Source organism: Macaca thibetana, chromosome 19 (assembly GCF_024542745.1).
Source record: "Macaca thibetana thibetana isolate TM-01 chromosome 19, ASM2454274v1, whole genome shotgun sequence".
NCBI classification, from domain to species: domain Eukaryota; kingdom Metazoa; phylum Chordata; class Mammalia; order Primates; family Cercopithecidae; genus Macaca; species Macaca thibetana.
This window is the reverse complement of record NC_065596.1, coordinates 44,961,939-45,083,830: the sequence shown is the minus strand read 5'-3', so window position 1 is coordinate 45,083,830 and position 121,892 is coordinate 44,961,939. Positions and strand designations below refer to the sequence as shown.

The 121,892-nt window shown below is 51.5% G+C and overlaps 7 protein-coding genes and 2 long non-coding RNA genes across 23 annotated transcripts; 3 read left to right on the top strand and 6 right to left on the bottom strand.

The window, feature by feature from the left end:
- Positions 1–16,860: 16,860 nt before the first annotated feature.
- On the bottom strand, positions 16,861–18,307 carry LOC126942160 (uncharacterized). The gene is made up of 2 exons (XR_007721513.1): positions 18,105–18,307; positions 16,861–17,614 (listed from the first exon to the last, which is right to left on the bottom strand). It is a non-coding gene; the product is annotated as an uncharacterized LOC126942160 (long non-coding RNA).
- LOC126942068 (cytochrome P450 2F5-like) lies at positions 17,495–41,680 on the top strand. 3 transcript variants are annotated; one of them, XR_007721488.1, is made up of 8 exons: positions 17,495–17,567; positions 17,917–18,093; positions 18,695–18,830; positions 26,644–26,834; positions 27,406–27,546; positions 39,624–39,782; positions 40,216–41,183; positions 41,485–41,680. XR_007721488.1 is itself a non-coding variant. In XM_050769262.1 (7 exons), exons 1-7 carry the CDS (start codon positions 17,547–17,549, stop codon positions 40,297–40,299), a joined length of 909 nt encoding a protein of 302 aa, XP_050625219.1. In that variant the 5' UTR covers positions 17,495–17,546; the 3' UTR covers positions 40,300–41,680. The 3 variants fall into 3 exon arrangements, 1 of the variants encoding a protein (XP_050625219.1); XR_007721489.1 differs by having other exon boundaries at positions 41,347–41,680; XM_050769262.1 differs by having other exon boundaries at positions 40,216–41,680.
- On the bottom strand, positions 38,019–39,692 carry LOC126942158 (uncharacterized). The gene is made up of 2 exons (XR_007721510.1): positions 39,618–39,692; positions 38,019–39,060 (listed from the first exon to the last, which is right to left on the bottom strand). It is a non-coding gene; the product is annotated as an uncharacterized LOC126942158 (long non-coding RNA).
- Positions 40,351–41,680, top strand: LOC126942125 (cytochrome P450 2A12-like). The gene has a single exon (XM_050769362.1). It carries the CDS (start codon positions 40,351–40,353, stop codon positions 40,672–40,674), a length of 324 nt encoding a protein of 107 aa, XP_050625319.1. The 3' UTR covers positions 40,675–41,680.
- A 16-nt stretch (positions 41,681–41,696) lies between these two features.
- Positions 41,697–51,200, bottom strand: EGLN2 (egl-9 family hypoxia inducible factor 2). 5 transcript variants are annotated; one of them, XM_050769230.1, is made up of 6 exons: positions 51,068–51,200; positions 48,755–49,822; positions 43,508–43,627; positions 42,864–43,000; positions 42,586–42,653; positions 41,697–42,321 (listed from the first exon to the last, which is right to left on the bottom strand). In XM_050769230.1, exons 2-6 carry the CDS (start codon positions 49,589–49,591, stop codon positions 42,266–42,268), a joined length of 1,218 nt encoding a protein of 405 aa, XP_050625187.1. In that variant the 5' UTR covers positions 49,592–49,822; positions 51,068–51,200; the 3' UTR covers positions 41,697–42,265. The 5 variants fall into 5 exon arrangements, with proteins under 5 accessions (XP_050625187.1, XP_050625184.1, XP_050625185.1 ...); XM_050769227.1 differs by lacking the exon at positions 51,068–51,200 and adding an exon at positions 50,910–50,998; XM_050769228.1 differs by lacking the exon at positions 51,068–51,200 and adding an exon at positions 50,795–50,899.
- Positions 51,201–53,203: 2,003 nt separating this feature from the next.
- On the bottom strand, positions 53,204–71,931 carry RAB4B (RAB4B, member RAS oncogene family). The gene is made up of 8 exons (XM_050769316.1): positions 71,802–71,931; positions 70,118–70,198; positions 69,719–69,833; positions 66,782–66,844; positions 66,544–66,698; positions 63,587–63,682; positions 63,368–63,498; positions 53,204–53,587 (listed from the first exon to the last, which is right to left on the bottom strand). The coding sequence occupies exons 1-7, from the start codon at positions 71,815–71,817 to the stop codon at positions 63,383–63,385; spliced, it is 642 nt and encodes a 213-aa protein (XP_050625273.1). The 5' UTR covers positions 71,818–71,931; the 3' UTR covers positions 53,204–53,587; positions 63,368–63,382.
- A 770-nt stretch (positions 71,932–72,701) lies between these two features.
- MIA (MIA SH3 domain containing) lies at positions 72,702–76,299 on the bottom strand. Its single transcript, XM_050769356.1, has 5 exons — positions 75,583–76,299; positions 75,125–75,257; positions 74,909–75,042; positions 73,105–73,215; positions 72,702–72,795 (listed from the first exon to the last, which is right to left on the bottom strand). Exons 2-5 carry the CDS (start codon positions 75,249–75,251, stop codon positions 72,772–72,774), a joined length of 396 nt encoding a protein of 131 aa, XP_050625313.1. The 5' UTR covers positions 75,252–75,257; positions 75,583–76,299; the 3' UTR covers positions 72,702–72,771.
- An 8,600-nt stretch (positions 76,300–84,899) lies between these two features.
- SNRPA (small nuclear ribonucleoprotein polypeptide A) lies at positions 84,900–99,717 on the bottom strand. Of its 4 annotated transcripts, none has more exons than XM_050769279.1 (7): positions 99,587–99,717; positions 99,082–99,176; positions 93,698–93,870; positions 91,323–91,502; positions 87,191–87,364; positions 86,597–86,685; positions 84,900–85,281 (listed from the first exon to the last, which is right to left on the bottom strand). In XM_050769279.1, exons 2-7 carry the CDS (start codon positions 99,152–99,154, stop codon positions 85,122–85,124), a joined length of 849 nt encoding a protein of 282 aa, XP_050625236.1. In that variant the 5' UTR covers positions 99,155–99,176; positions 99,587–99,717; the 3' UTR covers positions 84,900–85,121. The 4 variants fall into 4 exon arrangements, with proteins under 4 accessions (XP_050625236.1, XP_050625234.1, XP_050625237.1 ...); XM_050769277.1 differs by having other exon boundaries at positions 99,627–99,717; XM_050769280.1 differs by lacking the exon at positions 99,082–99,176 and having other exon boundaries at positions 99,627–99,717.
- ACTMAP (actin maturation protease) lies at positions 99,717–110,766 on the top strand. 6 transcript variants are annotated; one of them, XM_050769248.1, is made up of 7 exons: positions 99,717–100,286; positions 100,884–101,088; positions 106,382–106,450; positions 106,883–107,007; positions 107,370–107,499; positions 107,591–107,661; positions 108,798–110,766. In XM_050769248.1, the coding sequence occupies exons 4-7, from the start codon at positions 106,905–106,907 to the stop codon at positions 109,133–109,135; spliced, it is 642 nt and encodes a 213-aa protein (XP_050625205.1). In that variant the 5' UTR covers positions 99,717–100,286; positions 100,884–101,088; positions 106,382–106,450; positions 106,883–106,904; the 3' UTR covers positions 109,136–110,766. The 6 variants fall into 6 exon arrangements, with proteins under 6 accessions (XP_050625205.1, XP_050625204.1, XP_050625203.1 ...); XM_050769247.1 differs by having other exon boundaries at positions 100,867–101,088; XM_050769246.1 differs by having other exon boundaries at positions 99,717–101,088; positions 108,798–109,053; positions 109,431–110,766.
- Positions 110,767–121,892: the final 11,126 nt, after the last annotated feature.

The following is a 121,892-nucleotide window of genomic DNA, read 5'->3' as shown; positions in this document are numbered from 1 at the left end:
CTTTATTTAGATATTAATTTCTCTTGTCAATGATTTGTAGTTATGCTATTGCATAACTTTTGTTAATTTTACCTTTAAGTATTTTATGTTTTCAATGGTATTATAATAAAAGGCTTTCAATATCTCTTAAAATCTTAAATCTTGGCCGTGCACAATGACTCACACCTGTAATCCCAACACTTTGAGAGGCTAAGATGGGTAGATCGCTTGAGCTCAGAAGTTTGAGCCTAACCTGGGCAACTTGGCCATGTTATAATAAATATAAAAAATACAAAAATACGAAAAATTAGCCGGGCATGGTAGTACATGCCTGTGGTCCCAGCTACTCAGGAGGATGAGGTGGGAGGATCAGTTGAGCCTGGGAGGTGGAGGCTGCAGTGAGCCAAGATCATGCCACTGCACTCCAGCCTGAGTGACAGAGAGACCTTGTCTAAAAAAAATAAATAAAAAATAACAAAATCTTAAATCCAGAGTCATATAGAATTTTGTAATAAGAGATTCTTCTGTATTCTCTTTTTAAGAACTACGTTCCCCAGTGGCTGCAAATTTCTATTCTAAGAAGCTATCATTTCCTTTGATACCTATTGATCATGACAGGGAATGAAAATGGGTCCAGTGTGGTCTTGTCAATCCAGGAATTTTTCAGAGGAAGGATTTAATATTGGTTGAATGCCCAAAAATCCAGCTTACATGAGAGGAACAAAGGGAGTGTGGGTTAATCATCATAATCCCAAAACTAGCACAGAAAGCGGGTATGGCCTCAGACATCACCCAAGGTGCTGAAAGGAATTGCCTCCCAGCCACAACACACCTGCTCTTTCCTCTCCAAACCACTAATGCCCATCCCAACTCCAGATTTTTGAAAGGGTCAACTCCCACTTTCCAAAATCCTGTTTAAAGGATACTTCTGGCTGGGTGTGGTGGCTCATGCCTGTAATCGTAGCACTTTGGGAAGCCGAAGAGGGTGGATCACTTGACGTCAGGAGTTCAAAACCAGCATGGCCAACATGGCGAAACTCCATCTCTACTAAAAATACAAAAAATTAGCCGGGCATGGTGGTGCACATCTGTAATCCCAGCTACTTGGGAGGCTGAGGCAAGAGAATCGCTTGAATCCAGGAGGCAGAGGTTGCAGTGAACTGAGATGGTGACACTGCACTCCAGCCTGGGCAACACAGCAAGACTCTGTCTCAAAATAAAATAAAATATACTTCTGAGTGTGTTGCTTGTATCTGTGTGTATGGGGAGGTGTGTATGCATGTGTATGTCTGTTTCTGGGATCCTTCTAATCTCAGTAGTAGTAGCTTTTGTCTCCTTGGGATTTTATATATATGATAATATCAGCTATGAATAAAAGTTTTATTTCCTCCTTTTCAATTTGTACTGATTTCTCTTTTGTACTTTACAGCAATGGCTATATTGTTTCATATAAATGGTGAGAGCTAATATCACTGTGTTTGTTGTGTATGCAGAACCAGTCAGCCAAGAAAGTACCTGTTAAGTACGATACTTTAGACAGTTAAGAATACAAAGTATTTTTTTCATTCATTTAGCATCCTTTTGGTATGTTTGTCTTTGAAGGAGTGGTAAGTGGGTATGGGAGCTAGTATAGAGGATTAAATGTGTAGGAAGTTATGACTTTTTATCCACTCATATATATATGGGAGAGAAAAGGCTATATTCTATTATAGAGTAATGCAATTCTTATTTTCAATTGTTTGTTTTGCATAGAAAATTTCTAAAAATTAAAATAATACTCTCCATAAACTAACATTCTTCTGCAATTTTTTTTTTTTTTTTTGAGACAGAGTTTGCTCTGTTGCCCAGGCTGGAGTGCAGTGGTATGATCATGGCTCCCTGCATCCTTGAACTCCTAGGCTCAAGTGATCCTCCCACCTCAGCCTTCTGAGTGGCTGACTGTAGGCATGTGCCACCACATCCAGCTAATTTTTTTTTTTTTTTTTTTTGAGATGGAATTTCACTCTTGTCACCCAGGCTGGAGTGCAATGGCCTGATTTCAGCTCACTGCAACCTCCACCTCCCGGGTTCAAGTGATTCTCCTGCCTCAGCCTCCCAAGTAGCTGGGATTACAGGTGCCCCACCACCACACCCAGCTAAATTTTTGTATTTTTAGTAGAGACGAGGTTTCACTATGTTGCCCAGGCCGGTCTCAAACTCCTAACCTCAGGCAATCCACTGCCCACCTTAGCCCCCCAAAGTACTGGGATTACAGGTGTGAGCCGCCACGCCAGGCCTAATGTTGCTGATTGTTTCATTTTGATTTGTTTCATTTTGTTTTGTTTTGTTTTGGTAGAGACAAGGTCTCACCATTTGCCCATGCTAGTCTCAAACTCCTGGCCTCAAGCCTTAAGCAGTCCTCCCACCTCAGCCTCCCAAAGTGCTGGGACTACAGGTGCGAGCCACCGTGCCCAGCCTGCACTCTTAATTTATGGAAAGAAATAAGATAAATGAACATGTATTAGAGAATCATTCAGAAATATGTATTTCTATGCCATATGGGTCAAACCAATATATTAAACATCTTCTATTTGCATTATAAAATTACTAAATGTAACTATTCAAGGTGGTTATGAAAATATGATTATTCTAAAAGGCTACACATTTTTCTTAAATATTTATAGATAAAATTATTGTAACACTAGAACTGGGGAGGAATTTCTGTTGTTGTTTTTGTGTGTATGGGTTTTGTTTTGTTTTTGTTTTTGTTTTGCTATATCTGTAATGTTTTTAAAAGGTGATTTCTCCCCTAATTTTGAGCTGTGCAATTAATGTTTTGTTTGTTTGTTTGAGATGGAGTCTTGCTCTCTCACCCAGGCTGGAGTGCAGTGGCGTGATCTCAGTTCACTGCCTCCACCTCCTGGGTTCAAGCGACTCTCCTGCCTCAGCCTCCTGAACAGCTGGGGTTACAGGCATGTGCTAACAAGCCTAGCTAGTTTTTTGTGTGTGTATTTTTAGTAGAGATGGGGTTTCACTATGTTGGCCAGGATGGTCTCGAACCCCTGATCTCTGGTGATCTGCCCCCCTCGGCCTCCCAAAGTGCTGGGATTACAGGCGTGAGCCACCACGCCTGGCCTAAAATCTTAAAAATAATAAAAGAAATGTTTAAATGCTATTTGTGACATTAATTGAAATCCGATCAGAGCCTGCGATGTAAGATACAAATACAACCTGCTCCACTCCTAAAAATAACAAGAAAGTAATAACACTAATAACTAGCAACCCTCGTGAGTGCTTATATAGCAGGATTTGGAGTTCTGGCCTAGTTTTGCCGAAACTCCTTATTTAATCCTAGGCCTGTCTGTGAACAACAGTTTCCTGTTTTGTGATCTGGGGGGTGGTGACAATTACTGCCCTCTCCATCAAAAATGAGATCAGATCACACAGGGTGTGAAGAACTATCAGTGGCCACAGGGAAACCAACAGTTAACATGAGCTGAATGCCTACTATGTGTCACACACTGTTTTAAGCAATTTATACTTTTCTTTTCTTTATTTTTGAGATGGAGTCTCGCTCTGTCACCTAGGCTGGAGTGTAGTGGCACAATCTCGGCTCACTGCAACCTCTGCCTCCTGGGTTCAAGCAGTTGTCCCTGCCTCAGCCTCCCAAGTAGCTGGGATTACAGGCACCTGCCACCACGCCCAGCTAATTCTTGTATTTTTTAGTAGAGACGAGGTTTTGTCATGCTGGCCAGGCTGGTCTTGAACTCCTGACCTCAGGTGATCCGCCCACCTCAGCCCCTCAAAGTGCTGGGATTACAGGCGTGAACCACCACACCCAGCTTCAATTTATACTTTTCATTTAGGATTTTTTTACTTAATCCTGACAAAAATACCAAGTGGCTGGTGGTCTTCTCACCTTCACTTTAAAAATGGCAGTCTGGCTCCAAGACACTTCCTCTCAGCCATGTGAGGCTGGAAGGCTGACATAGGCTATTTGTTGAATCACATGTCTCATCCACCGAGGTCCCTCCCAGCAGAGTCTGTGACATAAGAGAAATACTACATGCTCCAGCTCTAAAAATAACCCATTAATAGGGCCTAATAACAAACAATTTTGTTGAGTGCGTATTTTGTGCCCAATCTGAATAAGAAAGACAATAATTAACTTTTTTTTTTTTTTTGAGATGGAGTCTCACTCTGTCACCCCAGGCTGGAGTGCAATGGCACGATCTCAGCTCACTGTAACCTCCACCTCCTTGGTTCAAGCAATTCTCCTGTCTCAGCCTCCCGAGTAGCTGAGACTACAGGTGTACAACACCACAGTTGGCTAATTTTTGTATTTTTTAGTAGAGACAGGGTATCACCATATTGGTCTGGCTGGTCTTGAACTCCTGATCTTAGGTGATCCACCCGCCTCGGCCTCCCAAAGTGCTGGGATTACAGGCGTGAGCCACCACGCCCAGCCCAACTTTTTTTTTTTTTTTTTTTTTTGAGACAAGGTCTTGCTTTGTCACCCAGGCTGGAAGGCAGTGGCATGATCATAGCTCACCATAGCCAGGACATCTTGGGCTCAAGCAATCCTTCCACCTCAGCCTCCCAAGTAGCTGAGACCACAGGCTAATTTTTTTAATCTTTTATAGAGACAGGGTCTCACTACGTTGCCCAGATTGGTCTGACTCCTGGGCTCAAGCAATTCTCCTGCCTTTGCAGCGGGATAATTTAGGAATCAGAGAGACCGAAGGGTTGAGGAAGATTTATTATTATTATTTAGGTGCACCGGCCCAGTCAGATTAATATTCAAAAAGACTGAGCCCCGAACAAAGAGTCCAGCTGCCTTTTAAGCATTTCATGGGGTGGGGGGAGATCTGTGCAGGGGAAAGCATATCACAGAAGTGAGAAACAAAGACAGTTATTCAATTGAGACATGCATTATATCATTTCTTACTTTTCAAGGAACAACATGTTTTATGACTTGAGATTATCTGTCTAGTGACCTTGTAGCTGCACAGCTAGAGAAGGAGTCTTCACAATGCCTGAGAAAGGTAGAGATAAGGCTCACTAGCCACAGAAAAACAGGCAGTTAATTTTAAATGACTCCAGCTCTTCCTCTTCCTCAGGGGGAATCGGGTTTTCTTACATACAACTGAGTTTTTGCTTACACATTCTTTAATTTGTTTTAATTCCTGTTCCACCTTGGCCTCCCAAAATGCTGGGGTTACAGGCATGAGCAACCATACCTGGCAATAGTTAACTTTTTTAAAAGTAAAAATTTTTTTTCTTAAAGTTCAAACTATCTTTAATTTTGACGTATTTATTTTGGAAAAATAAATTCTGACATTAAAACATTGTAAATGTTTCATGAATAACTTGTACAGTATATTTTTTAAATGCTTATCTGAAACTAGAGCTGCTTGCCCTTCCTCTAGTCTCTTATTTATCATGATCACTCAAAAAATAAAATAAATAATTGAGAATTGACGTGTTGGTTTTTTGGTATCAGTTACTGTGAAAGTTACTCTTGGGGGTAATATTTCATCTTTGAATCAAGCCATATCACAGATAAGACAAATGGAAACTGTCTTTATCTTGAACTGGAAAGTGGAAAATCGGCCCTGCCACTCATCAGCATGAGTGAACAGTTACAGGTGGATCCAGATGTAAAGTCAACAGGAAGCAACATTTCTCCCAAAAACATGCTGCAGCTGTAAACTGTCACAATCTTCTTTGTTGTATGACTCTTATTTTATTACTCACTGAGAAATTTTGGTCTCTAAAATCATAGACTATCAGAAACTTGGATGTTTGAAATTATAAAGATCAGAATGAAATATCCCACTCTTGATCAAGATCCTGAAGCAGTTCTTCAAAGAATTGTAAAAGGTGGCCAGGTGTGGTGGCTCATGCCTGTAATCCCAGCACCTTGGGAGTCAGGAGTGGGTGGATCACCTGAGGCCAGGAGTTTGAGATCACCCTGGCCAACACGGTAAAACCCCATCTCTACTAAAAATACAAAAATTAGTCAGGCATGGTGGCAGGCACCTGTAATCTCAGCTACTCAGGAGGCTGAGGCAGGAAAATCACTTGAACCCAGGAGGCAGAGGTTGCTGTGAGCCGAGATGGTGACACTGCACTCCAGCCTGGGTGACAGAGTGAGACTTCGTCTCAAAAAAAAAAAAAAAAAAAAGGAAGAAGAAGAAGAAGAATTAATTACAAAAGGAGATGAAACATGGCTTTACCAGTACAATCCTAAAGATAAAGCACAATCAAAGCAATGACTACCAAGAGGGAGAAGTGGACCAGTCAAAGCAAAAGTGGACCAGTTAAGGGCAAAGGTTAACAGCAACTGTTTTGGGGGATGCTCAAAGCATTTTGCTTATTGACTTTATGGAGAGCCAAAGAGCAGTAACATCTGCTTATTATGAGAATGTTTTGAGAAAGTTAGCCAAAGCTTTAACAGGAAAGTGCCCAAGAAAGCTTTACCATCAAGTCCTTCTCCACCATAACAATGGTCCTGCTCATTCCTCTCATCAAATGAGGGCAATTTTACAAGAGTTTCCATGGGAAATCGTGAGGCATCCACCTTACAGTCCTAATTTGACTCCTTATGACTTCTGTTTCCCAATCTAAAAAAAAAAAAAAAACTATAAAGGCATTCATTTGTCTTCAGTTAATAATGTAAAAAAGACTGCATTGATACGGTTAAATTCAAAGGACTGTCAGCTCTTTATTTTCTCAGTTTTGCTCTTTATTTTCTCAGTTTTGCACTTGCTGCCTCACCTCTCATGATTGCCTCACCAGCCACCTGCTGTCAGTTGACCAACTCCTCTTCCTTATCCCTCCCTAATTCATGTTTTCCCACACGTAATTACTTTTGTTCTCTGCTGTTTAAGCCGGGAATTTGGGAGAGATATTTCTTCCCTAATTTTAATTGATTGGAGAGATGTATATGAGACTGATCTCCTGTTCTCCTTGGCTGTAGTACCTGAATAAGGCCTTCTACCCTGGCAATAGTTTTTTTTTTTTTTTTTAAGTAAACAAGAAATTGACCATCCCAGTTTTAAAACTTGAGAAACTTAGATTCGTCTTATCTGAGTTCCTTTCTCAGGAAACCAATCATCAGGCCTCCCAGGTAATATCAAGGAACTGAAACTGACCAGATCACCGCTTCTGGACAAGGAGATGCCAGACAGCTCTCATGTGAACTAATAGAGCAAGAACTCACTCATTGTACCATGGGGATGACACCAAGCCGTTCATGAGGCATCTGTCCCCATGACCTGAACACGTCCCACACTAGGACTCACCTCCAACATTCGGGATCAAATTTCAACATGGAGACTTGGAGGGGACAAACACCCAAACAATATCACTATCAACACAGCCTTTCCAACCCAAAATACCTGCTGGCTCAGAAAACACCACCTAGTTTGGTATAATTCCACCCCACTCCCATATATACTGTGGCACCATCCTTACCCACCCATTGGAACATTGCCCTTGTCACATCCTTTCAACCCTTGCATGGGCTCTTTCTCCTCCCAATCTGACTGAATGGTTCTTCCATTATTCATTCAATAAGTATTTAACATGCTGTGTGTACTGCCAACTTTAATACTTGCAACAAATTTGTGAGGCAAGGATTGTTTACCCTATTTCAGAGAAAAAGAAGGCTGTCAGAGGAGGACATGAGAAGAATGTATTCAACTAGTCAGCCAGTCCACAAACACAAACGCATGCCTCGCTCGTGTCTGTGGAAGACTGGGCAATGCTGGTCACATATCACTGACCAAGATAGGACTAGACTCTCCATCTGAGTTTATTTAACCAGAGAGTGACAGCAGGCTAGGGTGGAGGAAGAACAGGGGGGCCAGAGTAAGCCCTTAACCAAACCTGCCAGATCATTAGCTTTCTGTAATGGATAACTTCTTTTTTTAGTTTAATTTTACTTTTTTATTTTATTTTATTTTATTTTATTGAGATGGGGCTGGCTCTGTCACCCAGGCTGGGGTGTAGTGGCATGATCTCAGCTCACTGCAACCTCTGTCTCCTGGGCTCAAGCTGTCCTTCCACTTCAGCCTCCCAAGTAGCTGAGACTACAGGCATGTGCCACCATGTCCAGCTAGTTTTTGTATTTTTAGTAGAGACAGAGTTCCGCCATGTTGCCCAGGCTAGTCTCAAACTCCTGGGCTCAGAGCCTCCCTGGGATTATAGGCGTGAGCCACTATGCCCGGCCCCTTCCTCCATCTGCAAAACCAAAAAATGCAAATTGGCCGGGCATGGTGGCTCACGCCTGTAAACCCAGCACTTTGGGAGGCTGAAGTGGGCAGGTCACAAGGTCAGGAGATGGAGACCATCCTGGCCAACACGGTGAAACCCCGTCTCTACTAAAACTGCAAAAATTAGCTGAGCTTGGTGGCGTGTGCCTGTGGTTTCAGCTACTCGGGAGTCTGAGGAAGGAGAATCGCTTAAACCCGGGAGGTAGAGGTTGCAGTGAGCCGAGATTGTGCCACTGCACTCCAGCCTGGCAACAGAATGAGACTCTGTCTCAGAAAAAAAGAAAAAAGAAAGAAAAAGGAAAAGAAAAGAAAACACAAATCTTTTTTCTGAACCTTTTCCATCATTACATTATTCTTTTCATTTTTCTCTCTCTCTCTCTGTCTCTCTGTCTCTCTCTCTCTGTCTCTGTCTCTCTGTCTCTGTCTCTGTCTCTCTCTCTCTCTGTCTCTCTCTCTGTCTCTGTCTCTCTCTGTCTCTCTCTCTGTCTCTCTCTCTGTCTCTGTCTCTCTCTCTCTGTCTCTCTCTCTGTCTCTGTCTCTGTCTCTCTCTCTCTCTCTGTCTCTCTCTCTGTCTCTGTCTCTCTCTCTCTCTGTCTCTCTCTCTGTCTCTGTCTCTCTCTGTCTCTGTCTCTCTTCCTTCTCTCTCTTTCCATGGCTTGAGAAAGGTTCTGCACTTCTTAGGAATTATGATTGACTTCCTGGATGAACTGGAATAATCTTCTCATCTCAAGATTCATACCTTAGTAACATCTCCTAAGGACCTTTGCCATACAAGGTAAGCCATTCCCAAGATTGGGGTGTGTACATCTTTAAGGGTGGGGCATTATTCTCCCTACCACATCATACAACCAAGAAATACCATTATTGGTCCCATTTGTTTCTATTTCTTCAAGATTCATTCTTAGTAAATTGCATGTTTCTAAGAATGTACCCATTTCTTCTAGGTTATTCAATCTGCTGGTATGTAACTGTAGACATTTTAAGTAAAGTATGCTTATTAATGTGAAACATAATTTTCAGAAATTCTACTTGATATTGTTTGGATCTGGGCCCCTGCCCCAATCTCATGTTGAATTGTAATCTCTAATGTTGGAAGAGCGGCCTGATGGGAGGTGATTGGCTCAGGGGGGCGGATATCCCCCTTGCCGTTCTTATGACAGTGAGTCCTCATGAGATCTGGTTGTTTAAAAGTGTGTAGCAACTCCCCCTTCGCTCTCCTTCCTCCTTCTCTAGCCATATAAGATGTGCCTGCTTCCCCTTCACCTTCCACCATGATTGTAAGTTTCCTGAGGCCTCCTCAGCCATGCTTCCTGTACAGCCTGCAGAACTGTGAATCAACTAAACCTCTTTTCTTATAAATCACCCAGTCTCAGGTAGTTCTTTACAGCAATGTGAGAACAGATTAATACACTACTCCTAGGCTGGGGGCAATGGCTCACGCCTGTAATCCCAACACTTTGGGAGGCAAAGGGGGGTGGATCGCCTGAGGTCAGGAGTTCAAGACCAGCCTAGGAAACATGGTGAAACCCTGTCTCTACTAAAAATACAAAAATAAGCCAGGTGTGGTGGCGTGCACCTGTAATCTCAGCAACTTGGGAGGCTGAGACAGGAGAATTGCTTGAACTCAGCAGAGGTGGAGGTTGCAGTGAGCAGAGACCATGCCACTGTACTCCAGCCTGGGCAACAGAGTGAGACTCCATCTCAAAAAAAAAAAAGTCATGTCTGTTGGACAGAAATACGAACATCCACAATAGAAAGTTACTGTCTCTCCCTCAGTTTCCAGGCCTGTAACAGTTCACAGTTTGGGAGTCTCTTGACTGAAGTAGAGGTTGGGTCCCCTTGTTTTTGCTTCAGACACCAAAGACTATCAAAGCCCTCAGAATCCAGCTGCCGTAGAAGTTTGACTGTTAGTGTGCCCTCAAAATTTGTACGTTGAAGTCCTAATCCATAATGTGATGGTATTTGGAGCTGGAGCATTTGAGTAGTAATTTGGTCATGACGGTGGTGACTTCATGAATAGAATTAGTGCCCTTGTAAGAAGAGATGGGAGCCTGGCACGGTGGCTCATGCCTTTAATCCCAACACTTTGGGAGGCTGAGGCAGGAGAATCACTTGAGCCCAGGAGTTTGAGACCAACCTGAACAATTCCAATGGTGAGACTCCGTGTCTACAAAAATTTAAAAATTAGCCAGATGTGGTGGGATGTGCCTATAGTTCCAGGTACTCAGAAGGCTGAAACAAGAGGATTGCTTGAGCCTAGGAATTCGGGTTGGCCGTGAGCTATGATTGTGCCAGTGCACTCCAGCCTGCGGTGACAAGGAGAAATCTCATCTCTAAAAAAGACAGAGAGAGAGACATGAGAGAGACGATCTCTCCCTCTCCCTCTCCCTCTCCTCCATGTGAGGATACAGCAAGAAGGTGGCTGTCTGCAAACCAGGAAGAGTGCTTTCACCAGGAACCAAATTGGCTGGCACTTTGATCTTGGTGCCCCCAAAATTGTAAGAAATAAATTTCTGGCCAGGCAAGGTGGCTTATGCCTGTAATCCTAGCACTTTGGGAGGCTGAGGCAGGTGGATCACCTGAAGCCAAGAGTTCAAGACCAGCCTGGCCAACATGGTGAAACTGCAACTCTACTAAAAATACAAAAATTAGCCAGGTGTGGTGTTGGAGGCCTGTAATACCAACTACTCAGAAGGCTGAGGCAGGAGAATCACTTGAACCCAGCGGGTAGAGGTTGTAGTGAGCCGAGATCACGCCACTGCACTCCAGCCTGGGTGACAGAGCAAGAGTCCATCTGAAACAAAACAGAAGGAAGAAATTTCTGTTGTTTAAGTCACTCATCTATGGTATGTGTTATAGCAGCAGGAGCTCACTAAGACACTAACCTTTCCAAGATCCCCAGATCCCTAGGACTCTTGGAAGACCAAGAGACCTTCAGAGCACAATAAAAGTGTCCATGACTTTAAGTCCTTTAATTCTTTCCACTACAGCAAAGAAATGGAAACATATTGGCATTTTCTGATACCCTTGGATTTCAGTTAGCTTCTTCAAGCCTGCACAGAGTTCTTCTCCTCCCTTATAGCAGGTAGTCCACAGATTCTGTAGATTCCTCCCCTCTGAAATTCCAGAGATAATCCAGTATCCATCAGAATGTCTTGAGACCCTTGGATTCCTATGGGACCATCCAGCCTCTCCAAGATCTGTGGATCCCTAGTAACCGCTCAGACTCACAAAATCTGTGAAATCCCAGAAGTTTCAGGACTTGCCTTCATTCCAGATTCCTGAGAATCCCCAGGCACACTTAGATAGCTACAATCCCTTCTGCATATGTCTCCAATAGGCAGCTTCTACCAGGGCCCTGGATCCTTCAGACATCGCAATTTCCACATAAACCCGGTTCCAGGCCTTCCTCCTCTATTTCCCCAACTAAAGTCTATAAGGAGATCGCTGAATTTATAGGGCCCAGAACACAAACTTGAGGATCAACCAAGATTTCCATGAAGTCTGTTATCAAAGAAGTTCAGGGATTTTAGGACAATGAATTGCAGTGCAGAGTCTGCAAGAACACTAAAGCTGAAGATTGGCCAAGCACAGTGGCTCACACCTGTAATCCCAGCACTTTGGGAGGATGAAGCGGGTGGATCACCTGACGTCAGGAATTCAAGACCAGCCTGACCAATAGCATGAAACCCCGTTTCTACTAAAAACACAAAAATTAGCCGGGTGTAGTGGCTTGCACGCCTGTAGTCCCAACTACTCGGGAGGCTAGGACAGGAGAATTGCTTAAACCCAGGAGGAAGAGGTTGCAGTGAGCCGAGATCACGCCACTGCACTCGAGCCTGGGTAACAGTGAGACTCCATCTCAAAAAAAAAGTAAATACATAAATAAAAATGAAGCTAAAGATTTCCTCATTACCAAGGTACTAAGGTAAGGTCCCGGAATCCTCCAATCACCATGTTGCATCTTCCTCCACAGCCTAGAATCTCCATGTTCATCCCAAACTTCCTCCCTCAGGACCTCGCAACAATACGCATTTCCAAAGCCTCCTACAACAGAGGCCACCAAACTCCCATGTACAGCAAATACCCACGTCCTGACCTCAAAACCCTTTCCTAATGGACCCAAATGGCCATGTTCCCCTACGCAGTCTCACTCAAGACAGAATTAGTGTGCAGGTGTCAGCCCCTTGTGATAGACAAGCAGAGGAAGAGCAGCAGTGGATCTAAGAACGGGTGAATGTCCACCACATATCCCAATTGTGTGGGCTTGGACTCCAGGATATCATCTTCTTCCTGGACCCTTGACTTTCAAGAAAGGAATAAATATGGAGGATCAAGAGGGGAGGCACAAGGAGGACAAGGAAGATCTTAGGGACCTAGAAATAAAAACAGCAGCTTCAAGGTGTTGAGCTTCCCTGTGCCTGATGTTGTGCAAAGCACAACTTTTCATGGAGTATGCTATGCAGTCTTTAGAAATCCGTGTTAAAGGTTTTATGATCGTCCACATTTTACATGTGAGCAAACCGAGAGTCAGAACCATTAAGGTTCAACCACCGAAAGTACCTAGCACAGATGTAGTAGTCAGATCTGTTTGACCCTAGAGGCTCTGCTTTTTTTTTTTTTTTTTTTTTTTTTTTTGAGACAGTCTCACTCTGTCACCCAGGCTGAGAGTGCAGTGGCACAATCTCGGCTCACTGCAACCTCTGCCTCCCGGGTTCAAGTGACTCTCCTGCCTCAGCCTCCCGAGTAGGTAGGATTATAGGCACCTACCACCACACCTGGCTAACTTTTGCATTTTTAGTAGAGATGGGGGTTTCACCATGTTGACCAGGCTGGTCTTAAACTTGTGACCTCAAGAGATCCACCCACCTCGGCCTCCCAATGTGCTGGGATTACAGGCGTGAGCCACCGCGCCCGGCCAAGGCTATGCTCTTAACTACACTTACTCCCCTTCCTGCCCTTTCCCCTCAATCTGCAGACAGGGTACTAAGACCAACCGGGAAGAAATTCAAACTCCAGGGCACTTCATGTTTCATAATAAACCACAGAGCTCAAGTTTCAAACATTTTCCAATATGTGTTGGCAGCTTAGATGTCATTTGTTGACTCTTCTACCAAGGACAGGTTGGGGGAAGGTAATAAGAAGCCCTAAAGCTGTGTCTGGTTTTGTAACAAGCACGTGAGTCCATAAAACCATAAAACCAAATGCCTGCATGAGATGGTAATCGTCCACGTGCTCTCTCCCTTGGAAAGAGGCTGAAACCTTTGACTCAGCGATTCTTCAACATCAGGAATTTAGCAGATGTTCAAACCACAGTCTCTAAATCAAAACTTGAGCTATTAAGATGACTGGGTGTGAAATCATGGCCTCTTGTTTTGTTCATTGTTTGGGGTGGGTTTTTTGGTCTTTTTGAGACAGTGTCTTCCTCTGTCACCCAGGCTGGAATGCAGTGGCGCAATTGAAATTCACTGTAGCCTTGACCCCCTGGCTCAGGCAATCCTCCCACCTCAGCCTCCCAAGCAGCTGGGACCACAAGTGCGTTCTGCCACACCCTAGTAGTAGAAAATTTTTTAAATTTTTTTTGTAGAGATGATGTCTCACTATATGGCCCAGGCTGGTATCCACTCCCGCCTCAGCCTCCCAGAGCAATCCTTACTCTCAGTTACGGTTCGTGGAACTATAAATTGGTACGGCTTCAGAGGACAGTAATGTGAATGCTTTTGTCTAAATTAAAAAAGAGCATACTCTTGGATTCAGTTAACTCCACTTGTAGTAATGTCTCCTACGATGTACATGAAAGTGTGCAAAATCACCCAGATTCATCAAAGAACTGTTTACATACTGAAAAATGGGAAATCAAAATGTGCACCAAGATATTGGTTAAACAAATTATGATGCATTCATTTGATAGACTTTGACCATCAGAATCCCAGCAGAAAAATATGAGCGCTTAATGGAGGGACTTTTTTTTTTTTTTTTTTTTGGAGACGGAGTCTCGCTCTGTCACCCAGGCTGGAGTGCAATGGCATGATCTCGGCTCACTGCAAGCTCCACCTCCCGGGTTCATGCCATTCTCTTGCCTCAGCCTCCCAAGTAGCTGGAACTACAGGCACTCGCCACCACACCCGGCTAATTTTTTGTATTTTTAGTAGAGACGGGGTTTCACCATGTTAGCCAGGAAGGTCTCAATCTCCTGACCTCGTGATCTGCCCGCCTCGGCCTCCCAAAGTGCTGGGATTACAGGTGTGAGCCACCGCGCCTGGCCAATGGAGGGACTTTTTACAAAGTCAAGGGCAGTGTGAAGGAAACCTATAAGATGTTGAAGCACTCTATGGCTTACAATAAGGAGAAGCCATCATCGTCCCTAGGTTGAAAAGTGCAGTGAGAGGGAGCAGTATCTGAAACCGAGACTGATTGTATAGGGGTAAAAGAGAACCCCCAGCAGGAGGGCATGGTTCTGGCAGAGGAATACAACCACTGCTATCACACAGCCAAGCAAAATAATCTGACATTGCTCTTCTCTCAACCTTCCCTTGGCCAAACCCAAAAATTTTTTTAATGTAGAGGTGAAGGGACCATGGGTGGTACAGTTTATAGAGGCCGCCCTTCTAAAAGACAGGTCGGCCGGGCACGGTGGCTCACGCCTGTAATCCCAGCACTTTGGGAGGCCGAGACGGGCAGATCACGAGGTCAGGAGATCGAGACCATCCTGGCACGGTGAAACCCCGTCTTTACTAAAAAATACAAAAAACTAGCCAGGCGAAGTGGCGGGCGCCTGTAGTCCCAGCTACTCGGGAGGCTGAGGCAGGAGAATGGCGTAAAACCCGGGAGGCGGAGCTTGCAGTGAGCCGAGATCCAGCCACTGCACTGCAGCCTGGGCGAAAGAGCGAGACTCTGTCTCAAAAAAAAAAAAGACAGGCCATGGTGGAGAGTGGAGATGGTAGGGCAAATAGAATACCCACCCACCTCGGCCTCCCAAAGTGCTGGGATTACAAGCATGAGCCACCGCGCCCGGCCTCATTATGCCCCTCTTAACCAAGTTCTAGGGTAAGGGAAAAGTTGCTTACAGGGTTGGTGTGTATCCAACACTGCACCCTCCCTTTAGAAGTAGGGGGTAGATGCCAAGGGAAACTGGAGCTATATAATGCCATCATCAAGCCTTCAGCCCTCTTCCAGGCCTGCCCTAACCGGCCTTTCCAGAACTGAAACAACAGCACGGGCGCCACCTCCATCCCACCATATGCCTGGGACCTAGGGTGTCAAATTCCCCAGGACCTCCAAACACTTCCTCCTCTGCCCCTCTGGGAACAGGAATCCTGGTGCACACCCATGAACCTGTAGGGGTACCCACACCTCTACCTCCCAGACCCTTGACCTCAGGGGCTGTCCACCCAGCCTAGCCCCTGGCACCAGAGCCCTGGCCCAGCTTAATATGCCCTTGCGACCTGGCCAGGAGGTAGGTACCTAAGGCCAGTTTCTTTTTTTTTCTTTTTGAGACCGAGTCTCACTCTGTTGCCCAGGCTGGAGTACAGTGGCATGATCTCAGCTCACTACAACCTCTGCCTCCTGGGTTCAAGCGATTCTAGTGCCTTAGCCTCCTGAGTAGCTGGGACTACAGGGAGTGAAAACATGACACAGCCACTTTGGAAGCAAGTTTGGAAGTTTCTTATAAATATACACTTATCATAGGACCCAGCAGTCACACTCACAGATATATCCAGATACATGAAACATAGATCCCTATAAAGACATACACCAAGAATAATACATATTATTTATAAACACACTCACTGACTCCTTATAGTAGCTCCATGATGAGAGAAGTGCCACCAGACCCATTTTACAGATGAGAAAACTGACACTCAGAGAAAGGAAGTCAGTTTGCCAAGTCACACCAAGACTAAGAGACCAATGAGGATTCAAACCGCGTCCATCTAACTCCAGATCTGGTTTTCTGGGCTGTGCTATTGTGTCCTGGGTGCTGTGTTGAAATGTGTTGTTTTGGCCAGGCATGGTGGCTCATGCCTGTAATCCTAGCACTTTGGGAGGCCAAGGTGGTGGATCACTTGAGCTCGGGAATTCGAAACCAGCCTGGGCAACATGATGAAACCCTGTATCTACAAAAAATACAAAAACTGGGTCTGGCACAGTGGCTCATGCGTGTAATCTTAGCACTTTGGGAAGCCAAGGCGGGCGGATCACTTGAGGTCAGGAGTTCCAGACTAGCCTGGACAACATGGTGAAACCCCATCTCTACTAAAAATACAAAAAAAAAAAAAAAAAAAATAGCCGGGTGTGATCTCAGCTCCTTGTGAGCCTGAGGCAGGAGAATTGCTTGAACCCAGGAGGCGGAGGTTGCAGTGAACCGAGATCGTGCCACTGCACTCCAGCATGGGTGGTGGAGCGAGATTTCGTCTCAAAAAAAAAAGAAAGAAAGAAATGTGCTGTTCGGTATTTACTATGGTCTGTTCAGCTGTTGGACGGCCAGATGCTAGGTGTTGTGTTATTTCTGGGTGAGATTGTAGAGTTGTCAGGCGCTGCATGTGGTTTTGCGTTGTGTCATCTGCTGGCTGCCAACATTGTTGCGTTGCTGCATAGTGTGGCCTTTGTTCTGCTGCCTTGATTGTACGTGTTGTGATGTCACATCGTGCGTTCGGTGCTGTCTGCTGGGTTGCTGTGTACTAGTGTGTGTTGTGTGGCAGGATTATGGAGCTGTATGCTGGCATGATGTGTTAGTGTGTGGTTACCGTGTCTTGGGATGTTTCCGGGCTGGTTGTTAGATCACCGAGTGTCCAGTGTTAGCATCTACTGTGATCCTATTCGCTGGGTGTTCTGTTGCCCTGTGTTGTTGTGTTCCGTGATGCCTGATGATTGCCTTGTGCTATGTTGCGTGCTGTGTGTTGTGTTGCCAAGAATAGCCGGTTCTGTGGTTGGGTATTGTTGCTGTGGATGTGCTGCAGGAAGTTGTGGGTTCTGTGCTGTCTGTGGCATTGACACATGCTTTTGGGGTGTTGTTAAGCAGCATGTTGTGACCATGTGCCTGTGCTCTGCACCGCAAGACACGCTGCCATGCTTGAGTCGGATGTTGTGCAAATTAATGGTGTTGCTGCATGAGGTCCGGTTGGCTGCACATCGCGTCTTCCTGATCCATTCCATTCCCCACCCTCAGGCGAGCCCTTTGACCCCACGTTTGTGCTGAGTCACTCAGTGTCCAACATTATCTGTTCCGTGCTCTTCCACAGCTGCTTCTACTGCGATGATGAGCGTCTGCTCACCAGTATCCGCCTTATCAATGACAACTTCCAAATCATGAGCAGCCCCTGGGGCGAGGTCAGCCAACTGAGTCCAGCAGGGACGGGGTGTGGGGTCCCCAGAACCTAGGAATGGAGAGGAAACAGTGGGCGGGGAAAGGGCTGCGAATGGCCCTCCCAGGGCCCGCCCCTCCCATCTGACCCCGCCCAGAGTTACACGGCCACGCCCACTCCCCTCCCATGAGCATTTATGGCCGCCATTCGGTCCTTCCCACTCTCCCTCAGCCCCAACCCCAACCCCAACCCCGGCCTCTCCATAACCTGGCTACCTTTGGAGACCCAGTCCCTGCCTACCTAATCCACACAGACTCCGTTCTCGCCTGAACACACTTCGTCCTCCTCCAAAACCCTCCCACTCTGGTCCCCAGTTGTACAACATCTTCCCGAGCCTCCTGGACTGGGTGCCCGGGCCGCACCAACGCATCTTCCAGAACTTCAAGCGCCTGAGAGACCTCATCGCCCACAGCGTCCACGACCACCAGGCCTCTCTAGACCCCAGATCTCCCCGGGACTTCATCGACTGCTTCCTCACCAAGACGGCAGAGGTAATCCCTACCTGGAAATCCCACCTCTAGTCTGACCTGAAATTCTCCTGCTGCCCCGGCCTCAAACCCACAGGGACCCCCGATGGGGCAGGGTTGGGGGACCTTCTCCCTGGAGAAGCTGAAGCATCTGGCCCAGCTGGGCTGGAGCCAGGAGCCACTCACAGCCACCTCCAATTACAGCTCATTAAGAAGTCATCAAAGGAGGTGGGGCGGGGCGGGGCGGGGGAGGGCGCGGGGGGCGCAGTTGCTCAAGCTTGTAATCCCAGCAGCCGAGGCAGGAGGATCGCATGAGTCCAGGAGTTCGAGACCAGCCTGGACAATATAGTAAGACTCAGTCTCTGCAATACATACATACATACATAAAACATATTTAAAAACAAAAAAAAACACACAAGAAGTCATTCAAGCTCTATCCAAGAAGTTAATTGTAGGCCCTGCAGCTGAGATTTTCCCAGCCCTGCCCTTCTGCGTTCCCCAGCTCTCCTAGGGAAAGAAAGTTAAACCCAGCTGGGACTGAATGGGCCCCCAGCAGCAGTCCTACTGGTCTAGAGGGAAGGGGTCTCCATCCCTGGCTCACGTCCCCACCCCTCCACCAGGGCAGGAGGACCCACTGAGCCACTTCCACATGGATACCCTGCTGATGACCACACATAACCTGCTCTTTGGCGGCACCGAGACGGTGGGCACCACGCTGCGCCACGCCTTCCTGGCACTCATGAAGTACCCGAAAGTTCAAGGTAAGGCCCACCCACACAGCAGCGCGGAGGTGCCCATGTGTTCCAGCCTCACCCCAGAGCAGGGAGCCACTGCCCCGCCTCCAGCCCCGCCTCCCAGGTCTGAGATAGCCTCCTGCTGACCCCAGGAGTCCACAGCCAAACCCACAAACCCACACGGAGGCCGATCCCACCCACACAGACCATGAGGTCCACGCAGCCTGCCCGAATCCTGACCCAGATCCCACCCGCTTAGTTGTTTTTGTTTTTGTTTTGTTTTTTGGAGACGGAGTCTCGCTCTGTCACCCAGGCTGGAGTGCAGTGGTGTGATCTCGGTCGGCTCACTGCAACCTCTGCCTCCCGAGTTCAAGGGGTTCTCCTGCCTCAGTCTCTCAAGTAGCTGGGATTACAGGTGCACACAACCACATCCAGCTAATTTTTGTATGTTTAGTAGAGACAGGGTTTCACCAAGTTGGCCAGGCTGGTCTCGAACTCCTGGCCTCAAGTGATCCACTCGCCTCAGCCTCCCAAAGTGCTGGGATTACAGGCATGAGCCATTGCACCCAGCTCTGCTTAATTTTTTGTTTGTTTTTGAGACAGAGTCACTCTGTCGCCCAGGCTGGAGTACAGTAGTGCAATCACAGCTCACTGCAGCTCCTTGGGCTCAAGAGATCTTCCCACCTCAGCCTTTTCAATAGCTGGGAGTACAGGTGTGCACCACCACACTCAATACACTCAGCTAACTTTTTATTTTTTGTACAGACAAGGTCTAGCTGTGTTGCCCTGGCGGGTCTCCAACTCCTGGGCTCAAGCAATCCTTTCACCTCGGCCTCCCAAAGTGCTGGGGTTACAGGTGTCAGCCACTGCTCCCCACCTCCACCCGCTTAGTCTTGCCTTGTTCCGACCGTGTCCACCACTGCATAGATCCACCTCCGGCTTCAGAGCCCAGCTAACAGTCCTCCCAGAGCCCTGCCCCAGAGCCCCAGCCACACACCTGCCAGGGAACCCTACTTCTCCCACACGGCCTGGCCCACACACACAGCTCTGTCTGCTATTCCACCTCCCCAAGCTCCACCTCTGGGTATATCCCCTGTTCTGCCCCTGATCTCCAGCCCTCCTGCACAGTTCACCCACTCGATCCACTGTCCAGCCAGCAGGGTCCCAAAACTGCTCCTGAAATCCCATCAGGTCCTGATTCCAGGCCTCCTGGAAGCCCCGCCCACACAACCCAATGCCCAGGGCCTTGCACAAGCCAACCTTTTGCCCTCACTGACGCACTTCCTCCCAGGCCCTGGCTAATTATTATTCCCCCCCCCCTTTTTTTTTTTTTTAAGACGGAGTCTTGCCCGGCGCGGTGGCTCAAGCCTGTAATCCCGGCACTTTGGGAGGCTGAGACGGGCGGATCACGAGGTCAGGAGATCAAGACCATCCTGGCTAACACGGTGAAATCCCGTCTCTACTAAAAAGAATACAAAAAACTAGCCGGGCGAGGTGGCGGGCGCCTGTAGTCCCAGCTGCTTGGGAGGCTGAGGCAGGAGAATGGCGTGAACCCGGGAGGCGGAGCTTGCAGTGAGCCCAGATCACGCCACTGCACTCCAGCCTGGGCGACAGAGCGAGACTCCATCTCAAAAAAAAAAAAAAAAAAGACGGAGTCTCGCTCTGTCGCCCAGGCTGGAGTGCAGTGGCCCGATGCCGGCTCACTGCAACCTCTGCCTCCCGGGTTCAAGCGATTCTCCTGCCTCCACCTCCCAAGTAGCTGGGACCATAGGTGTGCGCCACCATGCCCAGCTAATTTTTCTATTTTGTTTTAGAGACGGGGTTTCACCATGTTGCCGAGGCTTGTCTCTGACAGGGGCCAGCCCCTCCACACCTGTGGGTATTTCACGTCAGGCGAGACGAGAGGCGGAGAAAAGAAATAAGGCACAGAGACAAAGTATAGAGAAAGAACAGTGGGCCCAGGGGACCGGCATTCAGCATACGGAGGACCCGCACCGGCCCCAGTCTCTGAATTCCCTCAGTATTTATTGATTACTATTTTCACTATCTCGGCTAAAGGAATGCGGCAACAGAACAGGGTGATAGTGGGGAAAAGGTCAGCAGGAAAACATGTGAGCAAAGGAATCTGGGTTACATATAAATTCAAGGGAAGGTACTGTGCCCGGATGTGTGCCTAAGCCAGGTTTATGCTTCTCTCCATCCAGACGTCTCAGTGTAGCAAAGAGTAACCGAGCAGCATTGCGCCAGCATATCTCGCCTCCAGCCACAGGGCGGTTTTCTCCTATCTCGGAATAGAATGAATGTATGATCAGGTTTTACACCGAGACATTCTGTTCCCAGGGATATGCAGGAGTCAGAGGCCTTCCTCTTAACCGCAAGAGGCTTCCTCAGCACAAACCCTTCATGTGTGTCAGGCTGGGGGACGGTCAGGTCTTTCCCTTCCCATGAGGCCATATCTCAGGCTGTCTCAGTGGGGGGAACCTTGGACAATACCCAGGCTTTCTTGGGCAGAGGTCCCTGTGGCTTTCCGCAGTGCATTGTGTCCCTGGTTAATCGAGAATGGAGAATGGCGATGACTTTACCAAGCATACTGCCGGCAAACATATTGTTAACAAGGCACATCCTGCACAGCCCTAGATCCCTTAAACCTTGATTCCATACAGCACGTGTTTCTGTGAGCACAGGGTTGGAGTTAAAGTTACAGATCAACAGCATCTCAAGGCAAAACAATTTTCTTAGTACAGATCAAAATGGAATTTCTTATGTCTTCCGTTTCTACATAGACACAGTAACAGTCTGATCTCTCTTTCTTTTCCCTACATATCCCCCTTTTCTTTTTGAGAAAACCGCCATCGTCATTATGGCCCGTTCTCGCTGGTCACTGTCTCTTCGGAGCTGCTGGATACACCTGTAGACTAACAACAGACAAAACAGGCATACAAGGATTACTATGAAATTTACAATAGTGGAACTTCTAATGATTTTAACCCAACTGACCGGGTTAAGATTTGCAAGGCCATCAGCAGTGTTCATGATTACCTCAGTTCCTGGCACCACATTTAAATGGACTTTTGATGCCTCAAAAATGTATTCTTTTAATTTTGAAAAGTCTAAAGTAAGATTATCTTCTCTTCCTTGTAGGTGGTGTCTAACCATGTCCCGGTAATGCTCAGACTCATTATAGGCTTGGGGTGTAATACAAAAATCTGACGTATTCCAGTCACACTGTAACTGAAAATGATGTTCCAAGCTCATGAGCCTATCTTTCATCCAAATGACAGTTTGTCTAAGATCATTAATTTGGTTTGCCAATTTTTGATCTATTTGGGTCTGAGATTTTCACAATTTTGAGAAATTATTTGGCCAATCATGGACATATTTTGCAGTTTGAACAGAGGATTGTAAAACAATTCCAGTAGCCGCAGCAGTAGCTGTCACTGCAATAAGGCCCATAATCACTGCAATCAAAGTAAAAATGAATCTTTTGGATCTAGTTAGAATTCCTTTTAATACTTCCATTAAAATATGGATGAATGGCGAGGCCTCCCACGGTTGGTCCATGGACACAGGATCCACACGCCCTCTCTTGCTCTCACTAGTAGAATATGGTGCTGCAATTAAAAGTGGAATCAATGCAAGGAAAAAAATCTACAATTTTCACAGGTTATAGTTTGGGAATCTGGTTGATAACTATGTTTCCTACAACTAGCATATAAGGGGGTTTTATACAACTTTGCGAAGAAATTGTCAGACTGGAATTTAGGTTGATAGTATAATATGGCTTACGATCTCTTGTTCCTATAGCTTGATTTCCAGACCAAATTCTAATGTGGTGCAAGGCCACAGTAAACTTCCATAATTCTGGATGTTCAGGACCACAGGACTAACTTTGGTTGAGGTGATGAAATTCCCTTTTCACCCCATTTCCATGGATAGGGTGATTCAAACCTTCTATAAATCTGGTCCAGTGTTTCAGTTAAATCACTATCATAGGCCGGATTAATGGGCAAGATAGATGGGGCCTGTGAATATGAGTGAGTCTGGCCCGTACAATTATGATATGATTGGCCTCGAGGGGCCATCAGTAAACACCATCAGAACATTTTCTAAAGGTTTACATTTGGCAATTTTAGGTAAAATCCAAGTAGTCAATTTTAAAAACTGGAAGATTTTTGTTTTTGGGTATTGATTGTCAATAATTCCCACAAAATCAGTAAGACCAATATGCCAAGCACCAGAATTGATAAAGGCTTGTCTAACCTGTTCCTTGTTTAAAGGAACGATGATTTTGTCTGGGTCACTTCCACACAATTTTATTATTTGTAGTTTTGCCTGACCAATTAATGTAGCCATTTGATCCAAGCACAATGTAAAAGTCTTAATTGTACTGTGAGGAAGGACAACCACTCCACAGGATCAGTATTTTGAACAATGATGCCTGTTGGAGGATGTGCAGTAGCAAAAATCAAAAGTTGGAGTGGGGCCAAGGGATTTACTTGTGCTGATTGAATTTTTTCTTTTTTTTTTTTTTTTTTTTTTTTTTTGAGACGGAGTCTCACGCTGTCGCCCAGGCTGGAGTGCAGTGGCGCGATCTCGACTCACTGCAAGCTCCGCCTCCTGGGTTCACGCCATTCTCCTGCCTCAGCCTCCTGAGTAGCTGGGACTACAGGCGTCCGCCACCGCGCCCGGCTAATTTTTTGTATTTTTAGTAGAGACGGGGTTTCACTGTGGTCTCGATCTCCTGACCTTGTGATCCGCCCGCCTCGGCCTCCCAAAGTGCTGGGATTACAGGCTTGAGCCACCGCGCCCAGCCTTGAATTTTTTCTTTAATTTAATTTCTTTAGTTGCCTCTGGAGTTAATGTTCTTTTACTGTTTAATTCCGGGTCCTCTCTTAAGATAGAGAACAAATTGGACATGGCATAAGTAGGGATGCCTAGAGTTGGCCGAATCCAGTTAATATCTCCTAGCAACTTTTGAAGTCATTTAATGTTTTTAATGTGTCTTTTCGTATTTCTATTTTTGGTGGTTTAATTTTCTTTTCCTCTACCTGCATTCCCAAGTAATGAAAAGGAGTAGAGGCTTGAATCTTATCAGATGCTATTGTCCGCTCTGCGTTGGCAACCTCTGTCTGCAGAAATGTGTAACAGTCAATTCATTTGTCTCTCGTTTCCGCAGCACATAAAGTATCATCAACATAGTGAATGATGTAACAGTCTGGAAACTTGTCTCTAACTGGTTGAAGAGCTTGAGCTACAAAAGTCTGACAAATAGTTGGGCTATTAAGCGTTCCCTGAGGTAACACTTTCCACTGAAACCTGGTGGCTGGTTCTTTATTATTTATGGCCGGTATAGTAAAGGCAAAACTTTCAAAATCATGTTTTGCCAGAGGAATGGTAAAAAAGCAATCCTTCAGATCAATCTTTTTTTTTTTTTTTTTGAGACGGAGTCTCGCTCTGTTGCCCAAGCTGGACTGCAGTGGCACAATCTCGGCTCACTACAAGCTCCGCCTCCCGGGTTCACACCATTCTCCTGCCTCAGCCTCCCTAGTAGCTGGGACTACAGGTGCCCGCCACCACACCCGGCTAATTTTTTGTATTTTTAGTAGAGAGGGGTTTCACCATGTTAGCCAGAATGATCTAGATCTCCTGACCTCGTGATCTGCCCGCCTCAGCCTCCCAAAGTGCTGGGATTACGGATGTGAGCCACCACACCCAGACTCAGATCAATTATAATTAAAGGCCAGTCTTTGGGGATCATGGCCAGAGAGGGCAGCCCGGGTTGGAGAGCCCCCATGGGTTGAACTACAGCATTAACAGCTCTTAAGTCAGTCCGCATGCGCCATGTGCTGGATTTGTTTTGAATTTCAAACACTGGAGAATTTTAAGGAGAGAAAGTGGGTGAAACATGCCCTTTTTTAAATAGTTCTTTTAATTATTTTATGTAGCGCCCCCAACTTTTTCTTAGGGAGCAGCCACTGTTCAACCCAGACAGGACACTGCCGGGTGAGTCTGAATTGCTCTTTTACCATAATGAACTGCAGGTTGCGCAATAATGGGCGCAGTGAGCCAAGTCGCAGCGAGCGGGGTTTCGGGCTCCCTCCCCCAGCTTTCACTCCACTGAGGAGGAGGTGGCCATTGTGGTTTTAGCACTGATGGCCCCAATGGTTCTGGATCTTCTCCTCTCAATTTTAATGTTTCAGGATATTACCTCCTGTAATTGATTGTAGTCAACATTTTGAGTTGACCCAGCCTTTACAGACTCTGCTACATATTTACAATGTGAACTTTCCGGGATTTTGTCCCTGCCTCTTCTTCAGAATCTATTATACAGCTTTCAGGGGCATCAGAAATTGAAATGCTATCTTCTCTTCTTTGAAATAGCGTAATTAGATTTTCTGTAGAAGCTCTAATTCCCCCTCTTCTTAAAAGAATTTTAATAAAGCTGAGATAAGAGGCATATTTACTTTCAGTTTGTCCCATTGTTACCCTGGGTTCCTCCAAGCGCACAAGCTTACTGCAAGGCTGACCACGGACGTACTCGGGAATCTCTCATCCACTTGTCCTCAATGCTCATTTTCTTAGCGTACCCTCACCTTAAAGAAAGGCACCCATGTTGGGCGTCAGATGAAGGGGGCCAGCCCCTCCACACCTGTGGGTATATTTCGTCAGGCGGGATGAGAGACGGAGAAAAGAAATAAGGCACAGATACAAAGTATAGAGAAAGAACAGTGGGGTCCAAGGGACTGGTGCCATACAGAGGACCCGCACCGGCCCCAGTCTCTGAGTTCCCTCAGTATTTATTGATTAGTAATTTCACTATCTCGGCTAAGGGAATGCGGCAGGAGAGCAGGGTCATAGAGGGGAGAAGGTCAGCAGGAAAACATGTGAGCAAAGGAATCTGGGTTACAAATAAGTTCAAGGGAAGGTACTGTGCCCGGATGTGTGCGTAAGCCAGATTTATGCTTCTCTCTGCCCAAACGTCTCAGTGTAGCAAACAGTAACAGAGCAGCATTGCCGCCAGCATATCGCCTCCAGCCACAGGGCAGTTTTCTCCTATCTCGGAATACGATTGGGTTTTACACTGAGACATTCTGTTCCCAGAGACATGCAGGAGTCAGAGGCCTTCCTCTTATCTCAACCACAAGAAGCCTCCCTCTTACTAATCCTCCTCAGCACAGACCCTTTATGGGTGTCGGACTGGGGGACAGTCAGGTCTTTCCCTTTCCATGAGGCCATATCTCAGGCTGTCTCAATGAGGGGAAACCTTGGACAATACCCAGGCTTTCTTGGGCAGAGGTCCCTGTGGCTTTCCACCATTCATTGTGGCCCTGGTTAATCGAAAATGGAGAATGGCGATGACTTTAACAAGCATACTGCCTGTAAACATATTGCTAACAAGGTACATCCTGCACAGTCCTAGATCCCTTAAACCTTGATTCCATACAGCACATGTTTCTGTGAGCACAGGGTTGGGGCTAAAGTCACAGGTTAACAGCATCTCAAGGCAAAACAATTTTCTTAGTACAGACCAAAATGGAACTTCATATGTCTTCCTTTTCTACATAGACACAGTAACAGTCTGATCTCTCTTTCTTTTCCCTAGAATCTCAAACTCCTGGGCTCAAGGGATCCGTCCGCCTGGGCCTCCCAAGTTCTGGGATTACAGGCATGAGCCACCCAGCGGGCCATCTCTAGCTAATTCTCACGTGCGCCCCAAGTGGCGCCCCGCGCTTGGAGGCTTTGACTAGACCCCTCCCCACACAAGCACACACCTCTTCCCAGCCTGGTTGCCCTGTCGCGCCTCTGATATCCTTGACCCCTCCTCCCCCACCCCTTCCAGCCCGCGTGCAGGAGGAGATCGACCTCGCAGTGGGAGGCGCGCGACTGCCAGCGGCACTGGAGGACCGCAGTACCATGCCTTACACAGACCCGGTGATCCACCAGGTGCGGCGCTTTGCAGACATCATCCCCATGAACTTGCCGCACCGCCTCACTCGGGACACAGCCTTTTCTGGCTTGCTGATACCCAAGGTATGCTAGGCCTGGCAAATGACATCAGGCAACCTAAGAGGAAGCATCGCAGGCTCTTGCAACTCGCAAGGAGTATCCCAGGCACTAGCAATCAACACCCCAGGCCTTAGCAACTGGCATCCCAAGCCCTAGCTACAGACATCTCAGACCCTTAAATCCAGAAGCTGGGGCCTTTCCCAGAACCCCATCTCATATCATAGTGGACTAGACCCATGACAAATCCCCTTCCTAGAAACCCTCCCTGGAAGCCCTGGGGTCTGGAACTTCATCTTGAGGATCCCCTGTGCCTAAACGCTATTCTCAGGGACCCCTCCTTTTTCCCAGAAACCCCATATCTGCTCCCACAAAGGATGGGGGTTTCCCACATCCCGGCCAAAGTCCCCAATAACACAGCATATAGCACCCATCACTTGGAATCCTAGATACACTTCTCTGGCCCCTGATTGAGTCCTATACCCCACCCACCCACCCCTTATCAAGTCCCCGGGACACCCAGCCCGATAAAATGGAAACTAGTTTGGGAGCCTCCCAGCCGTCCTACACTGCTAACTCCACCTCCTCACCCACACAGGGCACCGATATCATCACCCTCCTTAACACCATCCACTACGGCCCCAGCCAGTTCCTGACACCCCAGGAGTTCAACCCCAAGCATTTTTGGATGCCAATCAGTCCTTCAAGAAGAGCCCAGCCTTTATGCCCTTCTCAGCTGGTAAGGGCAGGAAGCAGAGTCTTTCTGGCCCAATTTCTACCTACATTCCTCATCCTAATTCCACCTGCCAAATCCTCTCACTCCTTCCTTCCACCCAGTCTCAGCTTTGGATGTACAGACATTCATTCCTCCTCTCAACTCTGCTCCTATAAGCAAGTAGTGACTAAAATCCTCGTGAAGCGAGGTAGGGAGGTTGATTAATAATTTAACTTGGGGCTGGGCACGGTGGCTCACACCTGTAACCCCAGCACTTTGGGAGGCTGAGGTGGGCGGATCACCTGAGGTCAGGAGTTCGAGACCAGCCTGACCAATATGGTGAAACCCCGTCTCTACTTAAAATACAAAAATTAGCTGGGTGTGGTGGCGGGCACCTGCAGTCCCAACTACTCCGGAGGCTGAGACAGGAAAATCGCTTAAACCCGGGAGGCGGAGGTTGCAGTGAGCCGAGATTGCACCATTGTACTCCAGCCTGGGTGACAGAGCGAGACTCTGTCTCAAAAAAAAATAATGATAATAATTTAACAGCCAGGAGCGGTTGCTCACGCCTATAATCCCAGCCCTTTGGGAGATCTAGACGGGCAGGTCACCTGAGGTCAGGAGTTCAAGATTAGCCTGACCAACATGGTGAAACCCTGTCTCTACTAAAAATACAAAATTCACCAGGAAGGCACACCTGTAATCCCAGCATTTTGGGAGGCCAAGGCAGGCAGATCACGAGGTCAGAAGATCGAGACCATCCTGCTTAACACGGTGAAACACCGTCTCTACTAAAAATACAAAAAACATTAGCCAGGTGTGGTGGCGGGCACCTGTAGTCCCAGCTACTCGGGAGGCTGAGGCAGGAGAATGGCGTGAACTCAGGAGGCGGAGCTTGCAGTGAGGGGAGATAGTGCCACTGCACTCCAGCCTGGGTGACAGAGCGAGACTCCATCTCAAAACAAAAACAAAAACAAATTAGCCAGGAAATGGTGGCACATGCCTGTAATCCCAGATATTCTGGAGGCTGAGACAGGAGAATCACTTCAACCCAGGAGGCAGAGGTTGCTGTGGGCCAAGATTGCGCCATTGCACTCCAGCCTGGGCAACAAGAGCAAAACTCCATCTCAAAAAAATAAATAATTATTATAAGAATTATTTAACTTGGGCCAGGCACATCAGCTCACACCTGTAATCCCAGTACTTTGGGAGGCTGAGGCGGGAGGATCACTTGAGGCCAGGAGTTCAAGACCAGCCTGGACAACATAGCAAGATCCTTTGTCTACTGAAAATGTTAAAATTACCTGGGTGTGGTGGCGGGCATCTGCAGTCCCAGCTACTTGGGAGGCTGAGGTGGGATTATCGCTTGAGCTCAGGAGGTTGAGGTTACACTGAGTATGATCACGCCACTGCACTCCAGTCTGGGTAACAGAGCGAGATCCTTTCTCTACAATAAAAAATACTGACTAGCCAAAACCAAAAAATATATAAAATGTTTAAAAGAAAAAAAAATAATAATTGAACTTGGGAGTGGTCATTGTCTACCTCTCCACTGGGTGGCGCAGTTGAGGTGGTTCGGGGGGGGGGGGGGTTTGTTTGTTTTTTGTTTTTTGGGTTTTTTCTGGCTTTCCTCTTTACCCTGCTGAAAAATACTTCCCTCTTTACTCAGTGGCAGGAAAAGAAAAAACAAAAAACTGACATAATAATAGGTAACTTACCATGTTGCCTACTATGCATCAAGTGCTGGCTGTACAAGAGCCCAGCTAAGAGCTTATGTTTTCCTCTGGGAATGTGCAGCCCAGATTCCAGCAGGATTTGCATCCCATCTGTCACCCCCTAGCTGTGTTGCCTTGGGTATGTTACTTCACTTCTCTGTGCCTCAATGTCCACATCTATAAAATGGAGATATACTAAGGCCTGCCTCTTGGAGTTGTTAGAATTAATGGTGATCTAACGCTTAGAGTAGTGCATGGCCCATGGTAAGCTACTTATAACCTCACTGCTTTCCCTGTGTTTACCATTCACAGCAGCCTCATGAGGCACTATTACTATCCCTCCTTTTATTTTCATTTCTGACACAGGGTCTTGCTGTCATCCAGGCTGGAGGGCAGTGGTGCAATCATGGCTCACTGCAGCCTTGATCTCCTGGGCCCAAGTGATCCTCTCGCCTCAGCCTCCCAAGCAGCTGGGACTGCACGCATGTGCCACCTTGCACATTTAAAAAATATATATATTATATATATATATATATATATTTAGAGACGGGATCTTGCTGTGTTGCCCAGGCTGCTCTCAAACTCCTGGGCTCAAGAGATTCTCTTCCCTCGACCTCCGAAAGTGCTGGGATTACAGGCCTAAGCCAGTGCGCCCAGCCTTCATAGCCCCATTTTAAATACCCAGAAAGTGTGGTTTGTCCAGGATCACAAAACTAGTAGTGACAGGGCCGGGATTCGAACCCAAGCAGCCCGGGTCATTCCACTCCACAGTTTAAAGTATCTTTCCCAGATCTTCAGATGGGTGAATCTGTGACGTCCCCAGCTGTTGTCTTCCTTTCCTCTTATGTTTTCCTCTGGGAATGTGGGGTTGCAGCCTCTAACTTCATCTTATCTCACTGCCCCTCCCCACCCTGCCACCCCCACAGGGCGCCGTCTGTGCCTGGGCGAGTCGCTGGCGCGCATGGAGCTCTTTCTGTACCTCACCGCCATCCTGCAGAGCTTCTCGCTGCAGCCGCTGGGTGCGCCCGAGGACATCGACCTGACCCGGCTCAGCTCAGGTCCTGGCAATTTGCCGCGGCCTTTCCAGCTGTGCCTGTTCCCGTGCTAATGCCCCGGCCTTTCCAGATTAGCCTGTGGGTGATGAGGCCCGCCCATGCGGGTTGCTCCTTCTTGGTCCACGGTCTGCCCCTGTCCCTCTGGCAGTCACGCTGTCTTCCCTGCACGCTGTGCCTGCCGCGTGCCCATCCCCCATCCCTCCAGTCTGTACCCGGTCTGCAGGGCAGAGGCAGATGTGGGGAAGATGTGTACCCACAGAGCTTGTTCTATGGCACGCCCTTTTCTGGGCTTTTTGTATCATTTCTTAGTACATTTGTAATAGATTCAAACCAGTCTTGGCTGAATTAAAGGGAGGATGACAGTCATTTAGGATGGCAGAAGGGAGCTGGCTGCAGAGAGGGAGACACTGGCTAGTTCTGTGAAGGGGCGGCCTGCCCCTCCACACCCGTGGGCGTTTCTCGTTAGGTGAACGAGAGACTTGAGAGAAGAAATGAGACACAGAGACAAAGTATAGAGAAAGAAAAAGTGGGCCCAGGGGACCTGCGCTCAGCATACAGAGGACCCGCACCGGCGGGTCTCTGAGTTCCCTCAGTATTTATTGATCATTATCTTTACCATCTTAGGAAAAGGGAAGTGGCAGGATAATAGGATCATCGTAGGGAGAAGGTCAGCAGTAAGACATATGAATAAAGATCTTTGCGACATGAATAAGTTTAAGGAAAATTGCTGTGCCTTGATATGCATATGCAAACATCTCCATAAACCTTTTTAGTGCATAAAGAGCAGCATTGCTGCTAGTACGTCCCACCTCCAGCCCTAAGGCGGTTTTCTCCTTTCTCAGTAAACAGAACATACAATCGTGTTTTACAGTTTTACACCGAGATGTTCCATTGCCCAGGGACAGGCAGGAGACAGATGCTTTTCTGTATCTCAACTGCCAAGAGACCTTCTTTCCTCTTATACTAGTCCTCCTCAGCACAGACCCTTCACGGGTGTCAGGCTGGGGGACAATCAGATCTTTCCCTTCCCACAAGGCCATATTTCAGACTATCACATGAGGAGAAACCTTGGACAATACCTAGCTTTCCTAGGCAGAGGTCCCTGCGACCTTCTGCAGTGTATGTGTCCCTGGGTACTTGAGATTAAGAGAATGGTGATGACTTTTAACCAGCAAGCTGCCTTCAGGCACTTTTTTAACAAAGCACACCCTGCACAGCCCCAAATCCGTTAAACCTTGAGTCACCACAGCACATGTCTCTTGCAAGGACAAGGTTGGGGGTAGGGTCACAGATTAACAGCATCTCAAATACAGAACAAAGTGGAGTCTCTTATGTCTACTTCTTACTATATAGACACAGTAACAGTCTGATCTTTCTTTCTTTTCCCCACAGTTCTGCCCTCACCTTTAGGGTGGCTAGGGTGGGAGAAATTGTATCCTGGTGACAGACTTGAAGGTAAAGGCTGTAAGGACCTGAAACCAGAGAGGCAGAGAGACCAAGACAGAGAAAAAGACAGCAGGACCAGGTGAGGTGGCTCACACCTGTAATCCCAGCCCTTTGGGAGGCTGAGGCAGGAGGATCACTTGAACCCAGGAGTTTGAAACCAGCCTGGGCAACAGAGTGAGACATGCTTCTACAAAAAGTGGGGCAGGAGGATTGCTTGGGCCTGGGAGGTCGAGGCTACAATGGGCTATCATTGCACCATTGCATTCCCGCCTGGGAGACCGGAGTGAGACCCTGTCTCAAAAAAAAAAAAAGAAGAAAAAGATAGCAGAGATAAGAAGGAAGAAGGAAGAAGGAAGAAGAAGAAGAAGAAGAAGAAGAAGAAGAAGAAGAAGAGGGGAGGGGAGGAGGAGGAGGAGGAGGAGAGGAGGAGGAGGAGGAGGAGACAGCAGAGAGATATCAGAATATGCAAGAGATGCAGGGCACAGTAGAGAGATGGAAGCAGGGGAAAGTGAGGCTAAGAAGGAACAAATACTGACACTAAATGACACTCCCTATTTGCACACTGTCTGAATGCCTCATTTAGGTCTCCCTATGAGGCAAAGCCGTATTTTTTGCTTTGGTTTGATTTGGGGGCTTTTTTTTTTTTTAAGACAGAGTCTTGCTCTGTCACCCAGGCTGGAGTGCAGTGGCGTGATCTTGGCTCACTGCAACCTCTGCCTCCCTTGTTCAATTGATTCTCCTGCCTCAGCCTCCCAAGTAGCTGGGACTACAGGCGCCCGCCATCACACCCGGCTAATTTTTTGTATTTTTAGTAGAGACAGGATTTCACCGTGTTAGCCAGGATGGTCTCGATCTCCTGACTTCATGATCTGCCCACCTCGGTATCCCAAAGTGCTGGGATTACAGGCGTGAACCACTGCGCCTGGCCTGCTTGTTTCTTTTATAGGCAGGGTCTCCCTCTGGTGCCCAGGCTGGAGTGCAATGGCACAATTCAAGGCTCATTGCAACCTTGAACTTCTGGGTTCAACTGATCCTCCTGCTTCTGCTTCAGCCCACCAAGTAGCTGGAACTACAGTCACTGTGCCTGGCTAATTTTTTTTTTTTTTTAATCTTTAGTAGAGACAGAGTCTTGCAGTGTTGCCTAGGCTGGTCTTGAACTCCTGGTCTAAAGCGATCCTCCCACCTCATCCTCCCAACGCACTGGGATTTACAGGCATGAGCCACCACACCTGGCCACAAAGCAGTATTATTATCACGTTTTTACAGATGAGCGAACTGAGGCTCAGAGAGGTGAAGTGAGTTGCCCAAGATCATACAGAAACAGGCAGAGCTGGGATCTAAATTCAGACTCCGAGGTTACAAACACTGCTCTTCTTCTTCTTCTTTCTTCCTCTTCCTCTTCTTCTTCTTCTTCCTTCTCTCTCTCTCTCTCTCTCTCTCTCTCTCTCTCTCGACAAGCTCTCACTCTGTCTCTCAGGCTGGGATGCAATGGCTTAATCACAGCTTACTGAAATTTCAACCTCCTAGGCTCAAGCAATCCTCCCACCTTGGACTCCTGAGTAGCTGGGACTACAGGCTGCACCACAACCACACCTGGCTAAATTACTTTTATGTTTATTTTTTGAGTTATTTTTTGAGACAGGGAGGGTGTTGCTCTGTCACCCAGGCCGGAGTGCAGTGGCTTGATCTCAGCTCACTGCAACCTCCACCTCCTGGGTTCAAGCAATTTTCGTGCCTCAGCCTCCCGAGCAGCTGGGATTACAGGTGCCCGCCACCACACCCATCTCTGTGTGTGTGTGTGTGTGTGTGTGTGTGTGTGTGTGTGTGTGTGTGTATTTTTAGTAGAGACAGGGTTTCACCATGTTGGCCAGGCTGGTCTCGAACTCTTGGCCTCAGGTGATCCACCCGCCTCAGCTTCCCAAAGTACTGGGATTACAGGCGTAAGCCACTGCATCCAGCCGATAATGTTTTTTTTATTTTTTGTAGAGGAAGTCTCACTATGTTGCCCAGGCTGGTCTCGAACTCCTGGCCTCAAGTGATCCTCCAGCCTCAGCCTCCCGAAGTTCTGGACAACCCGTGCACACCACCATGCCCTACTCAGACACTGCACTTCTAATCGCTACCTTTTAATTCACAAGTCAGAGACCCAGAAAGAAACAGGAAGACACCATTAAATACAGAGAAAAGCAGAGAAACACAGACGCTAAGAAATGGGAGGCAGGGGGAATCGAGAGAGAGAGAGAATGGAAAGAAACAGAGAAATGACCAGAGAAAGACAGATGAGCAATGACAGTGGGAGTTCCGAGGACTGAGGCTCCTCTCCCTCAATCCCCACCCCCTCTTTTCTTTTTTTTTTTTTCTTTTTTTCTTTTTTTTTTTGACAGAGTCTTGCTCTGTTGCCCAGGCTGGAGTGCAGTGGCACGATCTTAGCTCACTGCAACCTCCACCTTCAGGGCTCAAGTGATTCTCGTGCCTCAGCCTCCCGAGTAGCTGGAATTACAGGCACGCACCACTGTGCCTGGCTAATTTTTGTATTTTTAGTAGAGATGGGGTTTCACCATGTTGGCCAGGCTTGTCTTGAACTACTGGCCTCAAGTGATCTGCCCATCTCAGCCTCCCAAAGTGCTGGGATTACATGCGTGAACCACTGCACTCGGCCCTCCCACCCTCTCACTGAAATTCTCCCCTTTGGGGTGGACAGCAACCTCAGGCATGTACCCTCCCAACCTGGGACCCAACCTAATACCCTAACATCCTGCTGGCAATGGCTGTTCTCGCTGGGCAGGCGTCCCAAAGCACATTGAGCCAGATTCAGGCAGAGTGGAACTGGCCCCTCAGCCATCAGTGGAGGTGGCCTGGGAGGCCCTACCCTGAACGGGGTCTCCCCAAGGCGATGCAGAAACTGGGACACGCTCTGCTGAGCATGGGGCTGGCTGGAGTGAGGCTTGTAGGTGGTCCCCACGTGGGGATTAAGATGTCAGCTCTTTAATCCCCATGCTGTTCCCATCACAGGCTGACCAGGGTCGGCCCCAGGGCCCAGCCAGGGACACAGAGGTGGGAGAAGAGAGGGAGAAATAGACTCAGAGGTCCTGAGAAAGACAGGCAGAGAGAGATGATGGAGAAAAACACGTGGAGACCCTGAAAAGAGATGGAGAGGAAGAGGAAGAGACAGATAACGCAGGGATGGCAGAGAGATCCTGGAAAACAGAGACCGGGAGGAGAAAGAGAGCCACTGAGAAAAGGGGAAGACAGCGATGTCCAGAGAGAGGAAAGACAAAGATAAATAAAGAGAACAGAAATGAAGAGAGATAGAGAGACCTGAGAGAAAAAGAAAAAGAAAGAGAGAAACAAAGAAATCCAGTCTAATTACAAAGAGATAGAAACGCCAAGGCAGGAGGATCACTTGAGCCCAGGAGTTAGAGACCAGCCTGGGCAACATAATGAGACCTGGTCTCCACAAATATTTTAAAAATTAGGTAGGCATGGTGGCACGCACCTCTAGTCCCAGCTACTTGGGAGGCTCAGGTGGGAGGATCACTTGAGCCCAGGCGGTCGAGGCTGCAGTGAGCTGTGATGGTGCCACTGTACTCCAGCCTGAGTAACAGAACAAGACAGACGGAAGGGGAGGGAAGAAGAAAGGGAAAAGAGGGGGAGGGGAGGGAAGAAGAAAGGGAAAAGAGGGGAGGGGAGGGAAGAAGAAAGGGAAAAGAGGGGAGGGGAGGGAAGAAAGAGGCTGGGCACGGTGGCTCACGCCTGTGATCCTAGCACTTTAGGAGGCTGAGGCAGGAGGATTGCTTGAGACCGAGAGTTGAAGACCAACCTGGCCAACCTAACAAGACCCTGTCTCTATAAAAAAAACAGAAGTAGGGAGGAAGAAAAATTGAACATTCTTTCAACAGATATGTACTAAGTGCCTACTGCTGTACTGAGCACTGTTTTAAGCGCTGGGATACAGAAGCGAACCAGACAAAATCCCTGCTCTAGAAGAGCTGACGTTGCGGAGGACAGCCCACCCGAGCAAAACAGAGGAAGAGTCAGGAGCTGGGGAGAGAGCCAGAGGCCATGATAAAGAGGATCCATTAAAGCCTGTCACAGAGGGTGGGGTAGGGCTGGGGGAGGATGCGGCTTAACCGGTCCCCGCCACACCCCCACTGTCCGTGGAGTCAGCACCTCTGAGCAGGGGCCCTGCCCCACAACCCCTGTCAGTCACCAGGTTCCAGAAAGGCTGACAGGTAGGAAGACCCAGGACAGGGCAGGGCAGAATATGGAGGCACAAGGGGGTCAACACGCAGAAAGGCACCCTGAAGAAATAAGGAGAGGCCCAGAAGTGCCAGGATGAGATAAAGGGAAGCACAGACTGGGGGAGATAGAGAGAGAGGAAGACACAGACATACTGAAAAGAGAGACAGAAAACAGACACAAACAGAGGGAGAGACTGAGAGAAAAGAGAGTGAGATGGGAAGAGACAGAAAGAGGAGAGAGCGATGAACACAGAAACACAGAGACTGAGAGTGAGGGAGGCGGGGTGCGCTGGTTCACGCCCATACTCCCAGCACTTTGGGAGACCAAGGCAGAAAGATTGCTTGAGCCCAGGAGTTGGAGACCAGCCCGGACAACACAATGAGATCCTGTCTCCTCAAAAAATACAAAAATTGGCCGGACGTGGTGGTGTGCACCTGTGGTCCCAGCTACTTGGGAGTCTGAGGTTGGGAGGCTTGTTTGATCCCAAGAGGTAGAGGCTACAGTGAGCCATGACTGTATCATGGACTCCAGCCTGGGGGACAGAAGCCAGACTCTGAGAGAGAAAGAAAAGAGGGAAGGGAAAGGGAGGGGAGGGAGGGAGGGGGAGAGCAAGTGAGACTGAGATGAAACAGAGATACACAAGAGAGACCCTCCCAGAGACAATGCCAGTCCTAGGCTCTGCACAGTCCTCCCACCTCCCCAGGTCTGGGCCCTGTGCCAGGCACTCAGAGGAAGGCTGGATTTGGCCAAGCAGGGGCAGGCAGGAGGGTGGACCACATTCCTGAACAGTCTGTTCCAAATACAGCCCCAACCTCACCACTCCCACCACCCCAGCCCTGGCCCATCCAGGCCTGAGTCTGCCCCCTCTTGGGGAACAAGCGTAGCACACAGGGTCCCAAGAACAATGCAAGTGACAAGGGCTCAGGTGTGAGCTCCTAGGAATCACAGGCACAGAGCGCAGGAGTGTCAGGGGTGGAAGTGACAAGGGCTCAGGTGTGAGCTCCTAGGAATCACAGGCACAGAGCGCAGGAGTGTCGGGGTGGAAGTGACAAGGGCTCAGGTGTGAGCTCCTAGGAATCACAGGCACAGAGCGCAGGAGTGTCGGGGTGGAAGTGACAAGGGCTCAGGTGTGAGCTCCTAGGAATCACAGGCACAGAGCGCAGGAGTGTCAGGGGTGGAAGTGACAAGGGCTCAGGTGTGAGCTCCTAGGAATCACAGGCACAGAGCGCAGGAGTGTCAGGGGTGGCTTTAGAAGGCTATTTGAGCCGTGCGCAGTGGCTCACGCTTGTAATCCCGGCACTTCAGGAGACCGAGGCAGGCGGATCACTTGAGGTCAGGAGTTTGAGATCTGCCTGGCCAACATGGTGAAACTCCGTCTCTACTACAAATACAAAAATTAGCCGGGCCTGGTGGTGCATGTCTGTAATCCCAAGTACTCGGGAGGCTGAGGCAGGAGAATCTTGAACCTGGGAGATGGAGGTTGCAGTGAGTTAAGATCGCACCGCTGCACTCCAGCCTGGGCAACAAGAGTGAAACTCTAAGAAAAAAAAAAAAAAAAACAGAAGAAGAAGAAGTGTATTTGAGAGTCAGTGTGTATTTAGGAATCAGAGGTCCAGGGTACAGCATTCAGGGGGCCCAGAGGTGGCCCGGAGATTGAGGAATACACACCTGCAGGCCGAGTAAATTGGACTCAGAGGTGCTAGGGGCTCAGGAGGCTGCACCTGCTGGCCAGGTGTGTTGACATGAAAATGCTGGTGCACGAAAGTTGCTAAGTAGGGCAGGCTGAGGCAGGCACACACAAAAAAAGCCAGGGGGAGCCAGGGCACAGTTCCACTAGGGCTGGGGGCCGGGGGGAAGCCAGGGCACAGTTCCACTAGGGCTGGAGGCAGGGTGGAGGCGTCTGGTTGGGGAATCCACGGAATGAGCAGCCCAGAGACGCCCACTCCTCCCACGTCGGGTCTCCGCCCCTGCTCCACCCAAGACCTTTTGGAAATCAAATAGAGGTCCAGGCGTGGAGAACTGCAGGCATGATGATCACGGGTATCGCAGCGCTGCTGTTGTGGCTTCTGGTGCTGGCGCTGGCGCTGGCGCGGTGGGGGTAGGGTGGGTGCCGCGCTCAGATGCGAGGGTCCCTACCTCCCCGGCCCAGGCCATTCCTATTGCTAGGGAACTTGCAGCTGCAGTCCGGAGGCATGGACCACGCACTCCATTCCCTACAGGAATGGGGGAACGGAATTTTGGATCCGTGGAGGTGGGGCTGGGGACTAGAACTCCTCCTGAATGAAGACAGCTAAGGGCTTGTACTCTAAGACCCTGAGGAAGGACAGGAAGGATGAGTGCTCAGGACTCCTGAGTTCTAGGAAAGGAGACTAGGGAGTGGAGAGCTTGGGGTCGGGACACTGGGTGGTAAGGAAGGAGCCCAGAGCAGGAAATCAGGTTGTGGGAAGAGGGGAGCAGAGGGTCTGTTCCCCTGGTTCAAGGTGGGGAGGCTGAGTACTGAGGGCCCAAAAGCCCGACTCTGAGGGTGCAGGGGGCTGGGAAGCTGGACTTCTAGGTCCCAAGGGAAGAAGGAAGTGGGGGCCTGGACTCCTGGATCTCAGGGAGGAAGGAGCTGGGGATCTGAACTCCTGGGCCTGAAGAATGAGGGCCCGAGACGAGGACTCCTGGGTCTGAAGGAAGAGAGAGCTGGGGGCGAGGGCTCCGATGAGAAACCTGATGGACACCAGCTGAGCACCGGCTCCCTGTAGCTCTCCGGCCGCTGGGGCCCGGTGTTCACAGTGCAGCTGGGCCCGCGCCCTGCCGTGGTGCTGTGCGGCTACGCAGCGCTGCGGGACGCGTTAGTGCTACAGGCGGATGCCTTCTCCGGCCGCGGGTCCATGGCAGTCTTCGAACGCTTCACACGCGGACACGGTGAGGCCCGGGCGCTGGCCGTGCCGGCCTGCACACCTCAGGCTGGGCCCGTAAACGGTAGAGGCGGGCAAATGGGGGCGGGGCCTAATGGAGACTCCAGCTAATGAGGTGCAAACGGCCGAGAGAGGGCGCGGCGGCGCTAAAGCGTAAGGTTCGAATCGAGGTTCATCCTGCAGCCAAGAGGAGAGAAGAGCCTAAGAGTCAAAGCCCGAGAGCCAGCCAAGGTCAGCAATCGAGCCCAGCAAACGCGGGGCCAATGTGTGGATAGGGCACTTAAGAGGTCCGGTAAAGAAGCAAAGCGCAGGAAGTCGGCCGCAGGAGTCGGAGGCCCTGAAAGGGATGTAGCCAGTGACCTGGCGCTTCCTGGATGGGGCGTGGCCGACTCCCGGGCCCGCCTCCTTTCCTGTCCCTACCACAGGAATCTTCTTTTCTAACGGGCCGCGCTGGTGGACACTGCGCAATTTTGCAGTTGGAGCGCTGAAGGAGTTGGGGTTAGGTACACGGACCATCCAGGCGCATGTCCTGGAGGAGGCGGCTTGTCTGCTAGACGAAATGCAAGCCACCATTGGTGCGGCCTGGCTGGGAGGGCAGAAGGGCCTGGTGTGGGAGTGGCCCTTGGACTGCCAAGATGGGGCCACGGGAAGGTATTTGGGTGGAAGGAAGCCAGTAAACCCATGGGGCTGGCTGGGGGCAGGACCACGCATTATGACCACCGTCCTGTTCCTACCCCCAGGAGCCCCGTTTGACCCCATGCGACTACTGGATAATGCTGTATCCAATGTTATCTGTTCTTGTCTTCGGGAACCGCTATGGCTACGGGGACCCGGAGTTCCTGAGGCTCCTGAACCTCTTCAGTGACAACTTCCGCATCATGAGCTCCAGATGGGGCGAGGTGAGAGGGCCGGCCACAGTCTCTCCCTTGTGCGTCCAGCCTTATGCCAAATCCCGAGTACACAGACCTACCTACAGTGGATCATTAGAATGGGACAGTTAAATTCTTGGAAGAGTTCTAGAACCTCCAATATCAATGTCCTGGTCCAATCTCCCTGAAGGGAAACTAAGACCTAGTGGCCTCGTCCAGGGCCCTTGTTGAGACCGTCTCTCTCCAGATGTACATTTCCCCGTCCCTCATGGACTGGCTCCCAGGCCGGCACCGCCGAATCTTCCGAAACTTTCGGAGCTGTGGGTCTTCATCTCTGAGCAAATCCAACAACACTGGCAGATGCGGCAGCCGGCGGAGCCCCGCGATTTCATCAATTGCTTGACCAGATGGGTAAGGCGTGGTTCCCAGTTCCCTAAACTCTATCCTTGCCTCCCACCAACAGGTGCCTGGCACGCAGCAGCGCGTCTCCTCTGCCCACAGTAACAGCAGGACCCAGAGAGCCACTTCCAGGAGGAGACGTCAGTAATGATGACACACCTTTTTTTTGGTGGCACCGAAACGAGCACCACCCTGTGCTATGGACTCCTCGTTCTGCTTAAGTACCCAGAGGTGGCAGGTTTGCAAGCCGGAGACCCAGAATGGGAGGCTGCGGTCTGGGGATGGCTGGAGGGTCCTGGAAGTGCGCAGCTCACAGCCTACCCCGGCCCCAGCCAAGGTGCAGGAGCTGGACCCTGTAGTAGGGTGGAGGCGCGCCCCAAGCCCGGACGACCACCAGCGACTGCCCTACACCAACGCAGTGCTGCTCCAGATCCAGCGCTTCATCAGCGTGGTGCCGCTGGGGCTACCGCGCTCACCCTCAACACCCACTTGCACAGCCAGTCTGCCCAAAGGTGCCCACTGAGTTTGGGAATCCTGTGCGGGGCCCGGGTGCATGAGGTGTATTCCGAGATCAGCCAGAATCAGTGGGTGTGCGCTGTGCAAACTGAAGCACAATCAGTTACTCCTGGAGCAGGATAGCAGGCCTGCCTTCCCTTCGGTTTTTGTTTTTTGACTTTATTTATTTTTTTTGAGACAGTCTCGCCTTATCGCTCAGGCTGGAGTGCAATGGCATGATCTCAACTCACTGCAACCTCCGCCTCCTGGGTTCAAGCAATTCTCCTGCTTCAGCCTCCTAAATACCTGGTATTACAGGCACCTGCCACCACACCTGGCTAATTTTTGTGTTTTTAGCAGAGACAGGTTTCGCTGTGTTGGCCAGGCTGGTCTCGAACTTCTTGACCTCGTGATCCATGCTCCTCGGCCTCCCAGAGTGCTGGGATTACAGGCGTGAGCTACCTGCCTGGCCTATTCCCTTGGGCTTTTAAAAAGGGCCTTGGATGGAGGAGGTGCACATGCTCACCAAGCCCACAGGTAAACCTAGTTGCATGTACCCCCAGGGCACCTTTGTGATTCCCCTGCTTGTGACTGCACACTGACCCCACTCAATTCAAACACCCAGATTGCTTCAACGCTACCAACTTCCTGGACAAGGGCAAGTTCCAGGGCAATGACCCTTTCATGCCCTTTGCCTCAGGTGCGGGCAGGGGAGGAAGGGGACCAGCCTGGACCGGCTCTGGGGTGCATGGTGCTCACTATGCACCCGTGTACCTGGGAAAGCAGATGTGCCTGGGCGCAGGCCTGGCTCACTTGGAGATCTTCCTATTCCTTATAGCCACCCTACAGAGGTTCCTGCTCCCTGTGGTAAACCCTGGCACCATCAACCTCACCTGCAGTTCACTGGCCTGGGCAGTGTCCCCCCAGCCTTCCAGCTCCAGCTAGTGGCCTGCTGAGGTCAGGCTCCGCTGTAGTGGGCTCACTGGCCCTCAAACCTCCGTACCCTCCTTGGTCAATAAAGGCCCTAAATTGCAGATGGAGTCAGATGTGTGCAGCTCTGAGGTAAACTTTTATTTCTTGGCTGACAGGACTTCCACACCCATGCTCCTCCTGGCACCTTTTACTCTGCCCACGCAGTGGCAGCCCAGTCCCAAAAGGTGCCTGCCATGGCCAAAGGGGTTGGGGAGTCACTTCACATTCCAGGCTGGAGGAGTGAGAAGGTTTGGGGGTACTCCTCCCACCCCATTGCCAGCAAGAGGCCGTGACTCACCTCAACCCCAAGTCCTGCATCCTGGTGGGAAGTGACAATGCCTCCTCCCAGCTCTCCACACCTAATGGGGTCATGACCAGACAGGGTAGGACCCAGGCCCCAGCTTCAGTTGGTAACGGTTGCCTCCAAGGCTGCCCCCTGTCCAGGTCACAACCCCAGCCCCCATCATGGGGCAGCAAAGGTCTCTTCTCCTTCTTGGTCCTCAGCAACAGACAGAGCCCTCCACGCCAGGCAGGACAGAGGCAAAGTCAGAAGCAGCAGCGGTGGCAGGGAAGGAGCAGCCAATACAGGCCCAGGGCTCTCCTGAAGTCAGGGCAAGCTGTCTGCCATGCGGCTCTGGGACTGGCCACTAGGTGGGCGTAGGCGGCTGTGATACAGGTACTTGGACACCTTTCTGTCCTGATGCTGGGGGTGAGAGGGGACAGGAGACAGTGAGTCATCAGGAGAGGGACAAAAAAGCCAAGGGAAACCTGGGGAAATGGGGAGAGGACCAGGAAGAAATGGGGCTCCTGTTGGGGTACCAGAAGAGTGGACTGTCTAAGGAAGGTGGGAAGAGATGAAGAAAAATGAGTGGTGAGATTTAACAAGAGGCTGATGAGGGGGATGGGGTGGCATGAGGCCCAACAGGGCCCACGGAATAGGAAGGACTGGAGGGAGGGAAGCAGGTACCTAGCTGATACTTGTCTTTGGCTGCTGCCCGCTCCTTGGCATCAAAATACCAGACAGTGATGGCGTACCTGGGGACCAGGATGGTTGGACATCAGTTTTCTGCAATTCCAGCTACCATATCCACAACATGCTAGGAGGCCATCCTTTTCAGCCACCCGGTTCTGCTCCCACCTAGGCCCCCTCTCAGTACTTGGTCGCTCCCTAGTCACTCTGAGGCTCTGACAGGACATTGTCACAGGGGGAGCACCTGGGTGCATCCCCAGAAGTACAGGTCATACCTGGTGGCATAGGCTGGCTTCACCTCGTGGGGGTTCCGCCGGTCAGACCAGAAAATGAGCAACCGGTCAAAGAGTGGTTCGATGTTGGCTACCACCGGCCGGCCCTCAGGGAAGATCTGCAGCAGGCCACCATGCACCTGGGGGCAGGCCAGAGGATGAGGTTGGCCTGTCCAGCCAGGAGCCGCTGCCTCCCACGGCACCCGGGAGCCCACTAGGGGGCGCAGCATCCGCCCGCATCACTCCCTCCCACCCCTCGGGCTCTCAAAATGAATGACAACCCAGAGTCTGCATCACCATGGAGATGGGCAGGAAGCTACTAAAGACAGGAAAAGGGGGAAAGTGTTCATTACAAGGCCGGGTGGGGCTGGGCAGACAGCACCATTCCCGGAAAGAGGGGAGTTCCCATCACACAGCCAGATAGAGAGGAGGAGGTGCCATTTCCCAGGAAGAGCCAGCAGATTGCACCCCTGGCTGTGTGCTGAGAAGAGGAACAGGAGAATGCCAGAATCTGGGCTGAGAGTGGAAAATGGAGTGGATGCACGCCCCATCTACCCCGGCTCCAGCCCCACCTGCCCCGGCCCCAGCCCTAGCCCTGACCCCAGCCCTAGCCTTGACCCCAGCCCCACCCTCACCCTCACCCCTACCTTAACGTCCCAGTTCTGATTCAGGTAATAGATACAGGTGATGCAGCGCCCATCGCCGTGGGGATTGTCAACGTGCCTTACGTACCCGAGCCCGTTGCCTGGGTAGCACGCCACCATGGCCTGGCAGGAATGGAGGGAGGTAGGTTTACTGGGGCTAGGCAGGCACATCTTAGAGAAGCAGCCATGAATTACCTATTTTCCCACCCCTTCTTGCCCTGTATTCCTTGGGTCAAGGGTTCCAAGTGCCTGCCCCAAAAGAATTTCTCCATTTTCAGCCAAAATCCCATCTCCAAGTCCATCAGAAACCTCAGCTCCTGGGCCTCAAGAGCCCACTCCCTCCCACACACATACCTGGGGCCTGGCACCCAGCTAGGGCTCAATTAGTAACAGACGGTTTGATTTGTTTCAAGATATCCCAAACCCTACCTCAGCTATTTCAGAATAATATCAATTTAAACATTTTCAGGTGTGCAAGGAGGTGGCCTCACAGCCCTAGACCAGGAATTCTTACCCTTGGCTGTGGAGTGGAACCCCCTGGGGAGCTCTGAGGCTCTGATGTACCTGGTCTAAGGAAAGGCCTGAAATTGGTAAAGGATCCCAGGTAATTCTACCATGCAGCAATGTGAGAACTGCTACCCTGGATTACAAAGAATCCCCACTAAATTATCTGTCCCATAGACATCCGAACAGGAGCCAAAACCTACAGTCTGAATAGAAAGTGAGACCTAATTCCAACACCAAGGATAATTTGCTGGATAACCCTAGCCAGATCCATCACCTGAATGGGCCTCAACTGCCTGATGTGTACAACAGGGGTAATAAACACCTGCTCTGTTTACAGCAGTAGCAATTAACCCCTCTGAGAACATAACTTGGGAGGTTCTGGACCCGCATCCCCCGGAGACCTAACAGGGCTTGGTTTCTCTGTCTACAGGGTTCTTTCCTCTGCCTGACAGTTGCCACTCCCCTGACCCAGCCCTACCATGCTGCAGCCAGGGCCCCGGGATGTTTGTCATCAGGGAGCTGGCAGAAAGGTGGCTGAGAGGTAAAGGAAATGGCCCAGCCACCTCTGCAGACCCAATTCCCTGGTTCAAGTCTCAGTGCTGCCACAGGAGCTGTGGCATCAGGCAGGTGACTTCCTGGTCTCAGGTTCCTCATCCATGGATCCAATGGAGCTGACGGCTATTTCACAGGTTGTTGTGGAAGAAGTGAACAAGATAACAAGTGTCTGGGAAGACAGCCAGCACAGTGCCTGCCACATGGAGCACAGGCTGAAATGCCATTTAAAAATTTAAAAAGGTCCCTGTCTCACCCTCTGCCCAAAGTCACTGCAGTAGCAGACAAAAAGGGGAGGACTGGCACAAAGACCCTTCAGCTTCTCCCCAGCCTGGACCATCTGTCTGGACCTCTCCGCCCTGGTACAACTCTGCTGGCGTCTGCTCCCCACGAAAGCTCAGCTACACCTATGGGCCCAGCCCAGCAAGACAGCCCCAAGATAAACATTCATGATCAAACATCAGTGGCTGCTGCCACAACAGGATGCTTGCCAAGCACGCACGCCACGGCAGGCTGGGCTGCTTCAATCCTCACTCTCCCCAGGACGCCTCCCAACACATTATCCCAGGGCTCACCCTCTGTGGTAGATGTTAAGCTGCTCTGCATTAACCATGTGCACCCTCGCCCACCAGACCTTGCCCTGGAAAGAGAGGGCTGCCACCCTCTACGGCCACCTAGCAGTGGGAAGCTGACAACCTTCTCTCTGGCAGCACCAGAGTACAATGAGTGAGAAGGCCCCCGGGAAAAACCCTACACCTCAAGATTCAGGAAGGGGCACCTTCTTTGCACTGCTCACTCCCTGTAGATGGGTCGACACTCTGAGCAACCACCTCACTGGGAGAAGAATTTGGCCATGGCCCAGGAGGCTTGGAATCAGTGAGTTACTGACTAGAGATGGGCAAGGCCTCCCCAGTTAGGAATCCAATCAGAGATTACACTGATGATGCACGTGGATGGGTGACAGGGAAGGGGTCCAGTGCTGCACCCTCTTCCACCACAATCCTTCCCCACACAGCAGCCAGAGCCCCTCTTCTCCAGGTCTTCGCTGCATCCCAAGAAAATACAAATTCCCAGCCACAGCCTCAAAGGCCCCCAACCTCATGTGCCACTCCCATCACTCTGCTCCATGCCTCAACAGGCTGAGCTCATCACCACCACAAGGCCTCTGCACTGGCCTGGGACACTCTCCCTTCTGACCCTCCTTGTTATTCAGGATTCAGAGGCCAAGGGTCACCTTGAGTACTCCAGCTGATTGTCCATTCCACTCCTAGCAACATGGCATCAGCACAGGCACCTGTTTACCTAGTACTGGCCTGGAAGGCAGCCACAGCGAAGCCCCTGGGGCCACGTCAGTCTCCCCAGTGCCCAATGCAGTACCTGCTGACTGAGCACACTGCTCTGGGCCTCCTCTGCACCCCAGCCCTGCTGTGTTCCCTCCTGTCCTGTACATTCTCACACAGCACCTCCCACCAAGCACACAGGACACATGCAGAAACAGGAACCTGCTCTTTAGGGCCCCACCCTTCCCCCACATATACACACCTTGGGGGTGAAAGCATCCTCTGGCCCTAAGGAAAGTATCTACTTCCTGCCCTCACAGGGGAAGGCCTCAGGAAACTTGCTCTCAACCCCTCCCACCTAGGGGAGGGGCAGGTGGGACCAGGGCCAGGAGACTAAAGACTTAAAGGCTATTGGTGACAATGGGCCTGCCAAGAGACCCAACACCACTACACACACCTCCCAGTCAGAAGCCTGTGACTGTCCCACCTCCAAGCTGCTCTTCAAGGAGTAAACCAAGCAAGGTGGACCCTCCCTGGGGTCCCCTCTGGTGGCCCTTGCTGCCAGTGGGAGTCAACTCTCTCCCAACTACAGGTCAACCGAGCACCTGTCCCCAGTCAAGGAGTTGGGGGAAGGTAGAACACAGGAGCTCCACTAAGAACGGACTAAGAAGCAGATTCCCACTGGCTCTAGCCCGCCACACTGGTGATCCATGTCCCCACGACAACTGCTGTGGCCCACCTCAGCACCCCACAGCCTTACCCTGGAGTCCAGCAGAGTCCAGATGGCGCCCTCTAAAAGCAGAAAAGCCTGGAGTTGTTTCTCACTGAGGAGGGGACGGCTCCTCCCCTATGTTCCCAGTCCAGCCTGGCCTATCCTTACCTCCCTAGGACAATTAGGGTCACCTAAGGCTAAAAAGGTCCAAACACTTCCCCTCTCCAATCCTCGCCGGGGCCCTGTCCCCAACCCCCTGGAAGGTGGGCACCAGAGGCACCAAAAGACAACAAATCCGGCCGGGCACAGTGGCTCACATCTGTAATCCCAGTACTTTGGGAGGCCAAGGTGGGTGGATCACGAGGTCAGGAGATAGAGACCATCCTGGCTAACACGGTGAAACCCTGTCTCTACTAAAAATACAAAAAATTAGCCGGACGAGGTGGCAGGCGCCTGTAGTCCCAGCTACTCGGGAGGCTGAGGCAGGAGAATGGCATGAACCTGGGAGGTGGAGCTTGCAGTGAGCCGAGATCTCGCCACTGCACTCCAGCCTGGACAACAGAGCAAGACTCTGTCTTCAAAAAAAAAAAAGACAAGAGATCTTCTCCTTCTACTCTCCCCACCCCAAACTGCCACAGACTCGCTGGAGATGTAAGCTGGTTTTCCTGTTCCGTGGATCAGCAAATTGAGGCTCAGAGCAGTGTCCCATCTGGGCCACTCAGCCCTTCTGGTCTCCCCCGACGAGGACAACAGCCAACCTGGTGTGAAGATGCTGAGCCAGGGAGGCCACTGATCCTGCCCGCACGGAGCCAAGCCCAGGGAGGGGCCGGCTCTGGCTCAGCTATCAAGTAACGGGAGGGAGAGGGAAGTAGAACAAGTTCCAGCTGGGGTGGGGAGGAAACAGGCCTTGGCCCCGGGGGAGCCCTGGTCCCTGAGCCAGCTCCAGCCTGAGAGGAAAGCCACATAGAGGCAGAACCCAAGATGGGATCTGCAGGAGGAGGCAGGGGACATCAGGAGCTCAGCCTCATGCCTGCAGGGCACAACACAGCCCGTGCCATCGGCCAGCCAGGCATCGCTGTGTTGAGCAGTGGGCACTCCCCACAGGGCCCTGTCCAAAGGACACCAAGCCCTGTACTCAAGGCCAGGCCCCCACACCACCTATGAAGACAGTGATCCTGTCAGCACGCCGGAAGGGCCCTGTGGACCACTGTCCTGTGCTGGGCTCCTGACCCCAGGTTCCTGAACAGGCAGCTGGAGGCCATGAGGCCTTGACAACTGCCTGGAAACTCCAAGCAAATGAGTATTTGTTTTAAGAGAGAATCTGTGGCCTCTGACAGATTCTCAAAAAGACCCAGACTCCAAAATACAATTAAGAACTACTGTTCTAAAGCAAAAAGAAAAAGAGACTAAGAACAAACACATAAAGGCAGAGAGAAGAGACAAACATGGGAAGGGAGGAAGTGACACACAGGACAGGGGGAATGGATGGCAGGGACTGGGACGGGGAAAGGTGGGAGACATGGGGATGAGAGCTCCACCTGGGTCAGCAGGCAGCGACCCAGTACCAGCCCCAGGAGACTGTCCTCGATGCAGATGCCACAGTAGGGACCCAGGGCACAATGCAGTCCAGGGCCAGGCACTGGGCCTAGCGGGCAGCACCCCTTTCCTTCCCTCAGCCCAGGGCTCACTCATCACACCCTACCCGTTCTGCTTCTCCTGCCTGGGAGACAGATGAACGAACTAGAGACATGGGCCAGCAAACAGGGATGGACAACAGGAGCGCAGGGAAGGATGCGGACAGGGACAGACAGCAACAGAGGACGGACAAGTGAACTGTGTGCCTGTCTACATCACTGCGCTTGGTCTGGGGCCCCAGACAGACACCAGGAGGCCATAAACCCCACCAAGGCCCATGCTGTGAATGTCAGCAACTCTCATGAGTTTCTTCAAGAGGGTTCCTGGCAAAGTCAAGAACCACTGTGGCTCCAGGACAAACTCCTAGCTTACAGGTGCACACATTAAGGCCCACAGGGAGGACAAGGCCCCCCGAGTCCCCACAAGTGAGCAACCCACTCCACTGAACTGCCTAAACCCAGAAGCCCCCCAGAAGCCTGTCTCCAAACCCACTGTGCTCAGAGCACCGAATGCCAAACCAGGATGCTGCAAAGCCCCGCCAGAGAGGCCCCCACCTGGCCTTACCTTGGTGCGCCCGTTGATGACATAGCTGCCCAGCCGCCCTGCGCAGTGGCGGATGACGGCGTCCACGTGGGCCATGAGGGCACCAATGCTTCGGCAGCCTGCTTCATGGCCTTCCACCCAGGCAATCTGGTCCCCACGGATGCTGCGCGGCGGGATTGCCCGCTGGCTCACTAGCTGCCCGTCTCGCAGGCGCCCACCCCGTTTGAGGGCCTCCACCTCGGCCAGCACGCGGCCGCCCAGCGCTGCCCCCAGGAAGCTGTCCTTGACGCAGATGCCGTAGTACCGCATGCAGGGCACGATATAGTCCAGGGCCAGGCGCTCAGGTGCAGAGGGCAGCGCCTCCTCCATCAGCCCAGCACTGGCCTCACCACTGCCACTGCTGCAGCCGCAGCTCATGCCACCCTCCCGCTCTGCCTCCTGGTTCTCTTGCCTGGCCCAGGGCCGCTTGCTGGGTGAAGGGGCATCCCCACCATCCTCGGCCCATTTCCGTTTGGGGGCCTCAGGCCGGGCGCCCTGGGCTGCCAGTCGCTGGCACCCCTTGGTGACCAGCGCTGCAGCGCCTTCACTCTGCAGCGGCCGCAGCTCACCACCATCCTGCCCGCCAAAACCGTCCCGAAGGGGGCTGGCAGTGGTAGAGGTGGCTGTAGCTCTGGGAGTCCCACTCCCCGCTGAGGCCTCACTAGGCACTCCTGGACAGTGGTAGGAGGGGAGCAGGGGACAGGGCAGGTAACTCTCCACCCCCATCCTGGCCCGGCCAGGCTCCAAGGGCTCTGACGAAGACCCTGGTAACTGAGGGAGAGCCTGACTTAGGGGCTGCGACTGGCACGGGCTGTCCATGGCAGCAGTGTCTTCATCCCCCGGGCATGGAGGGCACCGCCCGGGCCCATGGTGCCACCCTCCTCCGCCTCCTCCTCTGCCTCTTGATGCAGCTGGGGGCCACCAGGCCTGGCGTGGGGCAGGGTGAGGCAGGGCAGACAGCAAGAGCTCTTCTCGTGCCCTGGGGGTTGCTTGCTGGTCCCCAAGTCCTCTGCCGTCCCTAAGGGCTTGGGAAGGGACCCTTCAGGGTGGCTAGAAAAAGGAAAAAGAAAAGGGATGTGAGAGGAGCTAGAGACAGGCAGGCTAGGGAAAGAGGGGATGGCATGGGCAGGAGTGGGGAAGACGACCAGGACAGACTTGACTATAGAGGTCCCCCAAAACCTGGGGCCAAGTCGGGGAGAAGACCCTGAGAATCTGGAGGTGTGAGAGTCCGCTGACAGACAAGGGACAGTGATAGGGAAAGGCTGGAGGCCAGAGGCTGGGTAGACGACCCTAAGACAGAGGACTGTGGTGCGGGTTGTGGGACGCGGTAACCAAAGACAGAGAAAGGAGGGCTGGAGTAGAAAAGGGTGGTGCGGAGGGGTGGGAAGGAGGGAGTTTGGAAAATAGGAGGGATCTGCCTCGGCGTTCCAGAGACAGACAGAGAAATGTGGGGGATTCTGAGAGAATCAGAGTTGGGGGCGGGGGGGGTCAAAAGACAGAGGAAACTGGGGAGTCCAAAGACAAAGAGAACGAGGGACCCAGAGACAGAAAAACAGACCGGAGGGAAGCTGGGAGGGAAGCTGGGAGGGAGGGCCCGGGACGGAGCGGGGCGGTAGGGTCGACCCGAGCCCGACGGGAGGAAGCCGGCCGGGGGCGGACACACGCCCAGACGGAAGGGAGGTCCCGAGACTGACCGAAGGGAGGGGCCCTCGGGGAGAGGGTCCGCGGCGGCAGAGGGAAGGACGGAAGAGGGTGCACGCACCCGGAGACAGGACGAGGGAAAAAGGCACCCTCCTCCAGGGCACCCCCACGCCCCCAACCCCGGGCGGGCCCTGAGGCCACTTTGGAGAGCTGTAGCGACAGGGACAGGGCCTAGGGGCCGCTCGGACCCCCTCCCCTCCCCCTCCCCTCGGCCTCCGCCCGGCGCGCGCTCCCCGCCCCCACCCCAACCCCCCCAACGGCCGGCACCCAACGTCCCCGGCGCGCGTCCCCTCCCCCGCGCCGCACCCACATCCCCCTTACCGGGGTCGCCCTGGCAGGCCCCGGCGGGCGCCCCCACACCCCGCCCTGTTCGTGTCGGCGCCCCGGCTCCGACTCAGTCTCCTCCCGCTCCCTTCTCGCCCCGCGACCTCCTCACCAAGCTTTTTCCTCCGGCCCCGGCGCCGCCGTTTGTGCCAGCCGCCCTGCGCCGCACAGCGCGCCATACCCCGCCCCCACCGCGCGCGACGCCCCGCCCCGCCTCGCCCGTTGGGCACGTGACCGCGCCCCAACGGAGGCAACGGCGCCTGCGCAGACCTGAGCCGCGCTGGGCGAGGAAGTTCGGGACAAGCCCCCAGCCAAGGAGAAAGGAAACAGGGCTCCGTGGCCGACACGAGGTTCATTTGCATCATCCTCCGCCCCGCCCCCTTTGCGCGGGAGGGGGATCGCAGTGTGAGGGGCCGGGTCTGGGAGGGGGCGTTTCCTGCATGTTGGAATCAAGTGGCGTTGGCGGGGCGGAGCACGCAAATTATGTGATTTACATGAACAGGCCCACCCCGCGTTCCCCCCCAGCGCGGGCACCGGGTTCGGCAGCGCGGTGCGCGTGACTTCATTTACAGGGTCAGCTCCTCCTCCTCCTCGCAGCCCAGGAACGGGGGTGAGAGATGGATAAATGGCTGCGCAGTTAGTTGGCAAATGTATGTAAATTCGCACGTCAGTAATTTACATAAGTATCTTTTATAACGGAGGAGAAAAAGTGCGGGATGCCCTTGAGAAAAGGGAACGCGGACTAGAAGGGATGTTGTGCCAATGTGTATTTTCAAGACCCGCTCCGCCCTGCCCCCTCGGGACAATCGTGGGAATCAGAATAAAGAACCAGGGAAAGTCTGGGCAACAGAGTGAGACCTTATCTTTACACAAAATTAAAAAATGAAACAAAAAAAATCCACGGAACGCTACAGAGCTGGGAACATTTTGGGGGACGAAGGAATATAAGGTCATTTTGAATGCCCCGCCCCCTCCACCGTAACTCTGGAGAGCTGGGACTCAAGGCTCCCGCGGGGTCGGTAAGGCGGACGCGGAGGTGGGAGGGCGACGAGCAACTGGGAGTGTCTTCAGGGGGCTGCACCAGTCCCCAGCAGGCCACCTGAGGGCGTAGGGCGGTTCGGGTGAGCACAAGGACATGCATACTGGTATCTACACATGCGTGAGGATTGCACAAAAACCCACAGTCCTCAGGCACACACAGGGTTCATGGCCACACAAGGGTGTTTCTTGTTTAGTTTTGTTTTTGAGATGGGGTCTTACCCTTCTGCCCAGGCTGAAGTGCTGTGGCACGATCACAGTTCACTGCAGGCCCAACCTCCCAACTAAAGTGATCCTCACAACTCAGCTTCCGGTGTAGCTGGGACTTCAGGTGTGTACCATGACACTTGGCTAACTTTTTCTGTTTTTTATTTTTGTAGATAGGGTCTCTCTGTGTTGCCCAGGCTAGTCTCCAACTCCTGGGCTCAAGTGATCCATCTGCCTTGGCCTCCCAAAGTGCTGGGATTACAGGCATGAGCCACCACACCTGGCCACACATGGGTGTTTAAAAGGAGCCAAATTCACACCGAAACACACACAGACCTCAGGGGCACACATGCACAGGCACACAAGCGGTAGTGAGTCACTGCCTCTGATTCTCAGGCATCAGGCATGCACAGACCGGAGGCCCACCTATAGGTCCAAATTCCCATCCCTTGGCCTTGATGTCCCAAACAATACCAGCCTCACCAATACACTCACCAATACAATCACCAAGGCCACAGAGCAGTTACAGCTATCAGCATCACACACAACCAGCACACATTCCTATAGACATCATCCCATACGCAGGTACTGGAAACATGTACACGTCACAAACACAGGGACATCAGCATGTTTACACACTTGAGCTTAGAACACAGATTGTCACAAACTGTCCACACAGTAACAAATTCCCTCCCTCCGCAACAGGCACCTGAGTCATCATGCTTGGTATACCCCACACCATGTCCAATCAGGAAACGAGGCCCCCAAGGCCATGCCAGTGGCTCACACCTGTAATTCCAGCACTTTGAGAGGCTGAGGCGGGTGGACCACCTGAGGTCGGGAGTTTGAGACCAGCCTGACCAACATGGAGAAACCCCATCTCTACTAAAAATACAACATTAGCCGAGCATGGTGGCGCATGCCTGTAATCCCAGCTACTCGGGAGGCTGAGGCAGGAGAATCTCTTGAACCTAGGAGGTGGAGGTTGTGGTGAGCCAAGATCGCGCCATTGCACACCAGCCTGGGCAACAAGAAGGAAACTCCCATCTCAAAACAAACAAACAAAAAACAGAAACAAGGCCCCCAAACACCATGACATTTGAATCTTCCATCAGGGACCTCTTCCATCTCCCTGCCATCTCAGAATAATGGAGGCCAAGACACAGGTGTAAACAATGCTTTATGGGGGTAGGGTGGGTGCTGGACAGGCCTCCAGGTAATAAATAACAGGTACTAGCAACAGCAGGGCCAGGCGGGGAGGTAGGGACAAATGACCCTGGTCTCAGGCTTTGGGAGCTCTTGGGGTATGGTTAGGGGTTCAGGGGGACAGAGGTTAGCCAAGACAGAGGAAGCAGCAGCAGGTACGGGATCCCCCTTCCCCCGTGACTCAGTCTTGCCCCAAAGCCAGGCCCCACCAAGGAAGGGGGACAGGTGCCGGCGCAGCTTCTCCGGGGCCAGGGCAGGTTGGGACATGGCCTCTCGGAGCCTGGGCCTGGGCCTGGGCCCCGGCCGGAAGGGCAGGGCTGGTCCTGAAGAACAGGTGAGCTGAAAGAGAAGGGTGTGGTGACCTGCAGGGTCCCTGGGGTCTGTCCAGCTGGTCTCTATCTCATTTCCAGGTATTTCCCTGCCCTCCTATCTACATCGGTCTGTCCATACCTTTCTTCTCCCAATTTCTACATTGTCTGATTTTCCGTCTCTCCCCTGCAGGTAATTTGGGGCTTGCGCTGAGGGTACCTGCATCTCCCTGTTTGTTTGCCTCAGAAAGCTAAGTCTGTAAAGCCACATTTCAACATCTAAATATCATGAATCTGGCTGGACGCGGTGGCTCACGCCTGTAATCCCAGCATTGTGGGAAGCCAAGGCGGGAGGATTGCTTAAGCCCAGAAGTTTAAGACCAGCCTAGGCGACACCACGAAACCCCATCTCTACAAAAAAATACAAACATTAGCCAGGCGTAGTGGCATGCACCAGTAGTCCCAGCTACCTGGGGGGCTGAGGTGGGAAGATGGCTTGAGCCTGAGAGGTGGAGGTTGCAGTGAGCCAAGATTGTGCCACTGAACTCCAGCCTAGGCAACAGAGTAAGACTGTCTCAAAAAAATAAATAGGCTGGGCGCGGTGGCTCACACCTGTAATCCCAGCACTTTGGGAGGCCAAGACGGGCAGACCACAAGGTCAGAAGTTCAAGACCAGCATGGCCAATGGTGAAACCCTGTCTCTACTAAAAATACAAAAATTAACCAGGCATGGTGGCAGGCGCCTGTAGTCCCAGCTGCTTGGCAGGCTGAGGCAGGAGAATCGCTTGAACCCAGGAGGCGGAGGTTGCAGTGAGCCAAGGTCACACCACTGCACTCCAGCCTGGGTAGCAGAGGGAGACTCTATATCTCCAAAAAAATTAAATAAATAAATAAATAAAATGAACCTGCCTTTGTATCTTTCTGAGTCCCTCTATGTTCCTGGATCACCCTGGCTCTAAGTCTCATTTCAGTGTTCCCCAAACTGGGGAGACGTTAGGTTACTGTTTCTCACTTTGGTTGTATATAGCATTAACTGGGAGCTTCCAGAAATGCTGAAACTGGCTGGCTCATGTCTTTAATCCCAGCACTTTGGGAGGCCAAGGCGGGAGAATCGCTTGAGGCCAGGAGTTTGAGACCAGCCTGGGCAACAGAGTGAGACCCCATCTCTATTTATGTTTTAATTAAGAAAAAAAAAAAGTCCTGAAACCACTTCAGAATCTCTGGGGTGAGGCCTGGGCATCAGTATATATATATATATATATATTTTTTTTTTTTTTGAGACGGAGTCTCGCTCTGTCACCCAGGCTGGAGTGCAGTGGCTGGATCTCAGCTCACTGCAAGCTCCGCTTCCCGGGTTTACGCCATTCTCCTGCCTCAGCCTCCCGAGTAGCTGGGACTACAGGCGCCCGCCACCTCGCCCGGCTAGTTTTTTGTATTTCTTAGTAGAGACGGGGTTTCACCATGTTAGCCAGGATGGTCTCGATCTCCTGATCTTGTGATCCGCCCATCTCGGCCTCCCAAAGTGCTGGGATTACAGGCTTGAGCCACCGCGCCCGGCTGGCATCAGTATATTTTAAAGTTCTCCAGGTAATTCTAACGTGTGTCACTACCTTGGTGGGGAAATCAGTTTGGTGGGCCTTGACCAATTTTTAAATTCAAATAGAATAGGATAGAACAGCAAATATCAGAGTGCATCCTATATAGTAAGAATGTTCTATTGATTGGGCGGGTGCAGTGGCTCAAACCTATAATCCTAGCACTTTGGGAAGTAAAGGCAGGAGAGGATCACTTAGGCCCAGGAGTTCGAGACCAGCCTGGGCAACACAGACACTGTCTCTACAAAATTAAAACATTATTTAAAAAAAAAAAATTTTTTTTAAATGCAGGTGCATCACCTGAGGTCAGGAGTTTGAGACCAGCCTGGACAACATGTTGAAACCCTGTCTCTACTAAAAATACAAAGAAATTAGCTGGGCATGGTGGTGGACACTTGTAATCCCAGCTACTAGGGAGGCTGAGGCAGGAAAATCACTTGAACTCGGGAGGCAGAGGTTTCAGTGAACCGAGATCACACCATTGCACTCCAGCGTGGGCAACATGAGTGAAACTCCATCTCAAAAAATAATAATAATAATTTTAAAAGATATATCATATTGGTTGGCTGGGCTCGGTGGCTTATATCTGTTATCCTAGCACTTTGGGAGGCTGAGGTAGAGGATTGCTTGAGGCCAGGAGTTTTTGTGTTTTGTTTTGGTTTGGGTTTTTTTTTTTTTTTTTTTTTTTTTTTTTTGAGACAGAGTCTTGCTCTGTCACCCATGCTGGACTGCAGTGGCGCGATCTCGGCTCACTACAACCTCCGCTTCCAGGGATCAAACGATTCCTCTGCCTCAGCCCCCTGAGTAGCTGGGATTACAGGCGCATGCCACCACGCTCAGCTAATTTTTGTATTTTTAGTAGAGATGGGGTTTTACCATGTTGGTCACCCTGGTCTCGAACTCCGACCTCGTGATCTGCCCGCCTCAGTCTCCCGAAGTGCTGCGATTACAGGCGTGAGCAACCACACCCAGCAAGGTCAGGAGTTTAAGACCAACCTGGCTAACAGTGAGACCATATCTCAAAAAAAAAAAAAAGAAAGAAAGAAAAGAAAAAAGGAAAAGAGGCCAGGCATGGTGGCTCCCACCTTTAATTCCAGCACTTACAGGAATGCTGAGGTGGGTGAATCGCTTGAGTTCAGGAGTTCGAGACCAGCCTGAGCAACATAGTGAAACCCCATCTCTTCAAAAAATAAAAATACAAAAATTAGCCGGGCGTGGTGGTGCACACCAGTAGTCCCAGTTACTTGGAGGGCTGAGATGGGTAGATGACTTGAGCCCAGGAGGTCAAGGCTGCAGTGAGCTGAGATGGTGCCACTGCACTCCAGCCTGGGTGACAAAGTGAGAACCTTCTCAAAAAAAAAAGGTAAAGGAAAAGAATATTATATTGGCCAACAGAGACAGAAAACAAATTGGTAGTTGCCAGGGGCTGGGGGAATGGAGAGTGACTGCTTAATAAGTATGGGGTTTCCTTTTAGGGTAATGAAAACATTCTGAGGCCAGGCACAGTGGCTCACGCCTGTAATCCCAGCACTTTGGGAGGCTGAGGCGGGTGGATCACCTGAGGTCAGGAGTTCGAGCCAGCCTGGCCAACATGGTCAAACCCCGACTCTACTAAAAATACAAAAATTAGGTGGGTGTGGTGGTGCATGCCTGTAATTCCAGCTACTCCAGAGGCTGAGGCAGGAGAATCGCTTGAACCCGGGAGGCGGAGGTTGCAGTGAGCCAAGATCCCTCCACTGCACTCTAGCTGGGTAACAGAGCGAGACTCTGTCTCAAAAAAAAAAAAAAAGAAAGAAAACATTCTGGAACAACACAGAGGTGGTGATTGCACAACCCTGTGAATGAACTGAATGCCATTGAATTGTACACTTTGAAAAGTCACGTAAATGTATGTTATGTGACTTTCACTTCAGTGCCAAAAAACGAAAGAATACTGGTGGTAGGAAAATGTGTTTGAGTTTTATATGTGGGTGGGATCTTCTACAGTCAGTCCTAGATCAACACGTAAAATATATTTCTTCCTGCAGATTGCAGTCAACAAAGTGTGAGAAAGCCTTGCCTTGTTACATTTGACCTACTGAGGGCAAACTCTAGGACAGAGTCTCTGCTACGCCCTGAGGTGAAGAGGACACACCCATTCCTTTGAGCTCAGCCCAAAGATGGCTAAGAAGAAAACTTTAAAAACAGCCCTCATCGATCAAGTCTTGACCACAAGGCGCCATTCTGAGCACTTTCGTGAATTAACTTATTTCTTCTCAACACCTATAGAAGCAGGTGCTATTATTAGCCTCATTTTACAGATAAGCAAACTTCTTGCTCAGGCACAGCAGGTGCAAAGTGCTGGAAGGACAGGAGAGCACTTTCTGAAGACATCATCCTTGATTCCTCTCTCTCTTTCAGATTACACATCCGTTCCATCAGGAAATCATGTTGGCTCTGCCTTCCAAGTAGATCCAAGGTCTAACCACCTGTTCCCCACCTGTCCCACCCTGGAGCTGCCAAGGGCTGGGAGGGGATTGAGCATGAAGTATAGAAGGGAGAATTGGCAAGACATACACATCCCCCAGAGAGGGGGGAATGGGACCAAACCCTGCAGGGTTTTGAAAGCCCATCAAGAAGTTTGGGTCCGGGTGCAGTGGCTCACGCCTATAATCCCAGCACTTTGGATGCTGAGGTGGGTGGATCACTTGGGGCCAGGAGTTTGTGAGCAGCTGGCCAACATGGTGAAACCCTGTCTCTACTAAAAATACAAAAAAATTAGCAGGCATTGGTGGCCGGTGCCAATAGTCCCAGCTACTCAGGAGGCTGAGGCACCAGAATTGCTTGAACCCAGGAGCGGAGGTTGCGGTGAGCTGAGATCACGCCACTGCACTCCAGCCTGGGTGACAGAGTGAGACTCTATCTCAAAAAAAAAAAAAAAAAAAAAAAAAAAGTTTGGACCAAGCATGGAGGAACAAGTAGTGCTTCCTGGAGGAGGGAAGGAGGTTGCCAGGGAAAACAGGATAGGAATGGTGTTGCAGGCAGAGGCCCAGCATGATGAGCAAGGGCCCAGAGGAATGGGAAGAACTTCAGTGTGGCTGGAGTGGCCTGAGAGGTAGGGAGACGGACAAGTGGCTGAGGCCGGTGAGGCTGGGCTGGCAGGGGCCAGTCCCTGCAGAGGGTCAAACATCAGGCTGAGGAGTTCCGCTGTGTCCTGGGACCCTGAGAGGCATGGATGGTTTTGAACAAGGGAGCGAGAGGAGCAGATGTGTGTATTAGAAAGACCCAGTGGCCGCATCAAAAGGAGACAGGATTGGCCGGGCGCGGTGGCTCAGGCCTGTAACCCCAGCACTTTGGGAGGCCGAGGCCGGTGAATCACCTGAGGTCAGGAGTTTGACACCAGCCTCACAAACATGGCAAAACCCATCTGTATTAAAAATACAAAAATTGACCAGGTGCAGTAGCTCACGCCTGTAATCCCAGCACTTTGGGAGGCCAAGGCGGGTGGATCATGAGGTCAGGAGATCAAGACCATCCTGGCTAACACGGTGAAACCCCGTCTCTACTAAAAATACAAAAAATTAGCCAGACATGGTGGCGCGCGCCTGTAGTCCCAGCTACTCGGGAGGCTGAGGCAGAAGACTCGCTTGAACCCAGGAGGCGGAGGTTGCAATGAGCCGAGACCGTGCCACTGCACTCCAGCCTGGGTAACAGAGTGAGACTCCATCTCAAAAAAAAAACAAAAAACAACTAGCTGGCCATGGTGGTACACGGCTGTAATCCCAGCTACTTGGGAGGCTGAGGCAGGAGATTCACTTGAACCCAGGAGGCGGAGGTCACAGTGAGCCAAGATGGTGCCACTGCGCTACAGCCTGGGTGACAGAGTGAGATTCTCTCTAAAACAAAACAAAACAAAAAAAATGGCTCACGCCTGTAATCCCAACACTTTAGGAGCCCGAGGCAGGCGGATCACAAGGTCAGGAGATCGAGACCAACCCGGCTAACACGGTGAAAGCCCGTCTCTACTAAAAAAAATACAAAAGGCCGGGCGCGGTGGCTCAAGCCTGTAATCCCAGCACTTTGGGAGGCCGAGACGGGCGGATCACGAGGTCAGGAGATCGAAACCATCCTGGCTAACACGGTGAAACCCCGTCTCTATTAAGAAATACAAAAAACTAGCCGGGCGAGGTGGCGGGCGCCTGTAGTCCCAGCTACTCGGGAGGCTGAGGCCGGAGAATGGCGTGAACCCGGGAGGCGGAGCTTGCAGTGAGCTGAGATCCGGCCACTGCACTCCAGCCTGGGCGACAGAGCCAGACTCCGTCTCAAAAAAAAAAAAAAAAAAAAAAAAATACAAAAAATTAGCCAGGCGTGGTGGCGGGTGCCTGTAGTCCCAGCTACTCGAGAGGCTGAGGCAGGAGGATGGCGTGAACCCGGGAGGCAGAGCTTGCAGTGAGCCGAGATCATGCCACTGCACTCCAGCCTGGGCAACAAAGTGAGACTCTGTCTCAAAAAAATAATAATAAAAAAGATAGGACCAAAGGAAAAAAAAAAAAGATTGGCCAAAACTGGAAGACAAAGAGTCTAGGGAGGACATGCACCCTATTCCCTTCTCAGCCATTCCTCTGCCCGCCCCCTCGTCCTGTCCTCCACCATTTCTCCCCTGGACTTTGCAGCAGCTTCCTCTCTGGTGTCCTGGTGACCCCCTCCGCCCCTCACAGCCTCTTCTCTTTATGCAGGCAGAGGAACTCTATGAACCCCTGAATCGGATCCTGTCCCTCCTCTGTTCAGAAGCTTCCCGTGGCTCCCACACAGGGTATAAGCCAGAGGCTTCCCCAGGGCCTACGGGCCCTAACTGATCTGCTTCCTCCAACCCCTGACCCCATCTCATGCTGTACCCGCAACACACACACAGGTCCTCCATGACGCCCACACTGGCTGCTTCGGTCACCCTCACCCACGCCAAGCATGCCCCTCACTAGCAGCGTTGCACTTGCTGTGCTCTCGGGCAACGCTCTTGCCCCAGATCCCCACAGGCCTCCCTATCTCCCCTCCTTTACTCAAATGTCATCTTCTCAGTGAGGCTTCCATCATCTTGTTTAAAAGTACACTCTAGCCTAGGTGCGGTGGCTGACACCTGTAATCCCAGCACTTTGGGAGGCTGAGGTGGGCGGATCACGAGGTCAAGAGATCGAGACCAACCTGGCCAACGTGGTAAAACCGTCTCTACTAAAAATACAAAAATTAGCTGGGCGTGGTGGCACACACCTGTAGTCCTACCTACTCGGGAGGCTGAGGCAGGAGAATCGCTTGAACCCAGGAGGCAGAGGTTGCAGTGAGCCAAGATCATGCCACTGCACTCCAGCATGGTGATAGAGCAAGACTCCATCTCAAAAAAAAAAAAAAAAAAAAAAGGACGGGTGCCTGTAATCCCAGCACTTTGGAAGGCCAAGGCAGGCAGATCACCTGAGGTCGGGAGTTCCAGACCAGCCTGACCAACATGGAGAAACCCCGTCTCTACTAAAAATACAAAATTAGCATGCCTATAATCCCAACTACTCAGGAGACTGAGGCAGGAGAATTGCTTGAACCCAGGAGGCAGAAGTTGCAGTGAGCCAAGATTGAGCCATTGCACTCCAGCCTGGGCAACAAGAGTGAAACTCCGTCTCAAAAGAAAAAAAAAAAAATACACTCTTGGCCAGGTGCAGTGACTCACACCTGTAATCCCAACATTTTAGCAGGCTGAGGGTGGGTGGATCACTTGAGGTCAGGAGTTTGAGACCAGCCTGGGCAACATGGTGAAACCCCGTCTCTACTAAAAATACAAAAAATTAGCCAGGCGCGGTGGTAGTCACCTGTAATCTCAGCTACTCACGAGGCTGAGGCGGGAGAATCACTTGAACCCCAGAAGCGGAGGTTGCAGGGAGCCAAGATCGTGCCACAGGACTCCATCCTGGGTGACAGAGCGATACCCCGTCTCAAAGAAAAAAAAAGTACACTCCTCCACCCTATCCACCCATTTGTGCTTGTTTTATTTTTCTCCATAGTTCTTACCTCCCTCACTACTACATACTTTACTTATATATTTCTTTTCTTTTCTTTTTTTTTTTTTTTTTTTTTTGAGACGGAGTCTCGCTCTGTCGCCCAGCCCAGGCTGGAGTGCAGTGGCGCGATCTCGGCTCACTGCAAGCTCCGCCTCCCGGGTTCACGCCATTCTCCTGCCTCAGCCTCCCGAGTAGCTGGGACTACAGGCGCCCACAACTGCGCCCGGCTAATTTTTTGTAATTTTTAGTGGAGACGGGGTTTCACCGTGGTCTCGATCTCCTGACCTTGTGATCCGCCCGCCTCGGCCTCCCAAAGTGCTGGGATTACAGGCGTGAGCCACCGCGCCCGGCCCTTTTTTTTTGTTTTGTTTTGAGACAATCTCGTTCTGTCACCCAGGCTGGAGTGCAGTGGTGCATGGTCACAGCTCACTGCAGCCTCAAACTCCTGGGCTCAAGTCATCCTCCCACCTCAGCCTCCTGAGCAGCTGGGACTCCAGGTGCACACTACCACACCTGACTAATTTTAAACAACTTTTTGTGGAGATAAGGTTGCTTTGTTGCCCAGCCTGGTCTCAAAGTGATCTTCCCATCTCACCCTGCCAAAGTGCTGGGATTACAGGTGTGAGCCACTGCACCCAGCCGACTCACATCTCGTTTATCACCTGTCTCCTCCAAAGAGAATGTCAGCACCATGAGGATGGGAGTCTGTTTTACTCCCTGCTATATCCCCAGTGCCTTGAGCAGGGCCTGGCACACAGCAGGCGCTCAATAAATCGTTGGAGAACTACGAGTGGAAGGGTCAAGGTCTAGGGCAGGAAGCTGGCCTGGAGCTGCAGGGGACAGGTGGATTCCCTGTGGCCCGGAAGATGTCTCCTTTTTTTTTTTTTTTTTTTTTTTTTTTTTTTTTTGAGACGGAGTCTCGCTGTGTCTCCCAGGCTGGAGTGCAGTGGCGCGATCTCGGCTCACTGCAAGCTCTGCCTCCCGGGTTCACGCCATTCTCCCGCCTCAGCCTCCCGAGTAGTTGGGACTACAGGCGCCCGCCACCACGCCCAGCTAGTTTTTTGTATTTTTAGTAGAGACGGGGTTTCACTGTGTTAGCCAGGATAGTCTCGATCTCCTGACCTCGTGATCCACCCGCCTCGGCCTCCCAAAGTGCTGGGATTACAGGCTTGAGCCACCGCGCCCGGCCCTTTTTTTTTTTTCTTTTTTGAGACGGAGTCTTGCTCTGTCGCCCAGCCTGGAATGCAGTGGCTAAATCTTGGCTCACTGCAACCTCCACCTCCCAGGTTCAAGTGATTCTCCTGCCTCAGCCTCCCGAGTAGCTGAGAATATAGGCATGTACCACCATGCCTGGCTAATTTTTGTATTTTTAGTAGAGAAGGGGTTTCACCATGTTGGCCAGGCTGGTCTCGAACACCTGACCTTATGTATCCCCCCGCATCACATGCAACCCCTCTGCCTGTGTCCCCTCATCCCACCCTGACCCCTCTGCCTGCCCCATCCCACCCCTGATCCCTCTGCCTGTGCCCTGACCCTGGCCCTGACCCCCCTGGGCCTCTCCCCTGCTGGCTCTGACCCATCTCCCCCAGTCTCCCAGTGCTTCCCCATCTGGTCCTGACCTTTCTTTTTTTTTTTTTTTTTTTGAGACGAAGTCTTGCTGTTGTCACCCAGGCTAGAGTGCAATGGCGTGACCTCAGCTCACTGCAACCTCCACCTCCTGGGTTCAAGCGATTCTCCTGCCTCAACTTCCCAAGTAGCTGGGATTACAGGCACCTGCCACCACACCCGGCTAATTTTTGTATTTTTAGTAGAGACGGGGGTTTCATCATGTTGGCCAGACTGGTCTCGAACTCCTGACCTCAGGTGATCTACCCGCCTCAGCCTTCCAGAGTGCAGGGATTACAGGTGTGAGCCACTGTGCCCAGCCTGGCCCTGACGTTTCTGAGCTGTCACTGTCTGGAAGTGGGTCTGTCCCTCCACCCCCACCCAATGAACTGCCTCCGCCCACCTGGGCCTCCCAAAGCACTGAGATTACCGGCCACTGCGCCCAGCCAGATGCCTGCTTTAGCTTGTGTGCTTTTGCATCTTTCTCTCTCACTCTGTTTCTCTTGCCATGACATGTTCAGTGTCTATCTCCACACCACCTCCCCCATTCCCAGGAGACCACCCTGCCTCTCTGAGCCCCCAGTGTCCCACCTGGCTCCGCAAGGCTCAGCAGCCACACGGCTGAGGGGCCACGGCCTGGGCACTCCGAGGCTGCCGAAGCTGGCGGAGGGACGCGTCCCCGTACTGGATGCCGGATCCCATCCTCTCGGGGTCTAGCTCGCCTGTCGGGGAAGGGGAGAGGTCAGCACTGGTGGCCTGGAGACCCCCAGGCCTGCCCTCCGCTCCCACTCGGGCCGGTCGGGGCCTCACCTGAGTCAATCTTGTTGAGGATGGTGCGGGCACACTTGAGGAACGCCTCTTCCACGTTCTCACCTGTGAGAGCGCTGGTCTCCAGAAACATCAGCTCTGCAGGGGCACACACTCTGAGGTCAGGGCCCCAGTCAGTCCCCACCCTCCACTGAGCTCTCACCTGCTGACTCTCATCCTGTTCCTCCAATGTTCCATCTCTGCTTACCCTCACCTCAGGCCTCTGCGCATGCCATTTCCCTGCCATTGATGTCCACTTCCCCATATGCCCACCCAGCTCTTCCTTCAGAGCTCAGCTCACACAGCTCCTCCTCCAGGAAGTCCTCCCTGACTGCCTAGGCTGGGTAAGGTGCCTACTTAGGGCTCCCACAGCTTCTTGTGGCCCCCTATCCTGGCCCTGACCCCTCTGCTTGTGCCTCCTCATCCTGGCCCCAACCCTCTGCCTGGGTCCCCGTTGTACCCCCCAGACCCTTCTGCCTGGGCCTGCCCCATTCTACCCCTGACCCTTCTGCCTGGGCCTGCCCCATTCCACCCCTGACCCCTCTGCCCATGCTCCCCCATCCCATGCAACCACTCTGCCTGTGCCCCCCAAACTTGGGCTTGACCCCTCTACCTGGGCTCCCCATCCCACCCCAACCCTCTGCTCATGCTCCCCATTCCATGTAACTCCTTTCCCTGTGCCCCATCATCCCACCTGACCTCTCTGCCTCTGCCTGCCCTATCCCAGCCCTGACCCCTCTGCCTGGGTTCTCCATCCCACCCCAATCCCTCTGCCAGCTCCCCCAATCCTGGCCCTGGCCCCTCTGGGGCTCTCCCCTGCTGGCTCTCACCCCTCTCTCCCGGTGCTTCGCCATCAAGCCCTGACCTTTCTGGGCTGTCACTGTCTGGCAAGCGGGTCTGTCCTTCCACCCCCACCCACTGAACTGTGAGCTCCATGCAGGTTGGGCCTAGGGCTGTCTCCAACACTGTGTCCCTAGCACCATCTAGGACAGGCACAGGCCAACCAGAGTTACCCATCAGCCTCGTGACAAGGTCCCACAGTCAGAAAATCAGAGCTGGATTCACACCCACACCTCTCTGATGGCAAAACCTCCTTTAAAACCTGGAGGTTGCAAACCAGGGGAACATAAGCAGATCTCAAGCCACCAGATGTGGGTGGTTTGGCCAACACAATGTTTTCAAATGAGTTTATACTTGCAAACCCTTTTTCTTTGTTTTTTTCTTTGAGACAAAGTATCTCTCTGTCCCCTAGGCTGGAGTGCAGTGGTGCGATCATAGATCACTGCAGCCTCGAACTTCTGGGCTCAAGTGATCCTCCTGCCTCAACCTCCTCAGTAGCCCGGACCACAGGCATATACCACCACACCCAGCTATTTTTTTTTTTTTCTTTTTTTGTAGAGGTAGGGTCTCCCTCTGTTACACAGGCTGGTCTCAAACTCCTGACCTCAAGTGATCCTCCTACCTTGGCCTCCCAAAATGCTGGGATTACAGGTGTGAGCCATTGTGGTTGGCCCTTGCAAGCCTTTTGGTGTGGGTTGTCAGTACGCTGCACTCCCCTTAACACTAGTGCCTGTTACTCTAGGATCTACCCCATCCCATCTCCTATATTCAAAAATGTGCCTTTTGCCGGGTGTGGTGGCTCACACCTGTAATCCCAGCACTTTGAGAGGCTGAGGCGGGCAGATCACAAGGTCAGGAGTTCAAGATCAGCCTGGCCAATATGGTGAAACCCCGTCTCTACTAAAAATACAAAAGTGTGTGGTGGCGTGTGCCTGTAGTCCCAGATACTCGGGAGGCTGAGGCAGAAGAATCACTTGAGGCCGGGCGCCATGGCTCACGCCTGTAATCCCAGCACTTTGGGAGGCCGAGGCAGGCGGATCACGAGGTCAGGAGATGGAGACCACAGTGAAACCCCATCCCTACTAAAAATACAAAAAATTAGCCGGGCGCGGTGGCGGGCGCCTGTAGTCCCAGCTGCTCAGGAGGCTGAGGCAGGAGAATGGCGTGAACCCGGGAGGCGGAGCTTGCAGTGAGCTGAGATTGCGCCACTGCACTCCAGCCTGGGCGACAGGGCTAGACTCCGTCTCAAAAAAAAAAGAAGTTGCAGTGAGCCGAGATTGCACCACTGTACTCCAGTCTGGGTGACAGAGCAAGACTCCGTCTCAAAAAAAAAAAAAAACTGCTTTTCACCCAGGGCCATCTGGGGTTGCAATCTCTACATTAAACCAATACCCGGGAAGGTGCGGTAGGAGGGAAAAATAGATAAAATAAAATATAATAAAATAATTAATTAAACCAATACCCTGTGCTGCCTCCCCACTGTAGGCGAAACCTTAGCAGCCAATATTAATGTAGCACCCGCTCTGTGGCAGGTGCTGAGGACTTTCCACAGACAATCTCCCTTAATCATCACAGCACACTGTGAGGCGGAAACACTGTGATCCCACTTTCCAGATGAGGAAACTGAGAACCAGCGTAATCACACAGCTCACTGGGGTCAACACTTAGGGATTTTTTGTTTGTTTTTTGTTTTTTTTTTTTTGGAGACAGGGTCTTGCTCTGTCTCCCAGACTAGAGTACGATGTCGTGATCACAGCTCACTGAAGTCTTAAACTCTCAGGCTCAGGCGATCCTCCTGCCTCAGCCTCCACTGTAGCTGGGACTACAGGTATAAGCCACCACACCCACCTAATTTTTAAAATTTTTTGTAGAGATAGGATCTCACTACGTTGTCCAGGCTGGTCTCAAACTCCTGGGCTCAAGCAATCCTCCCACTTTGGCCTCCCAAACTGCTGGGATTACAGGTGTGAGCCACCATATCCAGCCAACACTCAATTTTGAACCCAGACCTCTGAACCTCCACGTTCCCCTGCTGGGCACAGCCACTCAGAGCCAGTAAACCCACGGTCCCTGTGGACTGTCTACCCCCACCACCACCTGGTCCACGACACAGCCCTCACCATTCTCCTGGGCAAAGCGGGAGGCCTCCAGGAAAGTGACCTCCCGCTCAGGGTCCAGGTCCTTCTTGTTGCCACAGAGGATGACCACGATGTTGGGGCTGGCCAGGGTGCGGGCATCCGTCAGCCAGGCAGCCAGTGAGTTGTACGTCTCCCGGCTGTGGAGAAGGGAGAGGGGAGGGAGGCAGTGCAGAGAGGAGCCACCCATGCCCTGCCCCACCCACCCACCCCGGGCACCCACCTGGTGATGTCGTACACCAGCAGGGCTCCAGCTGCCCCTCGGTAATAACTCCGCGTCACCGACCTGTGGGGCCAGGGGGACCCAGTCACCCCCAAGGCTGGGGTCTGCCCCGAGAATGCCCCCCTCTGCAGACAGAGACTGGTGGCTCGGAGGCCCCCCTTCACTGCTGGCCCATCCCCCAAAACCTGGCCTTGGTTGGGTCGCCATGCAATTCCTCTCTGTTCTTGCATCCTTGCAGTCCCTCTCTCTTTGCCTGTCTCAGCTTCTATCTCACTTAGCTGGCCAGCTGCCTCTGTCCGTAAGTCTCCCGTCTTTGTCTCTCCCTATGTCCCTGTCTTTCCATCCGTCTCTTTTTCTCTCTGTCTCTTACATGTGTGTCTTTTTGTAATTTTAATTTTAATTTGTCTGATGGTCTTGCTCTATAGCCCAGGTTGGAGTGAGTGGCACAATCTCGGCTCACTGCATCCTCGAACTCCTGGGCTCAGTCTCCCAGGGGAGGGATCCTCCCACCTCAGCCTCTGGAGTATCTGGGACTACCAGTGTGCACCACCACACCTGGCTAAGTTCTTAGTATTTTTTGTAAAGATGGGGCTTTGCTAGGTTGCCCAGGCTGGTCTCCAACTCCTGGGCTCAAGTGATTCTCCTGCCTTAAGCTATGGGTCTTTTTTTTTTTTTTTTTTTTAGTAAGAGTCTCACTCTGTCTCCCAGGCTGCAGTGCGCCATGATCTCGGCTCACTGCAACCACTGCAACCGCCACTTCCTGGGTTCAAGCGATTCTCCCACCTCAGCCTCTTGAGTAGCCAGGATTACGGATGCATGCCACCACATCGGCTAATTTTTGTATTTTTCGTAGAGATGGGGTTTTGCCATGTTGGCCAGTCTGATCTCAAACTCCTGACCTCAAGTGATCCGCCCACCTTGGCCTCCCAAAGTGCTAGGATTACAGGCGTGAGCCACTGTGCCCAGCCCTACGTGTCTTTTATGGATTGATTGATGGATTGAGATGGAGTTTTGCTCTTTCACCCAGGCTGAAGTGCAATGGCGTGATCTCGGCTCACTGCAACCTCTGCCCCCCGGATTCAAGTGATTCTCCTGCCTTAGCCTCCCAAGTAGCTGGGATTACAGGCATGCACTGCCACATCCAGTTAATTTTTGTATTTTTAGTAGAGATGGGGTTTCGCCATGCTGGCCAGTGTGGTATTGAACTCCTGACCTCAAGTGATCCACCCGCCTAGGCCTCCCAAAGTGCAGGGATTACAGGTGTGAGCCACCGTGGCTGGCCCTATTTAATTTCCTATTTCTCCCTGTCTTTTTTGTTTGTTTCATATCTCTGGCTCTCTCATGCTTACTTTTGCCTTCCCATGCATTTGTGCATTCGTTCATTCAACATTTTCTGAGCAAATCTCCCGTTTGCCTGGCCCTGCCCAAGCGCTATGCAACATCTGCTTATCATTGTCCTGCTGTGTCAGGTGGAGGCTCCTTCCCAGTGTAGCCAACTCTGCATTCTCAGTCTCACCAGTCTGGGTCCTTCTGGAACTCATGCAATCATTCCACAAGCATTTACTAAGCACTCACCGTAAACCTAGCCCATGCCACACACCTGTCTATCCTTCAGCCCGTCGCTCTGCCTCTGGGCTCTGTGCACCTCAGGCAGTGAATCCATACACAAGTATTAACTCAGCTACTATGCTGCCATAGATCACACTTTTCCACGGACCGAATTCCCTCTATTTCTCTCCCTGCTCTCTGTCTCTGTTTCTCAGACTCGCCTAAGGTTTCTATGTGTCGATCAACTGTTCTGCAGTCATTTCCTGAAGACCTACCATGTGTTGAGCCCTATGCATCTCCCTCTCCCTCTCCCACAACACGTCCATTTCTCCATTTCTCTTTTGGAAAGATGGGATTTCACAATGTTGCCCGGGCTGGTCTCAAACTCCTGGACTCAAGCGGTTCTCCTGCCTTGGCCTGTGTGTCTTCAGTTCCCTATTTCTCGCCGTCTCTCGTTCTGTTCCATCTCTGTGGCTCTCATGCTCACCCTTGCCTTTCCATAAATCTATGCATTCATTCATTCATTCATTCAATGTCCAACTACACCTGTCCGACTTGCCCCGTCTCCCTCTCTGCCTCTGACCTGTTTCTCTGTGTCTCCTCACCTCCTTTATTTATTTATTTATTTTTGAGACAGAGTCTCGCTCTGTCACGCCAGCTGGGGAGAACTGGTGCAATCTTGACTCACTGCAACCTGTGCCTCCCAGGTTCAAGCAATTCTCCTGCCTCAGCCTCCCGAGTAACTGGCATCCACCACCACAGCCTAGCTAAATTTTTTTTGTATTTTTAGTAGAGACAGGGTTTCACCATGGTGGCAGACAGGTCTCGAACTCCTGACCTCAAGTGATCCACCCGCCTCAGCCTCCCGAAGTGCTGGGATTATAGGTGTGAGCCACTGTGCCGGGCCTCCTTACCTCCCTTATCATTCTCTTCAATTCTCTTAGTCTCTGTCTCTCTTGCTCTTTTCCTTTCTGGGTGTGTGTCTCTCAAGTTTCCCCTTCTCTTTCTGTTTCAACGTCTCTCAGTCTCTGTCCCTCACCCCCTCCCCAAGCCACTTTTCTCTATCTCTTTTTCTTTCTTTGAGATGGGGGTCTCGCTATGTTGCCCAGGCTGGTCTCGAACTTCTGGGCTCAGGCAGTCTTCCCACCTTGGCCTCCCAAAGCACGGGGATTACTGGCATGAGCCACTGCATCTGGCCCCTACCTCTTTTTCTTCCGCCATCTCTTTCTCTCTCCAATACTCCCCTCTCCTTGGATATATATACCTGCTAACTACAGTGTCTCTTCTCTTTCTCTCTGCCTTGTCTGCCCTCTCAGTGTCTCCAAGTGACTCTACACACACGTCTCTCTCTCTCTCTCCTCATTACCTTTGGGAGCCCAGCCCACCTACCGAAACCGCTCCTGGCCAGCCGTGTCCCAAATCTGTAGCTTCACAGTCTTCCCACCCACGTTGACCACCCGGGATCCAAACTCCACGCCGATCGTGTGGTTGGAGTCCTGTTTGACTGGGAGTGGGAGGAACAGAAGGGGCAGTGCAGGGAGAGAGGAGGCAGCTCAGAGGATCCCCCATCCTCCAAGGCCTTCTCAGTCTCTACAAACCCATTCTCATTGCTGGAGTGACTGAGGTCAAGGAGAACCTAGTAAAGGACATATGACAAAGCAAGGACCAAAAAGCCAGGACTGGACTTGTACCTATGGCCAGCCCTGCCCTCCCCACCAGCTGCCCACCAGCCCACACCATGCCCATAGCCACAGCTCAGGGTTCCCAGGACCACTGCGGGAAACTCACACTTATTCTCAATGAACTGATGAAGGAGACATGATTTGCCAGTTCCTGCACTGCCAATCACCAGGAATTTGAAGAGGAAGTCTGACCAGATGGAGCCAAAATCAGGGATACCCACAGGGAGAGAAAGATACAGGGAAAAAGATGGATTCCAATCCAATCTGTCTCTCTAACCGTCACAGTTAGAGGGAGAGAAACAGACATAGGCAGAAACAAACCAATAGGTAACAGTAACAGATAACTCTTATGTAGTACTTGCCATGTGCCAGGCACATTCTATATATTTTTTTCAACTTTTATTTTAGGTTCAGGGGATTCATGGGCAGGTTTTTTTTTGTCCCTGTTTTTGTTTTTTCGAGACAAGAGTTTCACTCTTTGTTGCCCAGGCTGGAGTGCAATGGCGCAATCTTGGCTCACCGCAACCTCCAGCTCCCAGGTTCAAGCAATTCTCCTGCCTCAGCCTCCCGAGCAGCTGGGACTACAGGCATGCGCCACCACGCTCAGCTAATTTTGTATTGTTAGTAGAGACGGGGTTTCTCCATGTTGGTCAGGCTGGTCTCAAACTCCCGACCTCAGGTGATCCGCCTACCTTGGCCTCCCAAAGTGCTGGGATTACAGGCGTGAGCCACCGTGCCCAGCCCACACGTGCAGGTTTGTTACATAGGTCAATTGTGTGTTGTTGTGGGCCAGGAACAGCTCTAAAGGTCTTTACTCACATCAACAGCTTACATCATCCTCAGGAAAACTCTATGAGGGAGGTAGCCTAAAAATTATTCCCCTTTTCCAGATGAGGAAACAGGCCAGAGAGGTTAACTGACTTGCCCCAAGTGACAGAGCTAGGCAGAAGTGAGATTCAAACTTAGGCCAAGGGCTCCAGAGTCCATCGCTAAAGTCTCTTGAAAGCTATTTAAACAAGGACTACCAACTAGCCCTTGTTCCTCTTCACCTCCTACCACCCTCTGACTCATTCACTCCACTATAGCTCCTGACCTTCAGTCTATTCCCTGAAAACGACAAGCTGGTTCTCACCTCAGGGTCTTTGCACTCTTCTCTTCTGTATTTGTTGAACGAATGCAGCTCCCTCTGACTCCTAAACCTGCGCTTCCCCCGCCTCCAATCACCACCTCCTGTGCTGCATCCCTACTGATTTTCCACTTCCCGACCTCTCCTTCCCTCCCTCTGCCCAGACCCTGGCTCCATTCTCATGCATAAGCCCCACCCCTTGCCACTAAGTCCTGCCCCTAACTCAAGAACAGCCCATACCCAAACCCATTCCAGAGCTCTCTCCAGCCAGATCAACCCCAGGGTCCCGAACTTCCATCCAGTGTTCCCTCTAGCCCATAAGCCCGACTCCTGCCATTCACGCAGTCAGCCCCGCCCCTTCACTCAGGCTCCGCCCATATCCATTAAGGCCCACCTCTTCCCTCAGGGCCTCCCTGAACCCCTAAGTACCAGCTCCCTCAAATCCCGCCCCAGATCTATTTAACCCACGCACCAGACCCTCAGGCTCCACCTAAATCGATTAAGCTCAGCCTCAGACCCACTAAACCCCTCCCAGCATCCACTTAGGCCCTGCCTCCATAACACCAGACCCCGCCCCCTGATCTACAAAGCCCCGCCCATTCCCACAGGCCGCATCCTCCCGGGGCCCAGACCCAGGACCCCGGCTTCGGCCCACCACCCTCACCGTAGGTCTCGGCCATGACTCGGTCGCGGCCGCTGAGGGCCGCAATATGGCGCCGCAGCCGCGCCTGCTCCTCGGCTGGCAGCCGCTCCACTCCGGCTACAGCCCCGGCTTCTTCCTACTCCCCGGGCCCGGCACCGCCACTTCCGCCTCCGCCCCCCTCCAGCGCGACCCGCTCCAGCAGCTGGATACCAGACCACGCTTTCCGAAGGGCGGGATTGGTGGACTCGCGGGCAGAGGGCGGGACAAAAGGCGCGGATTGGTGGCATGAGAGGGGCCCAGCCCAAAGGGGCGGGGCCGAGGCCAGCGATTGGCTGAGCAAGTGGGAAGGGACGTGCAGAGCTGCTTTGCCGAGCCGAGGAACGGATTTAGTCTGGAGTCCGGGGGCAGAGTCGAGTCTCCGGATTGGATTGGAGCGGACTTGGGGGAGGGGATACGAATGCAAAGAAGGGGGCACGGGCAGAATTGACAGAAAGAGGCTAGAAGAGGAGCTGATCTTGAGCTGGCGGGAGCGATTACTGGTCTCAAAGGCAAAAAGGAGGAAAACTCGGAAGATAGGCGCAGGTTACTTCCCGCCTCCCTTTGCAGATAATCTTCCAAGAAAACCTTTGCTGTGCGATTTATATCCTCTGCGTAGTCCCATTGGCTCCCTCCCACTGGTCTAGAGAGGACACTACAACCCCCTAGTTGGGCTGCTTAGGTTTTCCTTTGCTTGTGTCAGAAACCTAAGCTTAGGAGCCCTCCTACCGCACACGGCTTTCATCAGTGAAACACTGCCTAGCAACCACTGACGTTACCATATGCAGCGGGTTAACTGGTTAGATTCAGGAACCCAGAGAAACATTTCATTTGTATAGTCCCCATCCCACCCTACCCCAGCCCAAAGACCACAGAGACAGGCCGTTTGCACTGGGCTGACTGTATTTGCATAAAGCCAAGGAGGGGAAACGGCAGGGCCAGCGGTAGGCTGAGCTCACTGGCAGTAGAAATCCCATTTCTGAAAAAGAGAAAGGGGAAACAGTGGAGAGAAAACCAGCGGTCACACCACAAAGGATCTAGTGGTTTTTGCAAAGGCTGCAGCTGCAGGGCCCAGGTCTGGCCACGCAAGTGCTACGCAAATTAGCCTAGAGCCCTCTAATCTTTGCACCTCCCAACCGGACCCATTTTACTGGTGAGAAAATTGAGGCAGGGAAAGAATTTCTCCCAGCGCACACACCTAGGGAGCCAAGGGTGGGAGCATTTTTGCCCATCCCCACAACCTAAGGGTCCTCCCCCCAGATTTTTTGCCAGCCCCCATGACACTCACGTCTGTCTTCACATCGACTTTGCCAGGTTTCAGGGTCTGGTCCTCCCGGACAATGCTACTGGGGAAATAGCCCAGGCGAGCGGCCAGATCTCCATAGTAATCTCCCTGAACCTAGGGAAGAGGAGTTAAAAGCTAGGGTCTGGGAAGATGGCAAGCTTATGCCTGCTGAAGGCTTTGCATTCTCCCTTCTCCCTGATCTCCATGTAACTGGCTCCATCCTTGTCATACGAATCTCAGCTTAAATGTAACCTGTTCAGAAGCCTTTTCTGACCACCCAAGTCAGTCTCTGTTAATACTCACAGCAGCGCATATTTGCTTTTATTATTATTTTGGAGACAGGGTCTCACTGTGTCGCCCAGGTTGGGGTGCAGTAGCATGATCACGGCTCACTGCAGCCTCAACTTCTGGGCTCAAGCAATCCTCCCACCTCAGCCTCCTGAGTAGCCGGGACCACAGATACACGCCATGACGGCCAGTTAATTTTTAATTTTTTGTGTGTGTGTGTGGGGGGTCTTACTATGTTGCCCAGGCTGGTCTCGAACTCCTAGGCTCAAGCTATCCTCCCAACTTGGCCTTACTTGGGATTACAGGTGTGAGCTACCGTGCCCGGCTGCTATTTTTTATGACTTGCTTTTTGCTCATTTCTCTCCATTAAAATAAAAAGGATCAGGCCGGGCGCGGTGGCTCAAGCCTGTAATCCCAGCACTTTGGGAGGCCGAAACGGGCGGATCACGAGGTCAGGAGATCGAGACCATCCTGGCTAACACGGTGAAACCCCGTCTCTACTAAAAATACAAAAAACTAGCTGGGCAAGGTGGCGGGCGCCTGTAGTCCCAGCTACTCAGGAGGCTGAGGCAGAGAATGACATAAACCTGGGAGACGGAGCTTGCAGTGAGCTGAGATCTGGCCACTGTACTCCAGCCTGGGTGACAGAGCGAGACTCCGTCTCAAAAAAAAATAAAAATAAAAAAATAAAAATAAAATAAAAAGGATCATTTGTTGTTGTATCTTGGTATCTAGAACAGAACGTGGGACCATAGCAGCTGCCCTAAAATTGGTAAATAAAGTGAAAATAGGCTGGGGGGGCGGTGGCTCACACCTAGAATCCCAGCACTCTGGGAGGCCAAGGCGGGCAGATCATGAGGTCAAGAGTTCAAGACCAACCTGGCCAGTATGGTGAAACCCTGTCTCTACTAAAAATACAAAAATTAGCCAGGTGTGGTGGTGCATGCCTGTAATCCCAGGTACTCGGGAGGCTGAGGCAAGAGAATCGCTTGAACCCAAGAGGTGGAGGTTACAGTGAGCCGAGATCGCACCATTGCATTCCAGCCTGGGTGACAGAGCAAGTCTCTGTCTCGGAAAAAATCAAAAATAAACAAATAAGGGCCGGGCACAGTGGCTCACGCCTGTAATCCCAGCACTTTGGGAGGCTGAGGTGGGCGGATCATGAGGTCAGGAGTTCGAGACCAGCCTGGCCAATATGGTGAAACCCTATCTCTACTATAAATACAAAAATTAGCCGGGCGTGGTGGCGCGTGCCTGTAGTCCCAGCTACTCAGGAGACTGAGGCAGAAGAATCGCTTGAACTCGGGAGGCGGAGGTTGCAGTGAGCCCAGATCGCGCCACTACACTCTAGCCAGGGCAACAGAGTGAGACACTGTCTCAAAAATAAATAAATAAAGTAAGTAACAATATACCCCCACAATGTCTATTTCAGTTCATCCCCCTCAAATCTTCCCTTCATGGGGATAATGAGTCTACCCCAGCCCTGTACCCTTCCCTCTTTCACTCTCCCAAGACTCACGCTGCCTCCCCAGAAGAGCCGCCCACGGCCCTTCAGCTTGGAGAAGACATACACCACTTGGCCCCGGTGAATGGTCAGGAATCGGCAGTCGGGGGCCATGTAGTCCTGAAGGGCCACAGCCATGGAGATAGGGTCTAGGGAAGGAATAGAAGGGAATGCAATACCCTCCACACAGGCTAATACCCCAAGCCCCCAGTTCTCCCTCCCCACTCTTACAGCTGCACTCCTGGTCTGCACACAGCTTCCGGTCAGCCAGCTTGGGCATAGGGCCACCCCCGACACCAGGTCCGGAGAAGGCAGACAGCAAGACGATGACACCGAGGAACACCAGGGACCAGGCCATCGTGGACTGTGAGCAAGAGAGTGAGCAAAGGGGTGCTGAGGTCTCCAATTTCCTCCCCTCCCTCTCTCCCATAGTTCAAGGAAACTTGTGTTCTTGGTCTTATCCCCGCCCTAAACCAGTCCCAAATTTCGCCCACACCACCTAGAAGTTGCTACCCAGCCAGAACCATTTCAAGGATAGGGTAAAGGCTGCAAGCCCAAGGAAATTCCCAGATAAGGTCCAAAGCAGCTCACAGCTTTCCCAGTGACAGCCCCCTCCTCAACAATCACAGAGGCCCAGACAAGGTGGTTGAGATACTCAATTCCATCTTCTCTTGAGTTGGCTTAGGTACCTGGGCTCCTCTGCTGTCCCCTCTGGCGACAGAAGCAGGAGGAGCCTGTAAGGAAAACCACCTTGGAATTTCCTGTGCTGTGGGGCGGGAGAACAAGGCAGCCCTTTGATGACCAGAAACAGCTCAGCCCTGGAGTACTGACTGAATATTGTATGCTGAACCTTAGGCTAGGCAATGTCCCACCACGATCACTGTTTATCTGCACCAGCCGCTTCCCACTGGATGACCTGGGCTAAGCTATTTCTCCTCACAGAGCCTCAGCATCCTTATATGTAAAATGGGAACAATAAAAAAAGCCAGTAGTTATAGAGCATTCACCAAGTACGTATTTATGTTATGAACTCAAATGGATACTCTGTATCATGTCAGGAGTGATTATAAACCCTCCCTTTCTTTTTTGAGACAGGGTCTCACCCTGTTGCCCAGGTGGAGTGCAATGGTGCCATTGTGGCTCACTGCAGCCTCAACCTCCTAGACTCAGGCAATCCTCCCACCTCAGCCTCCTGAGTAACTGGGACTACAGGCACAAGCCACCTATGCCCAATTAATCCATTTTTCTACAATAATTATTTTGAGGTAGGGTCTTGCTCTGTTGCCCAGGTTGGAGTACAGTGGCATGATCCTGGTTCACTGCAGCCCCTATTTCCTGGGCTCAAGCAGTCCTCCCACCTCAGCCTCCCGAGTAGCTGGGACCACAGACATGCACCATTATGCTCAGTTAATTTTTTTTTTTTTTTTTTTTTTGAGACGGAGTCTCGCTCTGTCACCCAGGCTGGAGTGCAGTGGCCGGATCTCAGCTCACTGCAAGCTCCGCCTCCCGGGTTCACGCCATTCTCCTGCCTCAGCCTCCCGAGTAGCTGGGACTACAGGCGCCCGCCACCTCGCCCGGCTAGCTTTTTGTATTTTTTAGTAGAGACGGGGTTTCACCGTGTTAGCCAGGATGGTCTCGATCTCCTGACCTTGTGATCCGCCCGTCTCAGCCTCCCAAAGTGCTGGGATTACAGGCTTGAGCCACCGCGCCCGGCTAATTTTTTGTATTTTTGGTAGAGACAGGGTTTCGTCATGTTGCCCAACCTCGTCTCAATCTCCTGGGCTCAAGCAATCTGCCCACCGTGGCTTTCCAAAGTGCTGGGATTACAGGCATGAGCCACCAAGCCCAGCCTAATTTAATTTTTTGAGACAGGATCTTGCTGTTGCTCAGGCTGAAGTACAGTGATGTGATCATCGCTCACTGCATCCTTGAACCCCTGGGCTCACGAAATCCTCCCCCCTCAGCCTCCTGAGTAGAATAGTAGGCGGGTCACCATTCTTGGATGATTTATTTTTATTTTTCTAGAGCCAGTGCCTTACTATACTGCCTGGGCTGGTCTTGAGCTCATGTCCCCAAGCGATCCTCCTGCCTCAGCCTCCCAAAGCACTGGGATTACAGGCATGAGCCACCAATGCCTGGCCTATAACCCCTTGTTACATGGAAATGGAAGTGTGGAGTTAAGGAACTTGTCTAAGGCTTACAGAGCCAGGAAGTGGAGAAGTGGAGGGGCTAAGACTTGTATCCAGGCCCACAGCCATTGCTATGCTATCTTTTTTTTTTTTTTTTTGAGATGGAGTCTCATATTGCAGTGGTACTATCTCGGTTCACTGCAACCTCTGCCCCGGATTCAAGCAATTCTCCTGCCTCAGCCTCCCGAGTAGCTGGGATTACAGGCATGCACCACCATGCCCAGCTATTTTTGTATTTTTAGTAGAGACAGGGTTTCTCCGTGTTGGCCAGGCTGGTCTCGAACTCCCAACCTCAGGTGATCCACCTGCCTCGGTGTCCCAAAATGCTGGGATTACAGGCGTGAGTCACCACGCCCGGCCCGAAAGATTTTTTTTTACAGACAGGGTCTCACTCTGTCGCCCAGACTGGAGTACAGTGTCACAGTCACAGCTCACTCAGCCTTGAATGACTGGGCTCAAGCTATCCTCCCACCACGGCCTCCTAAGTAGCCGTGACTATAAATGTGAGCCACTGCACCTGGCTTCGAAATGCAATTTTTTTTTTTTTTTTTTTTTTTTTTGAGACGTTGTTTCGCTTTTGTTGCCCAGGCTGGAGTGCAATGGTGCAATCTTAGCTCCCTGCAACCTCCCCTTCCCGGGTTCAGGTGATTCTCCTGCCTCAGCCTCCCAAGTAGCTGGGATTACAGGCGTGCGCCACCACGCCCAGCTAATTTTGTATTTTTAGTGGAGATGGGGTTTCACCATGTTGGTCAGGCTGGTGTCTAACTCCTGAACTCAAGTGACCCACCCGCCTTGGCCTCCAAAAGTGTTGGGATTACATGTGTGAGCCACTGCACCCGGCCCCACTTTAAAACCCTTTTAAAAAAATTATTTCTTGGCCTGGAGCAGTGGCTCATGCCTGTAATCCCAGCACTTTGAGAGGCCGAGGCGGGTGGATCACCTGAGGTCAGGAGTTCGAGACCAGCCTGACCAACATGGAGAAACCCCGTCTCTACTAAAAATACAAAAAAAGTAGCTGGGCGTGGTGGCACATGCCTATAATCCCAGCTACTAGGGAGGCTGTGGCAGGAGAATTGCTTGAACCTGGGAGTCAGAGGTAGTGGTGAGCCGAGATAGTGCCATTGCACTCCAGCCTGGGCAACAAGAGTGAAACTCTGCCTTAAAAAAAAAAAAAAAAATTATTTCTTCATTCAGGCCAGGCATGGTGGCTTACTCTTGTAATCCCACCACTTTGGGAGGCTAAGGCAGGCGGATCACTTGAGGTCAGGAGTTTTGAGACCAACCTGGCCAACATGGTGAAAATACAAAAATTAGACAGGCGTGGTGGTGCACACCTGTAGTCCCAGCTACTTGGGAGGCCGAACCAGAATCGCTTGAAACTGGGAGGTGGAGGCTGCAGTGAGCCATGCCACTGCACTCCAGCCTGGACGAGAGAGTGAGATCCTGTCTCAAAAAAAAAAAAAAAAAAAAAAAATCAGCTGGGCGCGGTGGCTCACACCTATAATCTCAGCACTTTGGGAGGCCGAGGCAGTCAGGTCACAAGGTCAGGAGCTTGAGACCAGCCTGGTCAATATGGTGAAACCCTGTCTCTACTAAAAAATACAAAAATGAGTCAGGCGTAGTGGCACGTGCCTGTAGTCCCAGCTACTCGGGAGGCTGAGGCAGGAGAATTGCTTGAACCTGGGAGGAGGAGGTTGCAATGAGCCAAGATCATGCCACTGCACTCCAGCCTGGGTGGCAGAGTGAGACTCCTGTCTCAAAAAAAAAAAAAAAAAAAAAAAAAATCATTTCTTCATTCATTAAAGATTTCATGAGTACATAAAGTATGCTAGGCCTTGATCCAGACCCTGGAGATTCATCAAGGAATGAAAAATAAAGGGGAGATAATCAATGAACAAAGTTCAGATATATGATAGTGTGTGAAGTATTAAGGATACTCAGAAAGAACACTCAAGAATCAGCTGTGGGGACTGTGCCCCCTGCCCCATATTACTGATGAAGCCACAAAGTAGAAGTGACTTCAATTCCCAAAGCCCAATGCAGGTATCTCCTGTCGCATACTTAGCCTAAGGCCAACATTGGCCCAGTGCAGTGGCTCATGCCTGTAATCCCAGCACTTTGGGAGGCTGAGACAGGAGGATTGCTAAAGCCTAAAAATTTGAGACCAGCCTGGGTAACACAGCTACAAAAAGAAAAAAAGAAAAACTAGCTGGGCATGGTGGTACACACCTATAGTCCCAGCCACTCAGGAGGTTGAGGTGGGAGGACCACTTGAACCCAGGCGGTAGAGGCTGCAGTGAGCCATGATCATGCCGGTGCACTCCAGAGCAAGACCCTGTTTAGAAAAAAAAAGACCAAAATTATCAACTTTTCTGTGGGTCGAATATCTCAGGCTCAAAGTCTGCTATAAGGCTGCAATCAGCCTGTCAGCCAGGGGTACAGTTTCATCTGAAGGCTGAACTGTGGGAGGACTGCTTCCAAGCCCATTCAGGCAGCTGTTGTAGAGATTCAGTTGTTTGTGGGAACTGGAGTAAGGGCCTCCGTCCTCAGTTTTCTTGACACATGGACCTCTACGGACAGCTCACAACACAGCAGCTGGATGTACCCCCACTTTGTACTCTCCCTCCATATTGCAGCCACAGGAACAGGGTCACTGAGGAGCACAAATTTTTTTAAATTTTTTTAGACTTTTGAGACAGAATCTCGCTCTGTCACCCAGGCTGGAGTGCAGTGGTGCAATCTTGGCTTACTGCAACCTCCGCCTTCCAGGTTCAAGCAGTTCTTCTGCTTCAGCCTCCACGTAGCTGAGACTACAGGCACGTGCCACCATGCCCAGCTAATTTTTGTATATTTAGTAGAGACGGGGTTTCACCATATTGGCCACACTGGTCTCGATCTCCTGACCTCAAGTGATCCACCCACCTCAGCCTCCCAAAGTGCTGGGATTACAGAGGTGAGGCACTGCGCCCGGCCTCTTTTTTTTCATCTCTCACCTCCAAAGTGTGCTTCAGAGATCCACAGGCTGAGCATCCTTCTCCAGAGGGTCTGCCTTGCTCCCAGGGACCACCTCTAGACTGGCAAGTCCAAGCGTTTTTTAGAAAAGAATGGACACACACAGGCTTGGGGCCAGTGAGGAGTTTGTATGGGATGAAGACTAGGTCTGTGCCATGTCTATAAACCCAACACCAAGCACCATGAGCTCAGCTCAAATGCACCTTCTCAGAGGGGTTTTGTGGACCACTCATTACTGTTCCGAGCCCCACTACCCACTTCACATCAGGATTTTTTTTTTTTTTTGGACAGATTCTTGGCCTGTCACCCAGGCTGGGGTGCAGTGGTGAGATCTCGGCTCACTGCAACCTCCATCTCCCGGGTTCAAGCAATTCTCCTGCCTTATCCTCCCGAGTAGCTGGGATTACAAGCACACACCACCACGTCTAATTTTGTTGTTGTTGTATTTTTAGTAGAGATAGGGTTTCAGCATGTTGGCCAGGATGGTCTCAAACTCCTGATCTCAAGTGTTCCACCTACCTCGGCCTCCCAAAGTGCTGGGATTACAGGCGTGAGCCACCATGCCCGGCCCAGCCGAGGTTGTTTTTTGTTTTGAGATGGGGTCTCACTCTGTCACCCAGGCTGGAGTACAGTGGTGCCATCATAGCTCACTGCAGCCTTGAACTGGGCTCCAGTGAACTTCCTGGTTCAGGCTCCCAAGTAGCCTGAGACTATAGGCATGTGCCACCACGCATGGCTAATTTTTAATTTTTTTTTTTTTTTTTTTTTTTATTGAGACGGAGTCTGGCTCTGTCGCCCGGGCTGGAGTGCAGTGGCCGGATCTCAGTTCACTGCAAGCTCCGCCTCCCGGGTTCGCGCCATTCTCCTGCCTCAGCCTCCCGAGTAGCTGGGACTACAGGCGCCCGCCACCTCGCCCGGCTAGTTTTTTGTATTTTTCAGTAGAGACGGGGTTTCACCGTGTTAGCCAGGATGGTCTCGATCTCCTGACCTCATGATCCGCCCGTCTTGGCCTCCCAAAGTGCTGGGATTACAGGCTTGAGCCACCGCGCCTGGCTTAAATTTTTTTTTGTAGAGATGAAGTCTCGCTTTGTTGCCCAGGTTGGTCTCCTTGTCTCAAGCGACCATCCCACCTCGGCCTCTCGGTGTGCTGGCCCCACCACATCAGTTTTGTTTTCATCACAACACAATATTGGAAATTGTCCATTTTATTCATCACTGCATATCTTATCCCTACAAAAGTATGTAGCACACAATAGGTACTCAGCAAATATTTGCTGAACTTATTGAGTGTTTGCTAAGTGCCTGAAAGGGAGAGAGAGTGTGTGTTGGCGGATGGGTAATAACTACAAACATCATCATGGTATTAATATAGAGGGACTACTCTTTACACAGGAAGTAAACAAAACTCAGACAGGGGACATCAACTGCCCATAGGCTAACAGCTAGGAAGTCCCCAGAAAGCAGAAACCAGGACTGGCTGACCATGGAACCCACATACTTAATAGCCAGTAGGCCTGTGGTTGCCAGTGTGGTGGGCGAGACGTTTCCCCTTGCCTATTGGCAATAAACGTCATTTACTGCAGACGGCAATTCCTCTCTTGTTTCCACCTTTCCCATCACATGAGGTCTGCATGGGGTGCCCTGTATCTTCACTGCTTCTAATACTGACATTCCTCGTGAACGGGAAGAGCAGAGCATGAGCAGGATTGGGTTTAGAGCCTTGGCAGGAAAATAAGAATTTAGTATGTTTAGCCAGGTTCATTAGTGGCTCACACCTGTAATCCCAGCACGTTGGGAGGCCGAGGTGGGTGAATCATTTGAGGTCAGGAGTTTAAGACTGGGAAGCGGAGGTTGCAGTCAGCAGAAATTGCGCCACTACACTCCAGCCTGGGAGACAAGAGCAAAATTCCATATCAAAAATAAAAATAAAAATAGGCCGGGCGCGGTGGCTCACGCCTGTAATCCCAGCACTTTGGGAGGCCGAGGCGGGCGGATCACAAGGTCAGGAGATCGAGACCACGGTGAAACCCCGTCTCTACTAAAAATACAAAAAATTAGCCGGGCGCGGTTGTGGGCGCCTGTAGTCCCAGCTACTCGGGAGGCTGAGGCAGGAGAATGGGGTGGCGTGAACCCGGGAGGCGGAGCTTGCAGTGAGCCGAGATCGCGCCACTGCACTCCAGCCTGGGCGACAGAGCGAGACTCCGTCTCAAAAAAATAAATAAATAAATAAATAAAAAATAAAAAATAAAAATAAAAATAAAAATTAGCCAGGCATGGTGGCAGGTGCCTGGAGTCCCAGCTACTTGGGAGGCTGAGGCAGGAGAATCGCATGAACCTGGGAGGTGGAGGTTCCAGTGAGCTGAGATCATGCCAGTGCACTCCAGCCTGGGCGACAGAGTAGCTGGGATTACAGGCACGTGCCTCCACACTCAACTAATTCTTGTATTTTTAGTAGACACAGGGTTTCACCATCTTGGCCAGGATGGTCTCAATTTCCTGACCTTGTCATCCGCCCGCCTTGGCTCCCAGAGTGCTGGGATTACAGGCGTAAGCCACTGCACCCGGCCTACTGTATCTAGTGGTAGATCTCCTACTTTTTGCCAAAAGATTGCCTTTTTCCATGTACCTGGTGTGAAAAAGGGTTTTAATGTGCGCATGCGCATATATACATATACACACACACACACACATATATACATTTTTTTTTTTTTTGAGATAGAGTCTCACTTTTTGTCGCCCAGGCTGGAGTGCAGTGGTGCGATCTCAGCTCACTGCAACCTCTGCCTCCCAAGTTCAAGCAATTCTTGTGCCTCAGCCTCCCGAGTAGCTGGGACTATAAGCATGTACCACCATGCCCAGCTAATTTTTTGTACTTTTTTTTTGAGACAGATTCTCGCTCTGTTGCCCAGGCTTCAGTGCAAGCCTGGATCACTGCAACCTCCACCTCCCAGGGGCAAGTAATTCTCCCACCTCAGCCTCATGAGTAGCTGGGATTGGCACCTACCATCATGCCAGGCTACTTTCTGTATTTTTGTAGACAGAGTTTCACCATGTTGGCCAGGCGAGTCTTGAACTCCTGACCTCAGCTGAGTCACCCACCTTGGCCTCCCAAAGTGCTGAGATTACAGGCATGAGCCACCACGCCTGGCCAATTTTTTTTGTATTTTTGATAGAGATGGGGTTTCACCATGTTGCCCAGGCTGGTCTTGAACTCCTGAGCTGAGATAATCTATCCACCTCAGCCTCCCAAAGTGCTAGGATTATAGGCGTGAGCCACAGCACCGGGCCATGCGCATGTTTTTTTTGGTCAATTTAAAATTCCCCAGGACAGGAGTGTGACAAACTGCTAAGGACAGCCCCCCCAAACAATCTCCCTTTTTTTTTTTTTTTTTTTTTTTTTTTTTTGAGACAGGGTCTTGCTGTTGCCCAGGCTGGAGTGCAATGGCACGATCTTGGTTCACTGCACCCTCCGCCTCCCGGGTTCAAATGATTCTTCTGCCTCAGCCTCCTAAGTAGCTGAGATTACAGGCGCGCACCACCACGCCTGGCTAATTTTGTATTTTCAGTAGAGATGGGGGTTTTTTCCATGTTGGCCAGGCTGGTCTTGAACTCCTGACCTCGTGATCTGCCCACCTCGGCCTCCCAAGGTGCTGGGATTACAGGCGTGAGCCACCACACCCGACTCAATCTCCCTTTTTTTGTTTTTGAGACAGTCTCGCTCTGTGGCCCAGGCTGGAGTGGAGTGGCTTGATCTTGATTCACTGCAACCTCCACCTCCTGGGATCAAGCAATTCTCCTGCCTCAGCCTCCCGAGTAGCTGGGATTACAGGCACGCACCCCCATGCTTGGCTTAATTTTTTCATATTTTTAGTAGAGACAGGGTTTCACCATGTTGGTCAGGCTGGTCTTGAACTCCTGACCTCGTGATATGCCCACCTCAGCCTCCCAAGGGGCTGGGAATACAGGCATGAGCCACTGTGCCTGGCCCTAATCTCCCTTTCTTATCCAGAGTTGCAGCTGGGTATGTGGCCGTACAGCCAAAAGTCACATATCCTAGACTTCCCCGCAGCTAGACACTGCAGGGGAATTGGGGTCAGGCACCTGCCCGAGGCTCCTGGCTGGCCAAGGCTCCTGGCTAGGAAGGTAGATCACCTGTGTGTGAGGTGGCCATACCCCTCATACCAGCATCAAGTCAGTAGCTTCCCAGGAGTGATCAAATGAGTCCAGACACTTGCAGAAGTCAGAGTAGCATCCCGCTAAACTCTAGCTAGGAGTTCATTCAGGGGTTTCAAACTCGAACTCAAGAGTCTCAAACCCAGACTGCCACTCCTACCACTCACCCTCCGCATGATTTCAGCAGCACCAAGTTTCCTGTATTAAATTCCTTTCTGCTTGAACTACCTACTGTGGTTTCTGTGGGGCCATTGCTACAACAGGCTGCACTTTTGTGAAGAGTAGAAAAAGGTGAAGAAACACCTCTTCCTTAACACTCTTGTCATCTGTTAGAAAACTGGTGGCGTAAACATGTAACATTCCTGTGCAGTACCCAACCTGCCTAACTGTACGTGGCAGCCCTGACTTTCCATTTCCTGACCTAGGATTCCATTTCCTGCTGTGAATTGGGATAATATACAAAACTGCCAAAGCAGTAATTGTAACCCAAGTTTGAACAATATTACTACACTATCCTGTGCTTCCCCAAGGTTGCAAACCTCAAAATGCCAAGAGGTCCAAAAACCCAGGATGGGCTGCTCAAGTGGAGGGAAAGGAACCATGAAAAGCAAGAAAATCAAACAGACAAATGATTGTGAAAAACCAAACCTCAAAAAACCACTTTAATTCCGGCCTAACAGCGCCAGGTGCAATGTCTGGGGGCAGACTCTGGGTACAATGCTGTGTGGCGACCACTCACTCACACACGGCTCCAAGAAGGCCCCCAAGGGGGGACTTACCTTCGGGGGGCTGAGCCAAGGGGGAAAGGGGTGGCCCCAGAACGGGGGAAGGGGCAGGCATGGGGGGAAAAGGTGCTACTTCTTGGCAAAGGAGATCTTCATGGCGTTGTTCTGCGTGATCTTAAAGCCCTGCAGGGCATCACGAGCTGCCCCTGCCTGTACCTCATTGTCAAACTCCACGAAGGCGATGTCATGCCGCCCAGGGACCAGGCGGACCTCCTTGAAGCCAGGGAATCTAAAAGAGAATGACAGACCTCAGGGACTCGGCATTTCTCCCTAACATAATGGCATCAAGTGGACACAGGCCAGAAATGATGCCAAGTAGCCTCCAGTGCACAGGACAGGGCCCCATTACTCAGAATTATCCAGCCCAAAACGCAGATAGTACTAAGTTGAAAAACTCTAATGTAAACATAGCATTTCATGAAAAATTTAAACACAAACACCCATGCAACTACAACCTAAATCAAGAAACAGTACACCGCAGTCCCCTGGGCCCTTCCTAAATCATAACCCACCCGCCATACCAATAATAACTGATATCCTCACTTTTTCCATTTTTATTCTTGTATTTTTACGAGAGAAAGGGTTTCACCATGTTGCCCACGTTGGTCTCGAACTCCTGACCTCAAGTAATCCAACTGCCTCAGCCTCCAAAGATACTGGGATTACAGGCATGAGCCACCACGCCCGGCCTTACCCTCACTTTTCTGATCTGCTGTTTCTAATTTCCCTCCTCTCATTCCATACTTCTTTCTCCATTAAGCAAACATCCTCATGTTTACTGGGTATCCTTTTTTCCATTGGCATTCTCACAAAATATACAGCTTTGTGGACATGCTGCACATGTGGTACTGTTCTTCTATATTTTTCAGGTTCTCACAATCTCCTCTTGGCACTATTACAAAGTTGCACTCTCCGTTCTTCCAAGTGCCATGCAGTGCAGCATGGTGAGACGCTGTATGTAGCCCATCCCTTCTACCAGACAGCCTTCAACTCCCCACCACAAACACTGTGATGAATGCTCCACTCACAGCCTCTGAAACAGAACCACCAGACGAACTCAACCACACGCACAACTTCACTCAACACCAGTGAACAGCCCCTCTACACATTGGCTGCACCGGACTCCACCCTGACGCCAGGCACAACAGTTCACAAATCCCCATCTCCCACACTTGCTGTTTTTGAGCACGCTGACTTCTGCCAGTCTTAACTAGTGTTCAAGGACATCTCAATGTAGTTTTACGTGTACCTTACCTTGCATGCCCCCATTTTCAGGGCTGGGAAAGTGAGGCCCAGAGCTGGACTCCCTCAGCCCTCAATTAAGGCTGAAAAAAGCCGGCAAGCCCTGGCCACGGAGACCTTTCTAGCCTCATCCCCACGTCCCCCACGGGCCATGGGCCCAGCTACAGCCTCCTCCTTTCACATCTTTGGTCACTGTCCCTCCTGCAAAGCCTCACTTGGCTCAGAGCTCTGAGGCCTGTTTCCATGGAGATGCCTCCTGGCCATCACCCTCCAGGGACCACCCAGCCACAGGCCCCACTTACTGATTGAAAAGCATGGACAGCATGAGCTCATTGGTCTCCTCTGGCAGGTTGGTGAGGAACAAGATGTGATTCGGTGGATTCTCGGAAAGCTGCGAGGGTGTAGGGGAGTCGGTGAGCACAGGAGCCCTGAATCCAGTGGGAGACCCCTAGTGCTGCCCCTTCCTCCATCCCTCACACTGCTTGAATTCATTCTGGTACGTTCTCCCAACATACCACATATTGTTGCCTGTCTGCCTCCCACCTCTTTGGCCCTACAGACTGTGGGCCAAAGGACAGCAGAGGTTTCTGTCTGTCCCTGCTGCAGCCCTACAGTGCAGAACGGGGCCTGGCACATAAGCAGGCACTCAATAGCTCGTGGAACCAATCTAGGTGCTGGCACCACTCCAGCCTACCCTAACCTTCCGGACCCTCCAACCAAATGCCAATTCCTCTCTGCCCAGGGCCCACCCCCACTGCTACTTCCTCATTCAGTATCACCTCCTCAGGGGGCCTGCCCAGACCACCCAACCTACAACAGCCCCCAGATTGGTCCCTCTCTAACTGTGTATTCTGACTATTTACATGAGACCTGGTGGGGTGGGACTAGATACTCACAGGCTGGGCAGGCGGCATCTGTCCCGGCATAAGCTGCTGCGGGGGCATGGCCCCTGGTGGGATCTGGCCAGGTGCAAGGCCTGGCGGTGGGATCATGCCAGGGGGCGGCATGTAGGGCGGCTGGCCCGGCATGTGGTGCATAATGCGGGGCGCCTGAGTCATCGGCGGCATGCCCTGTGGAGAGAGGGAGGACACAGTGTGGTTACACCAGCCCCAGGAGGCACAGAAGAGGCCATCAGAGCAAACCCAGCAGGTGAGAGATATAAGGAAAAACAACCAGAAAGAGGTGAAAAAGGCACCCAGAGAGGGCTGGACAGAACAAAACAAACCCAGGGTCTAGTGGGATATTAAATCAGAAAGAGTTCAATGCTATTTGGGAGTTAAATGCTGGCAGAGTTCTGAGGTCTGTTTCCATGGAGATGCCTCCTGGCCATCACCCTCCAGGGACCACCCAGCCACAGGATGGGAGGAGGGAGGCTGAGGTAGGATCGCTTGAGCACAGGTGGTCAAGACTGCGTGCAGTGAGCCCTGATTGTGCCACAGCACTCCAGCCTGGGAGGCAGAGCAAGACCCTGTCTCTTAAGAAACAAAATCAAAAGAGGGGAGAGATGGAAAGGGACAGTCAGGGCAGGTGCAGAAAGAAATGTGTGGTAGGCCGGGCGCGGTGGCTCACTCCTATAATCCTAACACTTTGGGAGGCCGAAGCAGGCAGATCACCTAAGGTCAGGAGTTTGAGACCAGCCTGGGCAACATGATGAAACCCCATCCCTACTAAAAATACAAATATTAGCCAGGTGTGGTGGTGGGCACCTGTAATCCCAGCTACTAGAGCGGCTGAGGCAGGAGAATCACTTGAACCTGGCAGGAGAAGGTTGGAGTGAGCCAAGAGTACGCCACTGCACTCTAGCCTGGGCAACAAAGTCTCTGTCTCAAAAAAACAAAAACAAAAACAAAGGAGGGCAGAGATGGAAAGGGACACTCAGGGCAGGTGCAGAACGAAACGCATGGCAGCAAGGGGAAGAGGGAAGACAGCAGATGGCAGGCAGCACACTCTGGCTGGAAACACAATCTGAAGTCAAAAGTAGACAGAAAACTAGGTGCAGTGAAGAGGAGAGAAGTTAATAACAGGAGTCTACAGTAATCCAGACACCATCACCAACTTGGAGAAAGTGTTGAGTGGCATCAAATAGAGCATGACCCAGAGCCACGAGACTCATGAAAGCCAGAGAGACACGGAGGCTCAGAGACCTAAGGAGTGGGCCTGGTTCGTCCATCTTTTTTTTGTACTCAGTGCTTTTTGTATCCTGTTTGGAAAACAGGATGTTTCCACTTTTCATGCCCTCACCAAGGTCATGAAGACATTTTCCTGTTTTCTTCTAGAAACTTTATTGTGCGAGGGCCGGGTGCAGTGGCTCACGCCTGTAATCCCAACACTTCAGGAGGCTAAGGAGGGCGGATCACTTGAGGTCAGGAGTTCGAGACCAGCCTGGCCAACATGGTGAAACTCCGTCTCTACTAAAAATACAAAAATTAGCTGGGTGTGGTGGCACGCGCCTGTTGTTCCAGCTACTCGGGAGGCAGGGGCAGGAGAATCGCTTGAACCCAGGAGGCGGAGGTTGCAGAGAGCTGAGATTGCACCACTGTACTCCAGCCTGGACTACAGAGCGAGACTGTCTCAAAAAAAAAAAAAAAGGCCGGGCGCGGTGGCTCAAGCCTGTAATCCCAGCACTTTGGGAGGCCGAGGTGGGCGGATCACAAGGTCAGGAGATCGAGACCACAGTGAAACCCCGTCTCTACTAAAAATACAAAAAAAAATTAGCCGGGCGCGGTGGCGGGCGCCTGTAGTCCTAGCTACTCAGGAGCCTGAGGCAGGAGAATGGCGTGAACCCAGGAGGCGGAGCTTGCAGTGAGCCGAGATCACGCCACTGCACTCCAGCCTGGGCAACAGCGTGAGACTCTGTCTCAAAAAAAAAAAAAAAAAAAAAAAAAAGAAAAAAAGAAAAAAGAGAAAAAAGAAGCTATATTTTGCGAGTTGTCACATTTGGATCTGCAATTCACTTCAAGTTATATTTTGCATATAGTATGAGATAGGGCTAATTTTTTCTCCTTGCAGATAACCAACTGCCCCGCATCATGAACTAGGGGAAAAAATTCCTTTCCTTAGTCAAGTGCAGTGGTACCTTCATCACACATCAAGTAATTGTACAAGTGTGGCTGTGCCTAGACTCTTCATATCCTTTCCCCTTGGTCTGTCTTCCTACCCTTCTGCCAACTGTGTATCATCCTGGTTGGTTGCTGCAGATTTTTTTTCTTTTTTTTGCACACAGACATGGTGGCATATGCCTGTGATCCAGCTACTTGGGAGGCCAAGGCAGAAGATCACTTGAACTCAAGAGGCAGAGGTTGCAGTGAGCCAAGATTGCACCACTGCATTCCAACCTGGGGAGACAGATTGACTGAGACTCTCTCTCAAAAAAAAAGAAAAAGAAAAAAAGAGACAAGGTCTCACTCTTTTACTCAGGCTGCAGTGCAGTGGCAAAACCATTGTTCACTGCAGCCTCGACCTCCGGTCCTCAAGCGATCCTCCCACCTCAGCCTCCTGAGCCGCTGGGACTACAGGAATGAGTCACCACACCCGGTTCTCTATTTTATTTTTTGTAGAGATGAGGTCTTGCTATTTTATGGAGGCTGGTCTTGAACTCCTGACCTAAAGAAATCCTCCTGCCGGGCGTGGTGGCTCACGCCTATAATACCAGCACTTTGGGAGGCCGAGGAGGGCAGATCACGAGGTCAGGAGATCGAGACCATCCTGGCTAACAGTGAAACAGGAGATCGAGACAGTGAAACCCCGTCTCTACTAAAAATACAAAAAAATTAGCCGGGCGTGGTGGCGGGCACCTGTAGTCCCAGTTGCTGGGGAGGCTGAGGCAGGAGAATGGCGTGAACCCGGGAGGTGGAGCTTGCAGTGAGCCAAGATTACACCACTGCACTCCAGCCTGGGCGACAGAGCAAGACTCTGTCTCCAAAAAAAAAAAAAAAAAAAAAAAAAAAAAAGAAATCCTCCTATTTTGGCCTCCCAAAGTGGTGGGATTACAGGCATGAGCCACTGGGTCTGGCCTGGTTGCTGGAGCTTCCCCTGGCCATGCAGGTCCAGGTGCTTTATTATCCTCGCCTGGCTTAGCCTTGTTTTTCCACACATTTACAAAGAGCCAATCAGTGTCCAGTGTTTACCAAAATACCTGTTGGAATTTTGACTGCAATCACGTTGAATATTCATTAATTTGGATGGAACTGACCTCTTGACAATACTGAGTCCTTCTATCCATTGCTGAGTCTCTGATTTCTCCCAGCTACGTTCTGTGATTTCAGTGTAGTCATTCTGCAAACCTTTTGTTGGATTTACCCCTCAGTGCTACTTCTCAATGTGAAGTCTACTTGTCTGTTACTGGCATATAAAAATAAAACTGGGGGTCGGCCATGGTGACTCATGCATGTAATCCTGGCACTTTGGGAGGCTGAGACAGTGAGTTTGAGATTAGCCTGGATGATACAGCTAAGCCCCGTCTCTACAAAAAATGCAAAAGTGAGCTGGGTGGGGTGGCACGCACCGGCAGCTCCAGCTGCTAGGGAGGCTGAGGCGGAGGTTGCAGTGAGCTGTGATGGCACCACTGCACTCCAACCTGGGTGACAGTGAGACCATGTCTCAAAAATAATATTAATAAATAATAAAACTAATTTTTTCCATATTGCCCTTATATCCAGCAACCTTTCTAAATGAAGTTCACTTATTAATCCTAACAGTTGCTTAGTAGACACTTGGACTTTCTACACGCACAATGAGTTACAAGACACAGGTGACAAAATCAAGGCCATGGAGAGAGCGAAACCAAGTCACAGCCATGAAGAAAGACCTTGAGAAACATTCACAAGGAGGAAACAAGCGTTTCAAGAGGATATAGCATCATCTAGGTGCTCAACACCCCAAAAGAGAGACACACATCTCTATAAGGAAACAGAAAGGAGGGGGTCTGAAGCCCCAAGTGGAGAACTCTCCCCACCCTGTCCCAAAGCCAGTCCATGTGGCTGAGGAAGGCCTGGCAGTGGGAGGGCTGGTCTCCAGGGCCTGGCTTACCGGGACAGGCCCCTGGACAGCCCCCACCACAGGGGCAGCTCCCCCGCCTTGCACAGCCTTCTTGGTGGCTGGGGTCTCCTGGCTCTTGGGCTTCCTCTTCTCCCGCTTGCGGTCCCGCTCCACGAAGGTGCCTTTCATCTTGGCAATGATATCTGAGTCAGTCTTGGCGTACTGGATACGCTACCAAAACAGAGAGCAGAACGGGTTAAGAGCGTGGATTCAGAGCCCAATTGCCAAGATTCAAAACTGGACCTTTACCGGGGCCAGGTGTTGTGGCTCATGCCTGTAATCCCAGCCCTTTGGGAGACTAAAGGGAGTAGGTCACTTGAGGTCAGGAGGTGGAGACCAGTTTGGCCATTGCAGCGAAACCCCATTTCTTTGTCTCTGTCTCTCTCTCTTTTTCTTTCTTTCTTTTTTTGAGACATTGTCTTGCTCTGTCACCCAGGCTAAAGTGCAGTGATAAGATCTCAGTTCACTGCAACCTCCACCTCCCAGGTTCAAACAATTCTGCCTCAGTCTCACTACTAGCTGGGATTACAGGCGCCCACCACCATGCCCGGCTAATTTTTGTATTGTTAGTAGAGACAGGGTTTCACCATCTTGGCCAGGCTGGTCTCGAACTCCGGACCTCATGATCCATCCGCCTCAGCCTCCCAAAGTGCTGGGATTACAGGCACTAGCCACCGCGCCTGGCCGGGAAACCCCATTTCTACCAAAAATACAAAAATTAGCTGGGCATGGTGGCATGCACCTGTAGTCCCAGCTACTCAAGAGGCTGAGGCAGGAGGCAGGAGGCAGGAGAATCGCTTGAACCCGGGAGGCGAAGGTTGCAGTGAGCTGAGATCGCGCCTGTGCACTCCAGCCCAGGCGACAGAGCAAGTCACTGTCTCAAAAAACAAAACAAAACAAAAACAAAAAACAAAAAAATCAGACCTTATCAGGAGCTTACTGAGAAACACAGAAATATAAATATCTTGGCCTTAACCTCCTTGTCTGAAAAACGGGGATTATGATACCTCCCACTTCAAAGGACTGTTATGAGGACTAAATGAGTTAAAGTGCTTGGAACAGTACCTGACACACAGTAAGTAAGTGTTCAGTAGAAAGGCTGTTGGTATTTTCAAGGGAAGCTGGAACAGCAATAAACGTCAGGCCAAAAGCCCGAGGAGACAATGCTAGGAGAGGAGTGCAGTGCACGGGGATTTCCTATCACACAAGAATACACCTCAGTCTTCCAGGTTCAATCTCATTCACTTAGCTGTTTAAGAAGAACCTGCCAGATGCCAGGCACAATTCGAGGCTCTGGGAATAAAGCAATGAAAAAAATAGACAAAAACCCCTCTTTCACGGTGCTTATTCAGTAGGGGAAGGTATGTTAAACATTCTTAGTGTGGCACAGTAGCTCACGCCTGTAATCCTAGCACTTTGGGAGGTTGAGGCCGGCAGATCACTGGAGCTCAGGAGTTCGAGACCAGCCTGGGCAACATGGCGAAACCCTATCTCTACTAAAAATACAAAAATCAGCGTTTCCAGGGGAGATAGCATCGTCTATCTCATCAAAAATAAATAAATAAATAAATAAATAAATAAAATTTAAAAATTTTTTTTTAAGATTTCTTTAAATTTATTTTTATTTTTTGAGATATAGTCCTGCTCTGTCACCCAGGCTAGAGTGCAGTGGTGCGATATTGGCTCACTGCAACCTCCGCCTCCCGGGTTCAAGCAATTCTCCTGCCTCAGCCTCCCAAGTAGCTGGGATTACAGGTGCCAGCTATCATGCCCGGCTGATTTTTGTATTTTTGTAGAGACAGGGTTTCGCCACGTTGGCCAGGCTGGTCTCGAACTCCTGACCTCAGGTAATCCACTCGCCTCAGCCTCCCAAAGTGCTGGGATTACAGGCATGAGCCACCATGTCCAGCCAAATATACATATATATACGTATTTTGAGACAGTCTCACTCTGTCACCCAGGCTGGAGAGCAGTGGCAGGATCTCGGCTCACTGCAACCTCTGCCTCCCAGGTTCAAGCAATTCTCCTTCCTCAGCCTCCCGAGTAGCTGGGACTACAGGCGCATGCTGCCACGCCCAGCTAATTTTTGTATTTTAGTAGACGGGGTTTCACAGTGTTGCCCAGGCTAGTCGCAAACTCCTGAGCTCAGGTAAACTGCCTGCCTCGGCCTCCGAAAGTGCTGGGATTACAGGCATGAGCCACCGCACTCCGCCAAAAAAATTTTTAAAGGAGGCAAGGTGCAGTGGGAGCCTGGTCCAGTCTCACCTTGGTGAATGAACCCTAATATCCCCTCCTCTAATCCAGGCCCGCCCAGTCTCCTATAACATTTCACACACCCACACAGCCTCCGTACCCACAATGCTCACCATGGGCTTGTCATAGAAGGGGAAACCCTGCATGGAGCGCAGGGCGTTGGTGGCGCTGCTGACCTCCTTGAAGATGACAAAGGCCTGGCCCCTCATCTTTAGGCTCCGTGATACCAGGATATCCAGGATCTGGCCAAACTGGGAGAAGATGGCGTACAGGGACTTTTTTAGCTCTGCAGTGGGGAAAGAAAAGACCTCTGAGCTCCCCTTGTTAGAAGAAGCGCAGCCCAGATAGAAGACCATCAGCCAATTGACGGGCTACCCAGAATGCCTCGGGTCCATAATCTCTCAAGACCTAACAATCACAGAAGCGGCCAGGAACCACTCAAGTAGCCAAGTACAGTCTTCTGTAAGATGTGCTTACAGAGAGCTGCTATATAACGAACATGTGCACATACATGCAAAGTGCTCAGGACAGCATCCGGTACATAGTAAACGCTCAGTAAATATGAGTGATTCTTTTCATTGCCACCAGCACCCTGACACAGGCCTGCATGACGTGGCCCTGGCAGATTTCCCCCAACTCATTCCTGCCCACATTCCACTGTGCTCCTGAGTCCCCAACCACACTGGCCCCTAGGTCTGACACAACAATTCTGCCCCAGGGCCTTTGCACTGGCTGCTCCCTTTACCTGGAACATCCCTCCCCTGAGGTTTACATGGCGGCCACCTTCTAGTCACCCAAGTCTCAGAGGAAACGTTGCCACCTCTGACCACCATGTCTAAATGTCTTCCCATGTCATTCTTACTCTACTTCCTTTTCTTTCATGACTATTTCCCGCCTCCTGTCATGGTACGTTAACTTGTCTATCTTACCTGAGGAGCAATAAGCCTGTCCCATTTGTTTACTGCAGTATCTCCATGCCTAGCACAGACTCCATCACACATATTTATTTTTTTTTATTTGGCAACAAGGTCTCACTTTGTCACCCATGCTGGAGTGCAGTGGCATGATCATGATTCACTGTAGCCTCAAACTCCCGGACTCAAGCGATCCTCCCACCTCAGCCTCCTGAGTAGCTGGGACCACAGGTATATGCCACCATGCCCAGCTAACTTCTGGATTTTGTGCAGAGACAGGGTCTTGCTATGTTGCCCAGGCTGGTCTTGAACTCCTGAACTTAAGGAATTAGCCCACCTTGGCCTCCCAAAGTGCTGGGATTACAGGAGTGTGCCACCACACTTGGCTACAAACATTTGACTACAGATACCATCAAGTGCTTTTTTTAGACAGGGTCTCCTTCTGTTGCTCAGGCTGGAGTTCAGTGGCATAATAGCTTACTGCAGGCTCGACCTCCTAGGCTCAAGCAATCTTCTCACCTCAGCCTCCCAAGGAGCTGGGACTACAGGCACGCAACACGACGCATGGCTAATTTTTTATTTTTTTGTAGATACAATCTCCTATGTTGCCCAGGTTGGTCTTGAACTCCTGGGCTCCAGTGATCCTCCTGCCTTGGCTTCCCAAAGTGCTGGGACTACAGGCATGAGCCATCGCACCCCCATCAAATGCTTTATAGAGGTAACTTCCTCACAGCAACCCCATTAAGTGGCAACTATGACTGTCCCAGTTTTACTCAAATGGAAACAGGTTCTCAGAGGATTCCTCACTGGACCAGTACAACAATCTGGAGGGCACGAGGGCATGGCAGAGCCCAGTCCACGAATTCCATCTGAATCCGGTACCACCACATCTCACCAGCAAAGGGCATCACTTGACAGCAAGTGGGATTCAAGGTCAACAAGGATGGACTCCCTCTCACCACTCAGGTCTGCAAAGGGTACCAATGTCTTATGCAAAGTAGATGGCTGAGATGGCCAAGCATGGTGGCTCACACCTGTAATCCCGGCACTTTGGGAGGCCGAGGTGGGCAGATCCTTTGCGCTCAAGAGTTCAAGACCAGCCTGGGCAATATGGTGAAACCCTGTCTCTACAAAAGATACAAAAATTAGCCAGGCATGGTGACGCGTGCCTTATGGTCACAGCTACTTGGGAGGCTGAAGTGGGAGGATCACTCTAGCCTGGGAGGCAGATCCCGCCACTGGACTCCAACTTTCATAAAAACTGGCGTGGCATGGTGGCTCATGCCTGTAATTCCAGCACTTTGGGAGGCTGAGGCAGATCACTTGAGGTCAGGAGTTCAAGAACAGCCTGGCCAAGACGGTGAAACTCCATCTCGACTAAAAAGGCCAAAAAAAAAAAAAAAAAAAAAAAGAAAGAAAAAATTAGCTAGTCGTGGTGGAGTGCGCCTGTAATCCCAGCTACTTGGGAGGCTGAGGCAGGAGAATAGCTTGAACCAGGGAGGCAAAAGTTGCAGTGAGCAGAGATTATGCCGCTGCACTCCAGCCTGGGCAACAGATCGAACGTCCGTCTCAAAAAAAATATGTTGAGCTGAAGCAGAAGGCACTTGGTAAAATAGATACTAGACAAGTAAAGCAGCAAGAAAATGTGTGCAGGCTGGGTGGGGGCAGGGACAGCAGTCAAACTTGTTTTTAAGCAATTAGTCAAAAATTCTCCTGGGGGTAACATTTCTGGTTTTCTTCTCCATACTCCATCCCCATGAATCTCATTCAGACTTCACTCATTCCACTGGACTCTGGGCCTCTCTCTACTCTCCAGCCTCCTCTTGCCCATTCGCATTTACCCTCCACCGCTGGGAGGATAGTACATCAGGAGGCAACCAGGACAGGGAAGCAAGCTGGCTCCCCAACACCCTCAGGGCAAAGTCTGACACCTCATAGCCACGAGCCTCATAGCCAGGAGCCACCAGTGCACAGCTCGCTGGAAGCTTCTCCATGATTTACAGGCCTCTAGGCCTCAGGCCCACAAAACTACTTGTAATACCCAGAATGTGCCAGGCTCTTTTACCCCTAAACATCTACACAAGCTGGCCCAAGTTAATAACACTCTTCTCCCTCAATGTAACATAAATACTGCTTCCTCTACCTGGCAGGCTCTCCAAAATGTCTCCTTTGCCAGGAAGCTGAATGGATCCCTCTTTCTAAGGTCCCAATCTCAGCCCTCAACACTCTGGCTAAGCTTCCTGCATGATGGCCCTGACTACTCTGGGCTGTCACTGTCCTAAAGAACCGGGGTTCCGGCCGGGCGCGGTGGCTCACGCCTATAATCCCAGCACTTTGGGAGGCCGAGGCAGGTGGATCACAAGGTCAGGAGTTCGAGACCAGCGTAGCCAAGATGGTGAAACCCTGTCTCTGCTAAAAATACAAAAATTAGCCAGGCATGGTGGCAGGTGCCTGGAATCCCAGCTACTCAGGAGGCTGAGGCAGAGAACTGCTTGAATCCAGCAGGCGGAGGTTGCAGTAAACTGAGATTGCGCCACTGCATTCCAGCCTGTGCAACAGAGCGACACCCCACCTCATTTAAAAAAAAAAAAAAAAAAAAAAAAAAAAAGAACCAGCGTTCTATGTCACCAGTGTGTCCCCAGCACTGCCCAATAATGGTTAGGCACCACACTCTAAAAGCATATGCAAAATTTACATTCCTGGTTTTGTTTTATTTTATTTTATCTTTTTTTGAGAGTCTCTATCACCCAGGCTGGAGTACAGTGGTGCAGTCTCAGCTCACTGCAACCTCTGCTTCCCAGGGTTCAAGTGATTCTCCTGCCTCAGCCTCCCAAGTAGCTGGGACTATAGATGTGTGCCGCCACACCCAGCTGATTTTTGTATTTTTAGTAGACACGGGGTTTCACCATCTTGGCCAGGCTGGTCTTGAACTCCTGACCTCACACGATCTCCCACCTCAGCCTCCCAAAGTGCTGGGATGACAGGCGTGAGCCAGTGCCCCGGCTGCTGGTTTTGCTTTCTTCAAGAGCAACTTCACTGGTGACCTCAAACTGAATCCCAGTAAGCTCCTTCGGTTCTCCTGACAATTTTCTTGAAGTGATAAGAGCTAACATTTATCCAGCCCTTACTAGCTGCCAGTTAACATAAAAAAGAAATACTGCAAGGTTTAGCTAATTTAATCTCACCCAACATCCATGCAAAAAAGGTATTATGATTTTGCTCAGTTTTTAGATGTAGAAAATGAGATTCAATAAAGGTGATAATTTACTTGAGAACGTGAGAGGGTCTTTCCCATTTCAATAACTGAGTTTTTTTTTTTTTCCTTTTTTCAGATAGGTTCTTGCTCTGCCCAGGCTGCAGTGCAGTGGTGCAATCATAGCCCACTGCAGCCTCAACCTCTCTAGCTCAAGCGATCCTCCCACCTCAGCCTCCTGAGTAGCTGGGACCACAGACATACCCCACCCACGCCCAGCCTTTTTTTTTTTTTTTTTTTTTTTTTTTTTTGTAGAGACAAGGTCTCGCTTTGTTGCCCAGGCTGATCTTGAACTCCTGTGTTTAAGTGATCCTCCTGCCTCTGCCACCCAAAGTGTTAGGCTTAACCACCACGCCCGGCCAAAAATTGGGTTCTTAAGCAGAATTCTATACCGGTGGCTTCAACCACTTTACTTGCTATGTGACCCTGGGCAAGTCACATCACCCTGTCTCAGTTTCTTTTCCTTTCTTTTTTGAGACGGAGTTTCGCTCTTGTTGCCCAGGCTGTACTGCAATGGTGTGATCTCGGCTCACTGCAACCTCCGTCTCCCGGGTTCAAGCGATTCTCCTGCCTTAGCCTCCAGAGTAGCTGGGATTACAGGCATGTGCCACCACCAGGCCTGGCTAATTTTGTATTTTCAGTAGAGACAGGGTTTCTCCATGTTGGTCAGACTGGTCTCGAACTCCCGACCTCAGGTGATCCGCCCACCTCGGCCTCCTAAAGTGCTGGGATTACAGGGGTGAGCCACCGCGCCCTGCCTCAGTTTGTTAGTTGAGGAATGGGAATAACAACAGCCTTCTTCCTACAAGCTTGTTGTAAGAACTAAATGTAATCAACATTTATATAAAAGCACATAGACTAACCCATGATACAGAGCGTTAGCCACCATTACGGTACATTTTCATTGTGAGCCGATCACTGAAAAAGCCGGTGACCCAAGAAAGCCCCAGTCTTGCCCTCACGGAGCTCAAAGGCCACTGGGAGGAGAGAGAGCCCCACGACAGCTCAGAGGAATCAGGGCGTGATGGGAGATGGCCTCAGCGTATGGGAAGTCAGCGGCAGCCACGTGAAGGGACAAGGGAAGGCTTCCTGGAGGAAGGGTCCTGTGACCTCAAACCTTGTAAGATGAGCAACAGTGACCAGGTTAAAGGGCAGAGTGTAAGATGAACTAATGGAGTGTTGAAGACAGGAAGTAGTTTGTGTAAAGGCCAAGGGGTTAACTCGAAGTTTGGCTGGAGGAACACTTAAGAAAGAGAAGCGGATGCAGGGGGTGGAAGAGGGACCAGCCCGTGCGGGACAGTCTGGAGTCCGGACTATCCCGAGAACTCACCATCCTTCTTGATCTTCTCATTGAGGTTGTTGATATAAATAGTGTGGTTAGGGCGGGTCTCGGGAACTGCCATGGAGTGAAGTGTTGAGGTAAGGCTTAAAGGAGGAAAAACGTGACTTTAGCCCTGGGTTTCGCCAAATCCTTTGTCCCACCGTTGGCTGCTCAAGGATCTTCCTCCCAAAAGGAAGTCAGGTAAGGCGGGAGTAGGGGGAAGGACCAAGGGAAAGCGCGGGCAACAAAGCGTGCGTAGGACCCGCTTCTCCAGCCCGCGTGCAGAGGGAACTCTCGAGAGATTTACTACGACTTCCAGGATGCTCTACGCGACCCCGTGGGCGGAGCGCCCTAAATGGCGACTCCCATTGGCCCATGCATCCGAAGGGCCGTCCTGGAGAAAAACCCGGATGTGGGAGCCAGTATAGAAAAAAGGGGACAGGTCTTGGGCAGCCTGGCCTCGAGCAGCAAGTTTCCTCAGACGGGCCCAGGAAGGCCCGGACGCCAAGCGTACCGCTCGCCCGCCGCCGATGGTCGTTTGCACCCCAGGTTACCTTCCGACAGGACCGCAGTTCTCTCAAGCGGCGCCTGCTACTTTCCTGAGACCAAACCACGAAGCTTTCTCTCCTGGCACCGCCCCTGCCTTTCTGCCAGGCAATCTCCGCGCGGAAACGCAGTAGCTTGACCAATCAGAGCAAGTCTCGTTTCTGGGCTCAGCTCTTGCCAATCAAAATGATATTTGAGTTCCCGCCTAGGTAGAAAAACCCCGCCCGACTCCCTGAAAGCCCACCTCCTTCCGTGACTCCCGGGTCTACGGACCAATCAGTAAAGGTCACTAGTATTTTGCCAATCGGGACGCATCTGGCGCTGTGATGTCTTCCGGAGGCAATCCTTTTTGAAGTCCCGCCTCTTCCCCCCAGCGCTGCGTTTTCTGTCACGTGATCGCCAAATGGGCGGGCACTGTTGCGTGTGATACCCCGTGATATGGGAAAATCAGTGTGCGGGGGCCGCCATTTTCCGGGAGTGGGAGGTGTACCTTACTTCCTGACTCCCTTCCCTTTTCCACCGGTTATCACGGCGCCCACCGGCCTCTGATCTCTGAGTCTTCTCCAACCCACAGACGTTTTTGTTGCTCTGGTTCCGGGACCTTCTCCACAACTAGGCCATTTTTCCTGCCAGGTGTCCATTTTGACCTCTTGACCTCTGACTCAAAGGTCAGCCCAAAGGTTCCAAACTCGGGCCTGGGATGTGAGGGGGTAGTGAACCTAAGTTCTCCGAATCTTTAGCCCTGGGCTCCTAAGTCGCACCCTTAAGGCACCTCACTTTAGGTCTGAGCCTTCATATCCCAAACTTACTCATGTGTTTCCACATCTAGCCCCAAAGAATGAGTTAACTCCTACTGACTGTCCACCTAAGACTCCCAAGGTAACCCAACCGGTACCACAGATCCGGTTCCGGATTTAAGGACCCCACCCTGTTAACTGTCAGGTGCCTTATGACTTGAGTCACCCTCAATTCCTGCTCCCATGGTTTCAAATATTAGCTGTGGTCCTTTCACACCCACTGCTCAGCCCCCAGATTCTGGAACTCAGCTCGTAAATTTTTAAAATTTCCATCCCTGAGACTGTTCTCCGTTGGAGGATCCTTCCCTCCCCACCTTCTGAACCTCTCAGCCCCTCCTGTAGACCCCAAAATGACTTCTCCATGCTCTCCTCCCCTAAAGCCACCAATCCCTCCTCCAAGAACCCCTGTACCCCAAGCCAGCAGCATTCCATCTCCTTCTCTACCCCCAAGTCCCCTGGACTTTTTAGCTATACCATCCCCTCCCTGGAGTCAGCAGACCGCTGTTCCCCCACCGCCCCCACTGCCTCCTCCACCCGCTGCCACGGGGCCTGCTCCCCCTCATGTCTTCGGCCTGGAGAAGAGCCAGCTCCTGAAGGAGGCCTTGGAGAAGGCTGGCCCGGTCCCCAAAGGCAGAGAAGACGTGAAGAGGCTCCTGAAACTGCACAAGGACCGGTAGGGTCTCCATGCCCCACCCACCACCCAGGCTCTGCCCTAGTCGCTTCTCCACACATCACTTCAGCCATTTCCTTTTGTGTGGGGGGGGCGGTTCCCATGTCCTCACGATCAGAGGAAGAAAGCTGTCCTCACAAGTGCCCAGTCCATGCTGGGTGCGTTGGCTCATGCCTGTAATCCCAGCACTTTGGGAGGCCGAGGCAGGTGGATCACCTGAGATCAGGAGTTGGAGACCTGCCTGACCAATATGGTGAAACCCCATCTCTACTAAAAATACAAAAATTAGCCGGGTGTGGTGTCATGCGACTGTAGTCCCAGCTACTTGGGAGACTGAGGCAGGAGAATCGCTTGAACCCCGGAGGCAGAGGTTGCAGTGAGCCAAGATTGTGCCACTGCACTCCAGCCTGGAAGACAGAGTGATACTCTGTCTCAAAAAAAAAAAAAAAAAAAAAAAAAAAAGCAAGTGCCCAGTCTAGTGGGGGAAACAGATCCCTCCACCCCTCCAGACAGTGACACCCCAGAGTGGACAGGGCTGTCATGACAAAGCCCAGAGGGGTGTATGACCCAGGCTGGGGAGTCAGGGGGAGCTTCTTGGAGAAGGGGAACCCTGAATGCTGTTGAGCAAGTCGTGCAAATGCTGTGTGATGAGAGTAACCAGCTGTGCAGGGGCCTGGAGTGAAATGAGGACATGTTCTATTCAAGGAACTGCAAATGTGTCCTTAACTTGCCGGGAAAAGTGGCAAACATGAGGCTGTGAAAGCGGCAGAGCCAGCCCACGCAGGACAGAGCGGGCTCTGCGAAGGGACTGGGACTTTCCTGAGGGCATGGGGGAGCCCTGGAGAGGCTCTGTGCAGGGAAGGAGGCGTCCTGTGGAAGTGGTACTTAGGAGCCTTGAGAAAACTGGGACATCGAGGGACCCAGGTGGTAGGGGAAAGGAGAGCGCCAGACCTGGGCTGGGGCTGTGAGGCTGAGGTTTAATGATTGCCTGGCTGAAAAGAGGGAGAAAAGACTTGCCCAGACTCACATTGAAACTCCAAGATCTCTAGACACGTTTTTGTTTTTGTTTTGTAATGGGGTTTCTCTCTTTCATCCAGGCTGGAGTGAACTGGCGTCATCTCGGCTGACTGCAGCCTCCGCCTGCCCACCCCCCTTCTCCCCGTTCAAGCTATTCTCCTGCTTCAGCCTCCCGAGTAGCTAGGATTACAGGTGCCCACCACCATGCCCAGCTAATTTTTGTATTTTTAGTAGAAACGGGGTTTTTCATGTTGGCCAGGCTGGTCTCGAACTCCCAACCTCAGGTGATCCACCTGCCTCAGCCTCCCAAAGTGCTGAGATTACAGGCGTGAGCTACCGCACCCAGCCTGTGGACACATTTATAATCTTCCCTAAATGCCCACACTGAGATGAGGCAAATTTAATGCAAATTATAGCCACCCTTTACTGAGTGCCTACCCTATGTCAGGCGCTGTTCTAAAAGTTTAAATATTAATTTATTGAATCCTCTCAACAACCCCATGAGGTAGAAACTGTTTTTGTCTCATATTCCTGATGAGAAAACTGAGGCTCATAGAAGTGAAGCCCTTTAGCTATAGTGCAAAAAAGAGGAAGAGTCCAATCTGAACTCTGGTGGCAGGGCTCCAGGCTGTTTGTTTGTTTGTTTGTTTTGGGGACAGGATCTTGCTCTGTTGCCCAGGATGGAATGCAGTAGCTGTATCACAACTCACTGCAACCTCAACCGCCCGGGCTCAAGTGATCCTCCCATCTCAGTCTCCAAAATATCTGGGACCACAGGTATGCACCACCATCCCCGGCTAATTTTTTGTACATATATATATTTTTTGTAGATATAGAGTCTCGCTGTGTTGCCCAGGCTGGGTCTTGAATTCTTAGGCCCAAGCTATCTTCTTGTCTTGGCCTCCCAAAGTGCTGGAAGTATAGGCGTGAGCCACTGCACCCAGCCTGGCTCCATGCTTCTTATTTTTTTTATTTATTTAGAGATGGAGTTTCGCTCTTGTTGCCCAGGCTGGAGTACAGTGGCGTGATCTTGGCTCACTGCAACCTCCGCCTCCTGGGTTCAAGTGATTCTCCTGCCTCGGCCTCCTGAGTAGCTGGGATTGCAGGCACCCGCCACCATGCCTGGCTAATTTTTTGTGTTTTTAGTAGAGACGGGGTGTCGTCATGTTGGCTAGGCTGATCTCAAACTCCTGACCTCAGGTGATCCACCTGCTTCGGCCTCCCAAAGTGCTGGGATTACAGGCGTGAGCCGCCACGCCCATCCTCCATGCTTTTAATCATACTTATGTGGTATCATCTTTCATTGGGAGGGTACCCTAAACTGGGAACCACGAGCTCTGAGTCCATACCACCCCCACAACTGAACCGAACCTTGCCCTCTTACCAGCCTTGGGATAGGAATAATAAGCATGGGCCGGACACAGTGGCTCACACCTGTAATCCCAGCACTTTGGGAGGCCAAGGCAGGCAGATCACCTGAGGCCAGGAGTTCGAGACTAGCCTGGCCAACATTGCAAAACCCCATCTCTACTAAAAATACAAAAATTAGCCAGACATGGTGGCACACACCTGTAATCCTAGCTACTCAGGAGGCTGAAGCAGGAGAATTGCTTGAACCTGGGAGGTGGAGGTGGCGGTGACCCAAGATCACACCACTGTACTCCAGCCCAGGTGACAGAGCAAGACTGCATCTCAAAAAAAAGGAGGCCAGGTACGGTGGCTCATGCCTGTAATCCTGGCACTTCGGGAGGCTGAGGCGGGTGGATCACCTGAGGTCAGCAGTTTGAGACCAGCCTGACCAACATGAAGAAACCCCATATCTACTAAAAATACAAAAAATGGCCAGGCGCGATAGCTCACGCCTGTAATCCCAGCACTTTGGGAGGCTGAGGCGGGCAGATCACAAAATCAGGAGATCGAGACCATCCTGGCTAACACGGTGAAACCCCATCTCTACTAAAAATACAAAAAATTGGCCAGGCGTGGTGGCTCAAGCCTGTAATCCCAGCACTTTGGGAGGCCGAGATGGGCAGATCACGAGGTCAGGAGATCGAGACCATCCTGGCTAACACGGTGAAACCCCGTCTCTACTAAAAAAATACAGGCCGGGCGCGGTGGCTCAAGCCTGTAATCCCAGCACTTTGGGAGGCCGAGACGGGCGGATCACGAGGTCAGGAGATCGAGACCATCCTGGCTAAAACCCCATGGTGAAACCCCATCTCTACTAAAAAATACAAAAAAACTGGCTGGGCGAGGTGGCGGGCGCCTGTAGTCCCAGCTACTCAGGAGGTTGAGGCAGGAGAATGGCGTGAACCCAGGAGGCGGAGCTTGCAGTGAGCTGAGATCCGGCCACTGCACTCCAGCCTGGGTGACAGAGCAAGACTCCGTCTCAAAAGAAAAGAAAAATACAAAAAACTAGCCGGGCGAGGTGGCGGGCGCCTGTAGCCCAGCTACTCGGGAGGCTGAGGCAGGAGAATGGTGTAAATCCAGGAGGTGGAGCTTGCAGTGAGCTGAGATCTGGCCACTGCACTCCAGCCTGGGCGACAGAGCGAGACTCTGTCTCAAAAAAAAAAAAAAAATACAAAAAATTAGCCAGGTATGGTGGTGGGCACCTGTAGTCCCAGCTATTCAGGAGGCTGAGGCAGGAGAATGGCGTGAACCCAGGAGGCGGAGCTTGCAGTGAGCCAAGATCGGACCACTGCACTCCAGTCGTCTCAAAAAAAAAAAAAAAAAACCACACAGAAAAAGTACAAAAAATTAGCGGGGTGTGGTGGTGCATGCCTATAATCCCAACTACTCGGCAGGCTGAGGCATGAGAATCGCTTGAACCCAGGAGGCGGAGGTTGTGGTGAGCCGAGATCACGCCATTGCACTCCAGCTGGAGCAACAAAAAGGAAACCCTGTCTTTTATGTTTTTTTTTTTTTTTTTTTTTTTTTTTTTGAGACGGAGTCTCGCGCTGTCGCCCAGCCTGGAGTGCAGTGGCCGGATCTCGGCTCACTGCAAGCTCCGCCTCCCGGGTTTACGCCATTCTCCTGCCTCAGCCTCCCGAGTAGCTGGGACTACAGACGCTCGCCACCTCGCCCGGCTATTTTTTTGTATTTTTTTTACTAGAGACGGGGTTTCACCGGGTTAGCCAGGATGGTCTCGATCTCCTGACCTCGTGATCCGCCCGTCTCGGCATCCCAAAGTGCTGGGATTACAGGCTTGAGCCACCGCGCCCGGCCAACCCTGTCTTAAAAAAAAAAAAAAAAAAAAAAAAAAAAAAAAAAAAAATGAATCCCCCAGGGCCAAACTATCGGAGTGGCCTCCCCCAGGGTACAAAGATTCACTATCAAGGTGATGTCTTAGGCCTTAAGCATGTTGTTACCTGGTTTTATTCAAAGTTTAGTTAAGGGATTTTCACTGTTGAACAGCCCAAGAAACAGACTTCAAGGGAAAAACAAATCGCAGAGTTTGGAGCCTGGGCAACATAGCATGACCTCATCTCTACTAAAAATAAAAAGAGTCAGGCGTGGTGGTTCACGCCTGTAATCCCAGCACTTTGGGGGCCAAGGTGGGTGGATAACCTGAGGTCAGGAGTTCGAGACCAGCCTGGCCAACATGGTGAAACCCCATTTCTTCTAAAAATAGAAAATTAGCTGGGCATTGTGGTGTGCACATGTAAGCCCAGCTACTTGGGAGGCTGAGGCAGGAGAATCGCTTGAACCCAGGAGGCAGTGAGCTGAGATTGTACTGTTGCACTCCAGTCTGGGCAAAACGAGCAAAACCCTGTCTCAAAAAAATAAAATAAAATAAAATAAAATAAAAAGAACTAGCTGGATGTGGTGGTACATGCCTATACTCCCAGCTACTCAGGAGGCCGAGGCAGGAGGAATCACTTGACCCTGGGAGGTCGAGGCTACAGTGAGTTTTGATTGCATCATTGCATTCCATCCCGGGCAACAGTGCAAGAAAAAAAGAGTTGGAGATGGAGATACCACTTTGAGAAATGTCCTCAGATACACCTGGTTGCAAAGTGCTACCCTTTACTCCTCACCCTTCAATAACAGAGAGAGAGCAGGGAGCAGGCAAGCAGAAGGACCATTCCCATGAACCAGATGAGGAAACTGAAGCTTAGGAAGGGGAAGTCAGTGACTGAACCAGGAGCCTCCTTCAGCCTTAGGACAGCCAGGCCTGTGTTCCCTTCATCGTCCCTGGATACCACACTCCCAGCCAGACCTCAAGGTCGGGGGTGCTTCAGAGCTGGCTCCCTGGTGACTGAGCGCGGCTCTGCTTCAGGTTCCGAGGTGACCTGCGGTGGATCCTCTTCTGTGCAGACCTGCCGTCCCTCATCCAAGAAGGCCCTCAGTATGTGCCCTGATGCGGGACCCCCCCCAGCCCCTTTGCTGCCCTTACTCTGCTGGGCTTCTTAAGGACTGATCTGGAAAAGAGGAGTGGATGTCCCTGCCGGGAGGAGGAGGGAAGGAAAGGGGGAGCTTTCCACTCGGGCTTCTGGGTATCTGCATAGTAAACATAGTTGGAACATCCGAGGAATGAACGAATGAACCTGGTCCAACTCCACCTTGGCTCCTCCTGCCAGGAAGCTCAGGTGACCTCTCCCCACCCTTCTACCCCCAGCCCTTCAGCCTGAGGCTCTCCCCTGAAGGGGAGTCAGGTCTCCCTCGCTGGCCTGGGAGGAGGGGGGGACTCCTCCGGGGCAGCAAACCTGTTCCCCAACTCCAGCTTCCAGGTAAGGAGGCTGTGACATACGATTGACAGGCTGGGCCTCTCTGTCCCCAGATGCGGGCTGGTGGCCTTGTGGATGGCAGGTACTCTCCTGTCGCCCCCCAGTGGCGTCCCCCTGGAGAGACTCGTGCAGGTGGCCACGGAAAGAGGCTACACGGCCCAGGGAGAGATGTTCTCAGGTGAGCTGGGTGGCTGCGTGCTCCATCACCTCTTCGTGAGGCTGGGACCGGAGAGGCTGGGTGGGGTGCTGGCAGCCGTGTGTCAGGGTGTCTTGTTCCATTCTTCAGGCCCTTCCCACTGCCCAGTAGAGCAGAGAGGTTACAAGATGGACTCGAGCTGGCTGCACGGGTTGCAAACCCAGCTCTGCCACCTCTTCGCTGTGGCCATGGACAAGCCCCTGACGCTTTTAGTGCCTCATTTTCTTCATTTGTACCAATGGGTGGAAGGTCATGGTGAGGGTCGGAAGCATCGCCCACTGTGAACCCTTGGCACGGTGCTGGGCACACGCAACAAGCCCCCTCTGTGTGCTCTCACCATGTAGTGGCCGATATGGGCAGGCTGGCCCAGGAGGTGCTGGGCTGCCAGGCCAAGCTGCTCTCTGGCGGCCTGGGCGGTCCCAACAGAGACCTGGTCCTGCAGCACCTGGTCACCGGACATCCCCTGCTCATCCCGTATCCCAGGGCCTTGGAGGGAGGAGGACAGGGGTGGCGAAGGGTGGGTCCCAGGGCCACGCTATCGTTTTTACCTTAATGCCAGCACCAGCTACGACGAAGACTTCAACCATGAGCCGTGTCAGAGGAAGGGCCACAAGGCCCACTGGGCGGTGAGCGCAGGTGGGTTCCCTCTCCTTTGTCTGCACCCCTCATCCTGGGTCTCCCTGGCCTCCATTAACCCTCCTGACATTCTCACTCCTTGTGCTGGTGTCTCCCCAGCCAGGCTGGGCACTTAGCATAGCACCGGGCAGGCTGGGCCCCAGGTGTCCGCCAGTTGGAGCTTCTACAAACGGAAGCTCAGAGCATAGATTTCAGGGTCAGAACGTCTGGGCTCCAGGCCTGGCGCAGCCTCTTCTAGGCTCTGTGACTCTGGGCAGGTATCATCGCCTCTCTGGGCCGTTCCTTTCCCCATCTGGAAATCAGGGGTAACAGTAGCACCCTCCTCATAAGGCTGCCTTGTAGGCATAGCACGCAGCACTCAGAACAGGGCTTGGCCAGACGCAGTGGCTCACGCCTGTAACCCCAACAGTTCGGGAGGCCGAGGCGGGTGGATCACTTGAGGTCAGGAGTTTGAGACCAACCTGGCCAACATGGTGATACCCTGTTTCTACTAAAACTACAAAAATTAGCCGGGCGTGGTGGTGTGTGTCTGAAATCCCAGCTACTTGGGAGGCTAAAGCAGGAAAATCGCTTGGATGTGGGAGGTGGAGGTTGCAGTGAGCTGAGATGGCGCCACTGCACTCTAGCCTGGGTGACAGAGCAAGACTCCGTCTCAAAAAAAAAAAAAAAAAAAGGAACAGGGCTTGGCATGTGGCACGTCTCTGTAAGCATTACCAGCACCGTCTTCATCATTCCCCCGCCTGAAAGAAGACCAGGTTGGTCCGCGTCAGGAGGTCCGGGGGAGGCTCCATTCAGCTTCTTCATGGCTGTGTGGTCTTGACAGCTCCTCTTGGATCCTCTTCCCTAGACAGCTGAAGATGACCGGGTGACGGCATTTGCTCCATCTCATGCTGCCTCCCCCCTTTCCCCCTCCCCCGTGCTGTCAGGCCAGGGGAGGCAAGACTTAAAACGCCTACAGCTTTGGAGCCGGATGCTGTGGTGGGACCAAATCCCAACCCACTGGTCACCAGTAACGTCACTGTAACCTAGGAATGGCAGCTGCACCCACCCTGGAGGGATGGGAGGGGGTGGAACTTAGCCTCAGCACCTGGTCCTGGCTCAGTCACTGCCACTCACCACTTTCTCCTCTCCCCCAGGGGTCCTGCTGGGTGTTCGGGCTGTGCCCAGTCTCGGCTACACTGAGGACCCTGAGCTGCCGGGCCTGTTCCACCCAGTGCTGGGCACGCCCTGCCAGCCACCATCCCTGCCAGAGGAGGGCTCCCCGGGAGCTGTCTACCTGCTGTCCAAGCAGGGCAAGAGTTGGCACTATCAGCTGTGGGACTACGACCAAGTCCGGGACAGCAACCTGCAGCTGACGGACTTCTCACCCTCGCGGGCCACCGATGGCCGGGTGTACGTGGTGCCCGTGGGTGGGGTGCGGGCTGGCCTCTGTGGCCAGGCCTTGCTCCTCACACCGCAAGACTGCAGTCATTAGCTGGGGCTGCGGTCCCGGACTGCAGCCTAGCTCGCTCACCATTTCAAGTGTGCCCCCACTTCTCCCTCTGTGTGATGGCCCCAAGGTTTAAGCTGGGTCTCAAGGGCCTCCAGCCCAGGGATCCTTCATCAGGGCCACCCCCACTCCATCTCTCCCAAGCCTGGGCATCGTCCCAACCCCAGGCCCACCCCCTGCAGTATTGAGCACCAGCTGGTCCCTCTAGGGAGAGACTGACGACAGCCCAGACCCTGCGGCCTGCCTCTCCCATCTGAATGTTGCATCTGTTTCTTACTAGGGACCGCCTCTGTCACCTCACGAGACATCTAAGGAGCCTGGGCCCTCTGCTACTCACAGGACAGGGACACTGAACTGCGCCAGCCTCAGCTCACCCCCCCTTAGCCCAGTCTCTTCCTCACACTTGCCACCTACCAGTCATACTGGCCTTTCAGATCCCTGAAGTGTTGTTCAAATCCCCAGACCATTGAGGCCCACCCCAGCCCTCTGCTGAGGATCATTCCGTAACTTCTCCATCGAGGCTCAGGTATCACTACCTCAGGGAAGAGTCCCCAGCCCCAGTCAAGACACCCCCCGCCCCCGGAACCTCATATCTTCACAGTTTTAAAGCCCATCTGGGAGCAGTTACCTGTGCCAGCCCCTCTACCTGTGTTAGCAGGTCTGACAACCTTGTAAGGGGGGTGCTAGATGGACCCGATTTGACAGATGGCAAGATAGGCCTGGAGAAGTAGAATCGCTGGCCTGAGGTCACATGACTAGCACGTGGCAGGGTCAGGATGCAAGCTAGGTAGTTAGTGTCTCTCAGCCAGGCTGTCTCCTGGCTCCCTGAACATGATGGTGCTGACCACAAACTTTCCTGTCCACCCATATAAACTAGTGAGTGTGTGTGATTACTAGCTTCGTGAATACCTGACCTCTCCACTCTGAAGCAGGAGGAACAGGCCTGTCTGGATCACTTCTCTGTCCCTAACCAAGCCTGTGTCATTTAGGGAAACTGTACAGAGCAGTGTTGCCTTTTTTTTTTTTTTCTGAGATGGAGTCTCATTCTGTCATCCAGGCTGGAGTGCAGTGGCGTGATCTCGGCTCACTCCAGCCTCCACTTCCCAGGTTCAAGTGATTCTCCTGCCTCAGCCCCCAAGTAGCTGGGATTACAGGCATGCACCACGATGCCTCGCCAACTTTTTGTATTTTTAGTAGAGACAGGGCTTTGCCATGTTGGCCAGGCTGGTCTCGAACTCCTGACCTCAACTGATCTACCCGCCTCGGCCTCCCAAAGTGCTGAGATGACAGGTGTAAGCCACTGCGCCAAGCCACAGTGCAATATTTCTAACCAGTGATCAGGGTAAAGAGGATGCGTGTCCACCATCCCAGCCCTGAGCAGCCTGCCTGTGCATCCCCCATCCCAGCCAGGGCTTGGAGCAGCCTTGGTCACTACTGTGTCCCCTGCATTGTAACACATCCAGGCACAAGAATAGCCGCCCAGTGAGTGCCAAGTGAGTGAAACAGCCTGCTTGGAGCCTGCCTCTTTCCCAAACTGCTCATTATCCTGTTACCCCACCCAGCCCAAGTGCCCAAATACACTCCAGATGCAAAATAAAAAGCTCTACAACATTGGCTCTGAATGTCCTGTTTATTGGGGTGTTGTCACTGGCAGGAGGCTCAGCAGAGCCATTCTGCCCCCTGCTTCCCAGTACTACCCCGTGCAGCAACTGCCTCTCGTATAAATAAGTATCAAGATGGTCAGTAGAAAAGGAGAGCGTCTCCTCAGCCCTGGAAAAAAGTGTGGGAGCTTCAGCTTAGGGAAGAGGTAGGTGCCTGTCCACCAGCCCAGCCTCAAGGGCCAGGAAGACCTGGCTATGCGTGCTGGAGGGGCCTTAGCCACACCCCAGGGTTCTATAGTCTTTGGTTTGAATCAGGCTGCAGGCCAGGGTCGTGGCTGGCAGCCCCACCCACCCTGCGCCTCTGACACACACCCAGTGCTTTTCCCTGCAGCGGCCCGGGATTGGATGGGGCCCTCCTGAGTGCAGCAGCTCTTGAGTCGCAGGGGGAGACCCACTTTCCCAGCCTCTGAACCTCCTTTCTGCCACTGCAGTTTGCTAGGAGAAAGGAGAGAGAAGCCTGGGGGTCAGGCAGGAGGTGGAAGTCCTGAGGCCGGATCTGGTGCACAGAGGAGTGAAGTACTGTCACAGTGCTGGCACAGATGTGGCGGTGGTTTGGGTCTGCAGGAGGTCAGCAGGGTCCTCTGAGGGGCATGGAGGATCCCACAGGGCCACAGCAGGGCAGGATACCGCCCAGTGGTATCAGCCCTCAGGCTGCATCCAGTCCCATGGGGTTATGCCCTCTGAGCCTCTTGTCGCTCGGCACTGAAACGGCTCCCCGGTGAAGACGTGGACTGTCACTCTCCCTAGATGGTCCAGCAGCGCCTGCATCTGTTCACCAACGATGCCTGACCCGCTGAGGCGCCACAGGTGAGCCTGACCCAGTCCCAGACCTCAGCCAGCTGGCAGCCTGGAGGCTGACAGGGAGGCAGGTTAGAAGTGATTCATGTGTCCACAGGCACCCTGTCACGCCACACCCTGTGACATCTGAACTGAATGCTCTCAGGGCAGCCCCTCAGAAGCCTTCCCAGCAGATCGGGGGACCCCGTTCTGGCTTTTCTGACTCACTGCCTCATCGTGTTCCTTCCAGGTCCCCATTGCCCCTGCATCATGATGGGGCCAGGTGCTACCTGATCTCCCAGGGCCCTTCAGACCTTTCCACGTTGGTCTCGTGTGGCACATGACACAACCTCTCCCATCCCTGGAGGCCAGCTCCCCCATGGCCAACCTCAGGCCCCCCATGGCATCTCAGGGCTCCTCCAGCCAGACTGGCACCATCCAATTAAACCTGGCGGTGGCTGAGCAGCTCAGCTCTGTGCCAGCCCCTGCAGGAGGCAGATCATGTTGTCCAGGCCCCAGAGGTAGCCGTCCTCACGGTTGCCCTCAGCCCAGGGCAGCCTGTGGCTGAGCGTCTGGTGGTCGGGCAAGGCCACCGTCTTGCCGAAGTCGATCATCCAGACCTTGGCCAGGCCGGTGTGGTCGTGCACGAAGAGGAGGGAGCTGCCTACCACCTGCCGGGGGAGAGACGGGAGGTTAAGGAAGGAGCAGGCACTGGCCAAGGTCCCTTCCTGACAGGCAGCAGAGCCGGGTGGCTGACAGCATGAACCCTGGAGCCTGGCTACCTGATTCAGATCCTGGCTGTGCCACCTCCTGGCTGTGCAGCCTTGGGCAGGTGTCTTAACCTCTCTGTAGTTCTGCGTCCTCATATACAGAGTAAGAGTAATACAGTTAGTCCCCAGTCAGTGGTTTCATTTTCTTTGGTTTTAGTTACTCTCAGTCAACTGTGATCCAAAAATATTAAATGGAAAATTCCAGAAATAAACAATGCATAAGTTTTAAGTTGCATACCGTCCTAAGTACTGTGATGAAATCTCATGCCATCCTGCTCCATACCACCTGGGATGTGAATCATCCCTTTGTCCAGCATGTCCGTGCTGTATCTGCCACCCACCCACGAGTCACCTAGGAGCCACCTTGGTTATCAGACTAAGAAAACACAGTCTATAGTTCAGTACCATCCACAGTTCGTGGCATCTGCTGGGGGACTGGAAGAGATCATCTGAGGATAAGGGGTTGACTGTAGGATCATTTACCTCAGAGGTTGCTGGGCATGTTATATGTATGAATTAATCTACATTAAGTGCTTAAGACAGTGCTTGGTACATAGCAAATAACAGCAAATGTTCAGTGTGAGGCATGATCAAAATGCACTGCAGCCTTGACCTCCTGGACTCAAGCCCTCCTCCTGCCTCAGCCTCCTGAGTAGCTGAGGCTACAGGCATGCATCACCATGCCTTTGGTTTTTTTTCTTCTTTTTTTTTTTGAGACAGAGCCTTACTCTGTTGCCCAGGCTGGAGTGCAGTGGCACGATCTCAGCTCACTGCAACCTCCACCTGCTGGGTTCAAGTGATTTCCGGCTAATTTTTTTTGTTGTTGTTAAGATGGAGTCTCGCTCTGTCGCCCAGGCTGGAGTACAGTGGCGCAATCTCAGCTCACTGCAAGCTCCGCCTCCCGGGTTCACGCCATTCTCCTGCCTTAGCCTTCCGAGCAGCTGGGACTATAGGTGCCCACCACTAAGCCCGGCTAATTTTTTGTATGTTTTAGTAGAGACGGGGTTTCACCATGTCAGCCAGGATGGTCTCGATCTCCTGACCTCGTGATCCGCCCACCTCAGCCTCCCAAAGTGTTGGGATTACAGGCGTGAGTCACTGCTCCTGGCAGCTTTTTTTTCTTTTTTTTTTAAATATAAGGCCAGGCAGAGTGGCTCACGCCTGTAATCTCAGCACTTTGGGAGGCTGAGGAGGGCAGATCATGAGGTCAGGAGATTGAGACCATGCTAGTCAACACGGTGAAACCCCGTCTCTACTAAAAATACAAAAATTAGCCGGGCATGGTCGCGGGCACCTGCAGTCCCAGCTACTCGGGAGGCTGAGGCAGGAGAATGGCATGAACCCAGGAGGTGGAGCTTGTAGTGGGCCAAGAGTGCACCACTGCACTCCAGCCTGGGTGACAGAGCGAGACTCTGTCTCAAAAAAAAAAAAAAAAGAGAGACAAGGGACAAGGTCTCACTATATTGCCCAGGCTGGTCTCAAACTCCTGAGCTCAAGCAATCCTCCCGCCTCAACTTCCCAAAGTGCTGGAATTACAAGCATGAGCCACTGTGCCTGGCCTTTGCTAAGCCACAGTGCAAACTCAAATGCCTTCAGGATCCAGAATGAGTGAAGAGAGCCTGGCAGAGACTAAAGAATTGGATCGTGTGCTGGTCATGGTAGTGCACACTTGTACTTCCAGTGACACGTGGCCCAGGCAGGAGGATCACTTGAGCCCAGGAGATCGACACTATAGTGACCTATGATTGCGCCACTGCACTCCTGCCTGGGCAACACAGTGAGACCCTGACTCTGACCAAAACAAAAATTTTAAAAACTAGAATTGGATAATGCCTTCACTTAGAAAGAGACAGTGACTTCTCAGGCCTCGTGGACTGCTACTGATGACTGGTTTCCTCCTCTGTAGAATCAGGATGATGGTACCAGCCCCTACTCATCAGGTGCCTCCCAGTGGTTGGCACAGTCAGCTCTCAGTAGACGCTGTTTTTATTTTATTTTATTTATTTATTTTTGAGGCAGAATTTTGCTCATTGTCCAGGTTGGAGTGCAATGGCATGATCTTGGCTCACCGCAACCTCCACCTCCCGGGTTCAAGAGATTCTCCTGCCTCAGCCTCCCGAGTAGCTGGGATTACAGGCATGTGCCACCACACCTGGCTAATTTTGTATTTTTAGTAGAGACGGAGTTTCCCCATGTTAGTCAAGCTGGCCTCGAACTCCCGACCTCGGGTGATCTGCCTGCCTTGGCTTCCCAAAGTGCTGGGATTACAGGCATGAGCCCCTGCACCCAGCATTTTTTTTTTTTTTTTAAATAGAGACAGGGTCTTGCTATGTTGCCCAGGCTGGTCTTGGCACTCCTGGGCTCCAGCAATCCTCCCACTTCAGCCTCCCAAAGTGCTGGTATTACAGGTGTGGGCCACCACACTCAGCCCCTTTTTATATCTTTTGACCTGTAACTCATCAATGGTTTCCCCTCCATGTACCTGGACCCCGACACCCCTATCTCCACCCACGGCAGCAAGGGCTCGCACCTCGTGGGTCTTGAAGAAGGGGGAGATCTCCAGAGCTTCACGAAGTTCTTCTAGGCGTGCCACGTACTTTTGCTGTGTGACAGGGAGGGTTCCTTGGTTAGCATGGGGACTTTGTGGGGCCTTGACCACCTTGAGCTCTGACCTCACCCCATTCCCCCAAAGCAGTAGGCAGGCTCTAGCCAGGATGGAATGCGGGAGCCATGGGGAAGACAGGGCGGAGAGTGAAGGCTTGGATTCATCAAGGTGGCATGGAGAAAAGTGCTGGATTCCATGAATCTCCACTCCCATCCAGAGGCGGAGTCTGTCTCCCGACCCCCTTCGATCCAGGCTGGGTCACATGACTTGCTGAACGGCAGAAATGATGGTGGCCATTCTGAGCCCAGGCAACAAGAGGCCTTGCATTTTTACTTGTTCTCTTGGCCCCCTGCCTCCACTGTGAGAACAAGCCCAGGCCATCCTGCTATCAAGAGACATGCGGCCAAGTCATGAGCCAACCGGCAGAGCTGGGACTAGGGCCACCCTGGACCAGCCAGCCTTGCCAAGCCACCAGCTGACCTCAGACAGAGCAAAGCCAGCCGGTATCAGTCCAGCCCCACCCAAAGCAGAAGACCACTGACTTTGGAGCAAGAATAAATAGAGGCTGTCTTAAGCTGCTACTTTCTGGGACACAGGTGGCCCACTCACCAGGATGATGTGGTCTCCATCCACGAAGTCCTCCAGCACCTTTGTCACCTGCTCCAGTGCCTGTGTCTTCTTGAAGTTGGTGTTGCAGGTCCCATCTGCCTTCTGTAGGGCAGGGTGTGGAGGGGCAGGGTCATGGCCTTTTCCTTCCCACGCCCAATACCCAGCAACCTCAAATACCTCCCAGGAGGCCAGGCACAGTGGCCAAGACCAGCCTGGGCAACATAGCAAGACCCCATCTCTATTAAAAAAAAAAAAAAAAAAAGGCCTGGTATGGTAGTATGCACCTGTGGTCCCAGGTTTGGGATCATGCCTGTAATCCTAGCGCTTTGGGAGGCAGAGGCAGGAGGATCACTTGAGGTCAGGAGTTCACTACCAGCCTGGCCAACATGGTGAAACCCCGTCTCTACTAAAAATACAAAAAATTAGCCAAGTGTGGTGGCAGGCACCTGTAATCCCAGGTAGTCGGGAGGCTGAGACAGGAAAATCACTTGAACCCAGGAGGCAGAGGTTGCAGTGAGCAGAGACTGCACCACTACATTCCAGCCTGGGCGACAGAATAAGACTCCGTCTCAAAAAAGGCAACTTTCCAGGGCCACCCACCTGCCTGCACGCTTGCTGCCAGAGGAGGAAGCCAGCCTACCTGCCCAGCCCCAGCTCGACCCAGCCCCAGGTCACATGCCTGAGCCCAGTCCTTCCACACCCTTCCAACCTTGAACCTCCTGGTTGAACCCGTCTAGCAAAGAGGGCTTTGGAGCAGGGTGGAGCTGCCTTTGAATCGTGACTCTGCTCTTTTTTTTTTTTTTTGAGATGGAGTCTAACTCTGTCACCCAGGCTGGAGTACAGTGGTGAAATCTCACTGCAAGCTCTGCCTCCTGGGTTCACGCCATTCTCCTGTCTCAGCCTCCTGAGTAGCTGGGACCACAGGTGCCTGCCACCACACCCAGCTAATTTTTTTGTATTCTTAGTAGAGGCAGGGTTTCACCGTATTAGCCAGGATAGTCTCATCTCCTGACCTCGTGATCCGCCTGCCTCAGCCTTCCAAAGTGCTGGGATTACAGGCGTGAGCCACTGCGCCCGGCCGTGACTCTGCTCTTTTCTAGCTGGAGGGTCTTAAGTCATTTCACCTGCCTCAGCCTCAGTTTCCTCATCTGGAAAATGGGAATTGTGTTGGTGTCTACTTGCTAAGGCTGGTGTAAGGATTAGAGGAGACCAGGTGTGTAGGATGCACAGCACAGTGCCCGGCACATAGTCATTTGAGACTAATGAGACTAATGTTATCTGTTATGTTTGAGTGGGACTCAGAGAACCCACCTAAGTCATCTGCCACACTATGCCAGGTGCTATGTGGGCACTTGGCAATAGGGGGTAACAGGACAGACGCAGTCAGATGAGGGGGGAGACACTGATTAAGATGATCAGAAAGGAAGAAAATAATAATGAAAGAGTATAAGGAGCTATGAGGAGGTGAAGGGGGGACCCTGATCTAGTAGAATCGAAATCAGGGAGGGCTTCCCTGAGGAAGTAAAATTTGAAAGGAGACAGAAAAATGACTGAGAATCAACCAGACCAGGAGACACAGGCGGAAGAGACCAGGGTGTGGTGGCATGTACCTGTGTCCCAGCTACTCAGGAGGCTGAGGTGGGGGGATTGCTTGAGTTTAGGAGATTGAGGCTGCAGTGAGCTGTGATCACGCCACTGTACTCCAGCCTGGGTGACGACAGAGTGAGACCCTGTCTCAAAAATAAAATAAAATAAAATAAAATAGAGGGAAGAGCATTCCTGGTAAAGGGGTGCAGAGGTCTTGTGGCAGGAAAAAGCAAGCCTATTTCAAGTAAATGAAAGTGCTTCACTGTGCCTGAAGGTACATGAAAAGAGAGGAATGAGAGGCTGGGTGTGGTGGCTCACGCCTATAATCCCGGCACTTTGGGAGGCTAAGGCAGGCAGATCACTTGAGGCCAGGAGTTCAAGATCAGCCTGGTCAACATAGTGAAACCCCGTTTCTCTTACAAATACAAACAATAGGCTGGGTGCAGTGGTTCACGCCTGTAATCTCAGCCCTTTGGGAGGCCGAGGCGGGCAGATCACAAGGTTAGGAGTTCAAGACCAGCCTGGCCAATATGGTCAAACCCTGTCTCTACTAAAAATACAAAAATTAGCCAGGAGCAGTGGCGCACACCTGTAATCCCAGCTACTTGGAAGGCTGAGGCAGAAGAATTGTTTGAACCCGGGAGGTGGAGGTTTGCAGTGAGCTAAGATCATACCACTGCACTCTAGCCTGGGTGACAGAGCGAGACTCTGTCCCAAAAAACAAAAACAAAAACAAAAACAAAATTAGCCAGGCATGGTAGTGCATGCCAGTAATCACATTGAGTCAGGAAGCTGAGGGGGGAGAATCGCTTGAACCCAAGAGGTGGAGGTGAGTTGAGATTGTGCCATGGCATTTTAGCCTGGGTGAAAGATGAGACTCTTTCTCAAAAAAAAAAAACAAAAAAAAGAACGAGAGAAAGAGACGAGGCTAGATTCTAGAGGGCCCTACAGGCTATGGAACTTTGCTTCAAGGTACTAGGGAGCCACAGAAGGGTTCTGAACAGGAGACTGGCATGGTCGGATCTGCAACAGGCATTCTCATACACTGCTGGTGGGATGTGCGGTGGCATAACACCAATAGCGGAAGTTTGGTCATCTCTAGCAAATTACCCATGCCTATAATCTTTGACCCAGGAGTCCAGCTTCTGGAAATCTACAGCTCAATCTGCATACTTGCAAAATGTCTTATGTACAAAGTGATTCTTTGAGGCCTGCTAATGGCAAAAAATGGAAACAACCCAGGTGTCTGTCTATAGGGGACCAGGTACAGTCACAAAAACAGTGCAGGCCAGGCACGGTGGCTCACGCCTGTAATCCCAGCACTTTGGGAGGCCGACGCGGGTGGATCACGAGGTCAGGAGATAGATACCATCCTGGCTAACACGGTGAAACCCTGTCTCTACTAAAAATACAAAAAATTAGCTGGGCGTGGTGGTGAGCACCTGTAGTCCCAGCTACTTGGGAGGCTGAGGCAGGAGAATGGTGTGAACCTGGGAGGCGGAGCTTGCAGTGAGCTGAGATCGCACCACTGCACTCCGGCCTGGGCGACAGAGCGAGACTCTGACTCAAAAAAAAAAAAAAAAACAGTGTTACATAGCTGTGGGGGGAAGAAAAACCGTAAGAAAGAGGAGGCTTTCTATGGAATGATGTGGAAAACTCTCCAGGATGTTACTATTAAGTGAAAATAGCCAAGTACCAGTCAGTATGTGTACCGAGGAACATTTTGGATCTACAATTCTGTTTACTTGCACTAACAGGAAGAAATACAAGAAACTGATAAAGTGGTTCCCCATGAGCAGGTAGAGGGGTAGAGGGACAGAATGGGAAGGACAGCAGCAGAGTTGGGAGAGAAATTCCTCCACATTTACCTTTTTATAATATTATTTTGGGCCGGGCGCGGTGGCTCAAGCCTGTAATCCCAGGACTTTGGGAGGCCGAGACGGGCGGATCACGAGGTCAGGAAATCAAGACCATCCTGGCTAACACGGTGAAACCCCGTCTCTACTAAAAATACAAAAAATTAGCCGGGCGTGGTGGCGGGCGCCTCTAGTCCCAGCTACTCGGAGGCTGAGGCGGGAGAATGGCGTGAACCTGGGAGGCGGAGCTTGCAGTGAGCCGAGATCGCGCCACTGCACTCCAGCCTGGGAGACACAGCGAGACTCCGTCTCAAAAAAAAAAAAAAAAAAAAATATATATATATATATATTATTTTGACTTTTGAACTGTGTGACTAGCTATTCAAACCATTTTTTTTTTCTTCTAGAAACAGAGGCTCCCTATGTTGGCCAGCTTAGTCCTGAACTACTCCCGGCCTCAAGCAATCCTCCTGCCTTGGTCTCCCAAAGTGCTGGGATTACAGGCATGAGCCACCATGCCTGGCCTATTCAAACAATTATATTTAATTTGCCAAAGGAAAAGGAATGCAAGAAAGAAAAAGAGAAACCTTCTCCATAACTGGGGGAAAGGGATGCCTCCAGTTCTTGTGCTGCAGGGAGACCAGGGCTGGGATGCCCAGGGAGATCAAGGCAGGAGAAGATGGGGCTGGACTAGGACATGACCATGGAGAAGGAGAGGAGGAAAAGATGGACTCAAGAGATGCTCAGGCAGATGGATAAACAGAACATGGGCTCTGATGCGTGTAGGGGTAAGAAAGAGGCTGCCTTTCATCCCCCACCATCTCCTGCACTCTCTCCCAGCTTTGCTCAAGAAGCCCTGCCTGGGATCTGGCTATAGGCCTTCCCAGGACAGGACAGGCGGTTCCTGGTCCTCACCTTGATGCCCTCGATCCGGAAGCCCAGGGTGGAGGTGGAGCTCATGGTTTCCCTCCACTGCATGTAGCGGGGCTTGGTGACCGCACCCTGGGCATGCTCCTCAGGGGTAGGGGCCCCAGGGTCCACAGCCACCATCTTCTCATACATGTCCTTCCGGGGACGGGGACGTTCCCGTGCCTTCACTAGCTCCTCTTCCAGGTAGGTCCTGAGCACACAGAGGATGTGACAAAGGAAATTACGTAGAACAAACTGGAGGGCTTAACCTTCCTGATAATAAGACATAAAGCCACAGTGAGACACAAGAATGGGCAAATCAACACACGGAATACAACAGAGTCCACAGAGATACACACGTACAGTTGTGCAGTTTATGACAAGGCACTGCAATTCAGTGGGGAAAGGGAAGTCTTTTCAATAAACAGTGCTGGGTCAACAGGATATCCATATGGAAAACAGTGAACCTGATCCCTACCTCCCACACACACAAATATTAATTCTAGCTGGAACGTAGGTCTAAATGTGATAGCTAAAACAATAAAGCTTGTAGAAGAAAACACAATATTTGCATGATCTTGGAATAGGAAAAGATTTCTTAAACACAATGAAAAAAACCAACAAACTGGACTAAATTAAAGGTAGGGCCAGGTGCAGTGGTTCACACTTATAATCCCAACACTTTGGGAGGCCAAGGCAGGAGGTTCATTTGAGCCCAGAAAGTCAAGATCAGCCTGGGCAACACAGCTAGACCCTGTGTGGTGTTAGTTACAATGTATATTGGTTTCCGTCCATGGTTCCTGGCTTGTAACTCCCATAGTCCTTGTTACAATCTTTTTTTTTTTTGTTTTTTGACGCCCAGCTACAGTGCAATGGCGATGATCTCGGTTCACTGCAACCTCCGCCTCCCAGGTTCAAGTGATTCTCCTGCTTCAGCCTCCCGAGTAGCTTGGACTACAGGTGCCCGCCACCACACCCAGGTAATTTTATTTTTAGTAGAGATGGGATTTCACAATGTTGGCCAGGCTGGTCTCGAACTCCCGACCTCGTGATCTGCCTGCCTCAGTCTTTCATTTACAAGTGTGAGCCTCTGCGCCCAGGCTTTTTTTTTTTGAGACAGAGTCTTGCTCTGTCACCTAGGCTGGAGTACAGTGGCGTGAACTTGGCTCACTGCTACTTCCACCTCCTGGGTTCAAGTGATCCTCCCACCTCAGCCTCCCCAAGTAGCTGGGATTATAAGAGTGCACCACTACACCTGACAAATGTTTGTATTTTTTTAGTAGAGTCAGGGTTTCACCATGTTGTCCAGGCTTGTCTTTAATTCCTGGCCTCAAGTGATCTGTCTGCCTTGGCCTCCCAAGGTGCTGGGATTACAGGCATGAGCCACTGCGCCCCGCCACAGTCTTTTGTTATAATTTTGGGTGTGTTAGATCTCAGGAGCTGGCCTCAAGAAACTGGAATCTCTCTGCCCTATTCCTGCCCTCCTTTCACCTGCCCCAAGGCAGGACTCTAATCTTTCCCCATCTTCCTGACTGTGGGTCTTAGGACCCTCCCCAGAGAGGATCCCACCCTATACCCTGGGGGAAGGAATGCTGGTGTCATAAAGCCTCCATAAAAACCCAAGGATTGGGCCGGGCATGGTGGCTCACAGTAATCCCAGCACTTTGGGAGGCCAAGGTGGGTGGATCACGAGGTCAGGAAGTCGATACTATCCTGGCTACAAGGTGAAACCCCATCTCTACTAAAAACACAAAAAAATGGTGGCGGGCACCTGTAGTCCTAGCTACTGGGGAGGCTGAGGCAGGAGAATGGCGGGAACCCAGGAGGCGGAGCTTGCAGTGAGCGGAGCTTGCGCCACTGCACTCCAGCCTGGGCAATAGAGCGAGACTCCATCTCAAAAAAAAAAAAAAAAAGGCCGGGCGCGGTGGCTCAAGCCTGTAATCCTAGCACTTTAGGAGGCCGAGACGG

Coding starts and splice junctions, on each gene's coding strand:
- LOC126942068 (XM_050769262.1), top strand. CDS start 17,547: ATGAGCAGCCCCTGGGGCGAG. Junction 18,831..26,643: donor GAAGTACCCGAAAGTTCAAG/GTAAGGCCCACC, acceptor CACCCCTTCCAG/CCCGCGTGCAGGAGGAGATC. Junction 26,835..27,405: donor CTGGCTTGCTGATACCCAAG/GTATGCTAGGCC, acceptor TCACCCACACAG/GGCACCGATATCATCACCCT.
- LOC126942125 (XM_050769362.1), top strand. CDS start 40,351: ATGGACTCCTCGTTCTGCTTAAGTACCCAGAGGTGGCAGGTTTGCAAG.
- EGLN2 (XM_050769230.1), bottom strand. CDS start 49,591: ATGGACAGCCCGTGCCAGTCGCAGCCCCTAAGTCAGGCTCTCCCTCAG. Junction 43,628..48,754: donor TCATCAACGGGCGCACCAAG/GTAAGGCCAGGT, acceptor CATTCCTGCCAG/GCCATGGTGGCGTGCTACCC. Junction 42,322..42,585: donor CAAAGACAAGTATCAGCTAG/GTACCTGCTTCC, acceptor TCTCACCCCCAG/CATCAGGACAGAAAGGTGTC.
- RAB4B (XM_050769316.1), bottom strand. Junction 63,683..66,543: donor CCGCTTTGCCCAGGAGAATG/GTGAGGGCTGTG, acceptor GTGCCCCTGCAG/AGCTGATGTTTCTGGAGACC. Junction 63,499..63,586: donor CCTCAACAAGATTGACTCAG/GTGAGGCCCCGA, acceptor CTTCCCCGACAG/GCGAGCTAGACCCCGAGAGG.
- MIA (XM_050769356.1), bottom strand. CDS start 75,251: ATGGCCTGGTCCCTGGTGTTCCTCGGTGTCATCGTCTTGCTGTCTGCC. Junction 75,043..75,124: donor TGCAGACCAGGAGTGCAGCT/GTAAGAGTGGGG, acceptor TTCCTTCCCTAG/ACCCTATCTCCATGGCTGTG. Junction 72,796..73,104: donor AAGTCGATGTGAAGACAGAC/GTGAGTGTCATG, acceptor TCTCTTTTTCAG/AAATGGGATTTCTACTGCCA.
- SNRPA (XM_050769279.1), bottom strand. CDS start 99,154: ATGGCAGTTCCCGAGACCCGCCCTAACCACACTATTTATATCAACAAC. Junction 87,365..91,322: donor CTGTCCAGGGGCCTGTCCCG/GTAAGCCAGGCC, acceptor CTCTCTCCACAG/GGCATGCCGCCGATGACTCA. Junction 86,686..87,190: donor AGATGCCGCCTGCCCAGCCT/GTGAGTATCTAG, acceptor ACACCCTCGCAG/CTTTCCGAGAATCCACCGAA.
- ACTMAP (XM_050769245.1), top strand. CDS start 100,766: ATGACTTCTCCATGCTCTCCTCCCCTAAAGCCACCAATCCCTCCTCCA. Junction 101,089..106,381: donor CTGAAACTGCACAAGGACCG/GTAGGGTCTCCA, acceptor GCTCTGCTTCAG/GTTCCGAGGTGACCTGCGGT. Junction 107,500..107,590: donor GGACATCCCCTGCTCATCCC/GTATCCCAGGGC, acceptor TGCCAGCACCAG/CTACGACGAAGACTTCAACC.